The sequence below is a fragment of the Pan troglodytes genome, chromosome 20 (assembly GCF_028858775.2).
Source record: "Pan troglodytes isolate AG18354 chromosome 20, NHGRI_mPanTro3-v2.0_pri, whole genome shotgun sequence".
Classification (NCBI taxonomy): Eukaryota; Metazoa; Chordata; class Mammalia; order Primates; family Hominidae; genus Pan; species Pan troglodytes.
The window spans coordinates 20,735,311-20,856,653 of NC_072418.2; the positions used below are offsets into that span (position 1 = coordinate 20,735,311).

The 121,343-nt window shown below is 54.5% G+C and overlaps 5 protein-coding genes and 1 long non-coding RNA gene across 37 annotated transcripts; 4 read left to right on the forward strand and 2 right to left on the reverse strand.

The window, feature by feature from the left end:
• Window positions 1-8,197: 8,197 nt before the first annotated feature.
• Window positions 8,198-11,988, reverse strand: LOC134809042 (uncharacterized). Its single transcript, XR_010153560.1, has 2 exons — window positions 11,526-11,988; window positions 8,198-8,817 (listed from the first exon to the last, which is right to left on the reverse strand). It is a non-coding gene; the product is annotated as an uncharacterized LOC134809042 (long non-coding RNA).
• MAST3 (microtubule associated serine/threonine kinase 3) lies at window positions 10,506-66,449 on the forward strand. Of its 30 annotated transcripts, none has more exons than XM_024351591.3 (29): window positions 10,537-10,601; window positions 20,394-20,425; window positions 23,454-23,543; window positions 34,861-34,949; window positions 35,026-35,098; window positions 35,283-35,303; window positions 35,849-35,927; window positions 36,393-36,550; window positions 36,756-36,831; window positions 37,115-37,324; window positions 37,441-37,542; window positions 37,818-37,950; window positions 41,585-41,643; window positions 42,051-42,136; window positions 43,674-43,882; window positions 45,076-45,214; window positions 47,774-47,906; window positions 48,012-48,177; window positions 48,941-49,042; window positions 50,426-50,548; window positions 52,201-52,310; window positions 54,774-54,907; window positions 58,518-58,762; window positions 59,221-59,448; window positions 59,759-59,985; window positions 60,498-60,620; window positions 61,633-61,796; window positions 62,192-62,373; window positions 63,944-66,449. In XM_024351591.3, the coding sequence occupies exons 1-29, from the start codon at window positions 10,563-10,565 to the stop codon at window positions 64,477-64,479; spliced, it is 4,068 nt and encodes a 1,355-aa protein (XP_024207359.2). In that variant the 5' UTR covers window positions 10,537-10,562; the 3' UTR covers window positions 64,480-66,449. The 30 variants fall into 30 exon arrangements, with proteins under 30 accessions (XP_024207361.2, XP_054529550.1, XP_024207362.2 ...); XM_016935493.4 differs by having other exon boundaries at window positions 35,029-35,098; XM_054673564.2 differs by having other exon boundaries at window positions 10,538-10,601; window positions 61,633-61,769.
• A 1,474-nt stretch (window positions 66,450-67,923) lies between these two features.
• PIK3R2 (phosphoinositide-3-kinase regulatory subunit 2) lies at window positions 67,924-85,291 on the forward strand. Of its 2 annotated transcripts, XM_512509.7 has the most exons (16): window positions 67,924-68,055; window positions 70,223-70,967; window positions 75,230-75,322; window positions 75,678-75,728; window positions 75,813-75,944; window positions 76,038-76,254; window positions 76,725-76,810; window positions 76,961-77,069; window positions 77,167-77,265; window positions 77,724-77,904; window positions 78,020-78,145; window positions 80,913-81,055; window positions 81,883-82,059; window positions 83,228-83,299; window positions 83,493-83,663; window positions 83,854-85,291. In XM_512509.7, the coding sequence occupies exons 2-16, from the start codon at window positions 70,646-70,648 to the stop codon at window positions 84,059-84,061; spliced, it is 2,187 nt and encodes a 728-aa protein (XP_512509.2). In that variant the 5' UTR covers window positions 67,924-68,055; window positions 70,223-70,645; the 3' UTR covers window positions 84,062-85,291. The 2 variants fall into 2 exon arrangements, with proteins under 2 accessions (XP_512509.2, XP_063656684.1); XM_063800614.1 differs by lacking the exon at window positions 76,038-76,254.
• A 3,049-nt stretch (window positions 85,292-88,340) lies between these two features.
• IFI30 (IFI30 lysosomal thiol reductase) lies at window positions 88,341-92,873 on the forward strand. The gene is made up of 7 exons (XM_001162304.7): window positions 88,341-88,737; window positions 89,803-89,985; window positions 90,074-90,148; window positions 90,367-90,459; window positions 91,896-92,048; window positions 92,467-92,520; window positions 92,605-92,873. Exons 1-7 carry the CDS (start codon window positions 88,606-88,608, stop codon window positions 92,665-92,667), a joined length of 753 nt encoding a protein of 250 aa, XP_001162304.2. The 5' UTR covers window positions 88,341-88,605; the 3' UTR covers window positions 92,668-92,873.
• A 14,884-nt stretch (window positions 92,874-107,757) lies between these two features.
• MPV17L2 (MPV17 mitochondrial inner membrane protein like 2) lies at window positions 107,758-111,094 on the forward strand. Its single transcript, XM_001173861.8, has 5 exons — window positions 107,758-108,102; window positions 108,498-108,668; window positions 109,411-109,487; window positions 109,592-109,720; window positions 110,351-111,094. Exons 1-5 carry the CDS (start codon window positions 107,916-107,918, stop codon window positions 110,405-110,407), a joined length of 621 nt encoding a protein of 206 aa, XP_001173861.1. The 5' UTR covers window positions 107,758-107,915; the 3' UTR covers window positions 110,408-111,094.
• A 58-nt stretch (window positions 111,095-111,152) lies between these two features.
• Window positions 111,153-118,602, reverse strand: RAB3A (RAB3A, member RAS oncogene family). 2 transcript variants are annotated; one of them, XM_512511.7, is made up of 5 exons: window positions 118,222-118,602; window positions 116,840-117,067; window positions 114,681-114,799; window positions 113,076-113,200; window positions 111,153-112,007 (listed from the first exon to the last, which is right to left on the reverse strand). In XM_512511.7, exons 2-5 carry the CDS (start codon window positions 117,065-117,067, stop codon window positions 111,817-111,819), a joined length of 663 nt encoding a protein of 220 aa, XP_512511.2. In that variant the 5' UTR covers window positions 118,222-118,602; the 3' UTR covers window positions 111,153-111,816. The 2 variants fall into 2 exon arrangements, with proteins under 2 accessions (XP_512511.2, XP_003953458.1); XM_003953409.6 differs by lacking the exon at window positions 118,222-118,602 and adding an exon at window positions 117,782-117,847.
• Between the last annotated feature and the right edge of the window lie 2,741 nt (window positions 118,603-121,343).

The window sequence follows — 121,343 nt, forward strand, 5'->3', positions numbered from 1 at the left end:
ATGGAGGCCCGCTCTGTCGCCCGGGCTGGAGTGTGGTGGCATGATCTCCACTCACTGCAACTTCTGCCTCCCGGGTTCAAGCAATTCTCCTGCCTCAGCCTCCCGAGTAGCTGGAATTACAGGCAACTGCCACAACATCGAGCTAATTTTTGTATTTTTAGTAGAGACGGGGTTTCACCATGCTGGCCAGGCTGGTCTCGAACTCCTAACCCTAAGTGATCCACCCACCTCAGCCTCCTGAAGTGCTGGGATGACAGGCGTGAGCTACCGTGCCTGGCTGCCAAATTCTTTTTTCCTTCTTTTGAGATAGGGTCTTGATCTGTGGCCCAGCTGTAGTGCAGTGGTGCAATCACGGCTCACTGCAACATCAACCTCCCCAGGCTCAGGCCATCCTCCTACCTGAGCCTCCCCAGGAACTGGGACTACAGGCATGCACCACCACGCCCAGCTAATTTTTGCATTTTTTTTTTTTTTTAGAGAGGGGGTTTTGCCATGTTGCCCAGGCTGGTCTCAAACTCCTGGGTTCAAATGATCCGTCCGCCTTGGCCTAGCAAAATGCTGGGATCACAGGCGTGAGCCACCGCACCGGGCCATCTCGCCAGCTTCTGAATCTGAGACTCAAGAGCTGAAGGAGGGCAGTGTTCTCGGATGGCCCAATTTCATCCTTCCAACAAATTGTTACAAAGAGCTTGCAGCATGCTGGCCCTCCACAATGCCCACCTCCCCACATGCCAAGCTCCAGCCTTGTGCACCTGGGCTCACCCCTCTAATCCCAGCACTTTGAGAGGTCGAGGTGGGAGGATCACTTGACCCCAGGAGTTTGGGACTAGCCTGAACAACATAGCAAGACCCCATCTCTATAAAAAATAAAGAATTAGGCCAGGCGCGGTGGCTCACGCCTGTAATCCCAGCACTTTGGGAGGCCAAGGCAGGTGGATCACGAGGTCAGGAGTTTGAGAGCAGCCTGACCAAAATGGTGAAACCCTGTCTCTACTGAAAATACAAAAATTAACCGGGTGTGGTGGCAGGCACCTGTAATCCCAGCTACTGAGGAGGCTGAGGCAGGAGAATCGTTTGAACCCAGGAGGTGGAGGTTGCAGTGAGCCGAGATCGCACCACTGCACTCCAGCCTGGGCAACAGAGTGACATTCCATCTCAAAAAATACATATATATAAAAATTAAAAGTTAGCCAGGCGTGGTGGCACACATCTGTATTCTCAGCTACTCAGGAGGCTGAGGTGGGAGAATGGCTTGAACCCAGGAGGTTGAGGCTGCAGTGAATCGTGATTGCGCCACTGCACTCCAACCTGGGTAACAGAGCAAGATCCTGTCTCTTAAAAAAAAAAAAAAAAAAATTTAAGAGATGCAACTTAGTTTTTCCCCCATGTTCCATTTCTTAGCCTCTGAGTATTTTGTTTCCTGCCCCTCCCTCCCCACTGTCGGCAAAGCCTCTAAATGTCAGTGGAGAAGCTCTGATCCAAGCTACCATGTGGATGAACCCTCAAAAACATCATGCTGGGATGGGCGCGGTGGTTCACATCTGTAATTCCAACACTTTGGGAGGCCGAGGTGGGCGGATCACCTGAGGTCAGGAGTTCGAGACCAGCCTGGTCAACAAGGCGAAACCCTGTCTCTACTAAAAATACAAAAATTCGCCGGGCCTGGTGACATGTGCCTGTAATTCCAGCTATTCGGAAGGCTGAGGCAGAGAGAATTACTTGAACCTGGGAGGTAGAGGTTGCAGTGAGCTGAGATCGTGCCACTGCACTCCAGCCTGGGTGACAGAGTGAGACTCCATCTCAAAAAAAAAAAAAAAACATACGCAAAAAAAACCCCATCATGCTGGGTGGACGAAGATGGACAGGAAAGGCACACACTGTATGATTCCACTTATATAAAATATCCAAAATAGGCAAATGTACAGAGGCAGACAGTAGCTGAGTGGTTGTCAGGGGCTGGGGGGAGGCGGGAGTGAGAAGTGACTGCTGATGTATGCGGGGTTTCCTTTTGGGGTGATGCAAATGTTCTGGAACCAGATAGAGGTGGTGGTTGCACAACACTGAATGTGCTAAATGTCACTGAATCGTTTGCTTTAAAATGATGAATTTCCGGCCCGGGCACGGTGGCTCACTCCTGCAATCCCAGCACTTGGGAGGCCGAGCCAGGTGGATCATTTGAGGTCAGGAGTTCGAGACCAGCCTGGACAACACAGTGAAACCCAGTCTCTACTAAAAATACAAAAATTAGCTGGGTGTGATGGCATGCGCCTGTAATCCCAGCTACTCAGGAGGCTGAGGCAGGAGAATCGCTTGAACCCGGGAGGCAGAGGTTGCAGTGAGCCGAGATCACACCACTGCACTCCCGCCTGGGTGAGAGAGTGAGACTCTGTCTCAAAAAAAAAAGATGAATTTTAGGTTACGTGAGATGCATCTACAGAAAAAAGAAATATTCTTAGAGTCCAGGGGCACTGAGGAGGGAGAGGGAGAGGGTCTCTCCTGGGGATGAGCATCTGTGGAAACTGAGGCCCAAGTGGCCAGGGTTGTGCAATGCGGTTCAGCTTCCTGGGAGGAGGTCCCTCCTTTAAGAAGCCTGGCTCCGAGGGGCAGCTGAGCTGGCCAGGGTCAGGCGCCCAGCAGGCTATGAGGTCAGTGAGTTAGGGACAAAGACTCAGTGTCCTGGGCCTGGCACAGTGGGGACGGGGGCCCTGTGACCCCATACAGGACAGCCTTCTCTGGCCCCGGGGCCCAGGCCAGGGTCAGCTGGGGGATGGATGTGTGAGGCCTGGGGGAGGGGCAGAGACAGAGAAAGGGACAGAGATAGAGAGATACATAAAGATGGAGGAGGCCAGGCAGGGTGGATTATGCCTGTAATCCAGCACTTTGTGAGGCCAAGGCAGGAGGATTGCTGTAGGCTAGGAGTTCAAGAGCAGCCTGGGCAACATGGTGAGACTCCATCTCTACAAAAAATAATTTGCTGGGCATGGTGGCAGGTGCCTGTAGTCCCAGCTACTTGGGAGGCTGAGGCTTAAGCCAGGGAGGTCGAGACTGCAGTGAGCTCTAATTGCGCCACTGCACTCCAGCCTGGGCCACAGAGCAAGACCCTGCTCAAAAAATAACAAGAAAGGTGGAGGAAATAGGTAGAGATCAGAGGAAAGTCATGGCCCCCTCCTGACCATCCTGAGACCCTCCCAACTCCACCAATTCCTGGAGAGTCCCTCACTTGCCTTATTTCACAGATTGGGAAACTGAGTCTAGGGGCACTCAGACCACCTGAGGCCCCAGCTGGAGATGAAGAGATGGATTCAAACCACCCCTTGTGGAGTATAGTTTTGCCCCTTCCAGAGTGGAGACCGTGCCTCAGGGCTTCCCCCACCCGCACCAAGGTTGGCCCTCTCAGGCCTCATCTTTCCCACCTGCAAAATGGGCTTTTGTGAGTATGAAGGAAGGCTTGGCTTGCAGTGAGCGCTGTCCACCCGCTGGCCAGTGTGATTAGTCATTGTTGTTGTTCCCCAGTGGCCTCTGCCTGGCAGCTGCTGGAAAAACATCGAGGGAGGGAGATACAGGGCTGGGGAGGTGAAAAGCTGGACACAGACGCCCCTAGCCCCTTGGGATCAGGAACGGATGGAGGCCGGGTGCCCTGAAGTGGAGCAGGGAGGGCTGCCTGGAGGAGGGACACTTGAGCTAGAATTTATAGAATTACAGGGCATCTCTGGCAGAGGCCACAGCAGAGGCAAAAGTCCAGAGGAGGTGCTTTGGGGACCACCAAGATGGACACAGTGGGTCTGGGGTTCTGTGGGGTGATGGGCTGGGGCCTCGAGCGCCAGGCTAAAGGGCCTGGCTTTCTCCGAGGGCAGTAGGGAGCCATGGCAGGTGTGTGAGCTGGAGGGGTACCCCAGACAAAGGTGAAGTGGTATTTTTCCCCTTATTGAAGTCACAACCTGACACTCCCTCTGAAGTTTGCCACATCCCACCTTCCCCTTGCCACATCTTGGCAAGCCCACCTCCTTCCCTCCCTCTCTAGGCCTGCCAAGAGGCCCTGTGGGCCCCTTATGGCCCCACCCAGCTGCCCCAGAAGCTCTCTGAGATAAGTTCCCAGGGCTGCCCCACTTTCAGGTGCCCCACAGACTCGGGGGCGGGTGAAGCAGGAAGGATCGAGTCACGGGGGCCCCAGAAAACATGACGGGAGGAACCACAGCACTTCCCCACCTCCTCAGCTTCCGCCTTCTCAGGGAGAGAGACCTTCAGCCCAAGGAGGAGGGCCGAGCTTCCCTCCATGTGGCAAGAGACCCTAATGTCGCTGAGGATCATCTAAAGAGGGTGTTGAAGGATGCATAGGAGTTAGCCAGGAGACAATCCATTTGTTAATTTAACAAACCCATAGGCATCACTCATCAACAAGAACAATTTTCATCATTCAATCAGGACTTTCTAATGCCTCTGAGGGATCATTTGAGGATGTTTAATTATTATTTTTATTTGAGACAGCATCTCACTCTCTTACCCAGGCTGGAGTGCAGTGACACAATCATAGCTCACTGCAGCCTCAACCTCCCAGTTTCAAGCTATCCTTCTACCTCTGCCTCTGATATAGCTGAGACACAGGCCAATGCCACCATGCCCGGCTTTTTTTTTTTTTTTCACTTTTGAGACAGAGTCTTGCTCAGTCACCCAGGCTGGAGTGCAGTGGTGCGATTTCAGCTCACTATAACCTCCGCCTCCTGAGTTTAAGCAATTCTCCTGCCTCAGCCTCCTGAGTAGCTGGGATTACAGACATGCACCACCACACCCAGCTAATTTTTGTATTTGTAGTAGAGATGGGGTTTCACCATGTTGTCCAGGCTGGTCTCAAATGCCTGACCTTAAGTGATCTGCTGGCCTCGGCCTCCCAAAGGGCTGGGATTACCGGCGTAAGCCACCGCCCCCCGACCATCCAGCTATTTTTTTTTTTTTTTCAGTTTTTGGTAGAAATGTGGTCTCATGCCTGTATCCCAGCACTTTGGGAAGGCCGAGGTGGGCAGATCACTTGAGGTCACAAATTCGAGACCAGCCTGACCAACATGGAGAAACCCCAGCTCTACTAAAAATACAAAATTAGCCGGGCATGGTGGCTCCTGTCTGTAATCCCAGCTACTTGGGAGGCTGAGGCAAGAGAATCACTTGAACCTGGGAGGCGGGGTTTGCGGTGAGCCGAGATTGTGCCATTGCACTCCAGCCTGGGCAACAAGAGTGAAATTCTGTCCCAAAAAAATAAAATAAAAATACAAAATTAGCCAGGCATGGTGGCACGCGCCTGTAATCCTAGCTACTCAGGAGGCTGAGGCAGGAGAATCGCTTGAACCTGGTAGGCGGAGGTTGCAGTGAGCTGAGATTGTGCCACTGCACCCCAGCCTAGGAGACAAGAGCAAAACTCCGTCTGAAAAAAAAAAAAAAAAGAAATGTGGTCTCACTGTGTTGCCTAGGCTGGTCTCAAACTCCTGGTCTCAAGGGATCCTCCCACCTCAGCCTCCCAAAGTGCTGGGATTACAGGCATGAGCCACCACTCCCAAACAGATTAGAGGATGTTTTAAGGAAGACTCAGGAGGTTACCAAGAAAAAAATTCATTCAACCACCACACTTCCTGATTGTCCCTTATAGAGACATGTGAGGAGAGTTTTGATGGGTACATAGAAGCTCACAAGAAAAAAAATGTATTTGTTCATTCAATACAAGGTCCTCTGATACTTCTCAAAGAGAATTTGAAGTGGATTTTGAAGAATATATAGATGTTAGGCCGGGTGCAGTGGCTCATGCCTGTAATCCTAGCACTTTGGGAGGCTGAGGTGGGTGGATCGCCTGAGGTCAGGAGATTGAGACCAGCCTGGCAAACATGGTGAAACCCTGTCTCCACTAAAAATACAAAAATTAGCCGGGTGTGGTGGCAGGTGCCTGTAATTCCAGCTACTCGGGAGGCTGAGCACAGGAGAATTGCTTGAATCCAGGAGGCGGAGGTTGCAGTGAGCCGAGATTGCTCCACTGCACTCCAGCCTGGGCAACAGAGCTGGACTTTGTCTCAAAAAAAAAAAAAAACAAACAAAAAAACACAAATATATATATATTTATATACTTGTGTGTGTGCGTGTGTGTGTGTGTGTGTGTGTGTGTGTTAACCATAGAAAAACTGCATTCATTCATTCAGTCAGTCCAGTCAGTCACTCAATAAGCACTCCTTCTTGCCCACTGAGGGGTTGTTCAGGAGGCAGTTCAGTGTAGTTCTCCAGATGGAGCAGCGGATTTGAGACTTCTCTGGTGGCTCTCTCCAGCATGTTCCCACATGCCCAACCCAACCCTGGTTCAGGGAAACTCTCTTTCCCCAGGATTCCAGTCAAAGCCCCAGGGAGGGCTCTGATAGGCTGAGCTTGGGTCACATGTACACCTTGAACCAATCACAGTGGCTGAGGTGGATAAACGAGTCTGAGTCACATGTCCACCCCAGGCTGGACTAAGGGAGAACTTTGAGGCAGAGCTGCCCAGAGTCAGAACAATTGGCCATTGCAGGACATGAGCTTCTCATCACTTGGGGTGTGCAAGCTACAGCCTGAAGTTCACTTAGTGTAGGATTGCCAGATAAAACACACGACTTCCCCACCCCCATTGACTTCTGCCTTCTCAGGGACCTTCAGCCCGAGGAGTGGGGAGCTTCCCTCCATGTGGCCAAGAGACCCTGATGCCCCTGAAGGGTCATCTAAAGAGGGTGTTGAAGGATGCATAGGAGTTTGCCAGGAGAAAAATCTATTCATTCAACAAACTCACTCGTAGTCATTGTTCATTAAATAACATTTAAATTAAATTCCCAGTTAAATTGGAATTTCAGACAACCAACATATTGGTTTGTGTTTTGTTTTGTCTTGTTTTGTTTTGTTTGAGATGGAGTCTCGCTCTGTCACCCAGGCTGGAGTGCAGTGGCACTATCTCAGCTCACTGCAACCTCTGCCTCCCGGGTTCAAGTGATTCTCCTGCCTCAGCCTCCCGAGTAGCTGGGATTACAGGTGTGCCCCATTACGCCCCGTTAATTTTTGTAGTTTTAGTAGAGACGCGGTTTCACCACGTTGCCCAGGCTGGTCTCAAACTCCTGACCTCAGATGATCCACCCACCTCAGCCTCCCAAAGTGCTGGGATTACAGACATGAGCCAGCACACACGGCCAACACATTGTTGTTTAATGCAACTATGTCCCAAGTACTGAAGGGGGCATACTTACACTGAAAAAACATTCATTGTTTATGGAAATTTAAATTTAACTGGGTGTTTGCTTTGGAAGACAGCCTGGTTGTCTTTTACAAATTTAAAACATAGAGTTGCTGGGCACAGTGGCTCATGCCTGTAATCCCAGCACGTTGGGAAGCCAAGGCAGGAGGATCGCTTGAGCCCAAGAGTTTGAGATCAGCCTGGGCAACATGGCGAAACCTTGTCTCTACAAAAAATACAAAAAATTAGCTGGGCATGGCGGCATGTGCCTGTAGTCTCAGCTACTCCGCACTCCAGCCTGGGCGAAAGAGCAAGACCGTGTCCCAAAACAAAACAAAACAAAACAACCCAAAACATAGAGTTACACCATATGACTCCGGAAGTCCATTCCTAGGTAAGTACCCAAGAGAACCAAAATATATCCACAAAGGCAGGGGGCGGTAGCTCACACCTGCAATCCCAGCCTTTTGGGAGGCCAAGGTGGGTGGATCACTTAATGGTCAGGAGTTCGAGACCAGCCTGGCCAACATGGTGAAACCCCGTCTCTACTAAAAATGCAAAAATTAGCTGGGAGTGGTGGCGGGTGTCTGTAATCCCAGCTACTCAGGAGGCTGAGGCAGGAGAATCAATTGAACCTGGGAGGCAGAGGTTGCAGTGAGCCAAGATCCCGCGACTGCACTCCAGCCTGGGCATCAGAGCAACACTTCATCTCAAAATAAATAAATAAATAAATAAATCTATGCAAAACGTTGTATGCCAATGTTTATAGCAGCTCTATTCAGAATAGCTACCAAAACGTGAAAAAATCCAAGTGACCACCAACAAATGAGTGGATCAACAAAATGTACATGTACATATGTACAATGGAATATTATTTGGTCATGAAACGGAATGAAGTACTGATATTTGCCACAACATGGGTGCATCTTGAAAGCATGATGCTGAAAGAAGCCAGACACATAAGGCCACATGTTATATGTTTTCATTTTTATGAAATATCCAGCACAGGAAAATTCATAGAACAGGAAGCAGATTGGTAGTTGCCAGGGGCTGAGAGAGGGGGAATGAGGACTGGCTGCTAATAGGTACAGGGTTTCTTTTGGGGATGATACAACTGTCCTGGAATCAGATCGTGGTGATGGTTACACAACTCTGTGAGTATGCTTAAAACACTGAATTTATTGCACACTTTAAAAGCGTTAATTTTATGGTATGTGAATTATATGTCAATTTTTAAAATTGTATGAGAGAAACAAGTTTTCCCTGGCATCCTGTATTTTTATTTGCTCAATCTGGCCACCATAACTTGATGCAATTCTACAGTACCTCATGGACAGTCAGGCCCAGTGACCCTTCCTAGGGTCCCCTCAAGCCTGAAAACATACTCCAGTGTCCACACTGCACAGTGGGGCAGCCGAAGACAACTGCGGCTGCAGAGAAAGTGCGAGTCCCAGGGAAAGAAAAAATGCAGGTGCTAAGCCAGGCACAGTGGCTCATGCCTGTAGTCCCAGTGCTTTGGGAGGCTGACGCAGGAGCATCACTTGAGGCCAGGAGTTCGAGACCAGCACGGGAAACATGGCAGTACTCCATCTCTACAAAAAAAAAAAAACACAAAAATTAGCCAGGCATGGTGGCATGTGCCTGTGGTCCCACCTACGCTGGGAGCTGGGGTATGGGGGCTGAGGCAAGAAGATCACTTGAGCCCGGGAGGTAGAGGCTGCAATGAGACGAGATTGCACCACTGCACTCCAGCCTGGGTGACAGAGAGAGACCCTGTCTCAAAAAAAAAAATTTTTTTTTTTAAATGCGGGTGCTATTTTGGGACTTTGGGCTTTTCTCAGCCTCAGTTTCCCCTTCTGCAAAATGGAGTAGAACAATTATCTTCAAATATCTGTGAGAGGTGGTGTTTATGAGACACTTAGGGCAAAAAGGCAATCATCCTCAAAAAAGAAACTGACAACTGCAGCGGCTACCTGTTTTTGTAAGTAAAGTTTTATTGGCACCAGGGCCAGGATTAAAGGGAGGCAAACAAGGCTGAGTGGTGCAAGGACAAGGGTCTGATCATGTCTTAAGAGTTTTAGTGGTTTGGTCAGGCAAAACACCAAAACTCTTTGGCCTGCAATCCCAGCACTTTGGGAGGCTAAGGTGGGTGAATCACCTGAGGTCAGGAGTTCAAGACAAGCCTGGCCAACATGGTGAGACCTCATCTCTACTAAAAATACAAAACATCAGCCTGGTGTGGTGGTGGGCACCTGTAGTCCCAGCTACTAGGGAGGTTGAGGCACGAGAATAGCTTGAACCCAGGAGGCAGGGGTTGCCGAGATCATGCCACTGCATTCTAGTCTGGGCAACAAAGAGACTCGTCTCATAAATTAAAAAAAAAAAAAAAATTTTGGTGTTTTGGCCATATGCGGTGGCTGACACCTGTAATCCCAACACTTTGGGAGGCCTAGGCAGAAGGATCATTTGAGGCCAGGAGTTCAAGACCAGCCTGGGCAACATAGTGAGATCCCCGTCTCTAAAAATAAAATAAAAAATAAAAGTTTTGATGTTTTGTTCATCATAAATGTTTTCATTAATTTTATGTTTTTAAAATATTATTTCTCTTGATGGCTGAGTTTTTTGAGGCCCCCTTAAATTTTGCACAGGGGTGAGATCCTCACTCGCCTCACCCTAGAACCCGTTCTGCTGTGTGTACTGCGCACATTTTTTGTTGTTGTTTTGTTTTTGTTTTTGAGACAGAGTCTCGCTCTGTCGCCCAGTCTGGAGTGCAGCGGCGCTATCCCAGCTCACTGTAACCTCCGCCTCTTGGATTCAAGCGATTCTCCTGCCTCAGTCTTCTGAGTAGCTGGGATTACAGGCACGCGTCACCACCCCCAAGTAATTTTTTGTTTGTTTTGTTTTGTTTTTTTTTTGTTTGTTTAGTAGAGACAGGGTTTCACCATGTTGGCCAGGGTGATCTCGAACTCCTGACCTCAAGTGATCTGCCCACCTCGGCCTCCCAAAGTGCTGGGATACAGGCGTGAGCCACTGCGCCCGGCCAATGCGCTGGGCACATTGATTAACCTATCTTAGCCTCAGTTTCTTCATCTGCAAAATGGGGCTGAACGATGCTCCCTTACTTCTGAGAGGATTCCTGCAAAATATTTACTTCTGCGCTCCGCTGGAGGGGCGGGGCCAGCTCGCCCAGTGGGGGCGGGGCCCTGTGGTCGGGCTCCCCGGGAGGGGCGGGGCCAGGCCTTGTCAGCTGACCGGCCTGGCCAATGGCACCTGGCGGCGGGGCCTGGCAGGCCGGGGCGGGGCCGGGGGCGGGCCTGGCGGCGCGGACTCCCGGGCCATGGACGAGTCGAGCCTCCTGCGGCGCCGCGGGCTCCAGGTGAGGCCCCTGCGCGGGCGGGCGGGAGGCAGAGGGCGCGGCCAAGTGGACGCGGCCTGAAAGGTGCCGGGGGGGGCGGGGCCTTCACGGGCTGTAGGGAAACTGAGGCAGAGGGTGGGGAACGCTCAGATCGCTTCTTTTTGACCACCCGCTTCTCAAAGTGCTTTTTCTCATGGTGGGAAGGGGGAAGGTGCCCCCTTGGACATCTAGGGAAACTGAGGCTCCAAGCGATGGCGTGGGAGGAAGAGGCTGAGGGCTCTGCCCCTCCCCACCAGCTGTTCTAATAATAATGCTAGCAACAGCAGCCAGAGAGCTCACCATATGTTCATGGTTGTTTTAGTCCTATTACTAGCGATGTATTAATATTAGTTCATATGTATTAATACCTCCTTGGGTCGTCGCTGCACCACTGTACACCCTCAGCTCAGCCCTACGACGACCTGGGGAGGTTGGGGCTGTCAGGCGCCCATTTGTCAGAATAAGGAAACTGAGGCTCTAGTCCCGGAAAGCCACTCTCCAGAGGTCGCCTAGCTGGGATTCGATCCTGCGCCCTCAACCAGCTCTCTTACGGCACAAGGCGCTGCCAACCAGCAGTGTGACCTGGGGGGAGGGCACCCTTGCTTCTCTGGGCCTCAGTTTTCCAACGAGCCATAGGGTCCTCCTTTTACCGAGTTTATGTTTAGGAGGCTGTGTCATCAGGAGGTAGGGACACAGGCGTCGGGGACAGCAGAAGCCTAAGTTTGAAGCCACACAGGGGCTACATGACCCCGGGCAGCCACCCTTTGACTTCTCTGGGCCTCAGTTTCCCCATTATAAGAAAAGAAAAACAGGAATTAAGGTTTGGCCATTTTCCTCTGGGACTTAGACCACACCCTTAAGAAGCCACCAAGTTTTCAGGTAGGGAACCTGGGATTCAGCACTTACCCAACGAACATTTATGGAGCGCCTGCTGTGTGCCTGGCTCTGGAGAGGCAGCACAGTGTTCTGCAACCTCTGGAGCTGCCCTCCTAGAAACCCCAAGCTGTTGGGGGAGGTAGACGCCAGAGCAGCGGTGACCCCACGGAGTGATCAGTTGTGATAAGGGACTCACAGCAAGTGAAGGAGGCGCCTGACCCAGGCATTGCTGGGAGCCCTGGGGTAGAGGAGGCAGCCAAGGGTGGCGAGGCATTGCAGCGGGGGGCGGTATTTAGGGAAATGAAAGAGGTTGACAGAAGCTGGAACCTAGGGAGGACTGAGCAGGTGGGGTGGGGGTCGGGGACTGAGGTTAGCTCCGGGTGGGTTGAGGGGGTGAGAGGAATGGGGCCGGCGGGTCTCCAACCTGGAGCCGCACCGGTAGCTGCGGGACTGCGAACTCAGCAGGTGATGGGAAGCCAGGTCGGGAGTGGTCAGGGAAGGCACGGGCTGAGCTGCAGATCAGAGACACCCGGTCTCTGGCCGCGCGGGGGTGGGGCAGAACTGGAAGCGCTGAGGCCAGAGGCAAGAGTGGGGGACTTGGGCGGAAAGGAGGGGGCGGGGCGGGATTGGCGAGCAGCGTGGTGTTGGTGGGGGGGCAGCCCCGCCTCCAGCCCCAGTTAGATGCCAACCCGCCCGCAGCCTCTTAAAATAGAGAAACCGCCTCCGGGTAGGCGAATGGGGGTGCTGCTGACGTCAAGAAGTGGGGCCTGTTCCATGGTGGGGGGGTCAAACATTTCCTGATGGTAAGTTCTATGTTACAAAAGGGGAAACTGAGGTTCAGAGAAGCATAGCCACTGTCGGGGTTTCACAAAGTATAGGTGACAGAGTCAGACAGGATTTGAACCCAAGCAGTTCCGGCTTCCTCTCCAAACCAACCCAGCACAGGCGTCCCTCCACGAAGGTGGAGGGATGAGCACGGATTCCCCGACTGAATGAGGGCATTCCGGGCAGAGGCCACAGCACGTGCAAAGGCCCAGAGGCATGTAGCCTTTCTTACCTGTTTATCTGGGGAAACAAGAACTTGAACCTATTTCTTAGTACTAGAGGCTGATGGCCAGGACTTAATGCTTCCAGGGCCTTCAGTGCTGATTTTGAAGAGGTTAGACTTTCCCCCTAGGGTGATGGGGAGCTATGGAAGGTGCTGGAGCAGGAGAGGACATGCCCATATTGAGGGGCAGGGAAGACTCCTCTGGAGGGCTAGGAGCAGGAGTGGGGGAATCAAAAAGGGCAGGAAGCCAGGAAGGAGCATGGAATGAAAGTCTAAGTGTATCAGGTGTGGTGGCTCATGACTGTAGTCCCAGCTACTCAAGGAGGCTGAGGCAGAAAGATCTCTCTTTTTTTTTTTTTTTTTTTTTTTTTTTTTTGAGAAAGAATCATGCTCTGTTACCCAGGCTGGAGTCCAGTGGCGCAATCTCGGCTCACTGCAACCTCCACCTCCCGGGTTCAAGTAATTCTTCCTGCCTCAGCCTCCCGAGTAGCTGGGATTACAGGCACATGTCACCACGCCCGGCTAATTTTTGTATTTTTAGTAGAGACGGGGTTTCGCCATGTTGGCCAGGCTGGTATCAAACTCCTGACCTCAGGTGATCCGCCCACCTCGGCCTCCCAAAGTGCTAGAATTACAGGCGTGAGCCACCGCGCCCAGCCAAGAAGGATCTCTTGAGCCCAGGAGTTTGAGGCTATAGTGAGCCATGATCACGAGACCCTATCTCAAAAATAAAAATAAAGGTCCAAGTGGAAGAAGATTAAAATAATAATAAAATAATAGTAAAGTGGGAATAACCGTTCATATTAACAGCCTAAGCCCTCTCATGCATTCAATTCTCCCAACAGCCCGAGTGGTCAGTGCTATTATTAGTTCCACTTTTCAAAGGAAGAAACTGAGGCCCAAAGAGGGAAGTACCCACCAGGAAGCCAGAGAAATTCTAACCAATCTGGCACCTGAAGGTGTTGTCTTCATCAGCCCCAGTTTGGGGTCTCTTTTGACTGGAAATCTTGTTAATGGTCCAGGAGCACCCCAGCCAATCAGGGGGTAGATCGCTGATGCGAGCCAATCAGATTTCCTGGAGGCCAAAGGCCAAAGAGTCCATTCACAAACGGGTGCTGACCGGCCAATCCAGACGCATAGCCCAGGGCGTCCTCTCCGGTGGTGACAATGTGAGGCGTGCTGTTGGCTGTGTGCAGGAAAGGTCTGAAAAAGGATCCGGCCTGGCCCGCGGGCGGCCAGTTTGCGACAGCCCTGGGTCCAGGGAGGAGGTGGAGACCTTCCCAATTTGGGTTAAACTCAGCCTCACGCATAACGTGTGCAGGCACCAGGTAACGTGAGCTGTTATTACTACTACTACTATTATCTTATTACATTTATCATCTCCTACTTGGACCTTTGCTTTACACATGACCGAATTTCAAAACACCAGGTCCCACAAACAGAGCATCCCCCGGCAGAGAAGGGCTAGAGCCTGTATCTGGACTTTTGTCTCTGCCGCTACTGGGGTGGCTCCTCTAGGTTCAGCCCTCCAAGGTGATCCTGCTTTCTCATGGACAGCTTCCACTTATTTTCCTCCTCCTCCTCCTCCTCCTCCTCCTCCTCCTCCTTCTCCTTCTCCTCCTCCTCCTCCTCCTCCTGGAAGCCCTGGGGCTGGTGCCATGTGGTCCATGCTGACTTCTCTCCCATTTAATTCCAGGGGCATCGAACTTCCAACCGGGCTTGGTGCCCAGCAGGCTGAGTCTCACCTCCCTTTGCACGTGCTGTTTGCTGGGCATGGACTGGTGTTTTCCATGTGCCTGCAGGCTTTGTTTGACACCCCCTACTCCAGGAAGCCCCTTAGCTCTCCTCTCTGTGTGCCTCCAATCCCTCTTCTCCCTTCGAGTCTCTCTTTTTTTAGACAGGATCTTGCCCTGTCGCCCAGGCTGGAGTGCGGTGGCCCAGGCTGGAGTGCAGTGGCGCCATCTTGGCTCACTGCAGGCTCCGTCACCTGGATACAAGCGATTCTCACAGCCTCAGCCTCCTGAGTAGCTGGATTACAGACGAGCGCCACCACACCCGACTAATTTAATTTTTATATTTTTTAGTAGAGATGGTGTTTCACCATGTTGGCCAGAAATGGCCTCAAACTCTATTTTTTTTTTTTTTTTTTTTTTTTGAGACGGAGTCTTGCTCTGTCGCCCAGGCTGGAGTGCAGTGGTGTGATCTCCGCTCACTGCAAGCTCCACCTCCCAGGTTCACGCCATTCTCCTGCCTCAGCCTCCCGAGTAGCTGGGACTACAGGCTCCTGCCACCACACCCGGCTAATTTTTTGTATTTTTAGTAGAGACGGGCTTTCACCGTGTTAGCCAGGATGGTCTCCATCTGCTGACTTCGTGATCCTCCCGCCTTGGCCTCCCAAAGTGCTGGGATTACAGGTGTTAGCCACTGCGCCTGGCCTTTTTTTTTTGAAACGGAGTTTCACTCTTTCGCCCTCCTTTCGCCCAGGCTGGAGTGCGATGGCACAATCTCGGCTCACCGCAACCTCTGCCCCCGAGTTCAAGCGATTCTCCTGCCTCAGCCTCCCAAGTAGCTGGGATTACAGGCGTGCGCCACTACATCCTGCTAATTTTGTATTTTTAGTAGAGACGGGGTTTCTCCATGTTGGTCAGGCTGGTCTCGAACTCCTGACCTCAGGTGATCTGCCTGCCTCAGCCTCCCAAAGTCCTGGGATTACAGGCATGAGCCACTGCACCCGGCCACCTTTTTTTTTTTTTTTTTTTGAGATGGAGTCTCATTCTGTCACCCAGGCTAGAGTACAATGGTGTGGTCTCGGCTCACTGCAACCTCCGCCTCCCGGGTTCAAGGGATTCTCCTGCCTCAGCCTACCGAGTAGCTGGGACTACAGGAGCCTGCCACCACATCCAGCTAATTTTTGTATTTTTAGTAGAGACGGGGTTTCACTATGTTGGCCAGGCTGATCTTGAACTCCTGACCTCGTGATCCGCCCACCTTGGCCTCCCAGCGTGCTGGGATTACAGGCGTGAGCCACCGCACCTGGCTCAAACTCTTGATCTTAAGTGATCCTCCCGCCTCAGCCTCCCAAAGTGCTGGGATTACAGGCGTGAGCCACAGCACCCAGCTGCTTCGGGTCTCTCTTAATCCCTCCAGTATGGGGGTGCTCCTGCTGTGCTATGTCTTCTCCAAAATGGGATTTCCTCAAGGTGGGGCTAAAGCTTGTGGGGGAGGCAGCATCCCCCAGCCTGGTCAAGCGCAGACGGGTATACCATAAATATTACCTTTAAAGGGCAGTTTCAGGGGGTCGGGGCCTCCCCAACCTCCACTCCTCTGGGTGGGAACCACTCCCAGGGGAACAGCAGGCACAGAGGGAGCTGTGGGTGGAAAGCAGATGGTGCGGGGACCGAAGGGTCCGGGAGTGGTGCCAGGAGAGTTCTGTGTGGTCCAGCTTCCCCGGGAGCCTTTGCAGGGAGCTGCCGATTTTGCCTCACCTCTCTCTGCCACTTTAAAAAAACATCTTCAGGCCAGGCACAGTGGCTCATGCCTGTAATCCAGCGTTTTGGGAGGCCGAGACGGGAGGACCGCTTGAGGTCAGGAGGTCAAGACCAGCCGGACCAACATGGTGAACTCCTGTCTCTACTAAAAATACAAAATCAGCCAAGCATGGTGGTGGGCGCCTGTAATCCCAGCTACTTGGGAGGCTGAGGCAGAAGAATCGCTTGAACCCAGGAGGTGGAGGTTGCAGTGAGACAAGGTCGCACCATTGCCCTCCAGCCTGGGCGACAGAGCAAGACTCCATCTGAAAAAAAACAAACAAATGAAATATTCACATCTTTTTGTCTTTTGGAAGCAGCTTTCAACTGGTGGTTATTATTCACGTCTTGATCATTGTCTTGACTCCCATCCATCCAAGTCTCCCCCAGCACCAGGCCCTGAGCTTGCTACTCATTGATTCCTCCAGGGACCCTATGTCACTGGGCCATTTTCCAAATGAGAAAACTGAGGCACAGAGGGGTTAAGTCACTTGTTGGGTCACACAGTGCAGGAGTGGGGGAGCCAGACTGGGAACCTAGGACTGTCAGAGTTTTGGAAGGAAATGCCTGGATGGGGTGCAAGTGGGACCCCCCACCAGGGTTCAAATCCCTCCCTGTTTCACGTGGGGTAGTGGAGGAAGTGGTATAAGATCCCACAACTGGCTGGGTGCAGTGGCTCATGCCTGTAATCCCAGCACTTTGGGAGGCCAAGGCAGGTGGATCACTTGAGACCAGGAGTTCAAGACCAGCCTGGGCAACATGGTGAAACCTCATCTCTACAAAAAATACAAAAATTAGCCGGGTGTGGTGGCACATGCCCACAATCCCAGCTACTCGGGAGGTGGAGGTTGCAGTGAGCCAAGATTGCACAACTGCATTCCAGTCTGGGCGACATAGCCAGACGCTGTCTCAAAAAAAAAAAAAAAAAAAAAAAAAAAAAAAATTCCCACAACTATTGGAAGGGGAAGAAGGAGACCCTAATGGCCACGGTGATGGTGGTGATGGTTCCATCACCATGACTGCTTGAACTAAACGCCGTGAGTTGTCTGTCCTCAGACATATTCAAGCAGTCAGGGAGACCTTCGAGGGGTAGATTATTCTCCTCCCATCGTGACAGCTTGGTTTTCTGAGCGCAGAGCAGCTGAAGTCACGCCTGGGGTGACGCCACACCCCCGCGACCCTTCCCCGCCTCTCCCGGGAGACCTTGCCCTCCCAGCTGGGTCATCCGGCAGCCCAGCAGCTTCCGGCCCCCTCCAATTGGCTGTAGGGGCCGATGGCGTCACTGGTTGCTATGGCGAACACCCAGATCACGACGTGGGCAGCCTGGAGCCCACCAAAGTAAAAATAGTCGTGTGTCCCCAACGTGGCCGCCCTGATGTGTGTGGAGGGAGGGTGTCCTGAGACCCAGTTTCCTGCCTCTCACTCCACTAAGAGACGTGGGCAGCCGGCTTTCCTCTGCACCTAAGTTTCCCTGCCAGTAAAACAGCCCCTGCCCGCGGTTCGTAGGAGGTGGCTCAGTAAATGCAAGGACATTTACCAGGTATTATGACAGCTTCCATGGCCCCTTGCTGAGCTCAACAATAGTACAACAGCACACAACAGCAGCAATAGTAATGGCTGATCATGATTAACCCAGAACCCTCCTCACGTCATCTCCAGTTACATATGGGGAAACTGAGGCACGGGGCATACAAATAATTTGCATGGCCAGGAAGAAACAGAGAATTGAACTGGACCCAGGTCTGGGTGTCCCCAGATTCTAAACTTGTGCCACATGGCATTTTGAGAATTTAAAAACCCTCGTGATTGACCAGGTGCGAGGGCTTACACTGTAATCCCAGCCCTTTGGGAGGCTAAGGTGGATGGATCACTTGAGGTCAGGAGTTCGAGACCAGCCTGGGCAACATAGTGAAACCTCGTCTCTGCTAAATATACAAAAATTAGCCAGGCATGCTGGCACACACCTGTAACCCCAGTTACTTGGGAGGCTGAGTCAGGAGAATCGCTTGAACCCGAGAGGCAGAGGTTTCAGTGAGCCAAGACTGCACCACTGCACTCCAGCCTGGCGGTACAGTGAGACTCCATCTAAACAAACAAACAAACCAAAAACTGTTTTTTTGGCCGGGCATGGTGGCTTATGCCTGTAATCCCAGCATTTTGTAATCCCGGCATTTTGGGAGGCCAAAGTGGGTGGATCATCTGAGGTCAGGAGTTCAAGACTAGCCTGGGCAACATGGCAAAACCCTGTCTCTTCTAAAAAAAAAAAAAAGAAAAGAAAAGGAAAAAAAAGTCCCAGCTACTCGGGAGATTGAGGCAGGAGAATCGCTTGAACCTGGGAGACAGAGGTTGCAGTGAGCCGAGATTGCGTCATTGCACTCCAGCCTGGGCAAGAAGAGCAAAAGTCTGTCTCAAAAAAACAAAAACAACAACAACAAAAAACCCTCTTGGGCAGCCCATGTCTGAGGATGGACTGTGAGGTCACAGTGGAACACAAGCTCAGGGCTTTCTATCCTTCATGCGGTGAGGGCACCCAGAGTTGGTGCAGGTCAGTTTGCTGAGCTCTAAAAGGGTCTTCAAAAGGGAGTCACCCGTCAGCCGTCCTCCCCACGCCCCCACTGGTACCCAGGGCCCAAACTTGCATAGGCTTTTCAGCGAGTGAGGAGAGAATGGCGTTCAGACCTAGACCCAGGAGGAGAGGGACATCTGAGATGGGACAGGGAGAGGACAACTCAGGAATCTCTGTTTTCTCAACAGATTATTAGTTTTTAGCCACTACTGACATACTTCTTCATAAATACAACTAATTTGTAATTTTAAATAAAATTATTATTAATTTATTTAGACTTAGAGTGTTGCTCTGTCACCCAGACTAGAGTGCAATGGTATTATCATAGTTCACTGCAACCTCCAACTCCTGGGGTCAAGCAATCCTCCCACCTCAGTCTCCTCAGTAGCTGGGATTACAGGCGTGCAACACCACACCTGGCTAATTTTTTTTTTTCTTTTTTTGAGACGGAATCTCGCATTGTTGCCAGGCTAGAGTGCAATGGCACCATCTCAGCTCACTGCAAGCTCCGCCTCCCAGGTTCAAGCGATCCTCCCGAGTAGCTGGGACTACAGGTGTGCGATACCACGCCCAGCTGATTTTTGTATTTTTAGTAGAGACAGGGTTTCACCATGTTGGCCAGGATGGTCTCGATCTCTTGACCTCGTGATCTGCCCGCCTTGGCCTCCCAAAGTACTGGGATTACAGGCATGAGCCACCGCACTTGGCCCTTCTTATTTATTTATTTATTTATTTATTTATTTATTTATTTATTTATTTTTGAGATGGAGTTTCGCTCTTGTCGCCCAGGCTGGAGTGCAATGGTGCGACCTCGGCTCACTGCAACCTCCGCCTCCCGGGTTCAAGCGATTCTCCTGCCTTAGTCTCCCAAGTAGCTGGAATTACAGGCACCCACCACCACGCCTGGCTAATTTTGTATTTTTAGTAGAGATGGGGTTTCACCATGTTGGCCAGGCTGGTCTTGAACTCCCGACCTCAGGTGATCCGCCCACCTCAGCCTCCCAAAGCTCTGGGATTACAGGTATGAGCCACTGCGCCTGACCGGCCCGGCCCTTTTTTTGAGACAGGGCTCAAGCAATCCTCCCACCTCAGCCCCCCAAGTAGCTAGGAGTACAGGCTTGAGCCGCCATGCCCAGCAATTTTTTTTTCTTTTTTTCTTTTTTTTTTGTAGAGACGGGGTTTCACTCTGTTGCCCAGGCTAGTTTCAAACACCTGAACTCAAGTGATCCATCCGCCTTGGCCTCCCAAAGTGCCAGAATTACAGGCGTGAGCCACCGCACCCGGCCTACTCTGGCTAATTTTTTAAAAAAGTTTTGTAGAGATGGAGTCTTGCTATGTTGCCCAGTCTGGCTTAAACTTCTGGGCTCAAACAACCCTCCTGCTTTGGCCTCCCAAAGTACTGAGATCACAGGTGTGAGCCACCGTGCCCAGCCTAAAATATTTTTTAATGCAGGTATGGTAGGAGCCGGGTGGGGAATTAGACTGTGAATCTGGAGGGCCTCCAGGAAGAAAGGATGTTGAGTTCAGACCTGGAGTATGAGCTGTAGTTAATTAGGGCCAGAAGGGAGGGAAGGCTGTTCTGAGAGAGCGCACAGATAGCGCAAAGGCCTTGAGGCAGGGCTGAGCCAGTGTGTAGAGTGAGCGGGAAAGATGCATTGGTTGGGGCAGGGGATTGGGGATTGTGGGGGTGCATCAACGGCCAGGGGTTCTGCGGGCTAGTCTCTCTGAGAATGATCCCCATTTCTGTCTCATTGCAGAAGGAGCTGAGCCTGCCACGCCGAGGACGTGGGTGAGTTCACCTGGGGCTGGCGGGCTGGGTGGGCCCCAGTGGTCTTGGAAGTGGATATTTCAGCAACAGCCACTGAATTGTGAATGTATTTAATAATTACAGCAACACATCTCATGTTCATTCTTGCCCTCGTGTTTGCAAAGTGCTTCACAAGCACCTGGCCTCTCGCCACAAACATGGGAGGCCATGCCAGTTTGCAAATGAGGAAGCTGAGGTGCAAAGGGGTTTCATCACCAGCTAAGGACACTCAGCTGGGAAGGAGAGAAACTTGTCTGGAATCCAGAGTCCAGATGTTGAATTTCAGCTGAAGTGTATTAGAACTGGCTTGAATGCCTCTCATGACGGGGAGCTCACTTCCTTTTGGGGAACACCAGCAGAAAATCATCTCTCAGCTAGGCATGGTGGCTCCCGCCTGTAATCCCAGCACTTTGGAAGGCTGAGGCAGGCAGATCACTTGAGGCCGGAAGTTCGAGACCAGCCTGGCCAACATGGTGAAACCCCATCTCTACTAAAAATACAAAAAAATTAACCAGGCGTGGTGGTGCACGCTTGTAATCCCAGGTACTCAGGAGGCTGAGGCAGGAGATTTGCTTGAAGTGAGGTGAAGGTTGCAGTGAACCAGGCTTCCACCACCAGACTTCAGTCTGGGCAACAGAGCGAGACTCTGTCTAAAAAAAAAAGAAAAGAAAAAATCATCTCTCTCGGGATCACATCAGTGTTCCTGTAGGTTGGGTTTTTTTTGTTTTGCTTTGTTTTCTTTTTGAGACGGGGTCTCTTTCTCTGTCACCCACATAGTACAGTGCAGTAGTGTCATCTTGGCTCACTGCAACCACTGCCTCCCAGGTTCAAGAGAGTCTCCTGCCTCAGCCTCCAGAGTAGCTGAGACTACAGATGCGAGCCTCCACACCTGACTTGTATGTTTAGTAGAGACAGGGTCTCACTATGTTGCCCAGGCTGGTCTCAAACTCCTGGACTCAAGCGATCTGCCTGCCTCAACCTCCCAAAGTGCTGGGATTACAGGCATGAGCCACCATGCCCAGTCTAGGTTACCATTTTTTATCCCCAAATCTTAGAGAACATTATTGTTCAATGCTTTCATTCATTTACAGATGAAAGAAACCAAAGGCCGGGGTGGGGAGGGGTTTTCCTTGAGCTAGTGGTCTGGAAGTGTGTGACTGTGGACACCCCATCTTTGGGAGCTGCTTTTGCCTGAGTTGGGGGTGGAAATCACTCAATGAACATTTTTTTGAGCACCTGCTGTACACTGGGCCCTGCTGAAGCAGAGGGGATACAGACAATTCAATCTCAGAGCAATGGTTGAAGTTTTGTATGCAGGAGAGAGCTCAACCAGAGAAAGAGACAGAGGTGCTGGGGGTGGCTTTATCCTGAAGATCTGGGGCCTCTTGGAGGAAGTGACCTTTGAGCTTAGATCTGGAAGAAGAGGAGGAGCTGGCAGCGGGGAAGTCTGGGGAGAATGGCATTCCAAGCAGCAGGAACAGCGTGGGCAAAGTTTCTGGGGTGCCAGTATGCTTGGCGTTAGAAGAACAGCATGAAGACAAGGGTAGCTGAGTGGAGTGAGTGGAGATGAGGTGGCAGGACAGGAGAAGGAGGAGGTCCTGGGAATGGGGTCAGAGTGGCCCCCAAGCCCAGGCCATCTGCTTCTGTTCCAGTGGGGATTATACAGTTGGTGGGGAAGTGCTTGAAGGCCCCAGTGGTTGGGGGTTGCTGGGGGACTCGGACATTGCCCCGAGAGCCAGCACTGTTTTCAGCCTTGGCCCAAGCTGTGTGCAGAGTGTTGGACCATGAATCAGTGAGGACTGCCGAGGGCAAAGTCCTGGACCTTGGGGTAGGACAGAGCCAAAGACTCCACAAGGGATGTCCACTCCCTGCCACCTTCCCTGTGCCCCACTGGGTCCACCGGGGCCTCAAGAGGGCCAGAGTGAGACACAGACACCCCCAGACCGTGGGGTTTGCGCTGAGAGGGAGGAAGGACAGAGCTGGCGGCGCCTGGTGCTGGTGGGGGTGCAGGTACAGCTTGGCGGAGGAGGGGCTGGTGGGGTTGGGATCGTATATGGGTGAGGGGGCGACCTTCCTGGCAGAGGAAACAGCTGGAAGCCAGGGACTGGAGGTGTGGTCAGAGCCTCTAGTGTGCGCGGGGATGCGGAGACCCGAGCGGGTTAGGACCTCAGTGCTGAGCAGCTGGCCGGGATGCGGGGTTGGGGAGTTGGGGCGGACTGCGCTCAGATCCCGGCTCCCAGAGAGCCCCAGGGCCGGGGCGAGGGCAGAGGCCGGGCCGGGGCGGGGAGAGGCGGGGTCAGTCCATGGAGCAATCGCGCGGACCGCGGAGCCAGTGACCGCCCTTCCCTTCCGGGGCGCAGCTCGGGGGCTCCCGAGCCGGCGGCCTCGGCGTCCCTGCGGCAGACAGGGCGGCACCCGCGGCTCCCCTTTCCCGCTGCGCGACCCTCGCTGCCGGGCCGGGCCTGCGCGCAGGTGCGGAGCTGCGATCCCCGCCCCGAGGCGGAGCCAGCCCGGCCCCCAGCGGCCCAGCCCCCGCGTCTAGTCTGCCGCACCAGCCAGGCGTCTGTCCCTGCGTCCGTGTGTCCGTCCGTCGGTCCGATCGCGCCACGATCAGGGCTTCCGGGGGCCAACAAGGGGGCGTCGGTACCCCGCCGCACAGAGGCGGCCTATGCCTCGGCATGAAGTCCCGCAGGGACAAGCTGCACATCCCGGCGCTGACCCTCGAGTGAGTGTTGGGTAGGGCGGGGGTATGCGGGGTGCAGGGAGGACAGGATGACAACTACCCTCCCCCCACGTCTCTGTTCGTGTCGCCCAGAAACGCACCGCCGCCTCCGGGGAGCCCTCCTGGGCCATCGGTCTGGCCCCGCCCTCACGTCCTGAGCTGAACCCAGAATCCCCGGTCTTGGGCCCCTACTCCCTGAGGGAACCGCAGCCGCCATCCGGAGATCCGGATTCGGCCACACGAAGGGGCGGCCGCCAGGTTCACCGTCCCCGGCCTCTTTCTTTGCAGTCTGTCTCCGAGCAGCCAGAGCCCGTCCCTGCTGGGTCCCAGCAGCCCCTGCAGCCCCTGTAGCCCCTCCTTGGGCCTGCACCCCTGGAGGTAAGTGACAGCGCGTGTGGGCGGGGCGCAGACATCGCCCTGGCACCCCAGAGCCTTGGAAACCTTCCAGACTCATCGGTCTCCTCAAGATACTGTAGGTTGGTGACATCACCTCTCTGGGCCTCAGTTTACCCCTCCACATAATGGCACTGCGATACGTTCTAAGGGCTTAATGGGAAAATTCCATTTTTAGCCAGGCCAGCATCTGACAGGTGGCCAAGGAAAGGGAAGAACTTAAGCTGTTGCCCAAGGACTTCCCCAAGACAGGTGCCGGATTCCCAAGCTGCTCAGGGCACTCCCTGCTGAATTGGCCTGGACTCCTGGGTGGTGACCTCAGGGAGAAAGCTCCTCCCTCTAAACACACACGCACACCCAAGGCTGAGAGGCCATCACCGAGAGCCCTGTGAATTGAGCTTAACCGAAGTGGCACCAGGAGAAAAGAACCAGGGTGACTGAGCGCTCCCTAACCCCTTCCTGATCCCTACTTCCCAGTTAAGAAAACTGAGGCTCAGAGAGGAGATGCCAGTTTTCCTGATTCAGTCCATCCCCTGGGGGCCAAGCATCAGGGACAGCTTTGCTACCAGGTCTGTTGAGGGTTCTACTGGCCAGTTGGTTGACTCTGTGACTGGCCAGGTTTCAGGACAGGAAGGAGTTTTGTGAGCTCCTCTCATGGTTTGGGCAAAAGTTTAGGGAGGGACAGATGTGAGGTCAATGGTGTCTGTTACAGTTACGTGGCCCATCAACCATTTACACTTTAGTATGAATGAGCTGCTTAACTCTTTCCACAGATTTTTTTTTTTTTTTTTTTGAGGCAGAGTCTTGTTCTGTCCCCTAGGCTAGAGTGCAGTGGTGCAATCTCAGCTTACTGCAACCTCCACCTCCTGGGTTCAAGCAATTCTCCTTTTGTAGCCTCCCAAGTAGCAGGGACTTTAGGCACCTACCACCACATCCAGCTAATTTTTGTATTTTAGTAGAGATGGGGTTTCACCATGTTGGCCAGGCTGGTCGCAAACCCCTCTGCCTCAGCCTCCCCAAGTGCTGGGATTACAGGCATAAGCCACACGCCGGGCCATCCACAGACCTTTTAATGCGGAGAAGAGAGAACAATATAGAGCCCACATTTGGGTGCTGGGCAACAGGGAGGTACCTTCCTTCAGACGCCAAGCACTTATGAGACACCTACTGAGATCCAGGTGCTAAAGGCATTGCTATAAAGAAAACATAGTCCCTCCATCAATGGCTTCTCAGTCAGCTTGGGGAATTCAGTGATAAAACGAATGGATAAACAAGATGTATTCAGACAGGGACCTCTTGGGGAGGTGATGTTTGAGCCAAGGCCTGGGCACAGCTAAAGGAAAATTGGCACCAGGCAGTGGGTACTGCATGTGCAAAGGTCCTGTGGCAGGACTGAGGTGGTGGGTTTTTTGTTTTTGTTTTTTGAGACAGTCTCACTTTGTCACCCAGGTTGGACTGCAGTGGCATGATCTCGGCTCACTGCAACCTCTGCCTCCCAGGTTCAAGTGATTCTCCTGTTTCAGGCTCCGAGTAGCGGAGACTACAGGCGTGCCACCACGCCCGGCTAATTTTTTGTTTGTTTGTTTGTTTGTTTGAGAAGGGATCTTGCTCTGTTGCCCAGGCTGGAGTCCAGTGGTACCATCTTGGCTCACTGCAACCTCCACCTCCTAGGTTCAGGTGATTCTCCTGCCTCAGCCTCCCAAGTAGCTGGGATTACAGGCACACACCAACACTCTCGGCTAATTTTTGTATTTTCAGTAAAGATGGGGTTTCACCATGTTGGCTAGGCTGGTCTCGAACTCCTGACCTCAAGTGATTCTCCCGCCTTGGCCTCTCAAAGTGCTGGGATTACAGGCATGAACCACCGAGCCTGGCCTAATGTTTGTATTTTTAGTAGAGGTGGGGTTTCATTATGTTGGCCAGGCTGGTCTTGAACTCCTGACCTCAGGTGATCCACCCGCCTTGGCTTCCCAAAGTGCTAGGATTATAGGCGTGAGCCACTGTGCCCCGCCTGAGATTTTTTTTAAGCCTCTGTGTCTGCCTTGGGGGGAGAAAGTTCTGCTGGGGCCAGGAATGGAGGTGGCCAGAGAGAAGGAGGTGGCTAGGACAACATCCAGGAACAAGTCGAGGCATCCATTGAGAATCAGAGACTGCCATCACCCCCATTTAGTGAAGAAAACAGGGGCATAGGACCTCAGAATGTGTTATCAGGAGCATCCTAGGAAGGTTTCGGGCCAGATCTGACTCTGTCTAAATCCTTGGCTTCCACCCCAGGTGAGGACATGATGAAGGGAGGGACCGGTGTGTTGGAGGCCGCTGAGCAGATTTGACCAGTTTTAACTGGGAGGGGAGGGAGGAAGTATCTGGGACTGAGAAAGGCCATAAGGCTGCCTCACTCACCACCAGGGGGCAGCAGAGCCACATTGCCTTGGGCCTGGCAGGGGAATGGGTCCCTGCCTGCCATGTTCCAAGCATCCTAGGAATAAGCTCATAAACGTCCCAACAGAGTCCAGCCTCTGCAACTCCCCTGCCTCCTTTTTTTTTTTTTTTTTTTTTGAGACAGTCTCGCTTTGTTGCCCAGGCTGGGGTGCAGTGGTGTGATCTCTGCTTACTGCCACCTCCGCCTCCTGGGTTCAAGCGAGTCTCCTGCCTCAGCCTCCTGAGTAGCTGGGATTACAGGCATGCACCACTACACTCAGCTAACATTTGGGTGGGTTTTTTTGCTTGTTTGAGACGGAGTTTTCCTCTTGTTGCACAGGCTGCAGTGAAGTGGCACGATCTTGGCTCACTGCAACCTCCGCCTCCTGGATTCAAATGATTTTCCTGCCTCAGCCTCGTGAGTAGCTGGGATTACAGGCATCTGCCACCACTCCTGGCTAATTTTTTGTATTTTTAGTAGAGATGGGGTTTCACCATGTTGGCCAGGCTGGTCTCAAACTCCTGATTTCAGGTGATCCACCCGCCATGGCCTCCCACAATGCTGGAATTACAAGCGTGAGCCACTGCGCCCGGCCTGATCTTTATATTTTTAGTAGAGACAGGGTTTCACCATGTTGACCAGGCTGGTCTTGAACTCCTGACCTCAGGTGATCCACCCGCCTTGGCCTCCCACGGTACTGGAATTACTGGCATGAGCCATTGTGCCTGGCCTTGCAACTTCCCTGCTTCCATTCTATCCATCTCCCCATCGCTCACTTGGCTCCAGCCACACGGCTGATCCTCCAGAATGCAGGCTGGTCCAGGCTCAGGGCCTTTGCACTTGCTGTCCCCACTGCCCAGAGCTCTGTTCCCTCCTTTCTTCTTCCGTCACATCCTCATCAAGGCCTCAGCCTCAGATAGGAAGCCTTCCCCAACCACCCCCTCCTTCCAGGCCCCACAAACATGGGGTATAATATGCATTATACCTGTCCATTTCCACATCCAGACCCCAGGGATTTTCTTTTTCTTTTTTTTTTTTTTAAGACAGTCTTGCTCTGTTACCCAGGCTGGAGTACAGTGGTGCAATATCTTGGCTCACTGCAACCTTTGCCTCCTGGGTTCAAGTGATTCTCCTGCCTCAGCCTCCCGAGTAGCTGGGATTACAGACATGCGCCACCACGCCCGGCTAGTTTTGTATTTTTAGTAGAGACACGGTTTCACCATGTTGGCCAGGCTGGTCTCGAACTCCTGAGTTCAAGCGATCTGCCCATCTCAGCCTCCCAAAATGTTGGGATTACAGGCACGAGCCACGGCACCCAGCCAACCCCAGAGATTTAATTTCCACATTGTCTTGTGTGATTATCCAGTTATTTTTCTCACCCAGAGGTTTGACAGCCTCTCCGAGACCAGACCTTGTCTGTCCTGGTCATATCGTAGACTCAGGGCAGGCCCAGGGTATATACAGCAGGTGCTCAGTTAATGCATGTGGCTTAGATGAATGGGCAGTATCTGGGAGGGCTGTCCTTGTGGTAGTGATAGCATTGGGGGTTGGGGGTGTTGTTGAAGAAGGCCATGAGTTGGGCGCTCATAGGCAAAGTGGCTGTTCCAAGCAGCAACAGCATTGTCAGAGACACTTTCCTTCTGGAGCCTCAAATCCCAAGGGCAGGAAGAATGTGGATTTTCTACCTAGGGCACTAGGAGCCATAGAGTGTGGCGCTGGGAGGGGCACAGATATATGGGCAGGTGGGAAGCGCTGGGGTAGTCCCACTAAAAAGGGACTGTTGAACGGGGGTGTCTGTATATCTACCTGAGACTTTGGCATTTACAGTCACAGCACATGCAGGGAGAGTCAAATGCCAATGTCACAGAGTTTGTCAGGGACAGGGCTAGGATGTGACCCCTGGGAGAGGGATTCACCCAGGAATGCAGTTTTGTTTTGCTGTGAGAGCAATAGGGAGCCATGGAGGGTTTGTGAGCAGGGGAAGGGCATGATCTGGGGAGCAGTGGGCCGACACCAGAGATCAGTGGCTCAGCCAGCCTTTCATGGAAGGCCTTCACCATGGCAGCAGGCCCTCTGGATTGTCAGCTGCAGCCCTGTTTTGCAGAGGGGGAAACTGAGGACAAATGAGCATGGGAGAAGGTTCTCTCCCTGCTACAGATGTCAGGGCAGTGGGTGTATGTAATAGGGGGTGTGTAGATGTTATTGGGTGTAGCTGTGGCTGGGGATGAGGGGGCAGCGCCTTTACCGAGTGTGTGCAAAGGTGTGTCCCCGTGCATATGGGGTGGCTCAGCACGTAGTGACAGCAAGTGGAGACTGTGGCCCCATCCCCACTTGGGTCCCCAGACTCAAGAGAATCTGCACCCCGCATGAGGCTTGGGCTGCATACCTGGGGGTCATAGGTGACCACTCCCATACTCATCACCATCTCTGGTGGTCTCAAAACCACCATCTCCCCTGGTCTCAAAACAAATCCCAAATCCACCCACTTTTCTCCACAGCTTCAATATTCCCGTCCCAGACACCGTCCCAGACCCTTACTGGCCTCCTGCTACCTTCATTCCTGTCCCCCAACAGTCTGCTCCCCATAGCAGACACAAGGGGGTTTATAAACATAGTCCACATCATACCCTTTCTCTGCTCAAGCACCCTCCATGGCTCCCCATTGCTCCTACAATACAATTGCACTCCTCCCTGCAGCCCACAAGGCTTATGTGGTCAGCCCCGCTGGCATTTTGCCCTCAGTGCTGCCTCAGAGAGTTGTGCCCTTTGCCTGGGACACGCTTTCTGCATAGCCAGCTCCTCCCTCCTCCATTTCTGGCTGGCGGCAGCATTACCTCCTCTGAGAGGCCTCCTGGCTAAAGTCGCCCCTTGCAGTGTTCTCTCCTTTCTTTTCCCTTCTCGGCCTTGGTATTTGAAATTATCTTTTTTTTTTTTTTTTTTGAGACGGAGTCTCGCTCTGTCACCCAGGCTGGAGTGCATTGGTGTGATCTCGGCCCACTGCAACCTCCACCTCCCAGGTACAAGTGATTCTACCGCCTCAGCCTCCAGAGCAGCTGGGAATACAGGCATGCACCACCATGCCCAGCTATTTCTTTTGTACTTTTATTTCTTTATTTTTATTTATTTTTTTTTATTTTTTTGAGACAGAGTTTCGCTCTTGTTGCCCAGGATGGAGTGCAATGGTGCTATCTCAGTTCACTGCAACCTCCGCCTCCTGGGTTCAAGCGATTCTCCTGCCTCAGCCTCCCAAGTAGTTGGGATTATAGGGACGTGCCACCACGCCCAGCTAATTTTGTATTTTTTTTAGTAGAGACTGGGTTTCACCTTGTTGGCCAGGCTGGTCTCAAACTCCTGACCTCAGGTGATCCGCCCGCTTCGGCCTCCCAAAGTGCTGGGATTACAGGCGTGAGCCACCACGCCCAGCCGAAATTATCTTGCTCATTGAATTGTTTCCTGTTGGCTGGGCACGGTGGCTCACGCCTGTAATCCCGGCACTTTGGGAGGCCAAGGCGGGCGGATCACCTGAGGTCAGGAGTTTGAGACGAGCCTGGCCAACATGGTGAAACTCCGTCTCTACTAAAAATACAAAAAAATTAGCTGGGCGTGGTGGTGCAACACCTGTAATCCCAGCTACTCGGGAGGCTGAGACAGGAGAATCGTTTGAACCCAGGAGGCGGGGGTTGCAGTGAGCCGAGATGGTGCCACTGCACTCCGCCACACTTGGCCTCGCCCAGGCTGGTTTTTTTTTTGTTTGTTTGTTTGTTTGTTTGTTTTGTGATGGAGTCTTGCTCTGTCGCCCAGGCTGGAGTGCAGTGGCGCGATCTCGGCTCACTGCAAGCTCCGCCTCCCAGGTTCACGCCATTCTCCTGCCTCAGCCTCCGGAGTAGCTGGGACTACAGGCGCCCGCCACTACGCCCGGCTGGTTTTAAACCAAGGCTGGGAAAAGCCGGATGGAGTTTGGGTGTGGTGGCTCACGCCTGTAATCCCAGCTACTTGGAGGCTGAGGCAGGAGAATCGCTTGAACCCGGGAGGCGGAGGCTGCAGTAAGCTGAGACTGCGCCATTGCACTCCAGCCTGGGCAACGAGAGCGAAACTCTGTCTCAAAAATAAAAAATTTGTCTCTTTAGCTATGAAGCCTGGGCCCCAGCATTGGGCCTGGACTGGGTCCCAAAGTGTCCTGTGGCCCAGGAAGGGGCATCCCTCATGATGACACTGCCCCTGACTTGCCTGGGCTGTCATGACAGGAGGAAGCATTAATTCAGTCCTTACGGTGGGAGACACTTCTGCTTCCATAGTGAACACATATTGTACCCTCAGCCCTGTTCCAAGCTCTGTGTCTCAGATTTTATTCTGTTTTCAGTATGGGGGATGTTACGCATGGGGAAACAGAGGCCTGGAAGTTAGCCTGATGCTATCGTTTATAGAGATAAATTATATATAGATATGGAACATATACCAGGTGCCCTTGGAAGCACCCCCTTACATCTGATTTGTGTAATTCTCATGTCAGTTCAGTTTTCCTCCAATTTCACAGTTGAGGAGACTGAAGCTGGAGTTCAATCAGGTGGCTGATTCCTAACTGAGGCAGGGCTGATGGCCTTTCCCGCCACACACAGACAGAGCATGTCAGACGCCCCGACTCAATTTGCCAAACACACCCTCTATGCCAGTCCGGTGCTGGGAGCTGCTGGGACCCTAAGGAGCCCCCAGCCTGGGGAAGACATAGCCGGACAGACAGGAAAGCGGGTTTTTCAGAGGAGAGGACGCAGTTTTGCCAGGCTAGATTCCAAGCAGTGGGGCCAGGGTGGGCGTGGTAGCATGAGCCGGCCAGGACGCTGGGGTGGGTCTTGGGTGCCGCACTGAGAAGGGGTCAGTGCTCTGGGAGAGAGGAAAAAGAGGGAGGGAGCGATTAGATTTACATTTTAGCAGAAAGGAGCCAAAATGCCTGCCCCTAGCTCGAGGTTAAGGTGCTGCCAACGCCCCGCCCCCGCCGCCCGCGGTCGTAGCAACGCCCGGCCTCAGCCGCCCGCGGCCCTAGCAACGCTCCGCCTCTCCGCCCGCGGCCATGGCAGCGCCCCGCCCACTCGCCGGCACGCGGGTCCGCCGGCCTCGCTTCTGCGTCGCTCGCTCCGCCTCCCGACAGGCCCCGCCCCCAACGGCCCCGCCCCCGCACTCGCCTGGGCGGAGTTCCAGTCGCGCTCGGGGGCGCGCGCTTCCTTCTCGCCGCCCCCCCATCCCCGCAGCCCCGTGTGCCCCCCTCCCTGTCCGGCTCCGCGGGGCTCCTGGGGCCGATCCCACCGCCGAGGTTCGCGCCCCGCCGCCGCCGGCTGCGCCCCCGCGCCTTCCCGGCCTCGGGCGGCTGCGGCGGCACAAAGGGAAGCAGCATGTCCGACCCCAGCTACTGGACGGCGGTGGCGGCTCCCGGCCATCGCAGCCGCCTGGCAAAAGGCGCGCTGCTGCAGCGCTCCAAGAGGTAGGGGTCACGGCGCCGAGCAAACAGGAGTTGCCAGAAGTGTGTCCTGGCCGCGTGGCGCGGACCACGGCGAGCGTCTGTCTGTGGCAGCAGTGGGAAGGGGGGAGGACGCCTGTGGATCGAGGTGTCCCCTGGGGTCCCTGGCACCCTCCTTTCGCCCCTCGTTCCCTGGACTGGGGTGTCTGTCCGCCAGCGTCGCAGCTGGGGTGGTGACAGACAGGAGTGAGTGAGATTGAGCTAGGATTTGAACCCGGGTGTCCAGGGCTGGGCAGAACCAGGGAGGAACTTCTTGGAAAAACTGAGGCTGATCTGCCGCTGGGGGTCCATTCAGCAGAAATGTTGGCTCAGAAGCAAATATTTACTGCACGAGGCTGGCATTTGGGTGGGGTGTCAGGAGTCCAGATAGTTGGGGTTAACCCCCACCAAAGCCTCACCGCTCTTGGAGTCTCAGTTTCCCCTTTTGAAAAGCAGAGAGGATAAGTGAGGGCTGTGGATTCTACCAGACCTGGGTTCAAATTTCGACTCAGCCACTACCAGGCTGTGTGACCTCAAGTAGCTCCTTAACCTCTCTGTGCTTGGGTTTCTCATTGGTGCTGGACTGGGGCAAAGTCTGGGCGGTGGGACCAGCTACCGAAAGACCTTGAATGCTGAGTCCAGGGCTTAAACTTACCTCCAAGATCGTGGGGAGCATTGGAGGGGGAATATGGGTGCCAGAGGGATGAGGTGCAGGAGGCTGGCTTCAGGCCCCTGCTTTCTGCCACATTCTCTCTGTTGTGTCCTGGGTACCAAGAGAGGATGGTTCTCAAATGGCAACTTCTCGAGGTCCTGGATCTCCTCCAGGAAGAGTTGAACAAACAGTCGGCCCTGCATAGATGCTTGGGAAGTGAACAGATGATGCTTAGTTCTCCTTTGAGGCCTCACATTTGGCCGTGTTTTCAAGAAGACCTCGCCCAAGAACAGGAGGGAGGGCAACGAAGTGTTTTTCCCAAATGCTTTTGGAAGCAGCAAGTGATACAGCAGGATCGGGGAGGGAGGGTGCTGGTGGTGCAGTGTGGGGGCGAGGAACCAGGTGAGGGGCTGGGAGAGGATGTGGAGACAGCCAGGTGAGCGTGCATTGAGGGGTTGGCAGGAAGTTTTGCAGAAACCTGTGGGTTTCACTTTTGCTTCTGCAGCTCAGGCTGGGAGACAATCACTGTGACTGTTGACATCTGTGGCTTCAGTTTCCCAGTCTGGAAAATGGGCTCAGCTGGTCATTCCCAACTCTGGGGCTTGTTGGAATTGGCAGATGTTGGGGATGTAATTCACTCAGGAGGCACTGGCTGCCCTCCCGGCGTGAGCCAGGCCCTGTGAGCATTGTCTAGGCAAAGACAACAGTGTATGTACCCGAGTCCGGCCCAAAGCTGAGCACTGGATGTGGTAGGTTTCATCCTTCAAGGTAGAGATGAGGAAACTGAGGCTCAAGGGGCAGCCACATGTGGAGACGTAGACAGGCTGGGCCTCTTCTCCCTGCCCACCTTGTCACCTGTGTCCTTTGATGATCGTACGCTTGTTCTCCCATGGATTGACCTGCTCCGAGCATTCTGCCTGGGACCCCATTTCTGCACCTCGGAGGCCCCGAGACTTCATCTCTCCCTCCCCGCGAGGTTCTCCCGCCGCTGAGCTGCGTTGGCGGCTTGGGGTGTGTGGGCTGATGCTCTTGTGGAGCAGAGCTGTTGCTGGGCAACTGCTCTGGTGGGGCGGGGGACGGTGTCGCTCCCAACTTCCTTCTGTCAAGGTGTGGGCTGAGGCCAGGGCCCAGGTGGGAGAAGAAGCCAGGCAGGGTGTGAGAGACCTGGGCCAGGGATCTGGTGGCCAGAAGGGAACTGGGATGGAAAGAGGAAAACATGGGCAAAAGTTCAGCAGAAGAGGCAGGACTGTGAAAGAGGTTGCATTTAGGGTTTCTAGTTGGGTCGCATTGGAATTTTAGGGGCATCTTGAGAAGAAGGAGGGTTGTCAAGAGATGGGAGCAGGGGCTTCAAGAGGGGTATATAGAATGGGGTGTCTCAGCCCATATCTGGGCTCCAGGGTGTGTTTGGTTCACCTGATTTGCTGGTGCTGCTGGCAGTAGCCATGGTACAGGGAAAAGTGTGGGGGTGGGACTGTGACACAGAACCCTGAAAAGCTGGTCCAGGGGCTCCTGGCCATATGTAGTGTCCTCCATCAGGCTAGAAGCACTTCATGCCATTGCTGTTAATAACAACACTGCCAATAGTTTGTGTTTGTTTTTGTTATTGTTTTTCAGATGAAGTTTCACTCGTGTCCCCCAGGCTGGAATGCAATGGCACTATCTCAGCCCACTGCAACCTCCGCCTCCTGGGTTCAAGTGATTCTCTGCCCCAGCCTCCTGAGTAGCTGGGATTATAAGCGTGCACTACCACACCTGGCTAATTTTTGGGTTTTTTGTTTTGTTTTGTTTTGTTTTGTTTTTTGAGACGGGGTTTCACTCTTGTTGCCCAGGCTGGAGTGTAACGGCACGATCTCACCACAACCTCCACCTCCTGGGTTCAAGCGATTCTCCTGCCTCAGCCTACCAAGTAGCTGGGATTACAGGCATGCATCACCACGCCCAGCTAATTTTGTATTTTTAGTACAGAAAGGGTTCCTCCCTGTTGGTCAGGCTGGTCTTGAACTCCTGATCTCAGGTGATCTACCCACCTTGGCCTCCCAAAGTACTGGGATTACAGGCGTGAGTCACCACGCCCGACCTAATTTTTGTGTTTTTAGTAGAGACGGGTTTCACCATGTTTACCAGGATGGTCTCAAACTCCTGACCTCAGGTGATCCGCATGCCTCGGCCTCCCAAAGTGCTGGGATTACAGGGATGAGCCACTGTGCCCAGCCTTGTTTTTGTTTTTTTTAAGAGAGAGGGCCTTGTGCTGTCACCTAGGCTGGAGTGCTGTGGCACCATCATGGCTCACGGCAGCCTTGACCTCCTGAGGCTAAAGCGATCTTCTTGCCTCAGCCTTCTGAGTAGCTGGGACTACAGGCGTGCACCACCACACCCAGCTAATTTTTAAATTTTGTATAGAGACGGGGTCTTGCTATGTTGCCCAGGCTGGTCTTGAACTCCTGGCTTCAGAGGATCCTCCCACCTTGGCCTCCCAAAGCACTGGGGTTACTGGCGTGAGCCACCATGCCTGGCCAGCAGTAGTGTCAATAATAAGGAATGTTAGTTGAGGGGTGACTCCCTCCTGGGCCTTGAAGACCTGGCTAAGGGCCATGGGGGAACCCAGCTGGGGGCAGAGTGGGAGTGGCCATGTCCAACATCCCATCCTTCTCCAGAACGGGCTGCGAGTGTGATTTAGGCTGGGCAGGTGGCTTAGCGCGGGGCCCTGGGCAGCCACCTACCCTGTCCCCTTTTCCCCCCACAGCTGCCGCAGCGGGAACCGCAAGAGCTTGGTGGTAGGAACGCCCTCCCCGACCCTCTCCCGGCCCCTGTCGCCATTGTCGGTCCCAACGGGTGAGTGTGGGAGCAGCCAGCGGGTGCTGTGTCCTGCCTCTGCCCCGCTGACTCAGTTTCCCCGCCTCCTCCTCAGCAGGCAGCAGCCCCTTGGATAGTCCTCGGAATTTCTCGGCTGTCTCTGCCCTAAATTTCCCCTTTGCCCGGAGGTGAGTGATTGCCGGCTTTGGGAGACAGTGCGGGCACCACGGGCAGGGGTTGGGCAGGGGCACGTGCTCGGTGGCTAGACCTGGCTCCTCATTCATTTCATTCACCTTTTCCCCTCCCCTGGCCCGTCTGGTGGTGGTCTCCCCCTCTGGCTCTCATTCCCGGCAAATGCATGCCATCTTGCAGCCACATCCCACGCACGGACAGGTAATTTCAACCAGCCCAGGGGGTGGGGGGTCATGGGGGGATATAGCCCTAAGAATCATTAACTCACTAAAGAAATCATTCATTCATTCACTTAACAAGAGCTGATTGAGCACCTGTCATGTGCCAGACGCTTGCATTTCATTTATTTATTCATACAACAACATTCACTAAGCACCTGCTGTGTGTATGCTCTGTGCTGCAGGCTGAGGGCATGGTCGCAAATGGGCAGCTGGCCCTGAGCCCCTTGGGAGTCCTCTGTTTGGTGGGGGGTGGTCAATGTGTGCCCCAGAAGCTACAGCTCAGAGGTTGAAGCTTTGACAGGGGACACAGTGGCAGCTGGAGTCACGGGGGGGCTTCCTGGAAGAGGTACCTAAAGAGAGAGAGCATGCAGTGGACTTGGTCAGCCTGTGTCTCTGTTCTTGGTTATTTTCAGGAGATCCTTCCTACAACAGGGCCAGAATATGCTGGCCACAGTGTCTGTTCTTAGTCCCCACAAACCACAGGGGCCAGGCCTTCCTTCCATCTGTTCTTGTTCCCCTCTCCAGGGCAGACGGCAGAAGATGGTCCCTCGCGTCTCTCCCATCTTCCGGCTATGGAACCAACACACCCAGCTCCACCCTCTCGGTACCCATAGCCCCACCTTGGCAGGTGGACAGGCAGATGCCGGGTTTGGGGGGGACACATCTTTGTGTGTTTTTTTCAAGGTGTTGGATAGTTGTGCAGTCAGCAAACATACTAGTTACTTCCTCCATGCACGCCCCATTCTGGGAAATGCAGGGTCCCCTGAGAAGACCCAGCCTTGGCCCCAAAATAGTCCCCGGTTGGGGAGATACAGATATCCTCAGCCTATGGGGTCAGGGCCTGACCAGAGGGGGACTTGGGGCTGCCCAGGGGTACAGGCAGAGAGGACTTCCTTGAGGAGAGGGCATCAGAGCTAAGGTTTTGAGGGATGCATAGGAGCTAGGCAGGAGAAAGGATGTTACCTTCTGATGGCCAGCAGGCAGCCTGGGCCTTGAGGGGTGGTGCTGGGTTCCTGGCCACAGCACTGACGGTGAACTCATGGCTCTAATCCCCACCACTCTCTACCAGTCAAGCTCATCCTCCCGGGAACGTCTCCACCAGCTTCCCTTCCAGCCGACGCCGGACGAGCTGCACTTCCTGTCCAAGCACTTCCGCAGCTCAGAGAATGTGCTTGATGAGGAAGGCGGCCGGTCACCCCGCCTCCGACCCCGCTCTCGCAGTCTCAGGTGGGCCGGGACCTCTGGCCCCAGCCCCGGCCCCTCCCTGGGCTGGTGTGGAGGCCCAAGTTGTGGCTCCTCCTTCACCCCAGCCCTGACCCTGCCTGAGCCTAGCCTCTGATTCTTGTCCCTCAACCCTGGCTCAGATCCCCCAACATCCTCCCCTGGGGTTGGTCTCAGGTCCCATATCACAAGCCAGCTGTCTTCCTTTCAGCCCGGGCCGTGCAACGGGGACCTTCGACAATGAGATTGTCATGATGAATCATGTGTACCGGGAGAGGTTCCCCAAGGTGGGCAGCGCCTGGCGGCTGGACCAGCCCCTGCACTTCTTTCCACATTGCTGTCCCTCCATGGAACTCTGTCTTCCTGGCTATGTCCCCTTTGCCAGTCTGTTCATTTCTGTCTTTTCTTCCCCTTCCGTTGAAAGATGTCGTTCCTCCTGCGCCAGCCCTCCCACCCGATCGCCCCATTGCCCCATCTCCTCTCTCCCCAACCATGCCTCTCCTGCCCCATTCTGCGTGTGTCACTCCAGCCCCGCCCTCTGACCAGGTCGCCCCGTCTCACCCCACCCAGGCCACAGCACAGATGGAGGGCCGTCTGCAGGAGTTCCTGACGGCCTACGCGCCCGGCGCCCGGCTGGCGCTGGCTGATGGCGTCTTGGGCTTCATCCACCACCAGATCATCGAGCTGGCCCGAGACTGCTTGGCCAAGTCTGGCGAGAACCTCGTCACCTCCCGCTACTTCCTAGAGATGCAGGAGAAGCTGGAGCGGCTTCTGCAGGATGTGCGTGGTTTTTCGCATGTTGAGGTTTTGCATGCAGTGGGACGTGGAGTGAGGGGGGTCCCCAGGCCAGACGGTGCTGAGGACCTGTGGGTGATGCCACGACCCACCTCCCCCAGGCCCATGAGCGTTCGGACAGTGAGGAGGTCAGCTTCATCGTCCAGCTTGTCCGGAAACTGCTGATCATCATCTCACGGCCAGCTCGGCTGCTGGAGTGTCTGGTAAGTTTCTCTTTCTACGGCCAGCTTGGGGTCCGGGCAGAACGGAGATTGGGACCACAACAGTCCTGCCAAGATACAGGTGACAGTTCCCATCGTGTAGGGCTTTGAGAGGAACACAGGGTGCTGTTGGGCTAGCGTGGGCTTCCCTAAGGAGGCAGCGGGAGTGGAGACCCAGGGGGTGAGCTGGGAAGGGTGCTCCAGGCAGAGGGAACAGCATGTGCAGAGGCCTGCAGGTGGAACCAAGCCCCGGGTGACCAGCCCTCCTGTGCCCCTAGGAGTTTGACCCTGAGGAATTTTACCACCTGCTGGAGGCGGCTGAGGGCCATGCGCGGGAGGGCCAAGGCATTAAGACTGACCTTCCACAGTACATCATTGGGCAGCTGGGCCTGGCCAAGGACCCCCTGGAGGGTAAGCCGGGATGGGAAGAGGAAACCAAGGCTGGGAAAGGCCGGATGGAGGCCAGGCACGGTGGCTCACACCTTTAATACCAGCACTTTGGGAAGCTGAGGCGGGCAGATCGCTTGAGGCCAGGAGTTCGAGACCAGCCTGGCCAACATGGTGAAACCACCCCCCTCTACTAAAAATACAAAAATTAGCTAAGTGTGGTGGCGCATGCCTGTAATCCCAGCTACTCAGGAGGCTGAGGCACAAGAATTGCTTGAACTCAGGAGATGGAGGTTGCAGTGAGCTGAGATCGCGCCACTGCACTCCAACCTGGGCAACAGAGCGAGACCCTGTCTCAAAAAAACAAAAAAAGAAAGAAAGGGCAGATGAAGCCAGGATTCAAACCCAGGCCTATCCGATTCCAGAACCACCACACTGTTCTTTGTCTCTCTGTGGCCTTGCTCTTAGGTCACCTGTGGGAATTATGCTGAGACCCTCTGATCTTTTGGGGCCCAGGGGCCTCAGTGTCCTCAAATGCCACGTTAAGATGGCCAGGAAGCCTGGGGACCAGTGTTAGCAGTGGCCTTCCCTTTGTCCTGCAAATTCACAAAGGACTTTACCAATTTCTGTGGCCTTTACTGTGGCCCAGAAAGTGGACTTGGAGTCAAACAGGACAACCCTTAGGTAAGAAGACGGTCAAAAACTCCCACAGTTGGCCGGGTGTGGTGGCTCACGCCTGTAATCCCAGCATTTTTGGGAGGCCGCGGTCGGTGGATCACAAGGTCAGGAGTTCAAGACCAGCCAGGACAACATGGTGAAACCCCATCTCTACTAAAGATACAAAAATTAGCCGGGTGTGGTGGCGTGTGCCTGTAATCCCAGCTACTCGGGAGGCTGAGGCAGGAGAATCATTTGAACCCTGGAGGCGGAGGTTGCAGTGAGCCGAGATCACACCACTTCATTCCAGCCTGGGCAACAGGGCGGGACTCTGTCTCAAAAAAAAAAAAACAAACAACTCCAACAGCCAGCCAGGTGCAGTGGCTCACGCCTGTAATCCCATAATCCCAGCACTTTGTGAGACTGAGGCGGGTGGATCACTTGAGGTCAGGAATTCAAGACTAGCCTGGCCAATATGTGGAAACTCCGTCTCTACTAAAAACAAATATTAGCTGGGTGTGGTGGCATGTGCCTGTAGATCCCAGCTACTTGGGAGGCTGAGGCAGGAGAATCGCTTGAACTCAGGAGGCAGAGGTTGCAGTGAGCCGAGATCACGCCACTGTGCTCTAGCCTGGGCGAAAGAGTGAGCCTACATTTCAAAAAAAAAAAAAAAAGATGTAGCTGGGTGTAGTAGTGCGCGCCTGTAGTCCCAGCTACTCAGGAGGCTAAGGTGGGAAGATCGCTTGAGCTTGGCAGGTTGAGACTGCAGTGAGCTATGATCACACCACTGTCCTCCAGCCTGGGTGACAAAGCCAGACCCTGTCTCAAAAAGAGAAAAAAAAAATTTTTCCACAAATAGCCAGGATAAGAGGAACTGAAAGCTGGAGCATTGAACTTGGACCTAGCCTGGTCCAGCAGTAGCCAGGGGGAGGCTCTAGGAGGAGGCAGTGTTCAAACTGAGGCCTGGAGGGCAGGAGGTGACCAGGTTGCAGATCCAAAGGAAAGAGTGGAACAGGCAGCATAGGCATAGACCCTAAGGTTGGACCATACCTGGAGTGGGACTGACCTGCCACTGTCCCCATTGAAAGCTGGGGAGGCCCAGCATGGTAGCTCACACTTGTAATCCCAGCACTGTGGGAGGCCAAGGCAGGAGGATCACTTGAAGCCAGGAGTTTGAGACCAGCTTGGGCAACATAGTGAGATCTCGTCTCTATTAAAAAAACAATTAGCCAGGCATGATGGCACATGCCTATAGTCCTAGCTACTTGCGGGGCTGAAGTGGGAAGACTGCTTGAGCCCAGGGGTTTGAGGCTGCAGTGAGCTATGGTCGCACAACTGCACTCCAGCCTGGGCGACATAGCAAGACCCCATCTCTACAAAAAGTAATTTTTTTTTTTTTTTTGAGACGGAGTCTCGCTCTGTCGCCCAGGCTGGAGTGCAGTGGCGCGATCTCGGCTCACTGCAAGCTCCGCCTCCCGGGTTCACGCCATTCTCCTGCCTCAGCCTCCCGAGTAGCTGGGACTACAGGCGCCCGCCACCACGCCCAGCTAATTTTTTGTATTTTTAGTAGAGGCGGGGTTTCACCGTGTTAGCCAGGATGGTCTCGATCTCCTGACCTCATGATCCGCCCGCCTCTGCCTCCCAAAGTGCTGGGATTACAGGCGTGAGCCACCGCGCCCGGCCTACAAAAAGTATTTTTAAAAATTAGCCAGGCGTGGCGGTGAATGCCTGTAGTCCCACCTACTTGAGAGGCTGAGGTGGGAGGATCGCTTGAGTTTAGGAGACTGAAGCTGCAGTGAGCCATGATGGCACCACTGCACTCCAGCCTGGGTGACAGAGCAAGAGCCTGTCTCTGAAATAATCATACTTGGCCAGGTGCGGTGGCTCACGCCTGTAATCCCAGCACTTTGGGAGGCCAAGGCGGGCAGATCACCTGAGGTCAGCAGTTTGAGACGAGCCTGGCCAACATGGTGAAACCCTGTCTCTACTAAAAATACAAAAATTAGGCTGGGCGTAGTGGCTTATACCTGTAATCCCAGCACTTTGGGAGGCCGAGGCAGGCAGATTACCTGAGGTCAGGAGTTCAAGACCAGCCTGGCCAATGTGGTGAAACCCCATCTCTACTAAAAATACAAAAGTTAGCCAGGTGTGGTGGCAGGCGCCTGTAATCCCAGCCACTTGGGAGGCTGAGGCAGGAGAATCTCTTCAACTCAGGCGGTGGAGGTTGCAGTGAGCCGAGATCGCGCCACTGCACTCCAGCCTGGGCGACAGAGTGAGACTGCGTCTCAAAAAATAAAAATACAAATACAAAAATTAGCTGGGCATGGTGGCACACGCCTGTAATCCCATCTACTTGGGAGGCTGAGACAGGAGAAGCACTTGAACCCAAGAGGTGGAGGTTGCAGTGAGCTGAGATCACACCACTGCACTCCAGCCTGGGTGACAGAGCGAGACTCCATGTCAAATAAATAAATTAAATAATCATACTAATATAAAATAAAGCTGGGGAAACTGAGGCTCCAGGCAGATAAGGCTGAGCAGGGAATCAAACCCAGGTGTACCTAAGGCCAGATCACATGTGGTCTGTGGCTGGACCATGTTTGCCAGGCATTCGCTAGGGGCTGCCCCTCTGCCAAGGCCTGGGGCAAGAACATATTGGACCCTCCACCTGGGCTGCACCCTGAGCTGAGGAAGATGTTAGGAGCTGACGCCCAGGGGCCTCTGTCTCATCCCGTCTTCACAGGCTCAAGGCTCAGAGCCTGAGTTTGATCATGACTGAGCACTTCAGAGCCAGGGCAACCCACTGGCCCTTCTAGAAGTTCCTAAGTCATTGCTTCATCCAACCTCCTGGGTGTGGCTTCATGACAGTGTCATGAGAGCTGGTCAAGGGAGGCACTGCATCCCCAGCCTGGGGTGAGAACTCTAGAGGCCTCAGGAAATTGCTGGGTGATGCAGGGTGAGGCAGGGAGGCTCCAGCTGAGCCTCCTCCCTCATCTTGCAGAGATGGTGCCACTGAGTCACCTCGAAGAAGAACAGCCCCCAGCACCTGAGTCCCCGGAGGTGAGTAGCAGAGGCTGGGGGACCCCCACTCATCTTGTTCTTTCCAGAGTGGACCAGGCACCCGCAGAAAGGGCTGGGTTTGCCGAGGTCTTGCATGTAGCTTAATTAGCATCGGTGACTTTGGAGGCAAGGTGACGGCACGTGGGACTGCCCTGCCTTGGAAGTCGGGTGGGGGCAGTGCTGGAGGGGCACTGGAAAGGTGAGTTTTGCAGGACGTGTAAGAATTTCCCAGGAGGAGGGCACAGCTGTGAGCAAAAAAGTACAGAAAGTCAGAAGCTGAGTTGGAGAAGTTTGGACAGGGGAGGAGGTAGCATCGGGCACCAGGACCAGTGGTTTGGGCTTGGGGGCAGGAGAAGCCTTCCCAGCTCTGCAGCGGGGCAGGACCCTAAGCCCTTCCCATCCCCTAGAGCCGCGCCCTGGTCGGCCAGTCACGGAGGAAGCCATGCGAAAGCGACTTTGAGACCATCAAACTCATTAGCAACGGAGCCTATGGGTGAGTCCCTGAGTCCTGCATAGAACCATTTCACAGATGCCTGAGGGGATGGTTGAGGCCCAGGCAGCTCCTGCATCCCCCTCCTACCCCAGCAGGGCTCACACATTCATCCTTGAATGGGCAGAGAGGGCACCTGAGGACTGGAGGGGGAAGTGGAGACATGCCATAGCGAGGTTACAGCCTCATGTGTGCTCTGTACACGAGCCAGGCCTTTACCTGCCCCAAGTGTAGGGCGTTCTAGGGGCTTGGGGGCTGATCAAGGAAATAGATGCCCACCCAGTGGGAGTAGCACGCAGTGAGCTTTATTTAGGTGCTGCTTTCAATGGCAGGCTTGCATACAAGGGAAGTCCCTCATAGCATAAGCCCTTAGGAGGCTGAGGTTCCAGGAGTCACCATCAAGAGGGAGAGGCCAGCAAGGGAACTCCCCGGGCAGAGGGGGATCAGAGAGGGGGCTTACGTGTCTAGGTGATGTTGTTCAACAGCATGGGCACTCAATCTCTGGGTCAGAGACTCCCTGCAGGGCGGTAGCAGCTTAGGGTCTTGAAATCCACAAAGTTCATCTTATCCATGGCTCAGAGATGGTGCAGTTTCACGAGTCTGCAAAGCAAACAGGCTCTCAGTGGCTAAAATTTTGCTTACTTGGTCTGTGTGTAAAACAAATGGATGTGTAAAACTTTGAGCTTGGTGCTAGCGGTCTTTTAAAAGAGCTAGACCAGGTGCGGAGGCACTTTGGGAGGCCAAGGTAGGAGGATCGCTTGAGGCCAGGAGTTCGAGACCAGCCTGGGCAACATGGCAAAACTCCATCAATACTAAAAATAGAATAATTAACTGGGCGTAATGGCACATGCCTGTAATTCCAGCTACTTGGGAGGCTGAAGTTGGAGGATCACCTGAACCCAGGAGGCAGAGGTTGTAGTGAGCCGAGATCACCCCACTGCACTCTAGCCTGGGTGACACAGTGAGACCATCTCAAAAAAGAAAGAAAGAAAGAAAGAAATACACAAGCAGCCAGGTGCAGTGGCTCTCGCCTATAATCCCAGCACTTTGGGAGCCCGAGGTGGGAGGGTCACTTGAGGCCAGGAGTTTGAGACTAGCCTCCGCAACATAGCGAGACCCCATCTCTACAAAAAATTTAAACATTAGCCAGGTTCTGTTGTGGGAGGATCATTTGAGCTGAGGGGGTGGTCAAGACTATAGTGAGCCATGATCTCATGACTGTGCTCCAGCCTGGGCAACAGAGTGAGGCGCTATCTCAAAAAACATAAAATAAGATAAAATAAAAACAAAAGAAACATACAACCTAGAAGCCAATATACAAGGGCCATGTGCAGCCCATTTATATGGCCCCCAGCCATGGTGGCTTAAACCCAAAGGTGGCTGCTCTGGGAGGGGGACCAGGTAAGGAGAAAGGGTGGCCCAGGTGGAGGGCACAGCACAGGCAAAGGCCAGGCAGGTTGGGATCTGGGCTCAAGTTGAGCTGTAGTGCCTGCTGGGGCCTCAATCTCCGGTCCCAGCAAGCCTGGCCCTCTGTCCCCAGGGCCGTCTACCTGGTGCGGCACCGTGACACACGGCAGCGCTTTGCCATCAAGAAGATCAACAAACAGAACTTGATCCTGCGTAACCAGATCCAGCAGGTATTTGTGGAGCGTGACATTCTCACCTTTGCCGAGAACCCCTTTGTGGTCAGCATGTTCTGCTCCTTTGAGACCCGGCGCCACCTATGTATGGTCATGGAATACGTGGAAGGTACGCTCACTGGGACTTGCATGCCTCCAGCGATGGGGAGCTCACCCCTCCACGCCTGGGAGAAAATTTTTAGACCAAGTTGAGGTCTGTTCTGTCCTCCATGAGGTCTCACCCTGCTTTGGGGAAACCTCAGGAACCCCAGTCTGGGGTAGGGAGCCCAGCCATGGGGGTTTAGGGCTGGAGGAGCCCAGACAGGAGTGTGTGAGGATGGGACCCTGGAGGCAAGAGGAGGGTGGCCATCCTAGGTAGGGGGAACTGATGGGCAGAGGCCTGGAGACCAGAAGTGAAGGCAGGGAGATGTATGGTTCAGGCAGGTAAAGTACTATTACCAAAGTACTCCCAGGCGAGAGAGCGAACATGCACTTAGGAGACACCAGCTGTATACAGCACTAATTGCTGCCCTGTTGGGGAGAATCAGAAGGCAGGGTCTCAGCTTGGCGCGCTGGCTCACGCCTGTAGTCCCAGCACTTTGGGAGGCCGAAGTGGGCTGATCGCTGGAGGTCAGGACTTCAAGACCAGCCTAAGCAACATGGCGAAACCCCCATTCACGCCTATAGTCCCAGCTACTCGGGAGGCTGAAGCAGGAGATTCGCTTGAACTCTGGAGGCGGAGCTTGCAGTGAGCCGAGACTGCGCCACTGCACTCTAGCCTGGGCAACAGAGTGAGACTGTCTCAAAAAAATAAATAAAAATTTAGAAAATAGGCCAGGCGCGGTGGCCAACGCCTGTAATCTCAGCACTTTGGGAGGCCAAGGCTGGTGGATCACGAGGTCAAGAGATCGAGACCATCCTGGCCAACATAGTGAAGCCCCATCTCTACTAAGAATACAAAAATTAGCTGGGTGTGGTGGTGTGCGCCTGTAATCCCAGCTACTCTGGAGGCTGGGGCAGGAGACTCGCTTGAACCCGGGAGGCGGAGGTTGCAGTGAGCCGAGATCGCGCCACTGCACTCCAGCCTGGCGACAGAGCGAGACTCTCTCTCAAAAAGAAAAAAAAAATTAAAAAATTAAAAATAAATGAAGGTAGGGTCCGCCCCTTCCCTCTCCCCCGACCCTCCCCGCTGAGATAGAACAAACTGGGGACCTTTTGCAGGAGGTAAAGCGAGGAGGATGCGTAGGCATTGGGCATAACCTAAGGGGCGGGCGGGGGGTGGGGGTGCCCCGGGCCTCATGACTACATCCGCCCTTCTCCCAGGCGGCGACTGCGCCACGCTCCTGAAGAACATGGGCCCGCTGCCCGTGGACATGGCCCGCCTGTACTTCGCCGAGACGGTGTTGGCGCTGGAGTACCTGCATAACTATGGCATCGTGCACCGTGACCTCAAACCAGACAAGTGAGCTGAGCTAGCATGCGCGGGGCCTCGCGGAGGGCGGGGCCAGAGCGGCTGGGGCGGGGCCAGAGAGGATCGGGGGCGGGGCCAGAGAGGATCGGGGCGGGGCCAAAGAGGATCAGGGCAGAGCCTCTGAGGTGCATCCCGGGACCCTTCAGGAGCCCCATCTGTCTGAGCTCTGTTGGTACCTCCTGACAGGAAGGCAGGGAATGAGCGCGTGGTGAACATCTTGTGTGTACAGAGGAGAGGAGAGCAGACACTTAATAGGCGTCTGCTGTATGCAGGGGAAGGCCGGTGCACTTATGGAGGTGCTGCCAATCAAGGAGAGAGGATGTGCACTTAGGATGCACACACTGTATACAGGAGAAGGGGCTGCGCACCCAGAGCTGCTGCTGCACAAGGGGAGAGAACATGCACTTATAAGACACCAGCTACATACACAGAACAGGATTATGCAATTTGCGAGACCTTACATGTAAAGACAGTGACCGTGCATGTCTTGAGCACCTGCTGTATATTAGTGCAGGAAAGCAAGGAAGAGAACGTGTTTACTGACAGCCTTAGGATGTTTATTTTATTCTAGTATGTGGTAAGCACCTACTGTATGCCAGACCCTCTGTGGGCAACTGGGAGACACAGGGCCACCTGCTTTGAAACCCCTGTATTATTTTCTCCTCTGCATTTATTGAGTGCCTGCTGTGTACAGGGAAAAAGGAATGCCTGTTTATCAAGAGTCCTCGAGATACGAGGCAAGAACTGACATTTCTCACATACATGTGTGGAAATGTGAAAATGAGTGTTAAGAGCCTTGCATGTAGGCCAGGCTTGGTGGCTCACACCTGTAATCCCAGCACTTTGGGAGACCAAGGCGGGCGGATCACCTGAGGTCAGGAGTTCAAGCCCAGCCTGGCCAACATAGTTAAACCTTGTCTCTACTAAAAATACAAAAATCAGCTGGGAGTGGTAGTGCACACCTGTAGTCCCAGCTACTCAGGAGGTTGAGGCAGGAGAATCGCTTGAACCCGGCGGAGGTTGCAATGAGCCAAGATCGTGCCACTGCACCCAAGCCTGGGCGACAGAGCAAGACTCCATCTTAAAAAAAAAAAAAGCACCTTGCATGTTTTCAGGGCATTTTGCAGTTGGCAAGTGGCTTAGAAAACAGACAGGTATTTGGCACCTGCTGTATACCTGGGCTTGTGCTCGATGCTCTAAGGAACTCAGAAGTATGAATAACTCCTTACACACTAACGTTGGGTTTCTATATCACATTTTCTTGGTTGGCATGTACTTGTTAGGCACCAGGTGTATACAAAATAGGCAGAAGAACAGTTATTAGGCAATGACTGTGTACCTGGCCCAGAACACTTTATCTTTATTTATTTATTTATTTTTTGAGACAGGGACAGTCTTTGTCGCCCGGGCTGGAGTACAGTGGCGCAGTCTTGGCTCACTGCAACCTCTGCCTACTGGGTTCAAGCAATATTCCTGCCTCAGCTTCCCGAGTAGCTGGGATTACAGGCATGCGCCACTACGCCCAGCTAATTTTTTTTTTTTTTTTTTTTGAGACGGAGTCTCGCTCTGTCACCAGGCTGGAGTGCAGTGGTGCAATCTCGGCTCACTGCAACCTCAGACTCCCTGGTTCAAGCGATTCTCCTGCCTCAGCCTTCCAATTAGCTGGGATTACAGGCATGCGCCACCACGCCCAGATAATTTTTGTATTTTTAGTAGAGACGGGGTTTCACCATGTTGGTCAGGCTGGTTTTGAACTCCCGACCTCAGGTGATCCGCCGGCCTCGGCCTCCCAAAGTGCTGGGATTACAGTTGTGAGCCACTGCGCCCAGCAAATGAACTCATTTTTAAAACTCTCACGCAGGTACAGTATATACTGCTGTTTAGGTTTTCCTATGGACTTAAATATATAAATGTTTTGCTACATCATAGTGTCTTATGCACCAGCTGTTTGAAGTCGCATTTCCGTGCACCTTCTGGGTGCATCTGCCACTTAAAAATACATTCCAGAGAATTCACTGTGTATAACCATCATTTAATGAACTATGTAGTCAGTACCTCCTGTTTGCTCCAGCTCTGTAAAGAAACAATTCTGTGCCGGCACTTTGGGAGGCCGAGGCGGGTGAATTACCTGAGATCAGGAGTTCAAGACCAGCCTGACCAACACGGCAAAACCCCGTCTCTACTAAAAGTACACTAAAAAATATATATATGTACACACACACATATACACACACACAGTAGAGACCAGGCATGCTGGCTCACACCTGTCATGCCAGCACTTTCAAAGGTGGGAGGATTGCTTGAGGCCAGCAATTCAAGACCAGCCTGGGCAACATAGCAAGACCTTATGTCTACAAAAAAAACCTTAGCTGGGTATGGTGGTGTGCACCTGTAGTTCCAGCTACTTGGGAGGCTGAGCAGGAGGATCTCTAGGGCCCAGGAGTTGGAGGCAGAGCTCCGCCCATCTCAGGCAGAGCCAAGGTCTAGGGCAGAAGGAGAGGCCAGGCACCCAGCCCCCCAGCTCTGAGCACACCCCTAACCTGCCCACAGTCTGCTCATCACCTCGCTTGGCCACATCAAGCTCACGGACTTCGGCCTGTCCAAGATCGGCCTCATGAGCATGGCCACCAACCTCTACGAGGGCCACATCGAGAAGGACGCCCGAGAGTTCATCGACAAGCAGGTGGGCGGGCAGGTGGGTGGGCAGCCCCGGGATGCCTCCTCCTCTCTCCTGGGACCTCTCTTGGGCTGGGGGCTGGCCTCAGTTTCCCCGTTCTGCCTGGCCCAGGTGTGTGGGACGCCGGAGTACATAGCCCCCGAGGTGATCTTCCGCCAGGGCTATGGGAAGCCAGTGGACTGGTGGGCCATGGGCGTCGTCCTCTATGAGTTTCTGGTGGGCTGCGTGCCTTTCTTTGGAGATACCCCCGAGGAACTCTTCGGTCAGGTGGTCAGCGGTGCGTTTCCTCATGGGCCCGGGTTTGAGCTGCAGCCCCACCAGAGCTCTGGGCAGCGGTCCTCCATCCTCCACCCGCATGTCAGGGAGAGAAGCAGGAAGAGGGGAGGGAGTTGGATGCCAGGTGGGGAGGCGGCGGGGTGCTGAGTGAGGCGGGTGGCTGGATTAATTATAGGGTCACGGAGGCTTCACTGAAGTGACATGTGAGGCTGGGCACAGTGGCTCACACCTGTAATTCCAGCACTTTGGGAGGCTGAGGCGGGAGGATCATATAAGGTCAGGAGTTTAAGACCAGCCTGGACAACATGGTGAAACCCCATCTCTACTAAAAATACAAAAATTAGCCAAGCATGGTGGCGGGCACCTGTAATCCCAGCTACTTGGGAGGCTGAGGCAAGAGAATCACTTGAACCCAGGAGGCAGAGGTTGCAGTGAGCTGAGATTGTGCCACTGCACTCCAGCCTGGGCGACAGAGCGAGACTCCATCTCAAAAAATAAAAAAAAGAAGTGACATGTGAGCAGAGACCTGCAAGAACCTGAGAATGAGAGGAAGCCATAGAGACAGAAAAGAGAAAGGTGGCTCTGAGCATAAGGCACAGCCGCAGCAAAGGCTGTCAGTGGGTACCAAGCCTGCCACGTTGCAGGGGCAGAGGAGGCCAGTGGCTTGGAGTACAGTGAAGTGAGGGGAAATGGTGGATGGTACTAGAAAGGGGTACCCTGCCTTCTCCCTCCCTCCCTCATTTTACCTCCCTCCCTCATTTTAGATGAGATCATGTGGCCAGAGGGAGACGAGGCCCTTCCAGCAGACGCCCAGGACCTCATCACCAGGTTGCTCCGGCAGAGCCCGCTGGACCGTCTGGGCACTGGTATGTAGTGTGGGGGAGAACCCAGGTGGGTGGCTCCTTCAGGCCCTGGGACCCAGGAAACGGAGGGATAGCGCCCGGGGTAGACAAGAGTTCTACTTGGGAAGCTGCATGGAGGAGGGGGTTTGCAGCTAGGGTTTTGAAGGATGCACAGGAGTTCTCCAAGAACCATCACAAGACCTTGGAAAGAATAGAAAGTAGCTGGGTCTGGTGCCCATATGGAGCACTGAGCCTGAATAAGTATGTGAGGCTGTGAAGTCACCAGGACCTGTGTCAAAGGCCCAGCCCAGAAGATCCCACTGTCCCAGTTTTCCCAGCCACCTGGTTAATCATTAAGGGACCGTTTGAGACTCATGCAGCCACCCATCACGTGGCCACTATGGCTCCTGTTCATGACTGAGGCTTCGCTATGGGAGACGGTTGGGTCCAAGGTCGGGGATCATCACCTGCTCTGTGGAGCAGAAGTGGGAGAAGCCCGGGAAGGAGGCCCTCGTAAGGCTCTGGGCTTTCTCTAGGCCGTGTGGTCCCAGATGGCAGCAGAGAGAAGGGCAGAATCTTTGGAACCTGGGCAGCCTGGGTGCTTTTTTATTTTTTTGAGATTAGATCTCACTTTGTCACTCAGGCTGGAGTGGAGTTGCACAATCTTGGCTCACTGCAACCTCCGCCTCCCAGGCTCAAGCGATCCTCCCACCTCAGCCTCCTGAGTAGCCGGAACCACAGGCATGTGCCATCATGCCCGGCTAATTTTTATACTTTTGGTAGAGACGAAATTTCACCATGTTGCCCAGGCTGGTCTCAAACTCCTGACCTCAAGTGATCTGCCCGCCTCAGCCTCCCAAAGTGCTGGCATTACAGGCATGAGCCACCATGCCTGGCTGCTGGCCTGGGTTTGAATCCTGGCTTGGTCCCTCTCCAGGCTCCTAAATGACAGCGGATTTTTGTTCCCATTTTTCTGGTTCTTTGTTGTCGTTGTTGTTGTTGTTGTTTTTTGAGACAGAGTCTTGCTTTGTTGCCCAGGTTGGAGTGCAGTGGTGCTATCTCAGCTCACTGCTGCAATCTCCACCTCCCAGGTTCAAGCGATTCTCTTGCCTCAGCCTCCCGAGTAGCTGGGAATACCAGCCACCACACCCAGCTAATTTTTGTGTTTTTAGAAGAGATGGGGTTTTGCCATGCTGGCCAGACTGGTCTCGAACTCCTGACCTCAGGTGATCCTCCCTTCTTGGCCTCCCAAAGTGCTGGGATTACAGGTGTGAGCCACTGCGCCCGGCCCATTTTTCTGGTTCTGTGTTGTCCCTACTCTGTGTCCAGCATGGGCAGTGGGGGTGGGGGGGCATCCTGTGGCGGGTGAGGTGAGGACCTGCAGGGCTCAGCGGGGCATATCTGCAGGTGGCACCCACGAAGTGAAGCAGCACCCCTTTTTCCTGGCCCTGGACTGGGCAGGGCTTCTCCGACACAAAGCCGAGTTCGTGCCCCAGCTCGAAGCCGAGGATGATACCAGCTACTTTGACAGTAAGGAGGGGTCCCCCTGGCGGGGGGAGGGGGGGGCTCTGCCATCCCTCAGTCCCTGGGGGCAGAGGGCTGTGTGCCAGGCATTCCACCCGAGCTTGGCACCTCACCTTAGGCCTGGAGCTTCCGACTTCCTGAGCCTTCCAGGAATCTAGGGCGTGTGTCGGCCGCCCCCTGGCTGGATGTCCTGTGTGTCTGGGCTCAGGGGGCCACAGCATCCCTCAGGCTTCAGAAGGAGAAACCAAGGCACCAAGTGTGGCAGACCCTTGTCTGGGGTTCCCCAGCAAGTTGGGTCTCCTGGGTGTCCGTCCCTGACCAGGCATGGGGCCCCATCTGTTACCCAGGAGGGTAGGGCGCCTCGTGCAGCTTTTTTGGAGGCGTCCCTGCAGGGGCACTGTAGGTGAGCTCTGAGGAATGACTCTCTCTCTCCCCACTTGGGGTTCCTGCCCTTCAGTGTCCAGCACCTCCTTCAGAACTTGCTTCATGTCAGAGGTCTTCTCTGAGCTTCTGTTTCCTCTTCTGTAAAATGAGGAACATCCTTTATGTTTGAGATGCACAATTTTGGCCAGGCGCAGTGGCTCAAGCCTTTAATCCCAGAACTTTGGGAGGCCGAGGTGGGCAGATCACCTGAGGTCAGGAGTTCGAGACCAGGCTGCCTGACCAACATGGAGAAACCCCTTCTCTACTAAAAATACAAAAAATTAGGCAGGCATGGTGGTACATGCCTGTAATCCCAGCTATTTGGGAGGCTGAGGCAAGAGAATTGCTTGAACCCGGGAGGTGGAGGTTGCGGTGAGCTGAGATGGCACCATTGCACTCCAGCTTGCGCAACAAGAGCAAAACTGCCTGAAAAAAAAAAAAAAAAAAAAGATGCGCAATTTTACCTAATTCTGTGTGACCCATTTCAAGGAATCACTGAAGCTCAGAAATAGGAATTCCCGCCCCTGGTCCCACAACCTGTTTTTTTTTTTTTTTGAGACGGAGTCTCACTCTGTCGCCCAGGCTGGAGTGCAGTGGCACGATCTCAGCTTACTGGAACTTCTACCTCCCGGTTTCAAGCAATTATCTGCCTCAGCCTCCCGAGTAGTCGGGATTACAGGTGCCTGCCACCATGCTTGGCTAATTGGTCCCACAACTTTTTAATTATTTATTTTTTGAGATGGAGTCTCGCTCTGTCACCCAGGCTGGAGTGCAGTGGTGCGATTTTGACTCACCACAACCTCTGCCTCCCAGGCTCAAGCGATTCTCCTGCCTCAGCCTCCCAAGTAGCTGGGATTACAGGCGCGTACCACTACTGCCCAGCTAATATTTGTATTTGTAGTAGAGATGGGGTTTCACCATGTTGGCCAGGCTGGTCTCAAACTCCTGACCTCAAGTGATCCACCCACCTTGGCCTCTCAAAGTGCTGGGATTACAGGCGTGAGCCGCCGCACCCGGCCCCACAACTTTTTAGGGACACAGCTGGTGTTGATCCCCAGATATCTGCTCTGCTGCCCAAGCCTCCTGTGGTCCTTAAACACACCAGGCACTGTCCCACCTCAGAGCCTTTGCCCTGGCAGTGACCCTATCCTGAGATGCCCTCCCCGTATTGCCACACCGCCCTTGAGATCATCTCTGGGCATCAGGCGTGCTGCATGTGCCTCTCCCTCCCACAGCACGTTCGGAACGTTACCGCCATCTGGGCTCCGAGGACGACGAGACCAATGATGAAGAATCGTCCACAGAGATCCCCCAGTTCTCCTCCTGCTCCCACCGGTTCAGCAAGGTGGGCCCGGGTCCCGAGGGGAGCCACTGCTCAGAAAACATTGCATGATGTCTGTTTGCTTTCGTATCTGTTTTTTGATTTTGCTTTGTTTTGTTCTGTAGAGATGAGGTCTTGCTATGCTGCCCAGGCTGGTCTCCAACTCCTGAACTCAAGTGATCCTCCCACCTCGGCCTCCCAAAGTGCTAGGAATTGTATTGGCTTTTTGTTTTGTTTTGTTTGAGATGGAGTCTCACTCTGTTGCCCAGGCTGGAGTGCAATGGCTCAGTCTCGGCTCACCGCAACCTCTGCCTTCTGGGTTCAAGCGATTCTCCTGCCTCAGCCTGCCGAGTAGCTGGGATTACAGGCGCCTGCCACCACACCCAGCTAATTTTTTGTATTTTTAGTAGAGATGGGGTTTCACCATGTTGGCCAGGCTGGTCTCAAACTCCTGACCTCAGGCTATCCTCCTGCCTCAGCCTCCCAAAGTGCTGGGATTACAGGCATGAGCCACCACACCTGGTCAAATTTTTTTGTATTTTCGGTAGAGATGCTGTTTCACCATGTTGGCCAGGCTGGTCTCAAACTCTTGACCTCATGATCTGCCCGCCTCGGCCTCCTAAAGCGCTGGGATTACAGGCATGAGCCACCACACCCGGCCTTGTTTTTTTTCATTTTGTTTTGTTGTTTTAATTTGCTTTTGTTTTAACCATTTTAAGGCAATTTCCGAGGCAGATGGATCACTTGAGGTCAGGAGTTCAAGACCAGCCTGATTAACATGGTGAAGCCCTGTCTCTAATAAAAATACAAAAATTAGCCAGGCGTGGTGGTGGGTGCCTGTAACCCCAGCTACTCGGGAGGCTGAGGCAAGAGTATTGCCTGAACCCCAGAGGTGGAGGCTGCAGTAAGCTGAGATCACACCGCTGCACTCCAGCCTGGGCGACAGAGCGAGACTCTGTCTCAAAAAATAATGATAATAATAAAATAAAGTGTACAATTTCATGGCATTCAGCACATTCATAATGTTGTGCAACCATCACCTCTATCTAGCTCTCAAATGTTTGATTCCCCCAAAAATTTGTACCCATTAGCAACCACTCCCCATTTGTCCTCCTTCAGCTTCCATCTTTATGGATTTGCCTGTTCTGGGCATTTCATATCAATGAAATTCACACTATGTGGCCTTTTGGGTCTGGCTTCTCTTACTCAGCGTCATGTACTCAAGGCTCATCCCTACTGCAGTGTGGACCAGTGCTTGCTTCCTTTTTATGGCTGAGTAATATTCCATCATATGGATGGAACACATTGTTTATCCACCCATCTTTGATGCACATTTGGGTCTATTCCACCTTGTGAATACAGGTACCATTTTAGTTTATTTACTTATTTATTTATTTATTGAGATGGAGTCTTGCTCTGTTGCCCAGGCTGGAGTGCAATGGTGCAATCTCAGCTCACTGCAACCTCCACCTTCTGGGTTCAAGCGATTCTCCTGCCTCAGCCTCCCGAGTAGCTGGGATTACAGGTGCACGCCACCACACCCGGCTAATTTTTGTATTTTTAGTAGCGACCGGGTTTCACCATGTTGCCCAGGCTGGTCTCAAACTCCTGTCCTCAAGCGATCCGCCTGCCTCAGCCTCCCAAAGTCCTGGGATTAAAGGCATGAACCACCGCACCTGGCCCTGGATGTTATTTTATAACCTCACGAGCTTAACTTACATTCCCTATTTTTTTTATGATCTGATCAAAAAATGCTCCACTCTGCTTTAGGCCTGGGCCCCAGGCAGGACTTTCTAGTCAACAGCAAAAACGCAGCTTGGTAGCCTGGCCCCTGAGCCTCAGTTTTTCCATCTGTACAATGGGCTAAAGTCTATGCTCTTTTAGGGATGTAGGGAGTGAGGATTTCGAGAAGTGACTCATACTGAAGCACCTGATACATAGGAATCACTGGACTAAGCCAGCTTTCTTTTTTTTTTTTTTTTTTTTTTTTTTTTTTGAAACAGAGTCTCGCTCTGTCTCCTAGGCTGGAGTGCAGTGGCACGATCTTGGCTCACTGCAACCTCCGCCTTCCGGGTTCAAGCCATTCTCCTGCCTCAGCCTTCCAAGTAGCTGGGACTACAGGCATGTGCCACCACACCCAGCTAATTTTTGTATTTTTAGTAGAGACGGGTTTTCACCATGTTGACCAGGCTGGTCTTGAACGCCTGACCTCAAGTGATCCGCCCACCTCAGCCTCCCAAAGTGGTGGGATTACAGGCATAAGTCACCAGGCCTGGTCTAAGCCAGCTTTCTTGCCATCTTTGTTACTGGTTTTTTTGTTTGGGTTTCTTTTTTTTTCTTTTTTTGAGACAGGGTTTTGCTATGTTGCCCAGGCTGGTCTCAAACTCCTGGGCTCAAGTGATCCTCCCAGCTGGGCCTCTGAAAGTGCTGGGATTACAGGCATGAGCCACCGCACCCGGCTTACCATTCTTTTGTCTTGCCTCCCAGGTCTACAGCAGCTCTGAGTTCCTGGCCGTCCAGCCCACTCCTACCTTCGCTGAAAGGAGCTTCAGTGAAGACCGGGAGGAGGGGTGGGAGCGCAGCGAAGTGGACTATGGCCGCCGGCTGAGTGCTGACATCCGGTAGGTGGCCTGGGGAAGTGTAGGCAGATCCAGCTTCCAAGCCTGCTGGGAGGTAGAGAGACAAAATCTGATGCAAAGGGAGTTTCCTAGTGGCCAAGTAGAAAAGGGTCAAACATATTGACCAGCCTATCAGGTCCCTGGCAACCTTGCTCCCTTTGGCTCTGTGTTCCTCACCATGCAAACATAAAACACCTGTGTACCATCATGCTACTAGGTACACTTTTCCTTCTGTCCAGAATGCCTTTTGCTTACTAACTCCTGTTCATCCTTCAAAGCTCAGACCCAACAGAAACAGTCAATGTCTGCTAGAGGATGGGTGTTGGAAGCTGGCCTTTTTTGTTTTTTTTTTTTGAGACGGAGTCTTCCTCTGTTGCACAGGCTGGAGTGCAGTGGCGCAATCTCGGCTCACTGCAAGCTCCGCCTCCCGGGTTCACGCCATTCTCCTGCCTCAGCCTCCCGAGTAGCTGGGACTACAGGCACCTGCCACCACACCCGGCTAATTTTTATATTTTTAGTAGAGACGGGGTTTTGCCGTGTTAGCCAGGATGGTCTCGATCTCCTGACCTCGTGATCCGCCCTCCTCAGCCTCCCAAAGTGCTAGGATTACAGGTGTGAGCCAATGTGCCTGGCCTTTTTTTTTTTTTTTTTTTGCCTAGTTTTATTTTTTATTTATTTATTTATTTATTTAATTGATCATTCTTGGGTGTTTCTCGCAGAGGGGGATTTGGCAGGGTCATAGGACAATAGTGGAGGGAAGGTCAGCAGATAAACAAGTGAACAAAGGTCTCTGGTTTTCCTAGGCAGAGGACCCTGCGGCCTTCCGCAGTGTTTGTGTCCCTGGGTACTTGAGATTAGGGAGCGGCAATGACTCTTAACGAGCATGCTGCCTTCAAGCATCTGTTTAACAAAGCACATCTTGCACCGCCCTTAATCCATTTAACCCTGAGTGGACACAGCACATGTTTCAGAGAGCACAGGGTTGGGGGTAAGGTCACAGATCAACAGGATCCCAAGGCAGAAGAATTATTCTTAGTACAGAACAAAATGAAAAGTCTCCCACGTATACTTTTTTCTACACAGACATGGCAACCATCCGATTTCTCAATCTTTTCCCCACCTTTCCCCCCTTTCTATTCCACAAAACCGCCATTGTCATCATGGCCCGTTCTCAATGAGCTGTTGGGTACACCTCCCAGACGGGGTGGTGGCCTGGCAGAGGGGCTCCTCACTTCCCAGTAGGGGCGGCCGGGCAGAGGCGCCCCTCACCTCCCGGACGGGGCGGCTGGCCGGGCGGGGGGCTGACCCCCCCACCTCCCTCCCGGACGGGGCGGCTGGCCGGGCGGGGGGCTGACCCCCCCACCTCCCTCCCGGACGGGGCGGCTGGCCGGGCGGGGGGCTGACCCCCCCACCTCCCTCCCGGACGGGGCGGCTGGCCGGGCGGGGGGCTGACCCCCCCACCTCCCTCCCGGACGGGGCGGCTGGCCGGGCGGGGGGCTGACCCCCCCACCTCCCTCCCGGACGGGGCGGCTGGCGGGGCGGGGGGCTGACCCCCCCACCTCCCTCCCGGACGGGGTGGCTGCCGGGCGGAGATGCTCCTCACTTCCCAGACGGGGCGGTGGCCGGGCGGAGGGGCTCCTCACTTCCCAGACGGGGCGGCGGCCGGGCGGAGGGGCTCCTCACTTCTCAGACGGGGCAGTTGCCAGGCAGAGGGTCTCCTCACTTCTCAGACGGGGCGGCCAGGCAGAGACGCTCCTCACCTCCCAGACGGGGTCGCGGCCGGGCAGAGGCGCTCCTCACATCCCAGATGGGGCGGCGGGGCAGAGGCGCTCCCCACATCCCAGAGGATGGGCGGCCGGGCGGAGACGCTCCTCACTTCCTAGATGTGATGGCTGCCGGGAAGAGGCGCTCCTCACTTCCTAGATGGGATGTCGGCCGGGCAGAGACGCTCCTCACTTTCCGGACTGGGCAGCCAGGCAGAGGGGCTCCTCACATCCCAGACGATGGGCGGCCAGGCAGAGACGCTCCTCACTTCCCAGACGGGGTGGCGGCCAGGCAGAGGCTGCAATCTCGGCATTTTGGGAGGCCAAGGCAGGCGGCTGGGAGGTGGAGGTTGTAGCGAGCCGAGATCACGCCACTGCACTCCAGCCTGGGCACCATTGAGCACTGAGTGAACGAGACTCCGTCTGCAATCCCGGCACCTCGGGAGGCTGAGGCTGGCGGATCACTCGCGGTTAGGAGCTGGAGACCGGCCTGGCCAACACAGCGAAACCCCGTCTCCACCAAAAAAATACGAAAACCAGTCAGGCGTGGCGGCGCGCGCCTGCAATCGCAGGCACTCGGCAGCCTGAGGCAGGAGAATCAGGCAGAGAGGTTGCGGTGAGCCGAGATGGCAGCAGTACAGTCCAGCTTCGGCTCCGCATCAGAGGGAGACCGTGGAAAGAGAGGGAGAGCGAGACCGTGGGGAGAGGGAGACGGGAGACGGGAGATGGGAGAGGGAGAGGGAGAGGGAGCTTTTTTCTTTTTTTAAGAGACTGGTTCTCACTCTGTCTCCCAGACTGGAGTGCAGTGGCACGATCATAGTTCACTTCAGCCTCAGCCTCCCGGGCTCAAGAGATCCTCTCAAGTAGCTGGGACTACAGGCATGCACCACGGCACCCGGCTAATTTTTTAAACAATTTTTTGTAGGCCAGGTGCAGTGACTTACACCTGTAATCCCAACACTTTGGGAAGCCGAGGCAGGTGGATTACCTGAGGTCAGGAGTTCAAGACCAGCCTGGTCAACATGGCGAAACCCCGTCTCTACTAAAACTCCAAAAATTTAGCCGGGCATAGTGGTGCACGCCTGTAATCCCAGCTACTTGGAAGGCTTAGGCACGAGAATTGCTTGACCCTGGGAGGCGGAGGTTACAGTGAGCCAAGATCGTGCCACTGCACTCTGGCCGGGGTGACAGAGCGAGACTCTGTCTCAAAAAAAAAAACAAAACAAAAAACAAAAAATTGTAGAGATGGGGTCTCCTTATGTTGCCCACCCTGGTCTCGAACTCCTGGCCTCAAACAATCCTCCTGTCTCAGCCTCCCAAAGTGCTGGAATTATAGGTGTCAGCCACTGCACCCAGCCTGGAAGCTGGGTTTTAATAGTTGAATAGGAAGCCGGGTGCGGTGGCTCACGCCTGTAATCCCAGCACTTTGGGACCCCAAGGCAGGCAGGTCACTTGAGCTCAGGAATTCAAGACCAGTCTGGCCAACATGGTGTAACCCCGTCTCTACTAAAAATACAAAAATTAGCCCAGTGTGGCGGCAGGCACCCGTAATCCCAGCTACTTGGGAGGCTGAGGCAGGAGACTCACTTGAGCCCTGGAGGCAGTGGTTGTAGTGAGCTGAGATTGCACCACTGCACTTCAGCCTGGGTGACAGAGTGAGACCCTGTCTTTAAAAAAAAAGGTGAATAAGCGGTCTCCAGGTGGACAGAGAGGACAGTGCAGACAGAAGGAACTCGTCCTGTCTATGCAAATTACCCTTGACTGCAGACTGAGAGTTAAGATGTGGCCATGAAAGGTGGCTGAGTATCCTGGGGCCTGGCAGGGGTGATGCAGGCTCTTCCTCCCTGCAGGCTGAGGTCCTGGACATCCTCTGGATCCTCCTGTCAGTCATCTTCGTCCCAGCCCGAGCGGGGTCCCAGCCCATCTCTCCTGAATACCATCAGCCTAGACACAATGCCCAAGTTTGCCTTCTCATCAGAGGATGAGGGGGCAGGCCCAGGCCCTGCAGGCCCCAAGAGGCCCGTCTTCATTCTAGGGGAGCCTGACCCCCCACCAGCGGCCACCCCAGTGATGCCCAAGCCCTCGAGCCTTTCTGGTAAGTGGGGCCCTGAGTAAGAGGGATGATGTCATGGAAGTTTCCCAGAGGAGGGGCTATTTGAGATGGGTTTTCAAGGATGAGTAGGAGTTCTCCAGAGCCAACAAAGGCTTTAAGAGAGGAGAAGCCAGGGTCCCAGAGAGACCTCCAGCCCCCAAGGAACCCCAGTCTAGGGTAAATGCCCCCAGCTTCATAGAGTCAGGATGGGACCCCTAGCTCCCAAGATGGGGGAACTAAGGGTCTAAATGGGTGTAGAGGAAGGCTTCCTGGAGGAGGGGACTTGAAGACTTTTGCATAGAGAATAATTTGGGAAGGGAGTGCAGGAAGAGGGAACTGCATGAGCAAAGACCAGGAGGCTGGACTGTGTAAATAGTGACCAGGGAGGAAGGGCCTTAAGGTCCCTTTAGGACCACATGGTGAGTTTGAGGGGCACCCGGCTGACCCTGCTGACCCTCTAGCCGACACAGCTGCTCTCAGCCACGCCCGCCTACGGAGCAATAGCATCGGTGCCCGACACTCCACACCAAGGCCTCTGGATGCCGGCCGGGGCCGCCGCCTTGGGGGCCCAAGAGACCCAGCCCCTGAGAAGTCCAGAGCCTCCTCCAGCGGTGGCAGTGGTGGCGGCGGTGGGGGCCGCGTGCCCAAGTCAGCCTCTGTCTCTGCCCTGTCCCTCATCATCACGGCAGGTAATGCCCAAGGCCCCCTCTCACCTTTGTCTGTCTGCACCCATTTTAACCAACAGGGTGGGGGCCCTTCCTGAGTTGGGGAGGCTGGGGATGAGCCCCAGAAGAGGGGAGGAGGAGTAGGACACATGGAGAGCTGGGGAGATGGTGTTCCCAGTAGAGGGCACTGCACGTGCAAAGGCCTGGTGGGGTGACCATGCTTGGGACATTGAAGCAACAGCAAAGTGGCCAGGGTGGTCGTTGTGGTGGGAAAGAGGGGGCCCCAGGAGAGACCTGTGAGGGAGTGAGTGACCCCCTCCCTAACCCCCTGCAGATGATGGCAGCGGCGGCCCCCTCATGAGCCCCCTTTCCCCGCGCTCTCTGTCCTCGAACCCGTCGTCCCGTGACTCTTCGCCGAGCCGAGACCCGTCCCCTGTGTGTGGCAGCCTGCGGCCCCCCATCGTTATCCACAGCTCTGGCAAGAAGTACGGCTTCAGCCTGCGGGCGATCCGCGTCTACATGGGTGATAGCGACGTCTACACTGTGCACCACGTCGTCTGGGTGAGTGCCGAGTGGGAATGGCAGGGACCCGGGTTCTAGTCTGACTCTGCCCGGTCATGTCCCTTCTCAGAGCTGCATTTTGGAGCCTGGCAGGGTTAGGTAGACAGAGCTGGTGCCACCGAGTTCATCTCGGTCCCTGTCATTTGGCAGGGAGGAGGTCAGATGAGAGAGACAAGGATGGATGGATGGAGGCTCACAGATCCCAAGTGGCATTAACCTCCCAGCTCCATATGGGGACGCACTGGGCATGTTATCCTCCCTCTCCCAGCCCAAGGGCGTCGAGGCATGCCCTCCCTATTGGTTGCTCCCTGAACAGACACAGAAGGCTTTCTGGAGAAGGGGGCGTAGGAGCTGGGGCTTTGATGGGTGAGTAGGAGTTCCCCAGAATCAGGGAAACGGAGGCAGCACAAGAGGCAGCAGCTTGCTGGGGTCCCACAGCAGACCCAGCCTGGGCTGGGGTCTCCAGATGTGGGGCCCAGGCCATTGACCCCACCGTTCTCGTCTGCCCCCAGAGTGTGGAGGACGGAAGCCCCGCCCAGGAGGCGGGCCTGCGGGCTGGGGACCTCATCACCCACATCAACGGGGAGTCAGTGCTGGGGCTGGTGCACATGGACGTCGTGGAGCTGCTGCTGAAGGTGCGGCACCCCCACTGCCCACCCTCAGGGCTCCCCGGCACCCCTTGGCCGCAGCTCCCGGTTCCCTGTGGTTCTCCGCGTCCAGACACACAACCCCACATTCAATGTCAACTCCAGACCTGGCACATCCACTTCCTTCGGCCCAGAATACATGTCCTTCTTCAGCCCCCAACATCACCCCTTAGAGCTGCTCCTCCAGGAAGCCCTCCCTTCTCCCTGGGCACCCTCACGTCTGTTCCTCCCTCTGGCCTGAGGCCTGGAGGTAGGAGATGGGCTCAAGACAGGAGGAAGGGCCGGGCGTGGTGGCACACTCCTGTAATCCCAGCACTTTGGGAGGCCGAGGCGGGATGATCACCTGAGCTCAGGACTTTGAGACCAGCCTGAGCAACAGAGCGAGACCCCCATCTCTGCAAAAAATTTAAAAAAAACATTAGCTAGGCATGGTGGCATGCGCCTATAGTCCTAGGTACTTAGGAGTCTGAGGTGAGAGGATCGCTTGGGCCCAGGAGGTTGAGGCCATAGTGAGCCGTGATCGTGCCATACTGCACTCCAGCCTGGGACACAGAGTGAGACCCTCCCTGGTTCTAAAAAAATAGAGGGCTCTCATGTGGGCAGCTGCATGGGTGGTTCATTGAATAGCTGGACACTGGGTAGGTGTCTTTGGCCAAATGACTCATGGGCCATTAGGTGAGTGATTGGGGGATGGGGAGATGTTGGGGTGATTGGGTGGATACCAGATAGGTGGGTGACAGACCCCGGGAGGGTGGAGAGTGAAGAGGGCAGGCCTCGATGGGCGTTGACCGCAGAGGGAAGGATCTTAGCAGGAGGGGTGGTGCTCCCTGGGCTATTGTTTGACCGGATATATTGGGTAGGTGACTGGTTGTGTGGATGAATGGATGCTGGGGTGGTGGGTCCCAGCTGGTGCCCGGAGTGAAGGGGACATAGCAGCTGCCTGGCAAGTGCTGGGCCCTGTGAGAGGCACAGAGGCAACCCCTCACCATCCCTCCCACAGAGCGGCAACAAGATATCCCTGCGGACCACGGCCCTGGAGAACACCTCCATCAAGGTGGGCCCCGCCCGGAAGAATGTGGCCAAGGGCCGCATGGCACGCAGGAGCAAGCGGAGCCGTCGGCGGGAGACCCAGGATCGGTGCGCGGCAGTGACCACCAGGGAGCGGTACACAGGGGGCGGGCCACGGGGACTGGGGTTCTTTTTTTCTTTTCTTTTTCTTTTCTTTTTTTTTTTTTTTTGAGACAGAGTCTTGCTCTGTTGCCCAGGCTGGAGTGCAGTGGCTCAATCTCGGCTCACTGCAACCTCCACCTCCCGGGTTCAAGCGACTGTCCTGCCTCAGCCCCCTAAGTAACTGGGACTACAGCGTGCACCATCATGCCCAGCTAATTTTTATATTTTCAGTAGAGACAGGGTTTCGCCATGTTGGCCAGGCTGGTTTCGAACTCCTGACCTTAAATGATCCATCTGCCTTGGCCTCTGAAAGTGCTGGGATTACAGGTGTGAGCCACCATGCCTGGCCAGGAGCAGGGGTTCTGAAGCCTCCGGTTTTCTTACCCCAGGCGGAAGTCACTTTTCAAGAAGATCTCCAAGCAGACCTCCGTGCTGCACACCAGCCGCAGCTTCTCCTCCGGACTCCATCACTCACTGTCATCCAGTGAGAGCCTCCCCGGCTCGCCCACCCACAGCCTCTCCCCCAGCCCCACCACTCCCTGCCGAAGCCCAGCCCCTGATGTCCCAGCAGGTGGGTGCACCCCGACCCCCCGCCGCCCTGGCTACCCTGGGAGCAAGGGCTGGTGGGGCCCAGGAGGGAGGAAGGAGTTCAGGGGATGGAATGACACGATGTAGGGAAAAAGATGACCAGGATCCTGGTGTCTAGCAGGGAACCTGGGAGTACTTAGAGACGAGTGCAGGTGCCAGGGAAGGATGCACCCAGCAGAGGAAACATCATGGACAAATGGGGCTAGACAGGAGGGTGGGAAAACTGAGAAGAGGCCAGGCGCGGAGGCTCACGCCTGTAATCCCAACACTTTGCGAGCCCGAGGCAGGAGGATCACTGAGCCCAGGAGTTTGAGACCAGCCTGGGCAACACAGGGAGACCCCATCTGTACAAAACATAAAAAAATTAGGTGGGTGTGAGGCCAGGCATGGAGGCTCACACCTGTAATCCCAGCACTTTGGGAGGCCGAGGCAGGTGGATCACCTGAGGTCGGGAGTTCAAGACCAGCCTGGCCAACATGGAGAAACCCTGTCTGTACTAAAAATACAAAATCAGCCAGGTGTGGTGGCACATGCCTGTAGTCCCAGCTACTAGGGAGGCTGAGGCAGGAGAATCGCTTGAACCCGGGAGGTGGAGGTTGCGGTGAGCCGAGATTGAGCCATTGCACTCCAGCCTAGGCAACAAGAGCAAAACTCTGTCTCAAAAAAAAAAAATTAGGTGGTTGTGGTAGTGCACACATGTGGTCCCAGCTACTCTGGAGGCTGAGATGGGAGGATCATTTGAGCCCAGGAGGTCAAGGCTGCAGTGAGCCATGATTGCACCACTGCACTCCAGCCTAGGCAACAGAGTGAGACCCCATCTCAAAAAACAAAAGGAAAAAAAAAAAAAAACACAGAAGTGATACAGAGAAGGCTTTCTGGAGGAGGGGGAGTAGGAGTTGGGGCTTTGATGGGTGAGTGGGAGTTCACCAGAGCTAGGCCAAGGAAACAACCCTGAGCAGGAGGCAGAAAAGTCTGGCATGAACCAGGCATGATGGCTCATGCCTGTAATCCCAGCACTTTGGGAGGCCAAATCAGGCGGATCACTTGAGGTCAGGAGTTTGAGACTAGCCTGGCCAACATGGTGAAACCCCAACTCTACTAAAAATACAAAAATTAGCCAGGTGTGGTGGCACATGCCTGTAGTCCCAGTTACTTAGGGGGCCGAGGCACGAGAATCATTTCAACCTGGGAGGTGAAGGTTGCAGTGAGCCAAGATCATGCCACTGCACTCCAGCCTGGGTGAGAGAGCGAGACTCTATTGAAAAAAAAAAAAAAATTAGCCAGCCATGGTGACGTGCACCTGTTGTCCCAGCTACTCAGGAGGCTGAGTTGTGAGGATCGCTTCAGCCCAGGAGGTTGAGGCTATGATTGAGCCAGTGCACTACAGTCTGGGCAACAGAGCAAGACCCTGTCTCAAAAACAAAAACAACCAGGCATGATGGGTGGCCACATGGAAGGATGTGGGCTTTAGCAGTTTTTGTCAGTCCCACAGCTCCACTTCCGGGCTGGGGACATTGAGGCCAGCAGCCCTGACCTATGCTTATCACCCACAGATACCACTGCATCCCCACCCAGCGCATCCCCGAGCTCCAGCAGCCCCGCCTCCCCAGCTGCTGCTGGCCACACCCGCCCCAGCTCCCTGCACGGCCTGGCTGCCAAGCTTGGGCCACCCCGCCCCAAGACTGGCCGCCGCAAGTCCACCAGCAGCATCCCGCCCTCCCCGCTGGCCTGCCCGCCCATCTCCGCGCCCCCACCCCGCTCGCCCTCGCCCCTGCCCGGGCACCCGCCCGCACCTGCCCGATCCCCGCGGCTGCGCCGGGGCCAGTCGGCTGACAAGCTGGGCACAGGGGAGCGGCTGGATGGGGAGGCGGGGCGGCGCACTCGTGGGCCAGAGGCCGAGCTCGTGGTCATGCGGCGGCTGCACCTGTCCGAGCGCCGAGACTCCTTCAAGAAGCAGGAGGCTGTGCAGGAGGTTAGCTTCGATGAGCCGCAGGAGGAGGCCACTGGGCTGCCCACCTCAGTGCCACAGATCGCCGTGGAGGGCGAGGAAGCCGTGCCAGTAGCTCTCGGGCCCACCGGGAGAGACTGATCCCCTGCCAGGTCTCTCCCTGGCATCAAAGTTACGCGTTTTCTTGTGCAATGTTTTTTCCGTAAAGTCACGCCTGGATGGGGACTGAGCCACCAGCCTGACACCCAGAAGGCGAGAAGCCATCTCGGTCCTTGCTGGAAGGTGGAGACATCGCTTGTGTTCTGGTGTCAATCAGGGGGCTGGATGGGGCAAGAATGGGGGACAAGGGTGGCTTTGTAAATAGCAGCAAATCCCTGCAACTAATTTATTACTTTTTTTTCTTTTTCTTTTTTTTTTTTTTTTTTTTTGAGACAGAATCTCACTCTGTTGCCCAGGCTGGAGTGCAGCGGCATGATCTCAGCTTACTGCAACCTCCGCCTCCCAAGTTCAAGCGATTGTCCTGCCTCAGCTTCCCAAGTAGCTGGGATTACAGGCGCCCACCACTATGCCCAGCTAATTTTTTGTATTTTTACTACAGACGGGGTTTCACCATGTTGGTCAGGCTGGTCTCGAACTCCTGACCTCATGATTCGCCTGCCTTGGCCTCCCAAAGTGCTGGGATTACAGGCGTGAGCCACTGGGCCCGGCCTAATTTATTACTTTTTATAAGCGATAGCCGTACTGAGCCGCCCCCTGAAGGCGGCTGCCAGGTCTTGCCCCAGGCACCTAGGACTCTGTTTGCAGGCCCTGCCCTCTGGGCTGAGAAGGATGCACTTTGGACAAGTCATCTGTGTTTGTGTTTTCCAGTTTTTCTGTACTTTTTAAGTGTTTTGTGTTACCTGGTCTCATTCCCCTCCCCACACCTACCCATTTGAGGGGATGGAGTTGAAGTCACCTGGTCACCTGTACCGGCCCAGTTCGGCTACAACCTGGAGTGTCCGTAAACAATTCCTCTCACCCACAAAACAATGTAATCCCAGCGATGGACTGGATTCTGAAGGCCACTTCCCACCATCATAGCTGCCATCCCCAGGCAGTGCCTGCTCTATATATAGAGTCTGCCTCGAATCCTGCTGGCTTCAGCCTGGAGAAGGGATATGGGAGCTGGAGCTTTGATGGATGAATAGGTGTTCACCGGATCTGGGCAGAGGGGTCATCCGCTCCCCAGGTGGGCACTGATAAAGGAAGGTACAGGCCTCACCTGGAACTGCCAAGGCAGCCTCCAGAAATGCTCGGCTGTCTCGGGGCACGCTCCAGTATGCCAGTCCTGTGGGATTATGTCCAGCTACTTCCAGAAACACTCAGTGTCCCCTCCCCTCAGGCTCTGCCTCGGCCTGGCCTTGTCCAGTCTACCCTGGACAAGATGCCGTGTGTTTGAGGCCCAGCAGAGTAAGCCCTTGGCCATGATGTGTCTGAAACACCTGTTAGGGGTTCCCTCCATATGTCAGAGCCTCTCTGGGATGAAGTTCAAACCAGAAAACCCAGTCGAGGCTCAAGTTTGAATTTCAGCTTCACTGTGTGGCTCTGGGAAAATGGCTTTCCCACTCTGTGCCTCAGTTTCCTTGTGTTTACAAGACTAATCCCATTGACTGTTTATTAAGCACCTACTGTGTGCCAAGCGCTTTTACGTGGCTTCTCCCTCAGCCAGCCTTGAGAAGGCTGGAGGTGGTGTCATCACCTCCATTTTACAGACAAAGCAGCTGAGACCCCAGCGAGGGGCGGAGACCTGTCCCACGATCACCCAGCAGGAGTCGTGGCAGAACGGAGCATCAGCCAGACCCTGTTGTGGGCGTTGTCATCAAGGGAGCTTGAATGGAGGGTCTGGTGTCAGATACAGCCGACTCCAGCCCCAGCTCATCCCCCATGTTGCTGTGTGACCCACTGGGCACTCTGGTGAGGGAGCTTTCCAGACATCAACAGCCCACTCTGCTTCCCTTTCTGAGTCCCCTGTCCAGCACTGCCTAGTGTTGGAGGGTAGACCAAGGCTGTGCATGATTCACCCCCTCCTTCCATCCTGGAGCTGGCAGTGAATAAAAGCCCGTATTTACAAAGATGAGCTCCAACGTCTGGATTTGTGAGGGGCTGAGAAAGGAGGAAGGGAAGAGTGGGGAGGGGAGCGGAGTGAAATAGACCCATGGCTCAAAGTCATTGCAAGTGGGTTTTGAGGACTGCATAGCAGTTCGCTGTTGAGATTCTTCCTGATGCCATCGCTGGTACCAGCCTCCTGCTACCCTCTCCCTGCGAGTACTCCATCATAGCCCTGCCTTTAAAAGCTTCCTCCAGACATCTGGGTCCTGAGCTATGTTTTTTATTTTTATGTTTTTGAGACAAGGTCTCGCTCTGTAACCCAGGTTGGAGTACAGTGGCGCAATCACGGCACATTGCAGCCTCGACCTCCTGGGCGCCCTGGGCTATGTTAATAAAATAAATAAGCGGCGGGGCGCGGTGGCTCACGCCTGTAATCCCAGCACTCTGGAAGGCCAAGGCGGGCGATCTCCTGAGGTCGGGAGTTCCAAACCAGCCTGACCAACATGGAGAAACCCCGTCTCTACTAAAAATACAAAATTAGCCGGGCGTGGTGGCGCATGCCTGTAATCCCAGCTACTCGGGAGGCTGAGGCAGGAGAATCGCTTGAACTCGGGAGGTGGAGGTTGCGGCGAGCCGAGATAGCGCCATTGCACTCCAGCCTGGGCAACAAGAGCGAAACTCCGTCTCAAAAAATAATAATAAAATAAGCAATCGTCGCGTCCTTTCTATCCTGGTCTTAGCTTGCGCTCTGCCATAAAACTCCCTCTAGCCGAACCCGGCCCAGCCCTAGAGCAATCCGTTACTTCCGGGGCGCTCAGCCGGCTAGCAAACACTCTTGGCTACAGCCCCATCTCCGAGTGCGTTCGGCTATTTCCGGAAACCGTCGGCATCTGGGCTCAAGTCCGCTAAGTTCTAGTGCCCGTAGGGGTCGAGATCGTCGGCTGTTTCCGGACGCTCTGGGTTGCCATGGAAACTCCTTCAACCCTGGCTTTCTCCGACTTCTGCTTTTTGCGGCAGGCCCTTTCCCCACTCTACTGCCCCCTGTTTGCTGAGCTTGAGAACGCCTCATTTGTCCCCTGGAACCATCTATGCTTCAGTAATTTCCATAAGCTGGCGGTCGCCTCTGGGTCTAAACTCCCAAGGCCTCCATTGGGCACTGAGCACATTTGGTTATTTCCAGAAACGCTCCGCGGTCTTGGGGATCAGCCTCAGTTGTGCCAGTCCGGCCGTAGAGAGTGTTCGGCCATTTCCGGAAGCGCTCGGGCGTCTCTAAGCCCAGCCGAGCCCAGTCTCGGATCCCTCGCCGACCCGATTGCACTCGGCTACCTCTGGAAACGCTCGGCTGTCTCGGGGGCACCCTCTAGTCCACCAGTCCCGCGGGATTACGTTCGGCTACTTCCGGAAACACTCGGGTGCCCCCTTCCCTCAGGCTCCGCCTCGGCCTCGGTTCACCCGCCCGGCCCGAATACGCTCGGGCATTTCCGCCGGGGGCGGGCCAGGCCGCTCGGAACTGTGGCGGCGGCGGAGGCGGGGATCCCGCGGCTGCGGCGACGGTGGCCGCGGTGGAGCCACGGGGCGGGCTTGGCTTGGTGTGACGGCGGCTGCGGCGGCGGTGGCGGCCGCGACCAGGTGAGTCCTGACTGGCCCTCGTGGCGGGGGCGGCTGGGAGTGTGCTTAAATGCGGGGCGCCCGGGGGCAGTGCCGGGCCCCGGTGGAAGCTAGAACGCAAGCGCCAGGCTGCGTCGGGCCCCGCGGGAACTGGGGGGGCCGCAGGCAAGGGGGGGCCTCGGGCTCGGCTCCGCAGCGGTGCAGCCTCCTTGGGACGGTCGGGGCAGAATGGGGAGACTCCCCGCGTCCAAGATACCGGACTGGAGCCGCGGCCCCAAATGAAGGGAGGCCCTGCCTGGAATGGGGCTTCGAATAGTACCGAGGGGTGCCCAGGCATTGTGCGGGGCAGAATGGGGTGCGGGAGGGCCGGGGGTCGAACCCACTTCCGGTCCCCTAGCCGGGTGGCCGGGTCCACGCAGACCCAAGTGCGCGTCTGTGTGAGCGCTCAGGCCCTGCCTTCACCCGCGGAGCCCCCAGCCCTGCCTGCCCCGCCCCTCCCGCCTCCCGGATTCGGGGAGCGCTGCTCCCGGGGCGCGCACACCGGGGCGTGGGGGCGGGCTGGCAGGCAGATCCAGGCGGTTTCCTGGGCATCCCCTCTCGGGGCCTCAGTTTCCCCACCTGTAGAATGAGGGTAACAGAGGCCTGGGAATGGGTAAATTGGGCACCCGAGAATGTGGCGCCCCTCCGCCCTGCTCGGACACCTCTTGGGGTTCCCCGTGACTGAAGGATGCTCAGAGCCTCCACCTGACACTCGGGCCTCTTGGTGGATAGCACCTATCCTTATAGCCACCCTGAATCCTTGACAAGCAACTTAACCCACTGCCAAGGCTTTGCATGTGCCGTTCCGTCTGCCTATCGCGCCTTCCTATCCGCTGTGATGATCCATTCTCTAGAACAGCACGTCCATCCCCCGACCCTAGCCCTGTCCATCACAGGGCGTCTGAACCCGCAGGGCTAGGCTGGGAATGTGTGCCTATCTCCGCCTCCCCAGGCTGGGACTCCTGGGGAATGATCAATGCCCTGCTGCCGGCAGCCTCCCCTCCTCCTCAGCTGCAGTACCCCCACCTTCTCCTGGCTCCCTGTCCCTCCCTGGGGCTAAGGTTCCTTCTAAGCACCTCCCCATCTGCATTTTGTGCCTACTCTGGGCCCCAGGCTGGAGCTACCTGCCAGCCCACTCACTCCTCCTCTGCAGAGACTGGAGGTCCATTTGCTTGGACTCACCTCGAGGCCTTTGCTTGTGTAGGGGCCTCTTCCTGGACTTTGTTCCCTACCTCTTAGTTCAGCTGGCCTGACACCTCTATGGAGCTCCCAAAGCACCCGGAGTGGCCTCCATTGCGTCCTCCCTGCCCTAGGTATCTGGCCACCTGGCTGCTGCCCCCTCATGTCCAACTGGACCAAGTTGGCAGATTTAGGTGTAAGTCCTGGCTTCCTCCTGGCCTACTGCACGGCCCTAGATACCTCCCTGCTCTGAGCCTCAGTTTCCCCATCTGTAACAGGGGTCATGAAAAGCCTGTTTACTGGCCGGGCGCGGTGGCTCACACCTGTAATCCCAACACTTTGGAAGGCAGAGGCGGGAGGACTGCTTCAGCCCAGGAGTTTGGGACCAACCTGGGCAACATAGCAAGACCCCACCTCTATTGGAAAAAAAAAAAAAAAAAGGCTGGGCAAGGTGGCTCATGCCTGTAATCCCAGCACTTTGGGAGGCCAAGGCGAGCAGATCACTTGAGGTCAGGAGTTCAAGACCAGCCTGGCCAACATGGTGAAACCTCGTCTCTACTAAAAATACAAAAATTAGCTGGGTGTGGTGGCCTGCTACTCGGGAGGCTGAGGCAGGAGAATCGCTTGAATCTGGGAGACAGGTTGCAGTGAGCTGAGATCACACCACTGCACTCCAGCCTGGGTGACAGAGCAAGACTCTATCTCAAAAAAAAAAAAAAAAAAAAAAAAACTGATTTACTGAGCATGTAGTATACCTGGGGCAGGTTCTTGGGAACTCTACTCCCAGCAGCTCCAAGGGAAGGCTGTCAGTATACCCATTTTACAGATGGAGAAGCTGAGGCCCTGAGAGGGACTGGCCCCAAGGTCACCCAGTGATTCAGGGAATTCCAAATCAGGATTTGGGCCCATCTCCGTGTTGGGGGTGAGAGGAGTTGGCCTGGCTAACGCTGCCCTATCCCTGTCTCCCTAGGTCGGCGTCCTCGGCTGGCCGAGCATGGTGGCAGCCTGCACCCTTGGCTCCCTTGTCTGGTGCAGCCAGCAGAGCCGCCAGCCTTGGGCGCCCATGGCCCTCCGTGTGAGGGCGTGAGCGGCCTGCCCCAGCCTCACCTGCTGATGGAGGACTCAATGGTCCAGTGACCTGACACCACACCACCAACTCCCTCCCACCAGTTGACGAATGGTGGACCCAGTGACGAGTGGCCCTTGTAAGGGTCATGGAATAATTTGAAGCGAGGCATGAGCGGCCCCCGTGGTCGCCTGTGACTGCTGGAGATAGAGGTCCCAGCACCCCAAGCCAACCCAGCGGACCCTCCCAGCCCTGCTTCAACCAATGGGGCCAGTGGGGCTCCAAGCAGCCACCTAACCATTCAGACCCCACCCCACCCACGCGGCCATGGCGGGCCCTGAGGGCTTCCAGTACCGCGCTCTGTACCCGTTCCGCCGGGAGCGGCCGGAGGACCTGGAGCTGCTGCCCGGCGACGTGCTGGTAGTGAGCCGGGCGGCCTTGCAGGCGCTGGGCGTGGCCGAGGGTGGCGAGCGCTGCCCACAGAGCGTGGGCTGGATGCCCGGCCTCAACGAGCGCACACGGCAGCGAGGTGACTTCCCTGGCACCTATGTGGAGTTCCTGGGGCCCGTGGCCCTGGCCCGGCCCGGCCCTCGCCCACGGGGCCCCCGCCCACTGCCCGCCAGGCCCCGTGATGGGGCCCCTGAGCCAGGTGAGCAGCAAGCAGGGGCCCTGGAAAGGGGGGTGGTCCCCTCAGACCCTTGGTCTCCTGTCCAGTGAGGCAATGGGATCTCCAAGGAAGGAGGAAAAAGGACATTTGGTCATTTGACAAGTGTCTTCAGTGCTAGGCTCAGCAGTGGACACAAGGCCTGTTCCTGCCCTCATGAGCTTCTGGTTCAAGAAGGGATGAGAGTGGGTTCAGGAGGTGACACATGCCATGAGGAAGGGGGCTTGCATGGGAAGATGCGAGGGTGGAAGCTCAAGGCAGTGGGGGCAGCGAGGGCAGAGGCTGTGGAGTAGAACTCTAATGGCGGGAACGGCCAGCAGGAGGACCAGAGGGAGGAAGGGGAGGGCAATGTGCGCTGGCCTGGAGGACTTAGTGGGATTGATTTTGAGGACAATGGAGAGTGTTCAGTAGGATTCAGAGGCTCAGCCTAGCTTCATCCTGCCTTTTGCAGACAGGGTCCCTTGAAGAACCCCTTTGGAGACCCTGATTTCCAAAATGAAGCCACAAGGAGGGTGGGATGTGGGCTGCTCAGCTGAGGCCACACAGCACAGTGGGGTATGAGGACCCCACATCCCTCTTCAAAGACCCTTGGCCATCACCACTTGCCAGGGGTGTGCCAGGTGTGGAGAATCGGGGGCACCGAGCCCACTCAGTGACTGCTGTTTGATGGGCAGGGAGTGTGGGCTCTGGCCGGGGAAACTGAGGCCCAGGTTGCAAGGAGGAGGCTAAGAGGTGCTGCATGCTCGGCATGGTCTGCTCCGACCCTCCCAGCAGCCCAGCAAAAGGCCCTGTGTGCAGACCGGGAGGCCTGAGTGCAAGGCCGTCAAATGCCGTACTTGGAACCAGTTGGTCACCCAGGGAGGCCAAAGCCCCGGGAGGTGCCAGGCCTGCTTTGTGCCAGGGTGACATTGCCCAAAGGCAAACCAGAGTCCCCCAGCGCAGGGCGGAATAGGGGGTGCTGAGGTGGTGCGACGCTGGCCCCAGCCTCCCGGCATCTGGTATCTCCAGGGCCCAGGCCTGTGTCCTGCCTCGGCCTGAAGGAGCAGGAGGCGGCCCCGTCCGGGCTCCCAGCCAGAATCTGCCTCTCCCCCTGGTAACAGCCACCTCCCTCCTCTGCCTGGCCTCTGTCCAGCCACCATACACGGCCCCACGTGGGGCGGCTGCCCAGCCCCACCCTCTGAATCTTCCAGGGTTATGTGACCTCGGCCAGAACCCGCCCCCTCGAGGCCTCAGTTTCCTCATCTGGAAACAACAGGGTTGGTCCCTGGGGATGCTGGGACCCAACCCCTCGGAAATGTGCTGAAGTCACCTGAGCCCCACCTGGCTGTGCACCCACGGGGGAGGTTGCAGCCCCTCTGACCCACAATTCCTCACCTGCGAAGTCGGGGTGATGCAGTTCTGATGGGAACCCCCTCCCCATTCTGCAGACTGATCCCAGGCCACTCTCGGGGTTGAGTTTCCCAACCCACCGGCCAGAGTGTCACCCACCTCCACCTCCTCCTTGTCTTTTTCCTTTTTTTTTTTTTTTTTGGCGTTTTCGTTGCAGCTGGGCCTTTCTCCAGCTTGAGGCGCCACCTGGCCCATCACTCAGGGAGGCCCCGCAGGCCCCGGCTTGCCCCTGCTGTGTGCCAGGGCGTCCCCGCCGAGGGCCAGAGCAGCGTCCAATGGTGGCAGACAGCGAGCTGCTGAGGCGGGGATGCTGCACACAAAAGGCCCTGTAGTGCTGGGAAGCCAGGGCTGGGAGGGGGCTGGGCCCAGGATGCCGCCGGCACCCGCTAGGAGGGGTTTGAGCTTTTCCAAAAGGGGAGCAATAATTTTCTTTCTTTTCTAAATTTTAATTTGGGGAAGAAATAATTTTTTAGAAGCAAAATGATTAAGAAAACGGGTCATGGTCCTTGGAAGGAAGCTGTTCTGACCCAGGCCGGGATATTTTTCTTTTCTTTCCTTTCAACCACTTTTTTGTTTGCATCAAGAAGGGAGAAGCAGGCCGGGCAGAGTGGCTCATGCCTGTAATCCCAGCACTTTGGGAGGCCAAGGCGGGTGGATCACTTGAGGTCAGGAGTTCAAGACCAGCCTGGCCAACAGGGTAAAACCCCATCTCTACTAAAATAATACAAAAATTAGCCAGGCATGGTGGCACCCACCTATAATTCCAGCTACTTAGGAGGCTAAGTCACGAGAATCGCTTGAACTTGGGAGATGGAGGTTGCAGTGATCCAAGATCATGCCACTGCACACCAGCCTGGGTGACAGAGCAAGACTCCATCTCAAAAACAACAACAACAACAACAAAAAAAACGAGGCCAAGGCAAGTGGATCGTTAGGGGCCAGGAGTTTGAGGCTGCAGTGAGCTAGGATTGCGCCACTGCACTCCAACCTGGGTGACAAAGCAAGAACCTGTCTCAAAAAAAATGAGAGGCAATGTCATTGGCCCATTTTTCATTTGAAGGAACTGAGGCCCAGAGAGGGCAGGTCCTGTGGCCAAGATTGCACAGCAGGTTGTGGCAGAGCCCAAACCTGCTATATGACTTTCAGTGGCTGCCGCAAAAATTACCACCAACTAGGTGGCTTCAAACAATGGAAATGTTATTTATTAATTAATGTATCTTTTTGTTTTGTTTTGTTTTGTTTTGAGATGGAGTTTCGCTCTTGTCGCCCAGGCTGGAGTGCAATGGCGCAATCTCGGCTCCTGCAACCTCTGCCTCCCGGGTTCAAGCGATTCTCCTGCCTCAGCCTCCCGAGTAGCTGGGATTACAGGCACGTGCCACCACGCCTGGCTAATTTTTGTATTTCTAGTAGAGACAGGGTTTTACCATGTTGGTCAGGCTGGTCTCAAACTCCTGACCACAAGTGATATGCTCACCTCGGCCTCCCAAAGTGCTGGGATTACAGGAGTGAGCCACTGCGCCTGGCCTCCTTTTTTTTTTTTTTTTTTTTTAAATTATTTAAGAGATGGGGGTCTCACTCTGTTGCCCAGGCTGGTCTTGAACTCCTGGACTCAAAGGATCCTCCCGCCTTGGCCTCCCAAAGTGTTGAGATTACAGACGTGAGCCTTTGCACCCCACCACAACAGAAACTTATTCTGTCATGTTTCTGGAGGCTGGAAGTCCAAAATCAGGGTCGTGCCCCCTCTGAAGTTTCCTTCCTTGCAGCTTCTGGTGCCTCCAGGCATTCATTCCTCTCGTGCATGGGTTGATTATTCCAGTCTCTGCCTTGGCTTTCTCTTCTTTTTTTTGAGACAGAGTCTCACTCTGTCACCCAGACTGGAGTGCTATGGCATGATCTCAGCTCACTGCAACCTCCGCCTCCTGGGTTCAAGCAATTCCTGCCTCAGCCTCCTGAGTAGTTGGGATTACAGGTGCGCACCACCACACCTGGCTCATTTTTTTTTTTGTATTTTTAGTAGAGATGGGGTTTCACCATGTTGGCCAGGCTGGTCTTGAACTCTTAACCTCAAGTGACCTGCTGGTCTCAGCCTCCCAAAGTACTAGGATTACAGGCGTGAGCCACCGCACCCGGCCTGTTGATTTATTTTTGAAACGGAGTCTTGCTCTGTCGCCCAGGCTGGAGTGCAGTGGTGCAATCTTGGCTCACTGCAACCTCCGCCTCCCGGGTTCAAGCGATTCTCCTGCCTCAACCTCCCGAGTAGCTGGGATTACAGGCACCCACCACCACGCCCAGCTAATTTTTCTGATTTTAGTAGAGACAGGTTCACCATGTTGGTCAGGCTGGTTCGAATTCCTGGCCTCAGGTGATCCACCCACCTCGGTCTCCCAAAGTGCTGGGATTCCAGGCTTGAGCCGCCATCCTGGCCGGCTTTCTCTTGTTACAAGGACATCAGCCAGTGGGTTTAGTGTCCACCCTAATGCCAGGCTGGTCTCATGTACAGATTCTTGCTTTCCTTACACCTGCAAAGACCTATTTCCAAATAAGGTCACAGGTACCAGGGATGAGGACTTGGACATATCTTTTTGGGGACTTTATTCAGCGCACTCCACCTAGTCTGTGAAGTTGTGTGAACTCCTCGTATTCTAACCCAGAAAATTGTGTCCCATCAATTCTGCCCTTTCCCAGCCCCTCCACCCAAGGTCTTGCAGCCTCCTGCGGATGGGAGTCAAGGTGCCAAGCACTTGCCTGAGCTGGGCCCTGCTTCAAACTGCCCCAGCTGAGGTTCAGCCAGCAAAGAGAGGGGCTGGGCTCCTTCCAGGAACCCCACCAACATGCAACCCCCCTGTTTCCCCCACCAGGCCTCACACTCCCCGACTTGCCCGAGCAGTTCTCCCCACCTGATGTGGCTCCCCCTCTTCTGGTGAAGCTTGTGGAGGCCATTGAAAGGACAGGTAAGTTCCAGCCTGGCTGCAGCCCCTGGATTCTGCTTGCTTACCTCTAGTGACAGGCGACTCATCCCCTCACAGGGCCTCCAAGCTCATGCTGCACGGAAACAGGCTGAGCCTGGATGCCCTGGGCCTCTATGTTGAATAGGGCACAGAGTGCCTCCTAAGGGAAGATGGGAAGGTGAACATGACCAGGCCACTGCATGTGCTGTGCCCTCTCCCAGTTCTCCCTCCCCACCCCTCCCATGCCCTTATCTCTGGGCAGCAAAGGGAGACTGCAGGGGGGTTGAGCGGCCAGTCCAGGCCTCACGGGGTCGGGGCAGCATTTGAGAGCTGACTCGCCTGTCCCCTTCACCCCCAGGGCTGGACAGCGAATCTCACTACCGCCCGGAGCTGCCCGCACCGCGTACAGGTGAAGGGGAGCCTCATTGGGGTTGGGAGGAGGCTGGGGGCCCCAGTACACATGAGTTGGACGTGTGCTCCCCTGCACCCGCAGACTGGTCCCTGAGCGACGTGGATCAGTGGGACACGGCAGCCCTGGCTGACGGCATTAAGAGCTTCCTGCTGGCACTGCCCGCGCCGCTCGTGACCCCCGAGGCCTCGGCCGAGGCGCGCCGGGCCCTGCGGGGTGAGCCTGGCGGGTAGCCCGGGGGAAGGAGGGGGCTGTAGCGGGTGGGAGGGCCCAGGCCTGGCTCACCCTGCCCTGGCCATCTGTCCGCAGAGGCCGCGGGGCCCGTGGGGCCGGCGCTGGAGCCACCGACGCTGCCGCTGCACCGCGCGCTCACGCTGCGCTTCCTGCTCCAGCACCTGGGCCGCGTGGCCCGCCGCGCCCCGGCCCTGGGTCCCGCGGTCCGGGCCCTGGGCGCCACCTTTGGGCCGCTGCTGCTGCGCGCGCCGCCGCCGCCGTCCTCGCCGCCGCCAGGGGGCGCTCCCGACGGGTGAGGGGCGGGGCGGAGCCGGAGCGAGCAGGGGTGGAGTTTGGGGTGGGGCGGGCGGGGCATGGCCACAGTGAGCGGCGTCTAGACCCTAAGAAGGGAGGGGATGGGGTCCAGAGTGAGAAGCTGCGTTCTTGTGATGACGGAGAGGGGACCTGGGCTCCTGAGTCGTGGGACAGAAGGTGAAGGGGCCTAGTCCCGAAGCATGTGGGTGGTGCCTGCACCTTCCCTTCTGCTCGTCGCAGCTCCGGTACTGGTCTCTCGCTCGCCTTTGTGTGAGAATCTATGGAGCACTTACTGCATACAGCTATGAGGGAGCTGGCCTCGCACATGTGCCTGTATCATCTCCTCCTCCGCCCTGCACATACTGTCTCGTATATACCCCCAGGCGTGCAAGCGCACGCACAATCCTGTGCACATGCGTGGGCGGACAGGCCCTACCCAGCCCTCACCACACTCCCCTTCCCCCTAAGGAGTGAGCCCAGCCCTGACTTCCCGGCGCTGCTGGTGGAGAAGCTGCTTCAGGAACACTTGGAAGAGCAGGAGGTTGCGCCCCCAGGTGAGTCCCCTGTATTGCTGTCATTTCTTCCCGTTGGGGGCCGTAAATACTGATTCCTGAGTGCTGCCGGCATCAGCAGGCTGGTTGCAGTGGGAGGCAGCCACAGTATACAGTCGGTGCTCAGGATGCATTTGTTTTCCTGTCCCCCAGCGCTGCCGCCTAAACCCCCCAAGGCAAAGCCGGCCCCCACAGTCCTGGCCAATGGAGGGAGCCCACCCTCCCTGCAGGATGCTGAGTGGTACTGGGGGGACATTTCAAGGTAGGTTGCTGGCAGGGGGCCAGGGACCAAGGAGGTGTCACAGGGTGAGCGGGGTCTCCAGGTGGCTCGGCAGTCCCAATGTTGGATGTTCCCACAGGGAGGAGGTGAACGAGAAACTCCGGGACACTCCCGATGGCACCTTCCTAGTCCGAGATGCTTCTAGCAAGATCCAGGGCGAGTACACGCTGACCCTCAGGTGGGGGCCTGTCCCTGCAAGGATAACCGGGGGTCACAGGTCATGGAGACCGGGAGTTCAGAGGGGATAGAACATGTGCGGTTTCAAGAATGGGGGGCCAGGCACGGTGGCTTACACCTGTAATCCCAGCACTTTGGGAGGCTGAGGCTGGCAGATCACCTGAGGTCAGGAGTTTAAAACCAGCCTGGCCAACATGGTGAAACCCCGTCTCTACTAAAAAATAAAAAAAAAATTAGCCAGGCATGGTGATGGATGCCTGTAATCCCAGCTACTCGGGAGGCTGAGGCAGGAGAATTGCTTGAACCCGGGAGGTGGAGGTTGCAGTGAGCCGAAATCGCACCACTGCACTGCAGCCTGGACAACAGAGCAGCAAGACTCTGTCTCAAAAAAAAAGGGGACAGGGATTGAGGGTCAGGTGCGGGGTCCCACTGGGTGCCGACACCCCTCTCCTCCCCCAGGAAAGGCGGGAACAATAAGCTGATCAAGGTCTTCCACCGAGATGGGCACTATGGCTTCTCAGAGCCACTCACCTTCTGCTCCGTTGTGGACCTCATCAATCACTACCGCCACGAGTCTCTGGCCCAGTACAACGCCAAGCTGGACACACGGCTCCTCTACCCTGTGTCCAAATACCAGCAGGTCCGTGCTGGCCTGGGAGCCCGGGAGGGTAGCACCTGGCTGGCCCCAGGCCTCAGTTTCCTAGGTAGACCCGACCAGGCTATGCATCTCCCCTCATTCCGCCACGTATCTCCAGGACCAGATTGTCAAGGAGGACAGCGTGGAGGCAGTGGGCGCCCAGCTTAAGGTCTATCACCAGCAGTACCAGGACAAGAGCCGCGAGTATGACCAGCTTTATGAAGAGTACACACGGACCTCCCAGGTACTCCAGGCCCCATACATGAGGGAAACCGAGACATAGAGGGGCAGTGGCAAGGCTGGGAGCAGGATGACCAACCCCAGAGGACTTGAGGATGAATATCCAGTTGCAGGTCACAGAGCAGGCACTTAGCACCAAGGGCTGTTCTAAAAACATAGAAATAAGGCCAGGCACAGTGGCTCCCGTCTGTGTACTTGGGAGGCAGAGACAGGAGGATCACTTGAGCCCAACAGTTCAAGATCCTTCTAGGCAACATAGGGAGACCCATCTACAAAAAAATTTAAAAATTAACTGGGTGTCATGGTGCATGCTTCTACTCCCAGCTACTCAGGAGGCTGAGGTGGGAGGATCCCTTGAGCCTGGGAGTTTGAGGCTGCATTGAATTGTGATCATGCTGCTGCACTCCAGCCTGGGTGACAGGGCACGACCTTGTCTCTAAAAACAAATAAAAACAGAAATAAGCGTACGAGGCTGGGTGGGGTGGCTCACGCCTGTAATCCCAGCACTTTGGGAGGCCGAGATGGGTGGATCACCTGAGGTCAGGAGTTCGAGACCAACTTGGCCAACATGTTGAAACCCTGTCTCTACTAAAAATACAAAAATTAGCTGGGCATGGTGGCGGACGCCTGTAATCCCAGCTACTCAGGAGGCTGAGGGAGGAGAATCGCTTGAGCCTGGGAGGCAGAGATTGCAATGAGCCAAGATCGTGCTACTACACTCCAGCCTGGGTGACAAGAGTAAAACTCCATCTAAAAAAATAATAATAATTAAAATAAAAAAATAAGTGTACAAGCTTTTACAAAACCAAAAAAGGACAGATGAGAAGGGCCCAACCAGCCTCACAGGAGTGGCTGAGCCAGGACCTGGGGAGTGTCCAGGATGAGCCTATCTCCAGCTGGCCCTCAGTTTTCCCATCTGCAGAATGGAACCAGGGACCTTGATTACTTATGTCCCCTTCAACCAAGATGTTATTCAAAATGAAATCATGCCAGGTGCAGGGCGCGCACCTCTAATCCCAGCTACTCGGAAGGCTGAGGCGGGAGGATCGCTTGAGCCCAGGAGTTCAAGACTAGCCTGGGTAACATAGCAAGACTTTGTCTCTTAAAAAAATAAAATAAAAATTAAGTGAAAGGTTTTGTCACTCAAGGACTGTGCTAATAAGCTTCTTTTGCAAGTTAAGAGGGAATAGATTCAGGTGGAACAGCTGGGAATTCCTCAGTCGTCCCTAGTACCCTAAGGGTTTTCTGTCCTCTTTTTTTTTTTTTGAGACAGTGTCTTGCTCTGTCATCCAGGCTAGAGTGCTGTGGCATGATCTCAGCTCACTGCAACCTCCGCCTCCCTGGTTCAAGTGATTCTCCTGCCTCAGCCTCCCAAGTAACTGGGACTACAGGCACGTGCCACCATGCCTGGCTAATTTTTGTATTTTTAGTAGAGATGGGGTTTTGCTGTGTTGGCCAGGCTGGTCTCGAACTCCTGGCCTCAAGTGATCTGGCTGCCTCGGCCTCCCGAAGTTTAAAAAAAAAAAGAAAAAAAAAATTTAATAAAATTAAAAGGTGGGCCGGGCACAGTGACTCATGCCAGTAATCCCAGCACTTTGGGAGGCCGAGGCAGGCAGATCATCTGAGGTCAGGAGTTTGAGACCAGCCTGGCCAACATGGTGAAACCCCATCTCTACCAAAAAGATTAAAAAATTAGCCGAGCCAGGCACAGTGGCTCAAGCCTGTAATCCCAGCACTTTGGGAGGCTGAGGCAGGTGGATCACGAGGTAAGGAGTTCAAGACCAGTCTGGCCAACATGGTGAATCCCTGTCTCTACTAAAAATACAAAAAATTAGGCGTCATGGCATGCACCTGTAATCGCAGCTACTCAAGAGACTGAGGCAGGAGAATAGCTTGAACCTGAGAGGTGGAGGTTGCAGTGAGCCGAGATCACACCATTGCACTCCATCCTGGGACAGACTGAGACTCCGTCTCAAAAAAAAAAAAAAAAAAAAAATTAGCCGGGCATGGTGGCTCACACCTGTAATACCAGCTACTTCGAAGGCTGAGGCAGGAGAATCACTTGAACCCAAGAGGCAGAGGTTGCAGTGAGCCAAGATCACGCCACTGCTCCAGCCTGGGCGACAAGAGCAAGACTCCATCTCAAACAAAAAAAATTTTGAGGTGCTGTCTCACCATGTTGCCCAGGCTGGCCTCAGACTCCTCAGGGTTCAAGAGATCCTCCCACTTTAGCCTCCCTACTAGCTGGGATTACAGGCAATCGCCACCACCCCTGGCCTCTGTCCCCTTTTTACTGATGTGTTAGCTGAGGCTCTAAATGGACAAGACAGTTGTCCAGGATCAGTTAGGAGCACTGTAACCTCAGAATTGACTTTGGCCCTGAGCCTCAGTTTCTCTGTTAATAGTTGTTACTTTGTTAGGGGTTGTTGGAAGGGTCCATGGGACAATGTAAGGAAAGTCGTAGTGCAGCATCTCCCCCAAGAAGCCCTGTGAGCTGTAGCAACTAGATCTCTCATTCATTCTTAGCAGTGTTAACAGGTCCAGGTGTTTGTGGATACCTGTAGGAGGATGTAAAGAAGAAGAGGGTTTGGGGGGTGGGGTTTTGAAGGCTGAATAGGAGTTCATTTGGTGCAGCAGGCGTTAGAAGAATGACACTCCGATAGAGGGACCAGCTTGAGCAGTCTCCATATCAGAGTTGAGATGTGCCTTTACCCCTCACGAGGGCCTTTTGGGGAGTCCCAGGAGGTGCTGAGCTGCGCCCCCTCCTCCAGGAGCTGCAGATGAAGCGTACTGCAATTGAGGCCTTCAATGAGACTATCAAGATCTTTGAAGAGCAGGGCCAGACTCAAGAGAAATGCAGCAAGGAATACCTGGAGCGCTTCCGGCGTGAGGGCAACGAGAAAGAGATGCAAAGGTGAGTCTGGCGCCTCTGCCCTGCCCCACCCCACCCTGATCTGGTGCAGTACAAGCCAGGGAGGGAAGGAAGCAGAAGGAGGCCAGCCACTTGGAGGCAAAGAGTAGTCTGTTGAAATGGACTTTGGGCCTGGTGCGATGGCTCAGGCCTGTAATCCCAGCACTTTAGGAGGCCGAGGCGGGTGGATCTCCTGAGGCCAGGAGTTTGAAACCAGCCTGGCCAACATGGTGAAACCCTGTCTCTATTAAAAATACAAAAATTAGCTAGGTGTGATGGTGCGCACCTGTAGTCCCAGCTACTTGGGAGGCTGAGGCAGGAGAATCGCTTGAACCTGGAGTTGGAGGTTGCAGTGAGCCGAGATTGCACCACTGCACTCCAGCTTGGGTGACAGAGAAAGACTGTCTCAAAAAAAAAAAAAAAAAGGAAATGGGCTTTGAAGGATGAATAGGAGTTTGCTAGAAAGAGAAATCAGAGGAAACAGCATATGCACAGGCTCAGAGGCTGGAAGCACATAGTCTGGTGCAAAGTAGGTCCTTGAGAAAACCCTGGAGGCCGGGTGCAGTGGCTCATTCCTGCAACCCCAACACTGTGGGAGGCCGAGGCAGGAGGATTGCTTGATCCCAGGAGTTTGAGACCAGCCTGGGCAACATGGCAAAATCTACCTCTACAAAAAATATTAAAATGTTAGCCAGACATGGTGGTGCACACCTGTGGTCCCAGCTACTCGGGAGGCTGAGGTAGGAGGGTCACCTGAGCCCAGGAGTTTGAGGGTGCAGTGAGCCGAGATAAAACCCTGAGGTCTCTGCGCCACCCCACCCCTCCCACAGGATCCTGCTGAACTCCGAGCGGCTCAAGTCCCGCATTGCCGAGATCCATGAGAGCCGCACGAAGCTGGAGCAGCAGCTGCGGGCCCAGGCCTCGGACAACAGAGAGATCGACAAGCGCATGAACAGCCTCAAGCCGGACCTCATGCAGCTGCGCAAGATCCGAGACCAGTACCTCGTGTAAGTGGCGGCTCCGTGCTTCCCTGCGGCTCCCTGGCGACTGCTGCGGCACATGGAGATCTCTCTAGGAGTCTCAGTCTCTCTCTCTCCACCAAGTGGCCCTTCCTGGGCCCCAAGACCCCTTAAACTCGGTTCCTCCCGGGCCCCTTGAAAGTTTTCCCATAGGTCAGCCTCAGCTTAGTCAGAGGTGTGTGCAATGGGAGTGTCACTCCTATCCCATTCCATTTTGTGGAAAGTTGGAAGCCTTCCACAAAAATTCCTGCTGGGCTGGGCACAATGGCTCACACCTGTAATCCCAGCACTTTGGGAGGCTGAGGCGGGCAGATGGATCACTTGAGGCCAGGAGTTCAAGACCAGCCTGGCCAACATGGTGAAACCCCGTCTCTACTAAAAATAAAAAATACAAAACCCGGCCAGGCATGGTGGTGGGCGCCTGTAATCCCAGTTACTCAAGAGGCTGAGGCAGGAGAATCGCTTGAACTGGGAGGTGGAGTTTGCAGTGAGCAGAGATTATGCCAATGCAGTTCAGCCTGGGCAACAAGAGCAACACTCTGCCTCAAAAAAGAAAAGAAAAAAAAATCGCCCGCTGTGCAACCTACCATGCTGGGTGGCTGCGGCAGCCCTGTCCTGGGTTCAAATCAGTTCAAACCCTGCCCCCACCCACCAACCTCCTGAAGACCTCAGCCAGAGCCTCCACCTCCCTCTTGGGCCTCAGGGAGGGCACTGTCGTGTGCCAGGTGCTGTGCTAAGCACCGTGCTCGTTATGAGTTCATTTGGTCCTTTTCAAGCCCTTTGTAAAGTTTGCCCTTTACAGCTGGGGAGACTGAGGCACAGAACCGACAGCTGCCCTGTGCAAAGGCCAGCAGTGCTGGAGTGAGCCTCTGGTGATGATGAGGGGCCTGGGCTGGCATCTTCTTGGGGGGCTCCATAGGCGTTAACAGAAACAAAAAAATGAGGGGTGTGGGTCAGGGTTCCCCAGCAGAGCTGGGCGAGCCACCCTGGGTTCAGGCTGCCCTGAGCCAGGTCAGCTCTGCCCTCTTGTGGCAACCGGAGATATTGTACCCAGAACCCTCTCTCCTCAGCCAGACCCTGCCTCCCACCGGACAGGCCCACTGTGGGCTCAGCACCCACACAACTGCACAAGCCCACCTTTCCTGTTCCTTCTCAGGTGGCTCACCCAGAAAGGCGCCCGGCAGAAGAAAATCAACGAGTGGCTGGGGATTAAAAATGAGACTGAGGAGTGAGTGACCGCCTGGAGGGAGGCAGGGAGGGCTTCCCAGAGGAGGGGGCCATTTGGGGTGGGTTTCGAAGAATGAGTAGGAGTTCACCAGGGAGGAAAAGTTGTCCAGGCAGCTGGGGAGCCTCGGAGGCTGGCAGGTGAGTGACCAGGGCCCTCCCCGCCGTCCCCCGCCACCCCCCCCCCCCCACCCCAGCCAGTACGCACTCATGGAGGACGAGGACGATCTCCCGCACCACGAGGAACGCACTTGGTACGTGGGCAAGATCAACCGCACGCAGGCAGAGGAGATGTTGAGCGGCAAGCGGGATGGCACCTTCCTCATCCGCGAGAGCAGCCAGCGGGGCTGCTACGCCTGCTCCGTGGTGTGAGTGGACCGCAGCGGTGGGGATTCCCGCGTCCCTCCCAGAGCTCTCATTGAATGCCTGCCGCGTGCCAGGCCTTGGGACGGAGTCCCTGGTGGGGTCATCCGGGACAGGGGAGCATGCGGCCCTGGAACGGGGAAAGCTTGCCGGGGAGGCCAGCCTTCCGACCCCCCCTCTCGTCTGCCCCCACAGAGTGGACGGCGACACCAAGCACTGCGTCATCTACCGCACGGCCACCGGCTTCGGCTTCGCGGAGCCCTACAACCTGTACGGGTCGCTGAAGGAGCTGGTGCTGCACTACCAGCACGCCTCGCTGGTGCAGCACAACGACGCGCTCACCGTCACCCTGGCGCACCCAGTGCGCGCCCCGGGCCCCGGCCCGCCGCCTGCCGCCCGCTGAGCACCGAGGACCCGCCCCAAGCAGAGCCGCCCCTGGGCCCGTCTGCGCCGGAGGCTGCGGCGGCGGGAGCCACGGACCAGACCAGCCACATCCAGGGGTCCTCATTTCTCCGGCTCTGGCTCTTGTTTGGGGTTCTCTCACCCTCTTTCTCTTTCCTTCCCTCCGCCATTCTCCAGATCTCCCTCTGTCTCCTTTTCTCTTTCTTGGCCCCTGTCTCTCTCCATGTTGGGGGTCCTGCCTCCCCCACCCCATATCTACGTGTCCCCCGGGCATTGTCCTCTCCATGGCTCTGGTCACCCTGACCCTCTGCCCTGCCCACCGCAGGTCCCCCGGGGTCCCGGAAGCCCCTTCTGGCTGCACCTGCCATGTTTACAGAGGGCCCCTGGGCTGCGCAGCCCCAGCCTGGGCACCCTGATTTTTAAGCCATAGACCTGGGGTCAGGGCAGGAAGGAACTTCACTCTGCTGCTTCCGAGAACCTCGGCCGTGACATTCGGGGCCGGGCGGGACCCGCCCCACAGACTCCAACTTCCCCTCCAAACCCCGAAGTGAAACCCGCCACCGGGTTACCCCCACAAGGGGGCCGCTGCGAGAAGTTCACCCACCCCCGAAAAAATAATTAAACTCGCAGGCCAGGCACGGTGGCTCATGCCTGTAATCCCAGCACTTTGGGAGGCCAAGACGGGCGGATCTTTTGAGGTCGGGAGTTGGAGGCCAGCCTGGCCAAAATGGCGAAACCCCGCATCTACTAAAATACAAAAATTAGCCGGGCGTGGTGGCGGCCGCCTGTAATCCCAGCTACTTGGGAGGCTGAGGCGTGAGAATCTCTTGAACCCAGGAGATGGAGGTTGCAGTGAGCAGAGATCGTGCCACTGCACTCCAGCCTGGGTAACAGAGGGAGACTCCTCCGTCTCAAAAAAATAAATAAACTTGTGAGCTGGCCCCAACCCCTCCTAGGAATCACAGCTCCCCGTACTGGTGCCGCCGCAGTGGCCAAGTTGCGACACTGCCCACGGCCCCTCCCTCTGATGCAGATTCAGGGCTTCTCTTCGATCATGTTGGGTTTTGATTCTGTTTTTCCTTGACTGCAAAACCCTCTTTCCTCTCCTTTTTTGGGACAAGAGCCCTGGTTTTCTACGCTGCCCTTGGCCACCACACTGCCTGCCCCACGAGCTGGGAGGCAGGTTTTGTACGGTACGTTGTTATTGATATGATATAAAACATCAAACGTCGTGGGTGATTCTGTTGTCAGTGACTGGGCTTCAGTACCACCTCTGCGTGTCGGGGACCCTGGTGTCTACGGGGGTCACAGCAGGTCGGACCCGTGGGTTTAACTCCAAGCCCCTCTGAGACCCGACAACCCCTCCCTCCCCCAGTTTAGCTGCTCAAGCCCGGAGAGGTTGAGGCAGTGCCCAAGGTCATACAGGAGAGAGATTCGAATCCTGAGCTCCTGACTGCTCAGGGGACCCCAGACCCCATCCAGCCCCTCAAGTGCTTCCAAGCTGCTTCCCCCGCCCACCACCCCCAAATTTGAACCCTATCGCAACCATCAGCTGTGTCCTTGGGAAAGGTGTATCCCCTCCCTGATCCACAGCTTCCTCATTCATTGCCAAGTGGCGTCAAAAGTCAAAACCCTCCCATGCCACAGGGAGGAGTCTCCCGTGTCTTTGATGTTCTCAAGTCGTCGGCACCTCCAGCCAGCATTGGAGGCTCTTCTCTGACCTCTCCTCACCCACTCCCATGCACAGCCCGCCGGGTCCCAGGAGATGCTGAGCAGAAGCCCTGTGGGGTTTTTTGTGTTTCTTTTTAAAGAGTCAAGGTCTCACTCTGTCACCCAGGCTGGAGTGCAGTTGTGCGAACACAGCTCGCGACTCACAGCCTCAAGCTCCTGGTTCCCAGCCTCAAGCAGTCCTCTCATCTCAGCCTTTAGAGTCACTGGATTACGGGTGTGTGTCACCATGTCCAGCTAATTATTTTTAAATTTTTTTAGAAACAAGATCTTGCCGAGTGCAGTGGCTCACACCTGTAATTCCAGCACTTGGGGAAGCCGAGGCAGGCAGATCACTTGAGTTCAGGAGTTTGAGACCAGCCTGGCCAACATGGTAAAACCTGGTCTCCACTAAAAATACAAAAAAAAATTAGCCAGACATGGTGGCGCATGCCTGTAATCCCAGCTACTTGGGAGGCTGAGATAGGAAGATCAGATGAACCTGGGAGGTCAACGCTGCACCGAGCCAAGATCGTGCCACTGTACTCCAGCCTGGGTGACAGAGTGAGACTCTGTCTCAAGAAAAAAAAAAAAAAAAAGGGTCTTGCCCTTTTCCAGGTGGGTCTCAAACTCCTGGCCTCTAGTGATCCTCCCACCTCAGCCTCCCTGAGTCGCGTAAGCCTCCACGCGTGGCCTCATGGCGTCTTTGACCTGGACTCCTGTTTACCACCCTCCCCATCACACCCAGAATCCACACCCCCACTGCGACGTCATTGTCCCTTCAGCCCTCCCCAACCCTGGGGCCTCGCTGTCCTTGTCTGTTCTGTACAGCCACCTCTCAAGGCCCAACAAGGCTGAACCTGGGGCAAGTGCAGAAAGAAACCTCCACTCTGACCCAGTCTACTGCTGGGACCTTGGGACAGGACCTGCCTCCCTTAGCCTCAGAGCCCCCTAGCCTTGCCAGGCACTGTCCCTGCCATGTGTCCTGTCTGGAGATAACCCATAAATAACTCCAGCCTAGATTGTGCCTCTCACTGCATAGGTGCTCACAGGAGAAAGGTTGCCATCTTTATGGCCCCAGCTATGCTGAGCTGGGGGTGGAAGAGAATATCCCGTGTGGTCTCTAAAACACTCAACCACTGGCTGTGTGTCCTTGGCAAAATAGCCTTCCCTCTCTGATCAGCCATTTCTTTGTTACCAACTGGAGTCAGTAGCACCTACCCCCAGCCCCAACTGGATGCTTCTGAGGGTTCAATGATAAAATGGGTTGTGGGCCCACTCTATGCCTGGCACCAAGCCAGAGAGCAATACATTGTAGGGTTACATTTATGATTTCTTCCAATAGGGCTGGTGCCTGGTAACTACTGGAAAAATTGTAGCAATTATATTTATGGTTATTTCTTCAATCCCACCCGGCATAGGGTAAGCACGAAAGTTGGGGTGGTGAGTCTTGGGGAGCCTTTGCCAAGGGTTTGGTCGTCTGAGGGATGGGCTCGGGGACCGTCCAGCCACTGGGACTTCAGAGAAGTCCCAAACCAGCTCCCAAACCAGCTGCTGTGTGTGTGGCTGGGGTCTTCCCCACAACTAGAGGGGGGCACAGCTGGGGACTCAGGTATATCTTCCAGCTGGGTGTGGGACATTTTCTTCCCTAGGATCCGATGTGTCTTGCCCTGAATGTAAGGCCCGGCAGGGTCGGAATGTCTCAGTTATTCCCCCAACACTCCAGCCTCCATCTGGGCCTTTTTTCCAGGCTATTCTCTCTGCCTTCACTGTTGGGGCCACTGTCCTGTGTAGGCACCAAGGCCTGACCATGCCATCCAGAAGCCCCAGCCTGGGACATCTCTCCCCCACCTGCCTCTGAGCCCTCCATGGTGACTCTTGTTCCCCAAACCTTATCCTTCTCCCCATTACACAGAAGGGAAAGCTGAGGCTCTGTCACTCAAATCCAAAGCCAGGTGGACTCCAAGCCACCCCACCCCTATCCCAGACAGCACAGGCTGCCTCTCTCCCCCATGGGCGTCCCTTGAAGGCCAGTTTGCCCCCCACCCCCCACAAGCCTTGAACGATGAAAAGAAGGAAGGCCAGTTCTCTTCACCCCAAGCCAGAAGTGGGGCTGGGCGGGTACCCTAGAGAAATGACACGCCACTCCCTGCGCCAGCTTCTGCTTTCCGGCGTGGCTGTGGTCAAGCCTGAGTCAGTCCCACGGGATCACGGTGAGGGGTCTGGAGCGTCGGGGTCAGGAGTTTGAGGGGGGAAGGGTTGAGGGGCAGGATGTGGGGGTTGGGTGTGAGGGAGGTCACGGGCGAGACTGGAGGGAGGGGACCTGGCCACACAGGCCTTGCCCACTCGGGGGGCTGAATATTTCAGTTACTCCCCCAACACCCCGGCCTCCATCCCATCCCCAGCCTCCATCCGACGTCACCCCTGTTAGGTCACAGGCCCACTCTGAGAGTGGGTCTCGGGCCTCAAGTCCCCTAGCCGCCCCTAGAAGGTCTAGAGGTGCGTGGAGACACCACCGTTCCTCTCAGCCTCTCTGTGTCTGTCTCAAAAGGCCCTACCTCACCTCCCCTAAAGGTAGTCTTGCGCCAGGGCTCACGTGCCTGGGCAGGGCTGATTGCCAAGGGGCCCAATGGCCTCGTGACTGGGGACCCAGCACCTGGCAGGGGTGGGGGTGGGACACTCAGAGGAAGGAGTGGAGGAGGGAGAGACGCTGGCCCAGGACCCGAGGGGCGTGGGCATCGGGAGGCGGGCCCGGGTTAGGGGCGGGACCGCCGCCTGGTTAAAGGCGCTTATTTCCCAGGCAGCCGCTGCAGCCGCCACACCTTTGCCCCTGCTGCGATGACCCTGTCGCCACTTCTGCTGTTCCTGCCACCGCTGCTGCTGCTGCTGGACGTCCCCACGGCGGCGGTGCAGGCGTCCCCTCTGCAAGCGTTAGACTTCTTTGGGAATGGGCCACCAGTTAACTACAAGGTAGGGACGGCGACAGGACGGGCAGGCTGGAGGGAACAGGCGTCCTGTCGGGGCACGCGGCTCCTTCTTTCTCCCCAGACTTCACAGAGGAAGACCAGGGCCCCGAGGGGACGCTGTCCCTGCCGGGTTCCTGGAAAAACCCTGTTCAGTTCCCGGCGCTGCGGCCACACTCCCTCCGTGCCGTTTCGCTTTCGCATCCCGCATCTGAGAGGCGCAGCTGCCTCCACCCGCCTAGTCCCGCCCAAGGGTTCAATGAGCGCCTACTGTGTACTTTTGGGGCAGGAGCTGGGGTCTCCTTTTGTGGCCCAGGGCACAAGTTCAGCAGCTGGCCAAGGGCCGCCGGCATGCATTCTTGCTGCTACCCTTGATGCATTCATTCCAGCCAGGGCAGGGCTCGCGTGTCTTTGGGACCTATTAGGCAGATGCCCTAGAGGCTGAGCGACTTGCTCACCGCTCCAGCGACATGGGCCACCCGCCACCCCTCAGCTGAAGCCGGAAGTCAGCACCTATTAGGTGCCGCCTCTATTCAGTCGGACTTGGAAAGGGTTCACGTGGATCCCTTGCTCAGCTCAGAGGCAAGGTCTCCAGGTGAAGTGACAAGAAATGAGCATGGGCCAAGGCCGGAGGCGGTGGCTCATGCCTGTAATCCCAACACTTTGGAAGGCTGAGGCAGGCAGATCACGAGGTCAGGAGTTCGAGACCATTCTGGCCCACATGGAGAAACCCTGTCTCTACTAAAAATACAAAAATTAGCTGGGTGTGGTGGCATGTGCCTATAATCCCAGCTACTCAGGAGGCTGAGGCAGGACAATTGCTTGAACCAGGGAGTCGGGTGTTGCAGTGAGCCGAGATCGTGCCACAGCACACCAGCCTAGCGACAGTGAGACTCCATCTCAAAAAAAAAAAAAAAGTCTCAAAGTCAAGATTCCACCTGGCAAGTTCTGGAAGGCGTGCAAGATGAATTGCCTATCACAGCCCCCTTTCTACAAGACTACCAAGTGGGGTTCAGAGAAGTGGGGAACTGCCCAGGGCTACACCTGCCTCCCACGCCTTCCTAATCCACAGACAGGCAATCTATACCTGCGGGGGCCCCTGAAGAAGTCCAATGCACCGCTTGTCAATGTGACCCTCTACTATGAAGCACTGTGCGGTGGCTGCCGAGCCTTCCTGATCCGGGAGCTCTTCCCAACATGGCTGTTGGTCATGGAGATCCTCAATGTCACGCTGGTGCCCTACGGAAACGCACAGGTGTGTGGGCGCTGGGGAAACTGAGGCACGTGGGCAGGGGAGCAGGGGACCCAGCCTACCAGCAGGCTCTCACCCTGCTGCCTTGCAGGAACAAAATGTCAGCGGCAGGTGGGAGTTCAAGTGCCAGCATGGAGAAGAGGAGTGCAAATTCAACAAGGTGGAGGTGAGCGGCCCCAGGGCCCCACACCGGGGTGGGGGAAAACTGCCCCATGTACAGAAGGCAAATACGAGGATGCCAGCTCTGTCTTCTGCCTCGTGTGCTCCCATTTAATCACATCTTTATTCCCTATCTCCTGGGTGGGTACTGATGATTATTACGAGGGGTGTCAGGGTACCCTGGGCCTTCTTCATGCCCTCTCCTGCCCCCTCTCCAAACCCCAGGCCTGCGTGTTGGATGAACTTGACATGGAGCTAGCCTTCCTGACCATTGTCTGCATGGAAGAGTTTGAGGACATGGAGAGAAGTCTGCCACTAGTGAGTGACGCCCCTCACTCCACCCAAGGAGGGGGACAAGGGTGGTAACCTTCCCTGCATCCAGGCAGACCCAAATTCAAGTCCTAGCCCTGACCACTGCTGTCTGTGCAGCCCAGGAAAACAACTACCCTTCTTTATTTTATTTATTTTTTTATTTTTTCTTGAGACAGAGTCTCGCTCTGTCGCCCAGGCTGGAATGCAGTGGCGCAATCCCAGCTCACTGCACCCTCCACCTCCAGGGTTCAAGTGATTCTCCAGCCTCAGCCTCCTGAGTAGCTGGGATTACAGTTGTGTGCCACCATGCCCAGCTAATTTTTGTGTTTTTAGTAGAGACAGGGTTTCACCATGTTGGTCAGGCTTGTCTTGAACTCCTGACCTTGTGATCCGCCTGCCTTGGCCTCCCAAAGTGCTGGGATTACAGGGGTGAGCCACCGCACCCAGCCCTTTTTTTTTTTTTTTTTTTTTTTTTGAGACAGCGTGTTGCTCTGTCGCCCAGGCTAGAGTGCAGTGGTGCAATCTTGGCTGACTGCAACCACTGTCTCCTCAGTTTAAGTGATCCTCCTGCCTCAGCTTCCCCAGTAGCTGGGACTACAGGCGTGCACCACCATGCCCGGCTAATTTTTGTATTTTTAGTAGAGACAGTGTTCACCATGTTGGCCAGGCTGGTCTCAAACTCCTGACCTCAAGTTATCCGCCTGTCCCAGCCTCCCAAAGGATTACAGGTGTAAGCCACCATGCCCGGCCCCAGCCTCCCCTCTTGAAGCCTCCATCTCTGAATCAGGGGAATGAATGCAGGCCTCTTAGGAGCATGAGTGATCACAGAGGACTTACTGGAGGAGGCATTTCTGAGCTGGGCATGGAAGGATGAGCAGGAATGTGCAGAGACACAGATGATGGGATGTGGAGATGATAGGACAGACCCCACCTACTTCCCTGGGGGATTGTGAAGAATGACTCCCAGAGAAGTGACTCATTGGCTCCAATCATTTATTCATTCATCAAACATCCGGGTCACCCAAGAGGCCTCACCTAGTGACACCCTAGTCCTGCAGGGTTAGATCAGGGCTGAGAGAGTGGCAAGGAGAGGGCACTGAGGGGACACTATGGAAGGAGGAGGAAGGGTGTTCCTGGCAGAGGGATCAGCCTGTGTGGAGGTCCTGAGTAAAGTGAGATACTATGGGGGTCAGAGGCAGTGGGTCTGGTCTTAGGGATGAAACCAAGGGAGCTAGGAGGCAGGAGCAGCCCAAGCCCTGCCTTAGGGGCCTCCACTCAAGCATGTATTGAGCACCTGCTGTTTGTGGGCATTGTCGCATCACTGTGAAGCCAACTGTACCCTCTTCTCAGTGACGAAACAGGCTTGGCTCAGGGCTGGTGGGCGGGACCGTTGAGATAACGGTGAGGAAGCTGAGGCAACCCCCTGCTCCCCACCCACCCAGTGCCTGCAGCTCTACGCCCCAGGGCTGTCGCCAGACACTATCATGGAGTGTGCAATGGGGGACCGCGGCATGCAGCTCATGCACGCCAACGCCCAGCGGACAGATGCTCTCCAGCCACCGCACGAGTATGTGCCCTGGGTCACCGTCAATGGGGTAAGAATCTTTTTAGCCCTCAGCTTGACACTCATAGTCCCATGGAGTCAGGGATGGACAAGACAGAGGGACCAGAGATAAAGGAACCCAGGCGGAGGTTGCAGTGAGCTGAGATCACGCCACTGCACTCCAGCCTGGGCAACAAGAGCAAAACTTGATAGCTTTGCATAGGGAAAAAGGGCTTTGATGCTGGGGTTTTGAAAGGTGAGTAGGAGTCCATCAGGAAAAAAAAGTATGTATTAATTCGAAGTATTAAACATCCCTAGCCACCCCCATTGGGAAAGATGTGCCACTGATTTGCGAGGTGGGAGGCGGGGGCCAGACTTGGGAATATGTGCAGCCCTTTCTGGGCTGGAACCAGGGTGCATGGGTTGGGGTAGCTGCTGGGAATATGCGACCCCTGTCTTGCTTTGTGCAGAAACCCTTGGAAGATCAGACCCAGCTCCTTACCCTTGTCTGCCAGTTGTACCAGGTAAGCTGGGAGGGGAGCAGTGGGATTCAGGTGGTGGGGGTAGGGTCTCCTTCCAGGACCCCAACTCGTGGCCTTCACCTCCAGGGCAAGAAGCCGGATGTCTGCCCTCCCTCAACCAGCTCCCTCAGGAGTGTTTGCTTCAAGTGATGGCCGGTGAGCTGCGGAGAGCTCATGGAAGGCGAGTGGGAACCCGGCTGCCTGCCTTTTTTTCTGATCCAGACCCTCGGCACCTGCTGCTTACCAACTGGAAAATTTTATGCATCCCATGAAGCCCAGATACACAAAATTCCACCCCATGATCAAGAATCCTGCTCCACTAAGAACGGTGCTAAAGTAAAACTAGTTTAATAAGCCCTTCTGTATGGTGTAATTCATTTGATAAGTCAGCCATTCCCCCTTCCCCAGGCCTGGCAAAACCCGCTCTCTACTAAAAATACAAAAATTAGCCGGGCGTGGTGGCGGGCGCCTGTAATCCCAGCTACTTGGGAGGCTGAGGGAGGAGAATTGCTTGAACCCGGCAGGCAGAGGTTGCAGTGAGCCGAAATCGTGCCACTGTGCTCCAGCCTGGGCGACAAGAGCAAAATTCCATCTCAAAATTTTAAAAAAGTGACTGGTTGTGGCCGGGTGAGGTGGCTCACGTCTATAATTCCTGCACTTTGGGAGGTCAAGGTAGGAGGATTGCTTGAGGACAGGAGTTTGACACCAGCTTTGGCATGAGAGCAAGACCCTGTCTTTACAAAACATGAAAATAAGAAGAATTAGCAGGGCATGGCAGCAAGCAACTGTGGTACTCAGGAGGCTGAGGCAGGAGGATCACTTGAGCACAGGAAGTCAAGGCTGCAGTGAGCCATAATTACACCACTGCACTGCAGCCTGGGCCAGAGAGCAAGACTCTGCCTCTTTTTTTTTTTTTTTTTTTTTTTTGAGACGGAGTTTCGCTGTTGTTGCCCAGGCTGAAGGGAAACGCGTGATCTCAGTTCACCACAACCTCTGCCTCTTCAGTTCAAGCGATTCTCCTGCCTCAGCCTCCTGAGTAGCTGGGATTACAGACACATGCCACCACGCCCAGCTAATTTTGTGTTTTTAGTAGAGACAGGGTTCTTCCATGTTGGTCAGGCTAGTCTCGAACTCCTGACCTCATGATCCATCTGTCTCGGCCTCCCAAAGTGCTGGGATTACAGGCAAAAGCCACCACACCCGGCCAAGACTCTGACTTTTAAAAGAAAAAGAAGGGAAAGAACATGTTCAGTGTTGTATTTTTTCCTACTGATGGACTGGTCAAATCATAGATGTATATATTCTTCCTTCGAGGAAGTGAGGCTTAATTCCACTCCCTACAAATATCTTTGTTTCTCTTTATTTTGAGATGGAGTCTAGCTGTGTTGCCCAGGCTGGTCTCAAACTCCTGGCCTCAAGCGATCCTTCTTGAGGATCCTGAAGTACTGCGATTATAGACGTGAGCCAGTGTGCCGGGCCCTACAACCACCTTGATAGTGAACTAGATTGAGTAACTTGATTCCAAAGAGTAGAACAGGAAAAGTGAAAAAGAATACCCCGGCTGTGCGCGGTGGCTCAAACCTGTAATCCCAACACTTTGGGAGGCCCAGGCAGGTAGATCACCTAAGGTCAGAAGTTCGAGACCAGCCTGGCGAACATGGCAAAATCCTGTCTCTACTAAAAAATACAAAAGTTGGTCAGGCGTGGTGGCTCACGCCTGTAATCTCAGCACTTTAGGAGGCCGAGGCGGGTGGATCACAAGGTCAGGAGATCAAGACCATCCTGGCTAACACGGTGAAACCCCGTCTCTACTAAAAATACAAAAAACTAGCTGGGCGTGGTGGCAGGCACCTGTAGTCCCAGCTACTCGGGAGGCTGAGGCAGGAAAATGGCGTGAACCTGGGAGAGGGAGCTTGCAGTGAGCCAAGATCGTGCCACTGCACTCCAGCCTGGGCGACAGAGCAAGATTCCGTCTCAAAAAAAAATTAAAAAAATACAAAAGTTAGCCAGGCGTGGTGGTGCACACCTGTAATCCCAGCTACTCCAGAGGCTGAGATGGGAGAATGGCTTGAACCCGGGAGGCAGGGGTTGCAGTGAGCCGAGATCACGCCACTGCTCTCCAGCCTGGGCAACAGAGAGAGACCCCATCTCAAAATAAATAAATAAATAAATACAAATCATCAAGTAGCAAAGGTGGCATGTTTTGAGGTGGCACGTCCTGAACTTCCTCATTCCCTGGCTGAATTGGTGGTGGAGAGAAATTCAGGGTAGAAGTTCTGAAGTAACACATCTACAGAAGGGGTAGAAAAAGACAGATTAGAACAAATAGAAAGGAATAAATATAAGCACACTATGCCAGATATTGTCGAATCAGTATCTTTGTCCTGAGAATAGGTTAGCTTGGTTACACACTTGTATCTCATTTTATTTTATTTTATTTTATTTTTTTGAGACGGAGTTTCGCTCTTGTTACCCGGGCTGGAGTGCAATGGCATGATCGTGGTCTTGGCTCACCACAACCTCCACCTCTGGAGTTCGAGCGATTCTCTTGCCTCAGCCTCCCAAGTAGCTGGGATTACAGGCATGCTCCACCACACCCAGCTAATTTTGTTTTTTTTTTTTTTTTTTTTTTTGAGACGGAGTTTTACTCTTGTTGCCCAGGCTGGAGTGCAATGGCATGATCTCGGCTCACTGCAACCTCCGCCTCCCAGGTTCAAGCAATTCTCCTGCCTCAGCCTCCCGAGTAGCTGGGATTACAGGCATGCACCATCATGCCCGGCTAATTTGTTGTATTTTTAGTAGAGACGGGGTTTCTCCAAGTCGAGGCTGGTCTCGAACTCCTGACCTCAGGTGATCCGCCCGCCTCGGCCTCCCAAAGTGCTGGGATTACAGGCATGAGCCACCGCGCCCAGCAATTTTGTATTTTTAGTAGAGATGGGGTTTCACCATGTTGGCCAGGATGGTCTCCAACTCCCGACCTCAAGTGATCTGCCTACCTCGGCCTCCCAAAGTGCTGGGATTACAAGTATGAGCCACTGCACCCAGCCTTGTGTCTCATTTTAGAAGGTGGTGGCTTAGGAGGGAGTTGGGAACCTATCTAAGTTAGGTCTCTAAATGGTGTGAGCAATCAGGCATTTAATGAGCATTTCTTCTTTCTCTCTCTCTGTCTCCCCACCCCCACTTTCCTTCCTTCCCTTTTTTTTTTTTTTTTTTTTTTTTTTGAGACAGAGTCTCGCTTTGTCACCCATGCCAGAAAGCCGTGGTGCAATCTCAGCTCACTGCAGCCTCCACCTTCTGGGCTCAACCAGAGTAGCTGGGACTAAAGGCATATGCCACCACGCCTGGCTAATTTTTTTTTTTCCCGTTTGAGACGGAGTCTCACTCTGTCGCCCAGCCTGGAGTGCAGTGGCACATTCTGAGCTCACTGCAACCTCCACCTCCCAGGTTGAAGAGAGTCTCCTGCCTCAGCCTCCCGAGTAGCTGGGACTACAAGCGGGTGCTACCACACCTGGCTATTTTTTTTTTTTAGTAGAGATGGGGTTTCATCGTGTTAGCCAGGATGGTCTCGATCCCCTGACCTCATGATCCACCCGCCTCAGCCTCCTAAAGTGCTGGGATTACAGGCGCGAGCCACCACGCCCAGCCACACCTGACTAATTTTTGTATTGGTAGTGGAGACGGGGTTTCGCCATGTTGCTCAAACTGGTCTCAAAGTCCTGGACTCAAGCGATCTGTCCGCCTTGGCCTCCCAAAGTGCTGGGATTACAGCCGTGAGCCACTGCGCCCAGCTCTTCCTTTCCTACTCTACAGGATCTGGCTCTGTTGCCCAGGCTGGAGTGCAGTGGCACAATCATAGCTCACTGCAGCCATGACCTCCTGGACTCAAGCAATCCTCCTGCCTCAGCCTCTTAAGTCGCTGGGACTACAGGCTGGAGTGCAGTGGCGTGATCTTGGCTCACTGCAACCTCCACCTCCCAGGTTCAAGTGATTCTCTTGCCTCAGCCTCCCAAGTAGCTGGGATTACAGGCACATGCCACCACACCCAAGTGATTTTTATATTTTTAGTAGAGACAGGGTTTCACCATTTGGACCAGGCTGGTCTTGAACTCCTGACCTCGTGATCCACCCGCCTCGGCCTCTCAAAGTGCTGGGATTACAGGCGTGAGCCACTGCGCCCCACCCCGAAGTTCACATTTACAAACAGATTTTGAAAACAATATTTAAGCAGGCATATTAAAAAACATAATTATTGTTGAAAAGCTTATTTACAAGCTTTCATCTCACTTTCATTTAACTTACTTGTGTTCAACAATTATGCTTAATTACTCATGAACATTTCATAAAACATTGAAAAAATAATCATCATCTTAAGTTACTTTTCTTGTTGACAAATCAAGTATCAAAAATCAAAGAAGCAAAGAACCTAAAAAAAAAATATATGGGACGCAGCTCCATGGCTCACACCTGTAATCCCAGCACTTTGGGAGGCCACGGTGGGAGGATCACTGGAGACCAGGAGTTCAAGACCAGCCTGGCCAACACAGTGAGATCCCATCTCTATAAAAAATACAAAAATTGGCCAGGCGTGGTGGCTCGTGCCTGTAATCCCAGCACTTTGGGAGGCTGAGGCGGGCAGATCACCTGAGGTCGGGAGTTCAAGACCAGCCTGACCAACATGGAGAAACCCCATCTCCATTAAAAATACATTAGCCGGGTGTGGTGGTGGTAGCTCTAATCCCAGCTACTCGGGAGGCTGAGGCAGCAGAATCGCTTGAACCTGGGAGGCAGAGGTTGCGGTTAGCCGAAATCACACCATTGCACTCGAGCCTGGGCAACAAGAGCAAAACTCAATCTCAAAAAAAAAAAAAAAAAAATAGCCAGGCCTGGTGGCTCACACCTGTAATCCTAGCTACTCGGGAGGCTGAGGCATGAGAATCACTTGAACCTGGGAGGCTGCAGTGAGCTGAGATCATGCCACTGCACTCCAGCCTGGGCAACAGAGCAAGACCTTATCTCAAAAAATAACCATCCAAGCAACCAAAAAAAATTAAAAACCCACATATGGGTCTCTCCTTTACTTTTTAAAATTAATTTTATTGTCAGGCTTGACATCCATTAAGCAAATCACCTTTTTTTTTTTTTTTCAGACAGGGTCTCACTCTGTCACCCAGACTGGAGTGCAGTGAGGTGACATCACAGCTCACTGCAACCTCTGCCTCCAGGGCTCAAGCGATCCTCCCACCCCAGCCTCCCGAGTGTCTGGAACTACAGGCACGAGCCACAACACTCAGCTAATTTTCTATATTTTTAGTAGAGACAGCTTTTCACTATGTTACCCAGGCTGGTCTCAAACTCCTGGACTCAAGCAATCCGCCTGCCTTGGCCTCCCAGAGTGCTGGGATTGCAGGCATGAGCCACCGTGCCCACCCTCAATTCACTTCGTAAAATTTTTTTTATTTATTTTTTGAGACAGGGTCTTGTTCTGTCACCCAGGCTGGAGTGCAGTAATGTGATCACAGCTCACTGCAACCTCCACTTCCAGGGCTCAGGCGATCCTCCCCGCTCAGCCTCCCGAATAGCTGGGACAACAGGCGCGAGCCACGAGCCAGCATGCGCGGTAAATTTTTGTTTGTTTTTTTTTTTTTTTTTGCAGAGATGGGGTTTTGCCATGTTGCCCAAGCTGTTCTTGAACTCCTGGCTTCAAATGACCTACCTCCATCAGCCTCCCAAAGTGCTGGGATGGATGACAGATCTGAGCCACCACCTGGCCAAGCAATTCACTTTTATTGCATGTATTGTTCTTAGGTTTATTTTATAGTTTTACAGTTTACACTTTTATAATCTTCAACATCTAAAGATAACATAAGCCTGTTTGACTAGTCTTAATTTACATAAGCAAATGTGGCTTTCTAAAGTCAATGAAATAGAGCTCCTTTACAAGTTAATCTTTAGGAATTCCATCAAGAGGGAGAAAGTGTTACATACCTATAACATATATATATATAAACATAAATAGGTGCAGTCAGAGATCTTATAGCTTTCATTTTAAAATTATAGCTGTGAGACAGGTGTGATAATACAAAACTCACTAGTTTTTTAAAAAATGGTGGAGCCGGGCACAGTGGCTCACGCCTGTAATCCTAGCACTTTGAGAGGCCGAGGCAGGCAGATCATTTGAGGCCAGGGAGTTCAAGACCAGCCTGGGCAACATGGAGAAGCCCCATCTCTACTAAAAATACAAAAATTAGCCAGGCGCAGTGACTCACGCCCATAATCCCAGTACTTTGGGAGGCCGAGGTGGGCTGATCACCTCAGGTTGGGAGTTCAAGACCAGCCTGACCAACATGGAGAAACCCTGTCGCTACCAAAAATACAAAATTGGCCGGGTGTGGTGGCACATGCCTGTCGTCCCAGCTACTCGGGAGGCTGAGGCAGGAGAATCACTTGAACCCAGGAGACAGAGGTTGCAGTGAGCTGAGATCGTGCCTCTGCACTCCAGTCTGGGTGACAGAGCCAGACTCAATCTCAAAAAATATAAATAAATAAATAAGTGAGATCCAATTTGCATCTGCAGAGGCAGATGAAATGAGTTAAGATTACCTACTCAGATCATGAAAGCTTTGTGCTAACATTTGTAAAGACTGTTAAAATTTTTCACTTGCCAGTTGGTTTCCAAATTGCCCTCTGAGAACACAGTTCTGATCCATTGCAGGGGAGCCCCAAATTTTGGGCTTAGCCCAGGAGGGCTCTTGGCTTCTTCTAGGAAAGTATCCAAGGGTGACGTGGTGGTGTTATACAGCACCTTTTTTTTTTTTCCCTGAAAGAGTCTTGCTCTGTTGCCCAGCCTGGAATGCAGTGATGTGATCACAGCTCACTGCAGTCTCCAAATCCTGGGCTCAAGAATCCCCTTTGCCTCAAACTTCTGAGTAGCTGGGACTACAGGCATGCACCATCTATCCGAGCTAATTTTTAAAATTTTTGTGGAGATGGGGTCTTGCTATGTTGCCCAGGCTGGTCTCAAACTCCTGAGCTCAAGTGATCCTCCTGCTTCAGCCTCCCAAAGTGCTGGGATCACAGGTGTGAGCCATAATCCCAGCCTGATAAGAATTCGTCCTTTTCTTTTTTTTTTTTGAGACGGAGTCTGGCTCTGTTGCCCAGGCTGGAGTGCAGTGGTACTTTCTCAGCTCACTGCAACCTCCATTTCCCGGGTTCAAGCGGTTCTTCTGCCTCAGCCTCCCGATTAGCTGGGATTACAGGTGCCTGCCACTATGCATGGATAATTTTTTTGTATTTTTAGTAGAGACGGGGTTTCACCATGTTGGCCAGGCTGGTCTTGAACTCCTGACCTCAGGTGATCCACCCACCTCGGCCTCCCAAAGTGCTGGGATTACTGGTGTGAGTCACCGTGCCAGCCTTTTTTTTTTTTTTTTTTTTTTTTTTTTTTTTGAGACAAAGTCTCACTCTGTTGCCCAGGCTGGAACTCAGTGGTGCTATCTCAGCTCACTGAAACCCCAGCTTCCCAGGTTTCAGTGATTCTCCTGCCTCAGACTCCCGAGTAACTGGGACTACAGGCACACACCACCACACTCAGCTAATTTTGCTATTTTTTGGTAGAGATGGGGTTTCACCGTGTTGGCCAGACTGGTCTTGATCTCCTGACCTCAAGTAATCCACCCACCTCAGCCTCTCAAAAAGCTGGGATTACAGGCATGAGCCACCGCGTCCGGCTGAATTCTTACTTTGCATTGGCTTGTCAGGTCCCAGCATTTCTCCCCTGCAGACCCCAGAGGGAGCAGATATTCCCAGCCAGTTGTAGCCCGTCCTCATCACCAGAAACTAGCAGGGCTAGAGCTTTCCTCCTCTCTCTGGTGTCTGGCTCAGACTGACAGACAGATTAACAAAACAATAGCACACAAAGCTTACTCATTGTAGATGGGAGCCCTCACGAGAAAAATGGAGACCGAAAAAAGTAACTAGACCTAAGTGTTTGTTTTGAGACAGGGTCTTGCTGTGTCATCCAGACTGGAGTGCAGTAGCGGGATCACAGCTCACTGAAGCCTTGACCTCTCAGGCCCAAGCAATCCTCCTGTCTCAGCCTCCCAAGTAGTTGGGACTAGAGTTGCACACCACCACACCTGGCTAATTTTTTAAAAATTTTGGCCGGGCACAGTAGCTCATGCCTGTAATCCCAGTACTTTGTGAGGCAGAGGCTGGGGGATCACCTGAGGTCAGGAGTTCAAGACCAGCCTGGCCAACATGATAAAACCCGTCTCTAGTAAAAATACAAAAATTAGCCAGGCGTGGTGGCGGGTGCCCATAATCCTAGCTACTTGGGAGGCTGAGGCAGGAGAATCACTTGAACCCGGGAGGCGGAGGTTGCAGTGAGCTGAGATCGCGCCACTGCACTCCAGCCTGGGCAACAGAGTGAGACTCCTTCTCAAAAATAAAGAAAAAATAAAAAGATAGATCACAGAGCCCTTCTGGGCTGGCCGCAGTGGTTCGTGCCTATAATCCTAGAATTTTGGGAGGCTGAGATGGGCAGATAACTGAGGTCAGGGGATCAAGACCAGCCAGACCAACATGGCAAAACCCCGTCTCTACTAGAAATACAAAAATTAGCCGGCCGTGGTGGTACATGCCTGTAATCCCAGATACTTGGAAGGCTGAGATAAGAGAATCACTTGAACCCGGGAGGTGGAGGTTGCAGTGAGCCAAGATCATGCCACTGCACTCCAGACTGGGCAACAGAGTGAGACTCCATCTCAAAAAAATAAAAAGAAGAGCCCTTCTTGCATCTACTGTTTGCAAGTGTGTTTAACTCAAAATTCTCAATATCAATATGCCAAAGTTGTATGCTGGTATGTTATGGGTGACATGTCCTGAACACTATCAACAGAAACATACAAAAATTACCGCCAGGTATCAAAAGCTGCTCTTCCTGGGAAGCAATAAAGTATCTTTTGTTTTTCTGTTTTTGAGACAGAGCCTGGCTCCGTCGCCCAGGCTGGAGTGCAATGACAAGATCTCGGCTCACTGCAACCTTTGCCTCCCGGGTTCAAGTGATTCTCCCGCCTCAGCCTCCCATGTAGCTGGGATTACAGGCACCCGCCATCATGCTTGGCTGATTTTTGTATTTTTAGTAGAGACGGGGTTTCACTATGTTGGCCAGGCTGGTCTTGAACTCCCGACATCAGGTGATCCGCCTGCCTCGGCCTCCCAAAGTGATGGAATTACAGCCATGACCCACCACACCCAGCCCCATAAATTCTCTTAATTTTATTTTTTATTTTACTTTTTGAGGCAGGGTCTCGCTCTGTCATCCAGGCCAGAGTGTAGTGTCACCATCTCAGCCAGCTGAAGACTCAGCCTCTGGGACTCAAGCGATCCTCCCACGTCAGCCTCTCAAGTAGCTGGGACTACAGGTGTGCGCTACCGTACCCGGATAATTTTGTTATACGGTCTTACCATGTTACCTGGTCTTACCATGTTGCCCAGGCTGATCTCCAACTCCTGACCTCAAGCGATCCTCCTGCATCCAGGTCCCAAATGGTAGGATTACAGGCATAAGCCACCGAGCCCGGCCAAGCAATAATTTTTTTTTTTTTTTTTGAGACAAAATCTCGCTCTATCGCCCAGGCTGGAGTGCAATGGCATGATCTCAGCTCACTGCAAACTCCGCCTCCCAGGTTCAAGCGATTCTTCTGCCTCAGCCTCCAAGTAGCTGAGATTACAGACATGCACCACCACACCTAGCTAATTTTTGTATTTTTAGTAGAGATGGGGTTTTGCCATGTTGGCCTGACTGGCCTTGAACTCCTGACCTCAAGTGATCCACCTGCCCCAGACTCCCAAAGTGCTCGGATTACAGGCATGAGCCACCATGCCTGGCCAATAAATTCTTAATTTATCCACCATTGTCTCTCAGCAACCAGTAATCCATTTGTAGATTACTAAATGGTCAGCTCAATGTCAAACAAAACTATGGGAGACCACTGTTTTGGACTGAGCTCCTGCACTAGGCACCAACAGACCAGATGAAACCAGAATGGAGTCACTCGTGCTAAATGCCACGTAATCAAACTGAAACTTTGAGGAAGCAGACATATCCCAAACAGATCAGTTTTTTATTTTTATTTTTTAAAAATTTGTTTTGTAGAGATGAGGTTCTGGCCAAGTTGCCCAGGCTGGTCTTGAACTCCTGGCCTCAAGCGATCCTCCTGCCTCAGCCTCCCAAGGTGCTGGTATTATAGGCATGGTCCACTGTGCCCAGCTGTCTTTCCTAAAAATAGATTTTAGTCTACCTGGGCCGGGCACGGTGGCTCATGCCTGTAATCCCAGCACTTTGGGAGGCCGAGGTGGGCAGATCACAAGGTCAGGAGATCGAGACCATCCTGGCTAACACGGTGACACCCCCTCTCTACTAAAAATACAAAAAATTAGCCAGGCGTGGTGGCGGGTGCCTGTGGTCCCAGCTACTAGGGAGGCTGAGGCAGGAGAATGGCGTGAGCCCGGGAGGCGGAGCTTGCAGTGAGCCGAGATCGCGCCACTGCACTCCAGCCTGGGCGACAGAGCGAGACTCTGTCTCAAAAAAAAAAAAGATTTTAGTCTACCTGAATTAGCCCGATAAGGAAGTCCCCTCTGCTTTAACGCTTACCAAAAAAAGTAACCTGAAGTTAATCATGTTTTTCTTTTTCTTTCTTTCTTTCTTTCTTTTTTCTTTTCTTTTTTTTTTTGAGATAGAGTCTAGCTCTGTCGCCAGGCTGGAGTGCAAGTGGCACGATCTTGGCTCACTCCAACCTCCACCTCCCCGGGTTCACGCCATTCTCCTGCCTCAGCCTCTCCGAGTAACTGGGACTACAGGTGCCCGCCACCACGCCCGTCTAATTTTTTGTATTTTTAGTAGAGACGGGGTTTCACCGTGGTCTCAATCTCCTGACCTCATGATCCGCCCACCTCGGCCTCCCAAAGTGCTGGGATTACAGGCTTGAGCCACCGCGCCGGCCTTATTATTATTATTTTTTAAGATATTCTGTAGTTACGGATTGGAAAAATCCATATTGTCAACATGTCCATACTACACAAAGCAACCTACAGATTCAATGCAATTTCCATCAAAATACAATACCAATGACATTCTTCACACAAAACAGAAAGAACAGTTCTAAAAAACAGTCCTAAATTTATATGAAATCACAAAAGACCTTGAATAGCCAAAACTATCCTGAGCAAACAGAACAAAACTGGAGGAATCCCATTACCCAACATTCAATTATACTATAGATCTACAGTAACAAAAACAGCATAGTACCGGGACAAAAACAGACATATACACAAACGGAACAGAATGGAGAACCCAGAACCAAATCCATACATCTACATTGAATTCTTTTTTACTATTATTATACTTTAAGTTCTGGGATCCATGTGCAGAACGTGCAGAAGGTGCAGGTTTGTTACATAGGTATGTATACACCTGCCATGGTGGTTTGCTGCACCCATCAACCGGTCATCTACATTAGGTATTTCTCCTAATGCTGGCCGGGTGCGGTGGCTCACGCTTGTAATCCCAGCACTTTGGGAGGCCGAGGCGGGCGGATCACGAGGTCAGGAGATCGAGACCAAGGTGAAACCCCGTCTCTACTAAAAATACAAAAAATTAGACGGGCGTGGTGGCGGGCGCCTGTAGTCCCAGTTACTCGGAGAGGCTGAGGCAGGAGAATGGCGTGAACCCGGGAGGCGGAGCTTGCAGCCAGCCGAGATCGCGCCACTGCACTCCAGCCTGGATGACAGAGCGAGACGCCGTCTCAAAAAAAAAAAAAAAAAAAAAAAAGTTATTTCTCCTAATGCTATCCCTCCCCTATCCCACCCTCTGACAGGTCCCGGAATGTGATGTTCCACTCCCTGTGTCCATGTGTTCTCATTGTTCAACTCCCACTTTCTTATTTATTTTTTTTTTTTTGAGACGGAGTCTGGCTCTGTCACCCAGGCTGGAGTGCGGTGGCGCAATCTCGGCTCACTGCAGCCTCTGCCTCCAGGGTTCAAGCGACTCCCCTGCCTCACCCTCCGGAGTAGCTGGAATCACAGGTGGGGGCCACCACACCCAGTGGTTTGTTTGTTTGTTTGTTTGTTTGTTTGTTTGTTTTTTGAGACGGAGTCTCGCCCTGTTGCCAGGCCGGAGTGCAGTGGTGAGATCTCGGCTCACTGCAACCTCCACCTCCCGGGTTCAAGCGATTCTCCTGCCTCAGCCTCTTGAGTAGCTGGGACTACAGGCGTGTGCCACCGTGCCCAGCTCATTTTTGTATTTTTAGTAGAAACGGTGTTTCACCGTGTTGACCAGATTGGTCTCAATCACTTGGCCTCATGATTCGGACGCCTTGGCCTCCCTAAGTACTGGGATTACAGGCCTGAGCCACCTCGCCCGGCATTGATCAGGGTTTTTTTGTATTGTTCTGTTTATTTGTCCCACTTTACGAAACTCACTGTTCTCCTATTGCCCAGGGGAACATGTCATTTTATCTATTCTCAGTAACTCATGCGTGTAATTCCAGCACTTTTGGATGCAAAAGTGGGCAGATTGCTTCAGTACAGTTCAAGGCTAGCCTGGGCAACATAGTGAGACCCTGTCTCTACTAAAGAGGAAAAAAAACAAAACCTCTCTTTAAATAAAAGTTTTAAATTGGGGGAAGGAAGGAAGAAGACTCTATCTCAAAAAAAAAAAAAAAAAAAATCAGAAAACCCTGAAGGGTGTCCTCTGACTGGGCAAATTTTTGTTGTAAAAACCCATATTGTAGGCTGGGCATGGTGGCTCACTCTTGTAATCCCAGCACTTTGGGAGGCCGAGGCAGGTGGATCATTTGAGATCAGGGGTTCAAGACCAGCCTGAGCAACATGGTGAAACCCCGTCTCTACAAAACTACAAAAAATAGCTAGGCATGGCGGCGGGTGCCTGTAATCCCAGCTACTCATGAGGCTGAGGCAGGAGAATCGCTTGAACCTGGAAGGCAAAGGTTGCTGTGAGCTGATATTGTGCCACTGCACTCCAGCCTGGGCAACAGAGTAAGACTCCGTCTCAAAAAAAAAAAAAAAGCCATATTTCAGTTTTACTTTTTACAGGCCAACAAATGGCATGATTGTGTTTCAATGATGTTTGGCTTATTCTATGACCTGAAAATTATATGAAATGCAAATTTGTGTCCATAAGTAAAACTTTATTGAAACGCAATCATGCCATTTGTCGAGGAAAAGAGTGAAACTCTGTAAAATATGGGCCGGGCGCGGTGGCTCACGCCTGTAATCCCAGCACTTTGGGAGGCCGAGGCGGGCGGATCATGAGGTCAGGAGATCGAGACCATCCTGGCTAACACGGTGAAACCCTGTCTCTACTAAAAATATAAAAAATTAGCTGGGCTTGGTGGCGGGCACCTGTAGTCCCAGCTACTCGCCAGGCTGAGGCGGGAAAATGGCGTGAACCCGGGAGGTGGAGCTTGCAGCGAGCCAAGATCGCGCCACTGCACTCTAGCCTGGTCCACAGAGCGAGACTCTCTCTCTCAAAAAAAAAAAAAGAAACTCCGTAAAACATTTAAAGAGGTTAATTCTGAGCCAAATGTGAGTGACCACGGCCCTAGGCACAGCCTTTTTTTTTTTTTTTTTTTTTTTTTGAGACAGTCTCGCTCTGTGGCCCAGACTGGAGCTATCTCGGTTCACTGCAACCTCCACCTCTCGGGTTCAAGAGATTCCCCTGCCTCAGCCTCCCGAGTGGCTGGGATTACAGGCGCCCACCACCACGCCCCTGGCTAATTTCTGTATTTTTAATAGAGATGGGGTTTTACCATGTTGGCCAGGCTGGTTTTGAATTCCTGACCTCAGGTGATCCAGCTGCCTCGGCCTCCCAAAGTGTTTGGGATTACAGGCGTGAGCCACTGCGCTTGGCCAATCCCCACCTTCTTGACTGACCATTTAAAAAATGTAAGAAACACCTTTAGCTCATCGTGAGCAGCACAAAACAGGCAGGGACAGGATTTGGCCCTGAGACAGGAGAATAGGTCTGGAGGCAGGGAACATAAGGCCAAATCAAATGGAAACAATTCAGCTATGACAGGAAATATCTTCTCCATTTAAAGAGGGCATACATCCAGTAAATGACTTTGTAACTTTACTTCATCCTCTTCATTTACATAGGACGTACATTAAGTAACCAGTGAAAACCTCTAGAGGGCATTTAAACCCCAGAAAATTCTTAAACAGGTCTCTTGAGTCCGTATGCTCCACTGGCTCCCACCCTGTGGAGTGTACTTTCGTTTTCAATAAATCTCTGCTTTTGTTAAGCTTCATTCTTTCCTTGCTTTGTTTGTGCACTTTGTCCAATTCTTTGTTCAAGATGCCAAGAACCTGCACACCTTCAACAGTTAACAGCCCACAGGCAGTAGTTTGCGAGTCTAGTAGAGAATGCATAGGGATTTCCACTGAAAATCATTTTTTAAGCCAGTTACGGTGATTCACGCCTATCATCATCCCAGCACCTTGGGAGGCCAAGGCGGGTGGATCTCTTGAGGTCAGGAGTTCGAGACCAGCCTGGCTAACATGGCAAAACCCCTGTCTAGACCAAAAATACAAAATTAGTTGGGCGTGGTGGCCCGTGCCTGTAATCCCAGCTGTTTGGGAGGCTGCGACACGAGAATCGCTTGAACCCGTGAGGGAGAGGTTGCGGTGAGCCGAGATCGCGCCACCGCACTCCAGCCTGGGTGACAGAGCGAGACTCCATTTCAAAAAAAGAAAAAAAATCATTGTTCCCTACGGGAACGGTATAATTAGGATATAATTGTTTCTGGCCACAGATCACACCCCTTCTGGTTAAGTCCAGGAGAATCTGGAAATACGGAGGGCAACCAGGCCAGAAGGCGTTGTAACTGCCTAAGATTGACCAACCCTAACGCGGGAGGCGGGACGACGGTCACTGATTTGCCAGCGTGATGCCGGTCTGCGACTGGCCAGTGCCGTCCTGGGCGTGTCGGTAGGACGGGGCTGCGGCGGTTTCGCATAGGCTGGCACAGAAAGGGGCGGGGAAACAAGAGTGCAACGTTACCAATCGGCATGCGGGACGTAACGCAATTCTTTTTTCCGATTGGTCCGTGAAGCTCGGGAGGTCGTTGGGGGCTCGACCTTGGGATAGAACGCCTGCCTTTTATTGGTCAATACTCTTCGAGGCGGGCAATGTGGCTCCCCGAGGCTGCCTGCGATTGGTGAACGCGTCGCGGCTCGGGGCGGACCTGCGGACTGAAGATCCTTATGCGATTGGCCGGAGAGCCGGAGGGACGGGCAATTTGGGATCAACAGTGACTCGCGACTGGTCGGCGCGGCGAAAGCAGAGCGGCGCGCCGGTTCCTTGGTTCCTGAGGGCGATGGCGCGGGGTGGCTGGCGCCGGCTACGCCGCCTGTTATCCGCGGGGCAGCTTCTATTCCAGGGCCGCGCGCTGCTCGTCACTAACACGCTGGGCTGCGGCGCGCTCATGGCGGCCGGTGATGGCGTGCGCCAGTCCTGGGAGATCCGCGCCCGGCCCGGCCAGGTTTTCGACCCACGGCGCTCCGGTGAGGACGCCATGCTGCTTAGCCCTTCACCCCGGGCGACCTTTGATCCCGACACCCGACTGCGGGCCGTGACCCCTGACCCGTGGCCTCAGTCCCCCGCAGGACCCTTGCCCTGACCGCGCCTCTCCCCGGGTGTCTGTCTCCCCGCAGCTCTGGGTCTCCATCACCTCACAACCCCTGGAGGTCTCTGCCCACTACCCAGGAGCCTCTGGAGCCGCGCCTCCTGGTGGGGCTTGTAGTGGAAGAATGCACGGGTGGGCTCTTCCGGTTTTCCCGGTGAGGCTGAGGCTCCGGGATGGCATTGGGCTTACCCAGGCCTTAGCCAGGGAGGGAGAGAGGGAATGGACTGAGGAATTTGCCGGCCCGACCCAGCCCCCTGACTTACACTCTTATAGCGAGCATGTTTGCGGTGGGCTGCAGCATGGGTCCCTTCCTGCACTACTGGTACTTGTCGCTGGACCGCCTATTCCCTGCGTCTGGCCTCCGAGGCTTCCCAAATGTCCTCAAGAAGGTCCTCGTGGATCAGCTGGTAGCCTCTCCATTGCTGGGCGTCTGGTACTTCTTGGGTAAGGAGCCTCCTAAGCCTAGGCTTTGCCTCTCATAGGTCGGGAGGGGTGGAGCCAGCTTTGTGTTAAGAAGGATGCAGAGGTGCATTTCCAATGTGCCCCCTGTTTGGGTCGCCCTGGACTAGGAGCCAGGTCACAGCGGGGACAGGACAGACTCGGCCGATGTGAACGCTGGCGAGTGTAGGAGGGACGAGGACGGTATCTGTTGGGGCCGCCCTGGGCGGGAGGTTGAGAGCATTTCCCAAAGAAGGGGACCACACTCAGTTGAGACATGAAGAGGGAACCAGCGGGCAGAGGGAACAGCTAATGCAAAGGCTCTGAGGCCTGAAGGAAGAGAAATTGAGGCTAGACTTAATGGGGTGCAACCGTGCCAGCCCAAGGCTCGGTAAAGACAGCGGTATTAATAGAGGAGTCTCTCATTCTCCACCTCCCAGCCCGGCTTCCTGGTCTGTGATGGAAAAGTAACACAACTCCCTCAACTTCAGGGTGTCTCCATTGGGGCACGTGTTTATATGTTTATAACCTCTCTTTCTCTCACTGGGACTGACTTGCTCTGTTTTGTCCCTACACCAGCTACCCTAATTCTCTGTCCATCCCATCTGAAAGTCCCTGTCCCTCTGCCCGGGGTGGGCGGCGTGGGTTCTCAGGGGCCCAACCCCGCCCCCTCCATCGTCAGCCCATCTTGTCGTCTCAACAGTACTTCCTGGCCTCTAACACTCTCGTTTCTTGGTTTCCTTCCCAGGCCTTGGCTGCCTGGAGGGTCAGACAGTGGGTGAGAGCTGCCAGGAGCTGCGGGAGAAGTTCTGGGAATTCTACAAGGTGGGAGCACCCGCCCCTTGCACATGTCCGGCCCCGCCCCCTGATGGCCGCTCCGCCCCCGCCCAGCTCTGGCCCCGCCCCTCATCCCCCGCCTCTCCCCGCAGGCTGACTGGTGCGTGTGGCCTGCTGCGCAGTTCGTGAACTTCCTCTTCGTGCCCCCCCAATTTCGAGTCACCTACATCAACGGCCTGACGCTGGGCTGGGACACGTACCTGTCCTACTTGAAGTACCGGGTGAGTGTGGAGGGCATACCAGGCACCCAGGGGACTCCCCAGGGGGCTACACGTGTGAGCTCCAAGTGGCAGTGTAGCCAGCCACCCTGGAGGGTGGGAGTCTCCTGTGCTCCTGACAACCCACACCCAACAGTGGGCTGGCGGAGAGCTCCTCACTAGCAGTTAAGACCCAGCCGTGGCTGAGCGCCGTGGCTCATGCCTGTAATCCCAGCACTTTGGGAGGCCGAGGCAGGCGGATCACGAGGTCAGGAGATCGAGACCGTCCTGGCTAACATGGTGAAACCCTGTCTCTACTAAAAATACAAAAAAAAAAAAAAAATTAGCCGGGCGTGGTGGCGGGCGCCTGTAGTCCCAGCTACTCCGGAAGCTGAGACCGGGGAATGGCCTGAACCCAGGCAGCGGAGCTTGCAGTGAGCCGAGATCGCGCCACTGCACTCCAGCCTGGGCGACAGTTCGAGACTCCGTCTCAAACAAACAAAAAGACCCAACCCTTCTCTGCTGTCTGATGTGACCTCAGCCCGGTCCCTGCCAAGTCTGTTGAGCAGAGCTGATCTCTGGCCCAAGGGCAGGTAGAGGGACAGGGAGGGATGAGCCAGGCTTCTGACCAGATGCCTTGTCTTGTGTGGACAGAGCCCAGTTCCTCTGACACCCCCAGGCTGTGTGGCCCTGGACACCCGAGCAGACTGAACTGTCTGCTTCCTGGACCGGATGCAAGACTGTCTCCTGGCGGACCACCCCCTCTGACAGAAGGGGAATGGGCTCCTGCAGCAAGCTCGGGTCTTGGGCCACGTCCCAGCACCACTTCAGCTCCCGAGCATTGGGCTGAGCCGCCCTTTCCAAGCTCACTTCTGGGACTCAGTTTCCCCAACCGGAACACACCCATGAAGATGGATGATCATCCCCTAGCCCTTCTCAGCAGGAACCTCATGCGACCTGTGACCAAGATGTCCCATCCTCAGCACAGGGCCCACTCTGCCAACCAGTCTCAAGCACCAGCCCCTCAACACTGCCATCCACCTGGCTCTGGGCCAAGCCACCAATCCAGAGCTCCCTCAGGTCCTGGGACTAAGGAGGGGACATGACTGATCCCCTCAGAGCAGGCTCAGGCCTGGAGTCGGCCCCCAAAAGTTTCACATAGGGCCAGGCAGCCTCTGTGTTTCTTTCCCTGGTCGTGAACTGTGGAAATGCCATTAAACTCTCTCTATAATGTAACTGAAACTGCTGGCTGGGTGCAGTGGCTCCCACCTGTAATCTCAGCCCTTCACGAGGCTGAGGTGGAAGGATTGCTTGAGGCCAGGTGTTCGACACCAGCCTGGGCAACATAGCAAGACCCTGTCTCTATTTATATTGAAAAATAAAAATAACAAAAGAAAATGCTGTGGATGATCAAAACCAGGGTGGGCAGGGCCCGGTGCTCACAGGGACACACATGGATGGTCCATTCGCTTTATTGGGTGTGTGTAGTGTTGTCATGACATCTCCTAAGGAACTGGGGGGCACGTTTGACACTCATGAGGTCAGAACAGGTCCGGTGGGCGGGGGGGGGGGGGTCCCAGGGTGGTGAATACCCACAGCACACCCCCCCACCAAAAGAGAAAACGGGGAGAGGAGCCTGGCAGGCCAGACTCTGACCCCCATGGTCCACACAGGGAAACCCCCAACAGCGGCCTCGGCCCACCGCGGCAGAGCCGAGGGGCTGGCAGGCCTGGCCACCTCCCATTGCCCGATCAGCCTGCTTTAGGGTGTCATCTGGCCCCTCTTCACAACTGACAACTGTGGATGGGGGTGAATTTAAAAAAAAGGCGGGGGGTGGTTCAGGAGGGTGAGCAGTGAGTTCACGGGGCCACAGACACCACAGCTGAGTGGGGAAAGGGATATATGTACAGGATGGGCAGGGCTTGGGGCGGGCAGGGGAGCCTGGGCCCCTGGGGGACATCTTCAATAAATAAATAAATAGCTACAATAATAAATAAGGGTGACGGGCTAAGTCAGGAGCAGGGGTCTTGTGCCCGTGGCTGGTAGGGGCCGGGTCAGGTCCGGGTAGTTGGGGGAAGGTGGGGAAGACAGGGAAGAGGGGAAAGGGGGTGGGGTGGCTCTCAGCAGGCGCAGTCCTGGTGCGGTGGCACCTGCTGGTCACTGAGCTGTGGGCCCTGCTTGGCGCCTGTGACCGCAGGGTCCGCCGTGTCCAACGACTCGGACATCTTCTCGCAGATGACATCCACCAGGCGCTCAAAGGTCTGCTTGACGTTAATGTTGTCCTTGGCGCTTGCCTCAAAGAACTCGAACCCTGTGGTCAGAGAAGGCAGGGATGAGGACCCTGGCCACGCCCTATGCCAACTCCCAGAGGTGTTTCTCTGAGGAAAGGGAACACCTGGAGATTCCCAGTGCCAAGCAACTTATTGAAGGTACTGACAAATCCCACAGAGAAGAAACTTATTGAAGGTACTGACAAATCCCGCAGAGAAGCAACATGGAACTGGGTCAGCTTTGCATTTCCTGCTTTTTTTTTTTTTTTTTTTTTTTTTTTGAGACAGGGCCTTGCTCTGCTGCCCAGGATGGAGTATGGTGGCGTGATCATAGCTCACTGCAGTCTCAACCTCCTGGGCTCAAGTGATCCTCCACCCCCACCTCTCAAATTGCTGGGATTATAGGTGTGAGCCAGCGCACCTGGCCTCCTGCCCTTCCTTCCTAAAATTGTGTCTCGTTGTCCTTAGGGACCTGGCAAGACATGCCCTGCAGCGTCCAGCCCAGCCCCATGCACTGGCCCTGGAAGGCTCTGACACTCAAATCCAGCTGTGACCTCCCCCTGCTCACACACCCTCTGTGACTCCCTATTGCCCTCCAAAGAGTCCCAGCCTCTCAGCACATGGTTGAGGCCCTCTATGATCGGCCACATTTCCTCCAGCTGACCCTCATGTTCTAGTCTTGTGAAATTATTACCAAAACACACACGACCTTTCTCACTGCAAGCCTTTGCCCAAGCTATTTCCTCTGCCTGAAAGACCCTTCTTCACTACCCACCACTCCAGGAAGCCTGGCTCCTCTCATGTGCTCCTCCCATCCAGGTCCCTCCCTCTACCTCAGGGGTCCCTCGAGGCACCCCTAGATGCCTCTTGAGCCCAGCAACACCCAACAAAGCGTTGGACGGTGAGTGTCAGAATAAATCCTTAAACTTTCTGCATGGCGAACTCCTACACATCCCTCAGGATCCAACTCAAATGGCTCCTGGATGAAGGCTAGTTTGCAGGAAGTGTGAATTACCTGGCTTTAGCTGTAAGACCTTGAGTGTGCGCCCTCCCCTCTCTTAGTGTCCTTTTTCTAGACTTGTGGGTCTCCAGCCCAGCTGGGCACTCACCAAGGTGGTCAGCTAGCTGCCGGCCACGTTCTGATGACACCACCCGCTCATCCTCCATGTCACACTTGTTTCCTACCAGCAGCACCTGGGCATTGTCCCATGAGTAGGTCTTGATCTGGGTGGACCTATAGGAGGCACCAATGGGGGCAGGTCAGGGCTTGGAGGATCCCAGCTCCACCCTGACGGGCTGATGTGGAGCCTGTGTCCTTGTCCGAGGAAGAAAGACCCAGAAGCTTGCCCCTCCATCCTCCCCACCATCCTTTCCCCCAATGTGCCCCTCTTTCACCCCACTCCAGCCCCCGACTGACCCATTATTGTTTCTGTGTTTTGGGGTTTTTTTTGAGATAGAGTCTGGGTCTGTTGCCCAGGCTGGAGTATCTGCCTGCCTTCGCTTCTCAAAGTGCTGGAATTACAGGCATGAGCCACCCAGCCCAGAAATTTTCTTTTTTTGAGATAGAGTCTTGCTCTGTCACCCAGGCTGGAGTGCAGTGGCGCGATCTAGGCTCACTGCAATCTCCACCTCCCAGGTTGAAGTGATTCTCCTGCCTCAGCCTCCTAAGTAGCTGGGACTATAGGCATGAGCCACCATGCCTGGTAATTTTTTGTGCTTTTAGTAGAGACAGGGTTTCACTATGTTGGCCACGATGGACTCGAACTCCTGAGCTCAAGATCTACCCACCTCGGCCTCCCAAGGTGCTGGGATTATAGGCATGAGCCACTGTGCCCAACCCAGAAATTTTTTTTTTTAAGTTATTACTTCTGAGCAGAAAATTGAAATGTTTACAATCTCTAACCTATGCCAACTCTCCTTTTTTTTTTGAGACAGAGTTTTGCTCTTGTTGCCCAGGCTGGAGTGCAATGGCACAATCTTGGCTCACTGCAACCTCCACCTCCCGGGTTCGAGCGATTCTCCTGCCTCAGGCTCCCAAGTAGCTGGGATTACAGGTGTGCGCCACCACGTCTGGCTAATTTTTGCATTCTTAGTAGAGATGGGGTTTCTCCATCTTGGTCAGGCTGGTCTCGAACTCCCGACCTCAGGTAATCCACCTGCCTCAGCCTCCCAAAGTGCTGGGATTATAGGTGTGAGCCACCATGCCCGGCCATGCCAACTCTCCTTATAGTCTCTATGTTCTCCACCCTACACTTGCAGATATTTGTTTCTATATGGTTATAGTTTTACTTTTCCATCTGAAATCCTTCTCTGACCCCTACGTTTTATTTATTATTTTTTGAAGAAAGTTTGGCTCAGAGACAATGGCCCCAGAATGAGTGTGGAAGGCCAGAAGCAATGGCTCACGCCTGTAATCCCAGCACTTTGGGAGGCCAAGGTGGGCAGATCACTTGAACCAAGGAGTTCAAGACCAGCCTGGGCAACATGAGGAAACCCCATCTCAACTGAAAATACAAAAAAATTAGCCAGGTGTGGTGGTATATGCCTGTAGTCCCAGCTACTTGGGAGGCTGAGGCAGGAGGATCACTTGAGCCCAGGAGGTCGAGGCTGCAGTGAGCCCTGATCGTGCCACTGCACTCCAGCCTGGGTGACAGAATAAAACCCTCTCTCAAAGAAAAGAAAAGAAAAAAAAAGAGCAAGTGGGGTACACTCACCAGTCCTGCACTGCATTGAAGGATTCCTCGTTGGTGATGTCATACATGAGGATGAAGCCCATAGCGCCCCGGTAGTATGCGGTGGTGATGGTCCGGTACCGCTCTTGCCCTGCTGTGTCCTAGGGAGGAAGAGATGAAGGTCAGAGAGGACCTGCACATAAGGCCCTCGAAGAGGAAATGAGCTCTGATATCATCCAGTTCAGCCCCCTGGGAGAAGCAGGAGCTTGCCCAGGGGCACAAAGTGTCAGGAAGAGCAGGTTGGGTCACCAGTGCTCAGAATATATGAGTGCTCCATTATTCCACAGAGTCATTCACCAAACGTACTGTGCCAGGTGCTGTGGCTCACACCTGTAATCCCAGCACTATGGGAGGCTGAGGTGGGCAGGTGGCTTGAACCCAGGAGTTCCAGACCAGCCTGAGCAACATAGCAAGACACCATCTCTACAAAAAGTACAAAAATTAACAGGGTGTGGTGGCTCACACCTGTAGTCCCAACTACTCAGGAGGCTCAAGTGAGAGAGTTGCTTGAGCCCAGGAGGCAGAGGTTGCAGTGAGGTGAGATCGCGCCACTGCAGTTCAGCCTGGGTGACAGAGTGAAACCCTGTCTCAAAAAACAAACAGGGGGTCGGGTGTGGTGGTGGCTCACGCCTGTAATCCCAGCACTTTGGGAGGCCAAGGCAGGTGGATCACCTGAGGTCAGGAGTTTGAGACCAGCCTGGCCAACATAGTGAAACTCTGTCTCTACTAAAAATACAAAAATTAGCTCGGCGTGGTGGCATGCACCTGTAATCCCAGCTACTCAGGAGGCTGAGGCAGGAGAATCGCTTGAACTCAGGAGGCAGAGGTTGCAGTGAGCCGAGATAGCGCCATTGCACTCCACCCTGGGTGACAAGAGCGAGACTCCGTCTCAAAACAATAACAACAAAAAAAAAAAAGAAAGAAAGAAAGAAAGAAAAAACAGGGGCCAGGCGTGGTGGCTCATGCTTGTAATCCCAGCACCTTGGGAGGCCAAGACAGGTGGATCACTTGTGGTCAGGAGTTCAAGACTAGCCTGGCCAACATGGCAAAACCCTGTCTCTACTAAAAATACAAAAAAAAATTAGCTGGGCTTGGTGGTGAGCCCCTGTAATCCCAGCTACTCAGGAGGCTGAGGCAGGAGAATCGCTTGAACCCGGGAGGCAGAGGTTTCAGTGAGCCAAGATTGCACTACTGCACTCCAGCCTGGGTGACAGAGCAAAAACTCTGTCTCAAAAAACAAACAAACATGGACTGGGCACTGATCTTTTCCACACCCTGAACTGGACACTGGGGACACAGTTGTTAACAAGATGGGCACTTCCCTTGCTAAGTGACACTCAGTGTGGGAAATAGAAAATAACGGTATAAATGTATCCTATATTGGAGAGTGACAAGGACCAAGGAGAAAAATCAAGCCAGATGAAGATGGAGAGAATTTAACTGTAGGTTTAAAAATTAAAGGAAGCTGACACTTGCCTGTACTCCCAGCTACTTGGGAAGCTGAGGCGGGAGGATTGCTTGAGCCCAGGAGTTCAAATCCAGCCTGGGCAACAGAGTGAGACTCTGTCTCTTAAAACTAACAAGGCCAGGTGGGGTGGCTCATGCCTGTAATCTTAGCACTTTGAGAGGCTGAGGTGGGAGGATCGCTTGAGCCCAGGAGTTCAAGACCAGCCTGGGCAGACATAGCCCGACCCTGTCTCTACAAAAAAGAAAAAAATCAGCAGGCGTGGTGGTAGGAGCCCGTGGTCCTAGCTACTCAGGAGGCTCAGGTGGAAGAATGGTTTGAGCCTGGGAAGTCGAGGCTGCAGAGAGCCGTGATCACGCAACTGCATTCCAGCCTAGGTGACAGAGCAAGACCACCCTGTCTCAAAAAACAAACAAAAAAAGAGAAGGGGACCAAGATCCAGCTGAAACCTCATACATGGAAGAACTTGAAGATGGGGAAACTGAGGGACCAGGATTAGGTGCTTATGGGAGAACACAGGTGCTGTTTCTGCCCCTGGTACACAGTGGGCACCTGATAAATGCCCAGTGTGTAAGTGAATGACTCCAGTCAGGAAAGAGATAGACGAGGTTGGGGCTGCTTTTCCAAGTACGGGAGTCCAGCCGAGCCGGGCGGGAGCCCTCCAGCTGGGACCCACCCAGATCTGCAGCTTGATCCTCTTGTCGTTGCGATAGATGGTCTTGACCTTGAAGTCGATGCCCACGGTGCTGACGAAGGCAGGCGTGAACGAGTCGTCAGCATAGCGGAAGAGGAAGGACGTCTTGCCCACGCTGCTGTTGCCGATGATGAGAATCTTGAACATGTAGTCGAAGTTCTGATCCGAGGACTCCTTCTGCCCATAGCGCGAGTCTGTGGCGGATGCCATCTGGGGATACCGGGTGTAGCAGAGCCGTGAGGGGGGCTCTCTCCATCCTCATGTGCCCAAGCCCAGGCAGAAGATGGCAAGGGCTCCAGAAAACGGCCGGTGTATGGAGGACACCCTTATCCCATCAGGAGCCCCAGTATTAATTGGTGGTGCCCCCAGCAGAGGGCAGCCTGTGACCTTGAAATCCTGGGCGTTTCAGAGGAGGGGCTCAGAGGGTTGCCCATGGGGACACCCCAGCAGCCCCCTTCAAGGGGCAGGTGCCCCAGGTGGGGCTGTAACCCTAAACCCAGGGCTGAGCCCGGAGGGGGTGACTGCGGCTGGCTCCGCCCCCCATCAATCTTTCATGGTCCTCAGAACCCGGCCGCGCGGCCCCACGTGCACCGCGTGCATGGTCCCTCGAGGACGCGCATCTGCAGCCCCGCTCCCCGCAAACCTCCAGGCCGGAGAGGTCCGGCCAAGGCCGCTGCATCACATGATACAGGCGGGGCATGCACACGCTCACGTGCACACAGCCTCAAACACGCTCATCCGTACATACAGGAGTGTGTGAACGCACTGAGGTGCACAGGACAAAGACACAGACACCTGTTTGCACACCGACTCGCCTATAGAAATGTGCAAACCACCCGTGCGCACAGGCCCCTCCACCCATGCAGGCGTGTGCACATCACCCACACGGACACGGATCCCCGTGCTTGTATGCACGGGCCATACCTGCACAGGCGGTCCACACGTCTTTCTCCACGCGCGTGCAACGCGCACACACTTAGGCCCAGACCCCCACGGCGTCACACGAGCATATCCAGGTACACAAGCAAGGGTGCACACAGACCCGCTGACACAGGCAGGCGCGCACACGCGTGTGCACAACACGCGCACGCGCACGCAAAAGCCTCCCGCGCGCACAGCTTCCCGCAAGGAGCTCGGCTCCCCTCCCCCTCCGCCGCAGAGCAGGGGGGTTGGGGGGGTTAGTGGTGAGGATCAGGCAGGAGTGGGGCGCCCGGGCCCTACCCATTCCCAGCCTCGCGACCGCCGCATCCTTCCCCCCATTCAACCCTAGTCAACCTCGTCCCCCACCTCCATCAGCCCATCAGTCAAATGAAGGTTATGCAGGTGCTCGGAGCCTGAGCACACCCGGCCGCCCAGGAGCTCACCTTGCCCTGCACCGATGCAACGGCGACCCTAGCGGCGGTGACTTTTTTGGCGGTGGCGGTGACAGGACCCCGGTGCGTTGATGTGGGGCTGCGCGGCGGCGGCGGCAGCAGCGGCTCAGGCCCCTGCAGTCCTCCGTGACGTCCTGCAAAGGGAGGGGCGGAGCCTCACATGTAGATAAGTCCGTGACGCCATCCGGAGGCGGAGCCGCGCGTAGAGATGTGGCCCATTGACGCACGCAGAGCCAGATGGGGCAGGGCTCCTGAGCAGATTGACGTGAAAATGGGGCGGGGCCTAGCGTGTGCATCCAGTAGGGGCGGGAGCGGAGCGGGGACCGACTCCGCCTCTCGTCCGCCTCCTGCCCGCCTCGGGGAGGCGGGGCCCCTCAGCGTTCTCTCACTGGCTTAAGCCCCCGAGCGACGGGCGAAGTAGCCAATCAGCGATTGTCTACGCCCTCCTCTTGTCCAATGGTGGCATCTGGGAGATTGAAGGGCCGAGAGGCTGAGGCCTCGGCTGAGCCCCGGTCTTCCAGGGGCGGTTCCCTTACCCGCCCGCACCCACCCCAGGTAGGGGACTCTTGAGGCCACCGTCTACTCCAAGGTGCTGTGACCCCTGTTAAATGCCCCTGACTCCCAATTGCAGAAAAGAAAAATCGAGGCCCAAGAGATGTTTTATACCCTCACATATATGGGGTTCAAAATAAATACAAAAGAATAAACAGGGGTCAAGAGGGACCCCTGTCCCATTCCCGAGGCGTAAGACCCCCCCCACTGAGGGAGGGGCTACTAAAGACTCCACCCCTCCCCCGTTTCTGAGGTTTGAAAAGAAAGAAGAAGTAGAGGTCAAGAGAGCCTCCCCTCCCCACCATTCCCAGAAAAGGAGGAAGGGGCTGATGGACTCTCTGGGAACCCCCTCCCCTCCCTGCGCCCCGTCATCAAGAGGAAAATTCGAAGAAAAGGTTTAGCAGGGACAGAGAAGCGACCTGTCCCGGAAACCCCTTAAAGCCTGCGGTAAATGCCCCGGGAAACAGGGAGGGCACGAGCCGAAGCCTCCAGCTCTTCAAAGCTCGGATTCAAAGACCCGGGGGCTGGGAGACCCCCTCCCTCCATCCTGGGAAAGCAAAACTCAGAGAATGGAGCCTTTTGGGAGCTAAGATGGTCCATCTTTTATTCCTCCAAATCTTTAGGGAAGGAAGTCAGAATTTGGGGAGGGGGGAGGAGCCCGAAACCCCAGCCCCCACTTTGGGTCTCCTGCTCCCCCTACTCCAGCTTTCAAACCCTCCAGGGGTGTGTGGCCCCCAGGAGAGTCCTGATCCCCTAGATTCTCCCCCCACCCCTCCCAGTAGGCGGGGCTGGAGCGTGTGTGTGTGGCGGGGGGTGACTCGTCCTGTTTATAAAAAGCTCGCCAGCTGCGGAGGCGCCGAGAGACCAGAATAACTTAGCGCCTCGAGGCCCAGCCGCCGCCAACCCCGTCCCCAGCCCGCCCCCAGTGCCCTGGGAGTACTGGGACGCCCACCCCCACGTCCCCGCACCGTTTACATTTGGGAAATTTATTTTTTCTTTTTAGGGTAACATGTTTGCTCCCTCCTCCCCCACTCGGACTATAAAAGTATCACCAATCCACTGCAGAGAAATTGGGAAAATTCAGAAAAACAAAAAATAAAAAGAAATCCACCTCCCATTCTCCCTGCCCTCCGCGCCCACGCGGTAGTCCGTGCTCTGTGGGGGGCTCCAGGGAAGCTGGTCCAGGCCCTGGCCTGCCGCCCCCTTGGAGGGGAGGTTTCTCGGTTGCTCAGCTCCCTGATCGCCCAAAGGCACGCTTCCTACATGGGTGGCTCTCTCGGAAATACCTCCTGCCTTTTTTCCCCAGGAAGAGAAAAGTGAGCCACGAGAATGTGCGGAAGCTTCCGTCACTGACTTAGTATTTTAAAGTAAAAATAGCCGGGTGCGGAGGCTTACGCCTGTAATCCCACCACTTTGGGAGACCAAGGCGGGAGGATCGCTTGAGCCCAGGAATTGGAAACCAGCCTGAGTAACATAGGGAGGCCCCATCTCTACAAAAAATTTAAAAATTAGCTGGATGTGGTGTCGCGTGCTTGTGGACCCAACTACTCCCGAGGCTGAAGTAGGAGGATCACTTGAGCTCAGGAGGTCGAGGCTGTAGGAAACCGTATCGCGCCACTACACTCCAGCCTGGACGACAGAGTGAGACGCTGTCTCAAAAAATTAATTACTTAATTTAAATTTAAAAAGAATGCAAGCCCTTGATTGTCCAGAGCAGCATTGGGCTCTGGAATTAGAAATGGTTGAACTGGGGGAGGGGCTGCCGGATTGGGGTATTTTCTTTGTGTCAGGGGAGACAGAGCTGGTGGGAGAACGGGCTAGGCTTCCAGGCCGGCCCCACTCAGAGGAAAGTCCAGAGGCTTCCCTGCAGCCCTACCCTATCGTCTACACTAGACAAATAAAAATAAAAATGTGGCCAGGTGCGGTGGTTTATGCCTGTAATACCAGCACTTTGGGAGGCCGAGTCAGGAGGATCACTCCTTGACCTTGAGGTCAGGAGTTCGAGACCAGCCTGGCCAACATGGTGAAACCCCATCTCTGCTAAAAATACAAAAATTAGCCCGGTGTAGTGGTGCCTGTCCCAGGAGGCTGCTCAGGAGGCTCAGGCATGAGAATCGCATGAACCAGGGAGGCGGAGGTTGCAGTGAGCTGAGATCACCGGCACCACTGCACGCCAGCCTAGGTGCTAGAGGGACACTCTGTCTCAAGAAAAAAAAAAAAGTATCCCAGATACGGGTCCAGGGACGACTTCTCGGGGAAGAAGACACTAACTTAAAACCCAATGGGGGGGCCAGGTGTGGTGGCTCATGCCTGTAATCCCAGCACTTTGGGAGGCCGAGGTGGGTGGATCACCTGAGGTCAGAAGTTCAAGACCAGCGTGGTCAACATGGTGAAACCCCATTTCTACTAAATATTAGCCGGGCATGGTGGCGGTCGCCTGTAATCCCAGCTACTTGGGAGGCTGAGGCAGGAGAATCGCTTGAACCCGGGAGGCAGAGGTTGCAGTGAGCCAAGATCGCGCCATTGTCCTCCAGCCTGGGCAACAAGAGCGAAACTTTGTC

Excerpts from the sequence above, each read along its gene's own strand:
- MAST3 (XM_024351591.3), top strand. The coding sequence starts at position 10,563 with ATGGACGAGTCGAGCCTCCTGCGGCGCCGCGGGCTCCAG. Across the intron at positions 47,907-48,011 it reads GAGAGTTCATCGACAAGCAG|GTGTGTGGGACGCCGGAGTA; the intron begins GTGGGCGGGCAG and ends TGCCTGGCCCAG. Across the intron at positions 62,374-63,943 it reads AGCCCCTGATGTCCCAGCAG|ATACCACTGCATCCCCACCC; the intron begins GTGGGTGCACCC and ends TATCACCCACAG.
- MPV17L2 (XM_001173861.8), top strand. The coding sequence starts at position 107,916 with ATGGCGCGGGGTGGCTGGCGCCGGCTACGCCGCCTGTTATCCGCGGGG. Across the intron at positions 108,669-109,410 it reads GGGCGTCTGGTACTTCTTGG|GCCTTGGCTGCCTGGAGGGT; the intron begins GTAAGGAGCCTC and ends TTTCCTTCCCAG. Across the intron at positions 109,721-110,350 it reads TGTCCTACTTGAAGTACCGG|AGCCCAGTTCCTCTGACACC; the intron begins GTGAGTGTGGAG and ends TTGTGTGGACAG.
- IFI30 (XM_001162304.7), top strand. The coding sequence starts at position 88,606 with ATGACCCTGTCGCCACTTCTGCTGTTCCTGCCACCGCTGCTGCTGCTG. Across the intron at positions 92,049-92,466 it reads CCTGGGTCACCGTCAATGGG|AAACCCTTGGAAGATCAGAC; the intron begins GTAAGAATCTTT and ends TGCTTTGTGCAG. Across the intron at positions 92,521-92,604 it reads TTGTCTGCCAGTTGTACCAG|GGCAAGAAGCCGGATGTCTG; the intron begins GTAAGCTGGGAG and ends CTTCACCTCCAG.
- PIK3R2 (XM_512509.7), top strand. The coding sequence starts at position 70,646 with ATGGCGGGCCCTGAGGGCTTCCAGTACCGCGCTCTGTACCCGTTCCGC. Across the intron at positions 75,729-75,812 it reads GCTGCCCGCACCGCGTACAG|ACTGGTCCCTGAGCGACGTG; the intron begins GTGAAGGGGAGC and ends CTGCACCCGCAG. Across the intron at positions 76,811-76,960 it reads GCAGGAGGTTGCGCCCCCAG|CGCTGCCGCCTAAACCCCCC; the intron begins GTGAGTCCCCTG and ends CCTGTCCCCCAG.
- RAB3A (XM_512511.7), bottom strand. The coding sequence starts at position 117,067 with ATGGCATCCGCCACAGACTCGCGCTATGGGCAGAAGGAGTCCTCGGAT. Across the intron at positions 114,800-116,839 it reads GGATCAAGCTGCAGATCTGG|GACACAGCAGGGCAAGAGCG; the intron begins GTGGGTCCCAGC and ends CTTCCTCCCTAG. Across the intron at positions 112,008-113,075 it reads GCAGCTAGCTGACCACCTTG|GGTTCGAGTTCTTTGAGGCA; the intron begins GTGAGTGCCCAG and ends CTCTGACCACAG.